Source organism: Astatotilapia calliptera, chromosome 13, assembly GCF_964374335.1.
Source record: "Astatotilapia calliptera chromosome 13, fAstCal68.1, whole genome shotgun sequence".
In the NCBI taxonomy this organism is placed as follows: domain Eukaryota; kingdom Metazoa; phylum Chordata; class Actinopteri; order Cichliformes; family Cichlidae; genus Astatotilapia; species Astatotilapia calliptera.
The window spans coordinates 22471578-22613978 of NC_137434.1; the positions used below are offsets into that span (position 1 = coordinate 22471578).

At 41.4% G+C, this 142401-nt stretch overlaps 3 protein-coding genes and 1 long non-coding RNA gene across 16 annotated transcripts; 2 read left to right on the forward strand and 2 right to left on the reverse strand.

The window, feature by feature from the left end:
- The first annotated feature begins 4075 nt into the window (after window positions 1-4075).
- On the forward strand, window positions 4076-59507 carry akt3a (v-akt murine thymoma viral oncogene homolog 3a). 5 transcript variants are annotated; one of them, XM_026190100.2, is made up of 15 exons: window positions 4092-4209; window positions 4529-4582; window positions 12776-13212; window positions 35266-35391; window positions 38674-38785; window positions 42297-42441; window positions 43137-43268; window positions 43476-43541; window positions 44366-44434; window positions 46394-46516; window positions 47140-47268; window positions 52759-52973; window positions 53586-53673; window positions 54227-54329; window positions 54933-59507. In XM_026190100.2, the coding sequence occupies exons 3-15, from the start codon at window positions 13167-13169 to the stop codon at window positions 55016-55018; spliced, it is 1440 nt and encodes a 479-aa protein (XP_026045885.2). In that variant the 5' UTR covers window positions 4092-4209; window positions 4529-4582; window positions 12776-13166; the 3' UTR covers window positions 55019-59507. The 5 variants fall into 5 exon arrangements, with proteins under 5 accessions (XP_026045886.2, XP_026045885.2, XP_080143839.1 ...); XM_026190101.2 differs by lacking the exon at window positions 4529-4582 and having other exon boundaries at window positions 4076-4209; XM_080287711.1 differs by lacking the exon at window positions 4092-4209 and having other exon boundaries at window positions 4229-4582.
- Window positions 58999-111702, reverse strand: sdccag8 (SHH signaling and ciliogenesis regulator sdccag8). Of its 2 annotated transcripts, none has more exons than XM_026190099.2 (18): window positions 111035-111702; window positions 109906-110067; window positions 108762-108847; window positions 108213-108311; window positions 107989-108114; window positions 107455-107547; window positions 107143-107207; window positions 106236-106436; window positions 105955-106093; window positions 105477-105629; window positions 104971-105105; window positions 103958-104074; window positions 103148-103290; window positions 82315-82442; window positions 77044-77152; window positions 75501-75632; window positions 60453-60579; window positions 58999-60154 (listed from the first exon to the last, which is right to left on the reverse strand). In XM_026190099.2, exons 1-18 carry the CDS (start codon window positions 111099-111101, stop codon window positions 60116-60118), a joined length of 2121 nt encoding a protein of 706 aa, XP_026045884.2. In that variant the 5' UTR covers window positions 111102-111702; the 3' UTR covers window positions 58999-60115. The 2 variants fall into 2 exon arrangements, with proteins under 2 accessions (XP_026045884.2, XP_080143836.1); XM_080287710.1 differs by having other exon boundaries at window positions 110962-111702.
- LOC113034925 (uncharacterized) lies at window positions 66818-72977 on the forward strand. Of its 6 annotated transcripts, none has more exons than XR_013900901.1 (3): window positions 66818-67381; window positions 67518-67624; window positions 70546-72977. It is a non-coding gene; the product is annotated as an uncharacterized LOC113034925 (long non-coding RNA). The 6 variants fall into 6 exon arrangements; XR_003274261.2 differs by having other exon boundaries at window positions 70549-72977; XR_013900899.1 differs by having other exon boundaries at window positions 66818-67112.
- An 8474-nt stretch (window positions 111703-120176) lies between the features above and the next one.
- On the reverse strand, window positions 120177-136840 carry tnfaip3 (tumor necrosis factor, alpha-induced protein 3). 3 transcript variants are annotated; one of them, XM_080287709.1, is made up of 10 exons: window positions 136634-136840; window positions 132141-132301; window positions 130107-130515; window positions 125929-126119; window positions 125690-125831; window positions 125104-125274; window positions 124819-124996; window positions 123637-124634; window positions 123268-123461; window positions 120177-123145 (listed from the first exon to the last, which is right to left on the reverse strand). In XM_080287709.1, the coding sequence occupies exons 3-10, from the start codon at window positions 130411-130413 to the stop codon at window positions 122870-122872; spliced, it is 2457 nt and encodes an 818-aa protein (XP_080143835.1). In that variant the 5' UTR covers window positions 130414-130515; window positions 132141-132301; window positions 136634-136840; the 3' UTR covers window positions 120177-122869. The 3 variants fall into 3 exon arrangements, with proteins under 3 accessions (XP_080143835.1, XP_026045880.2, XP_026045882.2); XM_026190095.2 differs by lacking the exon at window positions 136634-136840 and having other exon boundaries at window positions 132141-132445; XM_026190097.2 differs by lacking the exons at window positions 132141-132301; window positions 136634-136840 and adding an exon at window positions 131841-132043.
- Between the last annotated feature and the right edge of the window lie 5561 nt (window positions 136841-142401).

Here is a 142401-nt window from a genome sequence, read left to right on the forward strand (position 1 = left end):
CATGTCCTTGAAGTGTGGGAGGAGTGGGAGGAGAGAACACATGCAGGTGTAGGAAAATCTCTTCTCCAAATACAGTAAGATCATAACTGTAAATAATAAATCAGTAATGGTTTCCATATCAGTAACACTTAGCTCCACTGATTTTAGAATGGGTCACCCTGTAACAGCTGGGATAGACTCCAGTCCAAATGTGACCCTGAACTGGATAAGGTAAAGAAAATGGATGAATCATTTGTGGACATTTGGTGAAGCTAACATTTTGGCAGTATTGTTAGTAATTGGTTGCTTATTCACACAGACAGCAGTTACAGAACGGGGCATTATTATTAATATGAGTCATATTTTTGGATGTAGCTGAAATTAATTGAAAAATAAAGAACAGCCAGGAAGGTATTTTTGGTACATGGTGTTAATGATCATAAGTATAAATACAACTGACAAAAGTACATTTTCAGTCAGTGGTAATAACATCTAATGGGGGTTTTTTTTTGTAATAAGACATCAAATTGTAACATTAGGGTGACATTTGGGCTGAAGGGTTAGCTTAGGCTGCTGCCCCCGCGACCCAGCCTCGGATAAAGCGGATGAAGATGGATGGATGGTTAGTTTTGTGTGGGTTAATATGTGAGAGTCAATATGAAACTGTGATATACTTCAGCAAAAGATAAAGAAACTGGTTTGTATCAGTCTTGTGATGAATAAATATAATGTTGGGTGTTTTTTTTTTGTTTGTTTTGTTTTTTAACTTTAATTCATACCTTCTTATGCACCTAAATGGAGGTTAGATGTTGTTTTTCTGGTCTAACTGATAACATTTGTACATTAGTGAATTCCCTTTTTCTGTTGCAATACCTGTTGAAATTTGTAACTGTTATTTCAGTTGCCTTTCTGTTTGGTAATCATCTTTGGGTTTCGCCAAGGATCCATTCACAGATCAGGCCTTTTGAGCCACAAGTTTCTTGTGAGATGTGTCCAGTTTCGCAAGGGACAAGGGATACAAAACAGAGAGACCTGTTTCCACTGATTTTCATCCAATCACTGTGTAATTTGGAATACCTCAGCATTTTCTCCCTGTTCCCCTTCCTTAAGAATTAGTTCTTGGATTAGCTGGAGGGCCAGATGTATCTCTCAGGTTCTTGCTGGATTTTATTTCTCTTAAGGACATGACTTTCACATACTCTTCATCTGCTGTAGGTTGTTTTTCAGGCCCGCCACTTCTTTTTGTGTCTTCCACTTGTTTAGTTCGCTTAGTTTTTTAAGGAGACACTACACCATGTCAAAATATGCCAGGTTTTCAGCTAATAGTTCTTTCAAAATCTCTTGTTGGTGGAAAAATTTAATTTTATGCCTTTCAAACAGGCAGCAGCAGGCTGCTAGTCAAAAAGCGCTTGCAGATGTAATATAAAATAATAATACATGTGGTAATGCACTTTTATTTAAGAATAATCACTTAAAGTTATCACACGACTTCTACTCTACACACTGTATTGTTCTCTGCTGCTTCCATATATGACATACTGTCTGGAGATATGGGGTAATGCATATATAACAAGGCACTCTTCATATTTTCAAGTTACAAAAAAGAGCTATAAGAATTATAAATCAATCAAACTATATAGAAGTAACTAACATTTTGTTTATTAATCTGAATACCCTGAAATTTTTATGATTTAGTTGAATATAAAATGGCACAGATAATGTATAAAGCACAAAATAACTTGCTTTGCCCCAGTACTCAGAAGCTGTCCAAAGTCAGAGAGAGTCAATATGACTTAAGGGGAACAGGTTTCTTTAAAAAAAACAAGATAAGAAAAAATATAAAGCAGAGATGTGTTTCTATTAGAGGAGTTAACCTGTGGAATAGTTATGACAGTGATTTAAAAAGGTGTAGTTCATTTTCCTTGTTTAAAAATATGTTTAAAAATAGAGTATTAGAAAAATATATAAATTAAGAATGAAAAGAGCAAAAAAAAACAAACCCCCCCCCCCCCCCCCCCCCCAAAAAAAAACCCCCTCTTGATTCTTTTTCTTTGATGTAGTTACTTATCTAAGGTGGAAAGTTTTTTTTTTCCCTTGTTTGTTTGTTTGTTTTGTTTTTGCTTTGTTTTATTATTTGCTTCGAGCCCTGTGTACAGGAGCTGCATGCAAAAAGTTCTTTTGTTAAAAGGGTTGGCGTAATAAGCAAATACTTCAGCCAATACCTTTTGATTAGCCTTGTCTCATGCTTTCTTGCTTTGTGGTAGATCTTTGTTCACTGAGATATTTGAATGCTAATCAATAAAATCAAATCTACTTTTACTTAAAAAGTAAAAACCTCACCTTAGTTTAACAGTCTTTGCTTCAAAACTAACGTAAAAAAAAAAAGTAAATGATTTCACACTTTGCAAAGTGACCCAGTAGGCCAAATTTGATCCTTTGGTGCACCTTATGTTTGACACCCCTATGGTTATTCAAGTAAGTACAGCTCTGATGAACGGATGATGAGTGGCTGCACCTTTGCTAAGCCCAATAAAATTAATTATTGGACATGTTTTTTGAGATGTTTACTGAGATTTTGGATGACTGCAAGTGTGTGAGTCAACAGTTTTCAAAAAATTAATGATTTACCAAAATCTGTGTCTGCTCAATACTGTAAGGACATTAATGACGAACGATAACAACTTGTAATATAGCCCATAACTAAGGGCGTAATTCCCCTGTAATTAAAAGGAATTTCAATGTATTTTATTTTAAATTATAATGTAATTATATTTGCATTCAAATACTTAGAAGAATTTGGTAAGAAATCAGATTTTTACAGGAAATAAAGAATTAATACTGTGAATTTTAAGTATAGCATAAGTAAAGTTGTGTGTAATATCATGGTACATATTGAGGAAAAACAAAAAAATCTGGTTTATTATTAATATACTTAATGTATACTTAATATAAGTATGTTTGGGGGTGCAGGTCGTATTATGAAGTGACTTAATCTTTTCTCATCTTTATTTGTTTTAGATCTTTATTAAATATTTATTATGTAGATGTGCAAATTGCCTGTTCTTTCATTTCCCCTTTTAGTAGGCATGCAGTAGGGATTTAGAACATTTTATTCTTAAAGTTATAGTTGAACAGTTATTGTGAGGTGATTGTGAAGTTTGATATTTTAAATTTTAATGGTATTTGTTTTTGTATAAGTTACAAAAAGAATAGTCATGATCACATTTAAATATCACATTATCACAGATTATTATGATAAAAGCACAGTTGTATAATAGAACATCCATCATGCACATTAACATAATGAATATTAAATAAGCACGTAAGAAAGCGAGATTAAAGCACTTCATTATATGGCCTGCGCGAGAAGTACAGTACAGTATGTAAGATTTAAGATGGGGAAATGTTGTTTAAAAAAACACAATAAAATTACGCTGTACTTAAACTTACCTATGGTGTACTGAAGATGACTTATGCTGTACTGAAATTCACTTGCCCTATACTTAAAATTACTTACAATGTAATTAATTCTTTGTTTCCCATAAAAACCTGACTTGGTGCTCCCTTATTCTAGTGTACTTACCTTAAAGTATTTGCAGGTAAATATAATTACATTGTAATTTCAAATAAAAAAGTGGAAATGAAGTTTTATTACAGGGGACTTGAGCCCTTAATGATAGGCTTATTATAAGGTGTTACCTAAGAGACTAACAAAAACACTAAAAGAAATAAAAACTAAAATGAAATTTAAAAATTTCAGAGAATAAGAACTCGTGTTATTTCCAGCCGAGAAAACCAAATAATACTAACTTGAATTTTAAAAAAGGGAAAAAATTAAATAAAAATAAAAACTACTTAGACAACATCATGGTATTGCTCTATTTTAAAAATTGTGCTCCAATTTTTCTGCCCTTGTCATACTGTTCTTCTTTATTTAAGCTATTGTCATAGGCTGTGTAATGTCTTGACTACTGTGACACAACAATCACCAAACTTCTGGGATCGATAAAGTCTGTCTCACATCTTATTTCTGATGATATGTTTGGGTTTGTGATTCAGTTATCTCGCAGATAAACCACCTAAGCACTTAATTCTCGCGATACTTGGCTTATTAGCCGGCACAGACGCACGGGGTGTTGGGATGAGATGATGAGAGAGCTCCACAGGGAAGGAAAACAAGACACAGAACTGAAACCGTTAAAATCGAAAACGGGAGAACGAGACGAGACGGTAGGGAGTGCGCGCGCGCGCGTGTGTGTGAGAATGTGGGTGGGGGGATGGGGACATAACAGAAATGGGGTTGCCGTTTCCCTGAGTGACGTCACCGGTTTTCCTCACCAGAGTCAAAACAACCGTTGGCTGCGGTAAACGAAAGCTCCGCGGAAATCCGTTTGATGTGTCTGCAAACGATTATTTCTGCATCGGCTCGTAACGTGAACCGACGACGGTTTCTTAGCTTACTTAGCTTGCAGTCCCAGGATAGCTTAGCGTTCCTCACTTAAGAAGCGTGGAAAAAAATAATTAATAACCCGAGCCGTCCTGTCAACAGCAGGTGCAAGGGGGATACCACACACCACCACCTCTACCGCACCTGCGGCTACAGGTAATACTGTTAGCTAGCCACACTGTTGTGACAGTAAACACGGCACGAGCAACGCTAAAGCTAGTAATATAATGCCTCGTGATAACATTAGCGAGGTGTGTTTGACCGCTCACATGGGAAAACTGAGGCGGGGGATAAAAAGTAGTGTTTTTAAACGTTTATCGTGCGTGCAGTTTTCTGCCTGCGTGTGATATGCGTCAGTTGTTTCAAATCACCGTGACGCAGGTATTGCAGTGGTGGTACCTGTGTGTCTTAATCAATCATATTCATCCTACCTGCTGGATACATCACTGCAGTTTGAGGCAGCAGTATATCGGGATGATTTGCATGTACGCGGTATGCAGAGAAACGGCAGACTAGGCCTGGCTCGATTTGCCTACACAAGTTACGGCAAGTAATTAAGAGGGTGTGCCACACTCGTAGATAATCCAGTTGATAATAATGGGAATAGTGCTGGTTGAATTAGTAAACAATATGTGTTGCAAATTTTTACTTTTGGAGCCTGATATTTGGATTATAATCGATTTAGGAGCCCAAGCAGAATAGAAATTAGAGGAAACCTGCTTACCAATTTTTATTGATTCTTATTTTCTTTTTAAGAATTGTATCAGAACAAAATATTATCTTCATGTCAAAGAGATCATTACAAAAATCCCCAAACTGCAATAAGGCTACAGAATCTTCTCTCTCTCTCAAAAAAAAAAAAAAAAAAAAAAAAATGCTTTGCTGCTGGAAAGATGTACAGATAATAAACTGAAAATGAGTTGCTTTTACCCACCTTTAACTTACCCTATGAAAGAAAAGTAGGTGCCCCAGATTTATGTAACATGACAAAGGGTAGGCACTTGTATTATTTACCTAATGTTTGTAACTTCACCCTTTTCTCTTTTATTACTCATTTTTATAATTTTCTTCAAAAGTGCTTTGATTCTTTGCTCATACTGATTCTGCTGGCTCTGAGCTTGCAATAGGTCATATGGGAGGCTGACCATCCGATCACTGGTTTTGAGCTGAGAAGACTGGCAATTGACCGATTTGGTGCCTGGCCGGTCAGTTGGCGCATGTCTAATACAAATGCTTAATTTAAACAACTTAGGTCAATTAATTAGGCCCAAACTGATTATAATTGTTCAATTTAATGTAATCCTTTGGTTTGTTTCTTTCCATATACTTCTCCTTAATGTAAATAGGGAATATACTTTTCCTTTTCACCAAAATGTCAGTTTACAACCTTAAAGGCTCCCCTGCAATGGTTTTTTTTAAATGCAAACTCTCAAGAAACTTAGAGCAAAACAAAACGCATATCTGATCAAATGCACAGAGATACTGAGTGGCGATAAGGTAACCACCGCGGCATATTCATTACTTTGGTTTTGAACATAATAGCCTCTGTTTAGTATGTGTATTGCAACACTCAACATTAAATATTGACCCACTTTTTAACTGTAGTATATATTTTTTTAATTGTTTGATTTAATAGTTTCTTTACATAAAGTCTGAAAAATGGTTAGTACATGAATTCTAATGAAAAGGAAAAATTAATTTATAGAGCACTTTTCTGCTCTTGCTTGTAGTGTAGATAGAACAAAGTGTTTGTAGTGTAAAGCACTTCAATGACCAGTTGAAGTGCTTTACACTACAAGCACTTTGTTCTATCTACTTAAGCACTTTATCTAACTTACATCCCCACCTCCAGCCAATTTGGATCCAGCAATTAACCTAACAAACATATCTTTAGACTTTGGGAGGACGAACATGCGATCTCAGTACAGGAAGACACCATCTGACCAGAGGTTCAAACGAGGGATGTATCAATAATAGTAAAAAATAATAATAATATTTCATTAATGGAAAAATTAAGTCTATACATTTCTATAATAGGCAGAATCCAGCATATGTGAACATTGAGGTTATGCATGCATATAAATAACATACCAATACCATAATCCAGTAATGACATAAAATTTCAAGCAACAAGTCTTGCACATTGCAACGCCCACCCACCCTCAAACCTTTCCATTATAACAAAGCATAGAGCGGGGGCTGGACTGGGTGACACTGAATCCACCTTTAGTTACGATAAAATAGGCCAAGGCTGCTGGGGCCTTCCCAGGATGCACTAACATCACTCACTATGTCTTTTTATACCACTCTGCATTTAATCATTCGTTAGTATTATCTCTGCATGTCTTTTGTCCTGTCTTCCTCTCATCACCCATAACCAGTTGTAGCAGATGGCTGCCCCTCCCTGAGCCGGCTTCTGCTGGAGGTTTCTTCCTGTTAAAAGGGCATTTTTCTTTCCCAGTGTTGCCAACTGCTTGCTCACAGGGGGTCGTTTGATTGTTTTCTTTGTATTATTGTAGGGTTTTTACCGTACAATTTAAAGTGCCTCAAGGTGACTGTTTTTATTATTTGGTGCTATAAAAATAAAATTGAGTTAAATTGAACTGAACAAGTCTTATTGTTGATTCTAAAGTAGAAACCTAGTTTCAGTTTTAAGTTTTCTCACCAGTTGCTGAAGTGAGGAGTAAACGAGAGAGTCATAAGTACATATATAGAGAAAGTTTTAGTGCATCAAATGCATCTGTCCAGCACCTTTTGTTGCTAGGCTACACAAGGCTTCTCAAGTTTTTCTCCTTTGCTGTTATTTGCAGAGCTGATATTTTAAGTCCCATTCCTTCTGATTTCAGTTGGTTAGTGAAAGAAGATAGAAGTGACCTTGACAAGTTCCTAAACTGAACTGTTTTGAACAAAGAACGCAACAAAAATCAAAAAACACTTGTGTACCAAGGCCAGTTTTGGGTCTAGGACTTTTAGCACTGTGAACACTCAGCTTGATAGGATTTGTATAGAAAATAAAGCACAGATCTAGACACAAACATTTAATCTCATGTGTTCACTTTCTAGTTAAATTCACTTTCATTTAATAATAACAAATAAATAACAGTTACATTACATTCCACATCTCAGGCTTTTCATACAAAGGAAGAACTTACATTTCAGAAACTCTGATAACCATCCTCAGCATGTTTGCTTGATGCAAAAGATTAAGCACTTGTACAACAATTGACTAATCATTTTATTTTTAATTTTATTTTCCGTCTCTTCTAATGAAAGCAGCACTTCATACAGAAGCATCAGTGTAGTGTGCTTACCTGTGTATTGGCAGTGTTCGCCATCGAATGTACCCTCGCATCATTAAATGCTTATGAAGAGAAGAAAATAGACTTCAACCCTAAGTAGCATGTGAAGGCAGCTTCATTGATTAAAATAGAAGCGAATTTCTCATATCAGATCCGGATTAAACAGACCATCTAAGGGGGGGGGACAACAACACCTAAAGCACTTTCTGTGTTAACAGAGTGTAACACTTGAGGTCCTGCCAAAGGCTGGCTTTCATTTAGGAATTTAGATTGTGGATTTGCTGCTGTGGATGTCAGCCAGAGTTTTCATGAGGCCAGTGTTGTGGGTGAGGAAGGGTGATGAAAGGTGAATTGAGGTGAGGTGTACTGTCCTGACCTGAGTTTGATGGGAATGTTCTACCTTTTAGAGCTGATTACATATAGAATTAGCTAAAGAATAGTGATAGCTTGCGACGTCAGTGTATATCTCCTTTTGTAGATGACTTGTTCTGTAGAGCTACACCAGTAATGGTGCATATTTTAGTCTTATATATTTGTATATCGTGTACTGGTGCTTTGCTTAGAGTACAGTAGACTCTCTTCCACTTAGGCTTCAGTTTCTATCGTAGTAGTGCAAAAAAATCTACTTGCAGACATTCTTCCTTATTACTGTTTAAATTTATATCAATTAGTGATATAACTTTTTCTGTCTTAATACCTTAGGTATCTGTTGATATTGAGTACAGATTAACACCAGAGTTAAATTAATAAACTATATTCCTTACTGTGGGTAAGAGACTGGGAATCAGTTCAACATGCTTGACTTACACAGTCTCATTTGATATCATCTTCCAGTCAGCTGAACAGAGAGACCAGTGCTGTTTGGCTAGCTTATATGAATTTTTATGTTTTTATGTTTTTGTTATGAGTTATGGATCGGTGAACTTTCTTTCCAACTATACTGAAGTAAACCAGTCCTTATTACACACACTTGAAGAGTAGTATGTATACCTCAACTCACAATTATTTATTTTGGTCTTAGTCTTTACAGTATTTTCACAATCAGAAGAGATAAGTGGTGAAACAACAGCTCGGATGCCAGCTAGTAATTCAGCAATGAACGAATTTGCCTGTGCAGAGACTAGCTGCACAGACCCATGAATTGGGATGTGTGTTGCCAGGTTTTGCTGCCAGATGGTTGAAGTTCTATGTAGTGTGTGGTTGTGTGTATGAAGACTGTGTTTCATAGACAGTCTGGCAACTTGGGCAACATAAGAGGAACACAAAACTTGCTGATTTTTTTTTTAGTAGAAAGTTTGCGGGTCATGCCAAATACAGAAGTTTGCCAGGAGAGTCTTGAAATATTAGAGAACCTGGGGAAAAAACCTGTTTGCAGGTATGCTTGTTAGTATGTTACAAGAAAGATATTTAGCTTTCTTTCCTTGAACAGTGGTTGGAAAATGCTGGTGTCTGAAATGTGATCTGTTTTTTTGTTTTTTTTAAATAAAATACAACAAAGATTAAATTGTTTAAGGCAGACCTGTGGATTTGGATTTGGGTCTGTTTCTTACCTTTGCAATATTAAGAGACATGAGTGGGGATTTGAGCAGTGTAGATAGCTTAACTTGTGTAAGAACTGGCATTGCTTGTATTAGTCTTCGTCAAGCTGAAAGTGTTCCAGTTCAAAGTTAAAGCAGATGGAGCTTATAAAGTGTTGAAATTATTCCACTTTCATCACAATTTCAGAGTAAATTATGGGGGAATTCATCAAGTATTCTGTAGTTCTCAGTTGTAGCAAAGACTGTTAAAAGAGAAACACAGAGCTCTCAAGCAACCCTCAATGTCCCTGGAAGAAGTATAATTCTGGGGACAAAAAGCAATTTAAAGCTTTATTCTGGGGTGGAACTTACTGGTGATTATAGAGATGCAATTTATATGTCCCCGTAAATGAACTGACAATAAACTTAATTCAGATAATGCTTTATATCAATTGCCCAAATATGTGCTGAGAGGTGTTGTATAGTTACAACACCTTGTAAGTATAGTTCTTCTAGTTACATTGAGTTCAAAATCCCATACTGTGCTCTATGTACTCAATATCATGGTTCAACAAACTTAAGAGTGAATCTCAGTTGTTTTTATCCTTTTGGATGCACTTCTAAGCTTGTCTTAGTTAAGTCACTCTTTCAGAAATGCATTTCCATGGTAACACTACTTAAATTATGGATAGACAAATTAAAAATGGAAAAATTGTATATTTGCTTTAAATCCCAGTTTACTCGTCCATCAATATCACTACATTGCATTGTGGAGTATACATGCCAATGTAGTGTCTTGTGCTTGCAAACTATAATATTCCCTTCATATTGAGATTGCTCATATACTGAAAAAATATTTTAAATTTATATATTAAATTTTTTTACTAAGTAGTAAGTTTGTTTATTATTTTGAACGCACATTGTTTTCTATAGGTGTGGCAACTGATGCTCTTGGATACACTATCTCAAAATTATAGTGAGAACATCACTTCTGCAAAACAAAGTAAATAATAAAAACAGGGTTCTGCTGTTATGTAACACATATTCGTTGAATGCTGCCACTCGCTATGTGTCTGCCTCCACTGAGTCTTTTTCTCTTTTCTTAAAGTTTCTTTTCCTTATTTGTATTTTTTTGTCTTTGTTGTTGCCTCTGAAATGAAAGGGCATGAAATAAATGTTGTCTGGCAGGTGCTTCCCCTGGCATGGTTGGTTCATCATTGCAGTACATGTCACCATAGCAACAGCCACCCTAGTGACAAGGGGTTGCCACTGTCTGGACATTCCTCTCCTCTCCTCACTTCAACTCTCCTCAACTCAACTCAGTCCAGGCTATGCTTCACAGATTAAGGTTGAAGCTAACCAAAGCTTTATTGAATAACAAGCTTAATCCAAAATTGTATAGTGTCTATAAAAAGAATGTTATCCCCTTGGATGTAATTACTAGGGCTGAAAGTCATTTATTTTTCTCTTCTAAAGTAGTGCCATTATGATAGTCTTTATGCCTCAGTTTCACAAATATCAACTGGATTTCAAGAACGAGGTCTCTTTCTGTTGAACAAAAGGACACAAAAGGAACCATCTGAATAAGTAATATTGTAAATTAAATGTTTGATTTTTGTCTTCTGTAACACAAGCACCTTATCTTATGGTGTCAATTTGATTGATTTTAATTTTTAGACATTTCAGAAATAGACATTTAAGAACTAGAAAAAAGTATGATGAATAAATTCCAAACATTAAAACTACAGCAAGAGATGTTCCCATAGGGTTAATATATTTGCCAACAAAATTAATAGGTTAGATGTGCTGGGGTAAAAAATTGACTATTTAACTAGTCTAAAAATAAGAGAGCACACACACTTTATGTGCATTTAAGTTGTTTGAAAACAAAAATGTATTTCTTTATAATCAGATAATCAAATCTTATTTCTAAGTTTGCTGAAATATGTGGCAATTCGACACTAAAGTGGCCGATGTTTACTGTGTTAGCGTAAGCACCCTACTTTCTTACAGGTTAGCATCCGTGCACCTTTGCAGAACACGGTTGAGTGGTCTTTGCCATTTTGCTCTGGCACAGCCTCTTACTGATTTAGATCAAAGTAGTGCAGAACCATGATGTGATATTTACAACTTCAGGGCAGGACAGTAGCCATCGTAGGTGGCTGCCTAAAATCTTAAAACCAACAGTTGGCTGGTGATGTACCTGTATAAAATGTGAATATGCTGACTAGAAACTCCAGTTTAATTGTATAGTTGATTAGTTGATTGATTAGTTGCTCACATACCTAATTACATTGTATTTGGATGGTAAAATATTAAACATCCTCAAATCCAAGGTCATTTTCAGGTATTATCAAAGGTGCAAAAATGTACATTATTGATTGTTTTCAATAATTAAACAAAATAACGGCATAAAACAGGTGCTATAATTTCTTAAATCCAAAGTGTTGAACAAAAAGTTATCATTTTGACATTTGAGACATATGACATGTTTGAAATGTGAAAGTAGATATCCTCCTGTTGATTAAATGAATCTCTGAGCTTTGATTACCAACAAACCTAAATGTGATGAACTAGTCTGCATTTGTTCATTTGCTCGCTGACTAGTCACGACTCTGCTGCTTCAAAATGTATTAAAAAAAAGAAAGAAAAGAAAAATCCCTGTGTCACCTACTAGGGTGTGTGCGCATCTGTGGGTCTATTCCAGCATTCGCTCTGACGCTGCAGACCCCACAAGTGTCTGCAGCATTGCAGACAGTAGCTGATCTGAATACTGATTTCCAGCTAGATAGCATTGACTACTAGCCTAGCTCCCGTGGTGCTGATCTTCATTCAAGCTGAGCAGCGTAGTGTCGTTGCGGGGTTTTGTAATACAGTGTAGTAGGGTGCATCTGAGGTGAACGCAGCAGCTATGCAGAGAGACAAAGAGAGGGGAGGGAGAGCAGGAGTGAGACGACAGAGAGGTGCAGAGATTTGCAGAGAGAAAGGGAGCGTGAGAGCATCCCTAACTGCCGTTGTTGCTATTTATAACCAAGCCCTACTCCACAGTCCTGAGAAGCTCTCTCACCTCCCACATACGTTCAAATCAGCCCACACATACCCACACACACACACATTGAAAAAAATTATTTGATATACAGAAATACATTGAAGGCAGAGCGCTAGATTGGCTTATGTATGGTGCACAACCTGCTAACCAGGACAGACATATCTGTGAATGAATGAGTTCTTTAGCTCTGGGATTTTGGTTTGGCAGTCAGTGTCAGGTTTTTTTTTTTTTTTGGCTTCATTGACAGTTCTGTAATAATTCATCTTGTTTATCAGAGAGAGTGTTGCGTGGATAAAAAGAGGAACTGGGTGTATGATTGGGTGGAGAGAGAAGGAGAGGAAGCAGCCCTCCCAATAACTAGTTGTTTGTCTTGTCAGAAAAGGACTTATGACAGGAAGAGGGGACCAGCAAGAGAGGAAGAAAAATAAACCCATCTCTACCTTTTTCTGTATTATTATTTTTCTCTCCTTTCACTTCCTTACAGGCTGAGTCACTGCTGGTGAGGAGGAAGGTCTGGAGAGGGAACGAGAGAGGAGGTGGTGGAGGAGGAGGGGGAGAAGAAGAAGAAGGAGAAGAAGTAGGGAGGGAGCTGAGGAGATAAGCCACAACAGGAAGCAAGTCGACACACACGTACAATATACATACACACCGCGTGTTTGTGTGTGTGTGTCTAAGAGAGAGGCTGCGCGAACGAGAGGGTGAACGGGAAAGGAAGGGAGGGAGAGTGACGCGGAGGCTGGGAGAGCCGGCCCCCCTCCTCTCCTCTCCTCCTCCTCTCCCTCTCTTTCTCTCCTCCTCTCCTCTCCTCCCCTCCTCCCTCTCTCTCTCTCAGTGGAGCAGGCGTGCAGCGGCATCAGACTCGGCGTGAAGGAACCATGAGCGATGTCACCATCGTTAGAGAGGGATGGCTCCAGAAACGGGGTAAGTACATCCAGTACCTCTCTTCTTCTTCTACACCCCTCCCCTGTGCTTCTGCCTCCTCTCTTCTTCTTTTCCTCTGCCTCTTGTCTAGACTGAGGGCCTGGCTGTGCCTTTCCACATGTGCTGGTGGGAGGATGTGAGTGTTGCGATTGTGTGTGTGTCTGTGTATGAGTGATAACATGGATGTCTGATTATGTAGTATGAGACTGTACATGAGTGTGTGTGTCTTTGTATATTATAAGCTTGCCTGGCTGTGTTTGCTAAGCCACTATATGCCCCTCTCAAGTTGTGACTGAAAGGACTGTGCATGGGTATGTGCTTAAATTTGTATGCACAAGTGTATATATGTGTGCACTTAACAACATCTACTGGGCTAGTGTGTAGTGTTCTTTTTCTGTTTTGTTTTTTTTTTTGTTTTTTTTTATGCCAGTGTCTCTGCTTGTCTGAAATCCAGTTAGTTCTGTCTCTCTGCGGTGTTATTGAAAACAGAAGTTTTAAGTTCATAGCGTGGTGTCATTGGGAGTCATATGATGTGGGGTTGAGGGGATAGTTGGGGTGGAGTCAGGGTGTGTGTGTGTGTGTGGTGGGGGGGTTCACTGACAGCACATCCTGTTTATAGCAAAATGAATGAGAAATGGGAAAATTTTGCAATAGCTGAAGAACATGTGGCAAAAAATAGTACTTCCCTGTCCTCAAACATTCACAGCTTATGCTCACTCAGTGGTAGTCACAACACAAAAGAAGGCATTTGTAGCAAGGCCAGACTGGGCAGAATTGGCCAAGAAAGTGCTATAGAGTAGCTCTGTGATGAATGCATCACTGACTGGTAGACACTTCAGGACTTTTTTTTTTGTTTTTCTCCTAAACCACAATTTCATGGGGTCGTGTGTCTGCCTGAGGGATACGACTAAGTGTATGTGAATGTCTTTTAGAAGGAGTGCTTCAGGGGTAGAACAAGGGGATTTCCAGTCTTTTAGGCCAATGAGCAGCATCCTCTTGACTGTGATGCTGTTTTAGGAATGTGTAACAGAAACTCTTGAACAGGAAGTGACATGGGTACATAACAGACAGCAGGTTTCTGGGTATTGTAGGCTCAGCCTACAGCACAGCAGGAGTATATGCTGCTCCTACTACATGGACTGGATTATCGCTCTCTCACTGTGTCAGACACTCAAAAACAATCTGTATTACGGTAGTAAAAAAGAGGGGCAAATCGTTGTCAATATACGCCAACATGCCAGTATGATTCTCAGACAGTCGTCTGTGCATATTAAGAGGAACACATCGCCCCCAGTCACGACGCAGCAATACTAGTGCTTGCAGTGAGAGGGAGAGAGAGATAGAGGTTAGGGAGGAAAGAAGGGGTGTTTGTTTGTGTCAGGAATATGAATGTTTGTCTGCATCATATGCTAAATCTTTCTCTGTGTTTGTGTGTGGAGTGAAGCAAGGTCAGGGTGCTGACTCACTGTCCAGGTCGTGATACAGCAGACACTGCAGTCTTAGTCATTAAACAGCTTTATGCTGAAATAAAATGGCAAGATAGGCCAATGCAGAAAGTTAAACTTCCACATACACAAAACTTTGTGCTAATATGATTGCATTCAGTTGTGCTCTCACTGTCTGGAAGAGCCTGTACTTTCTAACTCTTCTAACGTCTTTTTGTTTTGAACTGAGTGACAGTGACAATAGACACAGAGACTAAAACACTGAACCTCTGGAGTTTTAGAATCTCTCTGTATAAAGGAATGAGGCTCTTAAGTGCCTTTGAAAACCTCTAGTTAAAAAAATTGTAAAAACAGTTTTCCTGTTTTTGTTCTAGTCAGTATGAGAGCAATACCTAAATAACTGCTGGGTTTGTGTATAGTTTCTGCTTAGATGAGTACTGATGTGTTTGTCTTCCTGTTACTAATTCAGTCTTGTTTGTGTATTCCATAATTCAGGTTGTATTTTTGGTAATCTTGTAATTGATCATTTTAGTTTAATTTTATTCTCTCAGTTCAGGTCTACAGCAGCTGTTAAGTATGTAGTTCCAATATGGTAAAATCTTGCTATCAAAAACAACTTGATGTTAATTAGTTGGAAAAACTCTGCTTGCGTACAGAAATTTTCTTTTAATAATAAGCAGGTTGGTTGAATATTTTGGTTGTTGTTTTATTTGGTCTGATTGCTGATAGCTCAGGCTTGGTTCAGATATAAAAGAGCTTTATAAAGACTGTTGTTTGTACGTTTGCTGATGATATAACTGTTCTAAAGTTGTAGATATGTATGTCCATTGGATAAATAAAACGGACAGTTTTGTCTTCTTTTAATTTAACCAGATTAGCTAAAAGACAACTATGATAAGAAATGTCTGATTTTTATTTATTGTTTTATGCTACTCTTTCCTCTGCTTATAAATTAGAAATGATTGATTAGGAGAAAGCATTTACCCTTCAAAATATCAGTGACGGTCATGACTTCTTGCTCATGGACTTCGAAGGGACTATGTGTACCTGTGAGTTTATTTGACAAGTTGGTGTCTGTATACACTTATTTCTGTAGCTTATATCTGTATATGTATGCCCAACTGCACCAACCTCAGTCAACCTTTTTAACCTGTACTGTAACTATATCAGAGCTTCAGGATGCATCCTTACTTTCCGTATTGCCTTTCTACTTCAAACAATGAGACCAATTTGAAATACAAAGTGTTTCATAAACACTGAGTAAAAGATCCATAAGACATGAAAGAAATGCACAAGAGATCGCATAAAATAAAGCGTAATGAAATGTAAATGTAATAAAAGCATAAAGTTACGCAAAGTTAAGATGAATTATCTTTGTAATCTTGCAACCCAGAGATAAGCATCAAGAGCTTTACCTCTACAAAAACAGAGTGCACCATGTCCTTAGATGACCGAGCCTTTGAATGCTTACTCGCTCACTACCACAATGATGATTTCCTTCCTCCTTTCATTGAATCAGAGTGGGGAGTGCATTTGGCTGCATTATGTCTTTATCAATGGAAGTAAAAAAAACAGTGGATTAATCCCGTAAGCTGCCACACAATGCGTCATAAAAGGAACAGATGGAGAAGTAAACCAAAATCATTATGGAATTAAAACATCTATAAATTTTAAAAATATTTAAATAAATTATTAATTTCTGAAAATAGGTGCAAGTGTAACCTTGGAAGGACACTGTATTGTGTTGATTATCTGTGGGTAACAATCAATATTTAAATGCCTAACAGAGCTGTTTTAGTTTAGCTTTAATATCTAAATCTTGAAGTATACCTGTCTTCTTTTCTGCCAAAGCTGGGACTTTACTTTCTGACAACCTATATGAGGCCACAGAGGTCACACAGTAGTTGTGGATAATGTTACCTCCATCAGCATCAACCCACACAGCAGTCAGCACAACAGATGGCTAGGAGGGAGGAGAAACACTGGAGGAGAGAGGACAGGGTGAAAAGCATTGTCTTTTCTTTGACACTTTGTCCCATGTGAAGTGCTCTTCCGTAAAGCTAATAATCTCAAAACTATATCAAAGTAGAGTTAGGCTTCTTGCAGACTTGTTTGATCATTATTTATCTCCCAAGAGATAGAGGAGCGATACAGGTTTTTTTTTTCAAACAACTTAGATTTATTTTTACATGAAACTTAAAGAATATAGATGCATTTAGAAAAAAATGTTTAAAGAAAATGCTATGAAAACTTACTGTTGAAGTCAGAAGGGAAACACAATATACTGCAAATATATGCTGCAATTTTTGCAAACAATATGTTTCCTTCTTTAAATTTCACTCAGCTTCATTTAAAAGTATAAATCTTGTATTTCTGCTAGGAATTAAAAATATAAAAAGGGCATCAGGCTAGTTCAGTTCAAATACCTCTTTGCATATCACTTCTATTCCCATAAGCTGTAAGAAACTAGAAATTATACTACAAATACACATCCATGTTTTCTCGAATGCAGTCATCTTAATAATATATGAATCATCACCACAGGAAGGAACACTTCTCTTTGTTCTTCCTCTCTGAGTTCAATAATTTTGTAGTGGAAATTATTGATTTCTTTGACTGCATAATGGAGGGAAAAATCAAGAGGTCAAACGAGGCTACAGGCTCGGACATATGGTCTCGATTGTGTATTGGTTATGATATTATATTATAAAAGGAATTGAATTACATTGCAGCAATTAAATTACATTGCAGCATCCTACACATTCACAAAAATGTTTGTTCTTCATAACTTCATTTGTATCTTTAGCTCTGCTCATGCTGCTCACGTTGCCTGTATCTTTCCATCGTTTGTTTGGAAATGACATAATACGGAACCCAGGAAGTAGCTGCATTAGATATTCAATGTGTCTCTTTATGAAAATCCATTTATCTGTCCCCAGTGAAGTGGCTTTCCTCAAAGCTACTGATCTCTAAACTATGTCAAAGTGGAGTGTGTCTTGTTACAGACGTGCTATGAAGTGGTCAGGATCAATAATTCTTTGTTGATAGAATCAAGGGGATGTTGTACATACTTGTCCTTGTGCAGTTTCACATTAGGCTTTTCACGCAACCTGTCTGCATCTCACCACTCTCTTATGAGACACTGAGCTGCAATAAGGAACAGCACACCTGTCCTTTCTGCACTCTTTCCTCTTGTACAGTCTCTTAAAATTAATCCCTCTGGGAACTGTACGTGCTATACTGTATACATTGGGCTGCTGTGGGGTTCATTGGGTGCAGTGCAGTGAGGCAGCCATCTTGGCTCAGTGAGTTCAGTGAGTTCAGTGATGCTGGAGGGAGGCTGGCTGGATCAGGTGGCAGTGCCAGATCTCTGATATCAATCACCAGCCGCTGCCTCTGCTACTGTCTGCTGTGTCGCCTTTCTCTCTTCTCTTCTCTTCTCTTCTCTTCTCTTCTCTTCTCTTCTCTTCTCTTCTCTTCTCTTCTCTTCTCTTCTCTTCTCTTCTCTTCTCTTCTCTTCTCTTCTCTTCTCTTCTCTTCTCTTCTCTTCTCTTCTCTCTCATTTCCATGTACCATTATTCATCCCCTCTTTTTCTCAAACTTATTCTACAGGCCAATAGTAGACACACAGACAGTGAAGGCTTTGTTATGAATGGCATCCTCTTGCACATCCGGAGGAAGTGTACGCTCCAGTGTGGCTTTACAAACTGTCTCCATTGTCCTGAGAATGACTCACTCTACACTGCAGAGAATGGCAGACAGCCAGGCAGTCAGACAGACTGACAGCACAGTGCAGACAGACTAGTCTGCAGAGCCTACAGACGAACAGCAGAGAGACAGTTTGTGACAGGTAGAGCCAATATGGAACAGAGGAAGCCAACTTGTGAACTAAAAAGACCTGCAGCTAGCACGTGTGGACACAAAATGTAGATGGATAACATACACAGATAACTTTGTGTTTAGCTGGAATATATGTTTTTTGGTTTTTGGATTATGTCTGTGTTAGCGTTACACTGCCTCAGCATAACCACGGATAAATTTTGCGAGTTGTGAGCTCAATGGCCTGAAGCAATATAACTGTCAGCTCAGTAAGATCGGCTGAAGCATCCCTATAAAAGCCATGCACAAGGACACTCCTGGAGTAATGGATGGGTGTGTGAATGAATTAATGTAGAGTTAGGCAGTCTTGGATAAATGAATGAGTGAATCAATGAATGGAGTGCTGATCACTGCAGATGAACAGCTTGGACAGAGGAAGTGAGCGGGGAGTAAAGGAGGAGAGGTTGAATAATGGGATTAGTTTGCAGCTCAGGATCATCAATATGCTGACCTCAAACATTTGATCACACTGTGGGTGGATGCACATATATTCACACATGTACACTTCACAAGGTTATTGTTAGTTATTATTTATCACTACTCTGAAAATCATTGTCAGAATCCAAATTTTGCTTAATGCACCCTGCTTACATGCTATACATTATCACTCCTTTCACTTGATTAGTAATAAGTGTGATCAGAAGCACCCTCAGCTAAACATATTGTCTGTCATCTGCTGCTAATAATTAAACAAATTATACAGTTTGTTATCAATGTTAGAATTTAATACATATATAAATTAATAATTCATTTATATAAAGGTGCTACTGTGTATATATAAGAATGTGACTCAAGCTTGTTAGACATTTTCATGGTCACGCAACACAAATCCAACAACTAACAGATGTTATATGATGGATTTCTTTAACAACATGGTTTATGCCACTTGCACCAGTAAGGCTATTGTTGAATATTGTTGCCAATGCTTGCTTCGTTTTTCAAATTTAGCCCAGACAATGTTTTTTTAAGGGAAAAAACCTTTATGTATCCTAGATTTCCTACACGCCTCAGGTTCCTCCACAAGTATTTTCCCTTGTTCCAAAGGGAGCCTGGAGATGTGTCTTTAGTTTAATAAGATCTGTTGACAGCAGCTGCACTGTCCTCACTTGACAAAGCAATTTGAGTTTAAGTGGAAACCAGAATCTATGTTTAAATGTGCTAACACAGATTAGACTAATAGGGTAGTGTGTGGTTTAACATCTTGAGGTTATTGAGAGCTGGTGGGAGCAGGCTTTGGGTTGATTAGAGAAGGCAGGTTACAGTGGGGGTTGGTTTGGCTGATTTGGGCCAACAGATTAGTTCCTAGTCGCTAGCAGCTAATGTAAGTGTTACAGTAGCTGACAGAAGTATTACCCCAGAGTGAGACTGTTTTGGCTTTTTATGTGGCCATTTTTTTTTTTCTTTTCCAGTTTTGACAAAATTTTAATCCATAGCTTGATATGATATTAAAACTTCTGAAAAATAATAGTCTACTGTATTTAATAAAACCCTGTAATGAGACCTTGTACAGCTCCATTTCAAACTAGTTTTTCTCTCCAGTATCGAGTACTACAGATAATCAGATATACTGTCTGTTTGTGCCTTTTTAAATAATAGAACAGCACAGTCTGATCGTATGTCTTAGAACTGCTTTTCACACTGACAACAGGACGACACTAGCCAGGCTGTTGCTTACCACAGCTGACAAAATGATTACTGCTCCAGTAACAGTGTGTGTATTATTTAGTATGTCCATGCTGAAAATTTCCCTAGAAACTGTTTTTGGTGCCCAGTTTTTTCTCTGTGATGATTTTATTCTTGTATGATTTTTTTTTTCACATGCTGAAGTTTCAAATAAGATAAGGATGAATTAAGAAATGCTTTATCCCCTGTTTGGGGAAAAATGGATGTTGCAGTTGATTTGGGTGCAGCAAGAATAAATCAGGTGTATAACACAACAAAGGTGTTTTCAGCAGAACCAAAATGGTCGACAGTGGTGTACATCTGTTTGCTCAAAGCAACTGGACAGCATCCTTGATGCATTTCTCTTCAATTTGTAGCACAGAGCTCTTTGTTGCCTCATTTTTAAGTCCGAGCATGAGCTCCACAGAGCATCGTCTGTTACAGAAGCCAGGAAAGAGGTTTTTGTGGTTATTGGAGCCCCTTTTTAAAATTTTTATTCAGCATTTCTGAATCTGACTGATGGCTATTGGGTTGGTGACTTAATAGTTGAGCTGCATGTTGATGTTACAGTGATCATGGTTAAAGGGTCAGTCAGTCTATTTATAACTTCCCACCTGTAATCTGTCCCTGACGGGATTAACAGAGCCACTAGCTTCAGCCTGCTGTGCCACACAGACACGCTGAAAATGTCACACATGAATAAATACATGCATTAATAAAGGTATAAAGGTGTACAGTGCATGCAGACCAGAGAAAATGCATAAAATGTGACCATGTTTTTTTTTTTTACTGCACGTGTACATGTTTGTTTGCATGCATTTTTCTTATTGGTATACACATGTTTCACAGAATCTTGGTTATTTGGCCTGACTAAAAACAGAAGAAGACGACACCAAACAGTGACAACATTTTTTCATCCTCCCTCAGACTCCTCCATCTATGGTTGCCAATCTCCAGTCATTAATTAGCTGTCCATGATAAAATTCCCCATTCCCAATCTGACACTAGTGTAGAGCAGTGGACAGCAGTGGTAATCATGTCAGCAAGGCTTGGCTCAATGTTCTGAGGGGGCTAAATGGCCCCCATATGGTCCACTGGCTGGGACCCGCTCTTCACCATGCTCTCATTAAACTACTGCTTAATATACCAAGGTAAAGAAACACACACACACACACACACAGACTAATGCATACTCTCAGCTGTAAGAAACAAATCAAGGCATTTGACAAGGGATTGGACACAAAGGGACAGGAGGACAAGGAGGTGGTGTTTGTTTCTGTGTTTGTGTGTACATGTGGTGTGTGTGTCTGTGTTTTGAGAGAGTGACGCTGTACAATTGTTGACTTGCCATCTGTCATCAAGCAAAGAATTCTGTCTGTCTGTGTGTGTGTGTGTGTGTGTGTGTGTGTGTGTGTGTGTGTGTGTGTGTGTGTGTGTGTGTTTGCATAGACAGGAAAGATGAGACAGAAAGGAAAGAAAGAAACAGTGAGTGAGGTGCAGATGTCTCACAGCATAGCGGCTGGAACATGAGGTTCAACAGCAGACTGCTGTATGAGAGGAGGTGGAGGGGGAGAACTGAGAAGAAAAGATGACGAACATCTGCCATATTCAGATATTGCTCCGTGGTTTGAGTGTTTCCACAAAATATTTTGAGCTGGAATAGGCCTGGGACATTGCCTGCTTATTAAGTAGTTTGCAGGACTAGACTGGCAAGTTCACAAATATTCTTAAGTATTTAACCAAAAATGCGATTTTATCTCCCTTCACCAACGTTTTGTTTCACTGGGCGTATGTCTTTGTTGGTGAAATACTCTGTGGAGAAACAGATGAGCCATTTGACACGGAGAGCAAACAGTTGAACAAGTTGGTGCAACTATAAACCTCAAGAAATATTTTAAAGTCAGATAAATCGTACTGCTTGTTAGCTGGTGTTCTTTGTCTGTATATTGGAGTTTTTCTATACTTAAGTCATCTATCATTTCCTCTTTACTGTTAGGAGAGTGACATATATAATGATTTGTTCCCTTCACTTTTTGATTGATCACTTGTTTGGAAGCTTTTTCTTTTGCAATTACAGTAGTTAGCTGTTACTGACTGGGAACTTTTCCCCATTGTAGTGAATGAATTTTAACATAACTGCGTGTGAAAACTTTGGTTTGATTTTAGTCTGGCATATGTATTTTTTAATCTTGTTTGTAATTTTCAGGAAGTGCAAGTAGCAGATTTAATACTTAATATGAATGTTTTGAGTTAAATGAAAATTAAAGGATTAATTTTCATTAGTAATTGGCTAAAACTGATTACAGTATAGATGACACACATATAGCCATCTTTGTTTCTTTTTAACTGTGTGAGAGGCCTAAGTGCCTGATGCTGGCCAGCTGAGGTGGACAAGTTGTCAAAAACAGCCTCTTAGACAGAAAGGCGTTACAAAATGACAAGCACCAGCTCCCAGGGACAGAGAGAAAAGTGTTTGCTGTAGTTAAAGTGATATACTGTCTGCCACCTCAAGGTGTTACAGACAGGCAAGCGGTCACTAATTGCAATCACACTGTGATTCGTTTCCCCAAAGTCTGTAATACTTCCTGAATTTACACTGCCAAATTTTAAATAAGCAATCCATCCATCCAGGCATCCATTCATTGATCAACCAGGTTGAGTCATGGGGTCAGCAGTCTAAGGAGAGATGCCCAGACCTCCCGAGGATGGGAATGCAGAGGTGAAGTAATTTCTTCAGCATCCTTGGCCTGCCTAGGGGTCTACATCTGGTTGGAGATGCCCAAACCATGTCCAACCAAAACTAGACGCCTAGTTTATTCTTGCCATTGTCATGAGCAGAACTTAGGGTGAGCCCCTACCAATGGAAGCTCATTCTGGTATCTGAGGTCTTGTGCTTTTTGTCTCTAACAGAATTATAGACAGCTTTACTTTGCTTTCACCCTTACCTGTGAAAGCACAAGTCTCTTGTTGTGGGCACAACTGGGGCGCCACTGTTTCCACAAGACCCTGAAAATATTTTTTTAAGGCTTACGCTCAAGTCTTTTATTGAACTGAGTTGTGGTGTCTTTATGAGACATCGGGAAGTTTTAGTTGCAGGTGAACCAAAACAAATATGATTTTCGTTCAGACGACGAGGAGTGAGTAATTGTGAGGGGAATTGAATAAGTGTTACATTTTAAAAGCTTTATGAACTGCAGTCTGTCACATCCCTCTATATCCATTATCCTTGAATTCAGATGTAAACAACTATATTACTTATGTACTTCATCACATAAAAAACTAAATAAAGTCTCTTTTCTCTGGTTATTTGTTGGCATCGCAATTTCTGAGTTGCAAGAACAAAGTTTAGTGAGAAAATAATAAAAAGTGTGTGAATGAGCTGTGCTAAATATGCCCACAGTGAATTCACCGTAATAGACAGATGGGCACACACTAAGGCAGGTGGAGAGACAGACAGGTAAACAGGCAGGACGGAGAGGAGAGCAGAGAGCAGCAGTTAGTGAGGTGGAGAGCACTTACTGTCGGCCCTTCAGTGCAGCACATGAATGGACCCTTTGAATGAGGCGCGGCTGGGCTGGTGTGTGTTGGGGGCAGTACTGGTGCAGGGGAGGCGGTGCTCTTGACAATACTTGGGGTATAGTACTTGATTGTTTACTCTTGCCTGTGGGGCTGAGCTATTGTGCTCTAGTGTGTATGCGTGCATGAGTGTGTATTTGTGGTTGCAGAGTAGTGTGTATGTGTGGTGGTGTGTATAAAGTTTACAGGCATTCAAGGAGACAAACGGCACAGTGCTTCTCTGTTGATCTAGAAGAGTATAGGGGCTTCACAAATGATCAGGGAGGGGGTCTTATGTTGGCCACACAAACACTCACATGCACACATAATGCCAGCTGCCGCCCTTAGCCCCAGCCTAGTATTTCTGAATTAATAATACAGGGCCAGCCACTCTGGAATAATGGTGATTTACACACACACACATCCATGCACAAAGCTTTGCACCTGTTCACCACTGCTTAACTGGACAGGGTTGGGCTTCACCACCACACGCACACACGCACACACACACGCACATCCACACCCCCCTTGAGTCTGTTGTGGGCAATAGTTAGACAGCTGTGTCTATCTCCTGACCCTCCCCTTCTATTTCTGATGGCAAGCTATTCTCACTGAATGATTGGTCCAGTTGTGTTACTTTGTTCCCCTGATTGGATAGTTTTATATCCAATGAGGCAAAGAAACAGGATAATAATTTGAATATGAATGTCAGATTTAAATGGGGACCCTCAAAGCTATGCACTTCTAAGTGTTAATGCACAGTATGAATATAGCAAATACTGAATGGGGGGAATGCAACCCGTTGTAAAATTGTGAGCCCATACTGGTATTGTTTTTTTGTTTACTATTATTGTATTTTTATTTTTAGTATTCATATTTACATTTTTTCATATTTTATGTTCAGCACTTTGGTCAGTGCTAGCTGTTTTTAAAATGCTCTGTAAGTAAAGTTGACTTGGCTTGTTCCTCCTTTTGCTCCAGACTAACAAGTAAAATCTTTGTAACTTAGCTTTTTAAAACCTTAAACCGCTTCATCATTTTCAACATTTAACCAGATAAACAGAGAAATGTCAAGAAGGGACATTAGTGTATTGCAGCAGAACCAGACTAGTCATCAGGAAACCACTGATAACTTTGGTGTTGTTATGATGATTTTCATTTGTAAACAGGGCCTCTCAGGCATGAACTAACTGAAAGTAATAGTTGAGGGAAGTAAATTGCCTTTTTTGAAACAATTTAAAAATATATTTAGACCTGCTAAAGATTTAAATTATATTTATATTAAAAGCAAATGAGAAATATCTGTACAGCATTTAATTACTGCATTAAATGTAATTGCCAGTCATACAAAAATAAAGAAATCCAGGGTGCTAACACACAATGCCTCAAGGAGAGAAAAAGAGGAGCAATATACCAACAATCAGTACAATATGATTAGCCTGCTTATTGGCTGTGTGTGTGCCTTTCCTAATCTCATTGGATCCACCTCTTTCTGAACACAGGCAGCATGTCATTCCTAATGTTATCGGGTGTTTGAATGCAAAGGATTTTTTTTCTGGTTAGCTCAGATTGTATTTTTACCTTCTTGATGTGCGAGAAGACATACAAACACATCAGTCTTCGTGTTTTCAGTGACATGCTGCCTGGGTAGTTGTGCGTGTGGGGGTGGATGGTTATATATAAAAATGTATTTTGGCGGGGCAGACCATCTGACTGAGCTGTTTTGAATATTGTTGACAGAATTTACAGATTTAAACCTGGATTGTCCGGTTAATGATTCTATCAGCATCAATATTTGCATATCTTGCATATCTAAATCTTACTTATACATTGACAAACAAACTACGAATTTTAAAAAATGTAACAATTTTAGGGAAAGTCTGCAAAAAATAGTATATTTTTCTGATAAATAAAAAATGGTCATCTTATGTATTGATTTCCTGCTTTTGGCTGATGTTGGCCTATTGCAGATATATTAGTATTAACTTGTTTGTTTTTGTTTTGTACCTTCAAACTATGACAGTTTTCTGACTTACAGCCCCTCAAAGTAAATTGGTGTATTTGGATAGAAATACACCAACACTGCGACAGACTGGCGACCTGTTCAGGGTGTACCCCGCCTCTCGCCCTATGACAGCTGGGATAGGCTCCAGCGCCCCCCGCGACCCTGAAAAGGATAAGCGGAAGCGAATGGATGGATGGATGGATAGAAATTTCAAACTTAACTTACCTTTGAGTCACGTAAAGTTTTAAGGACGGAAAAATGCATTTAAATTACTTAAAAAATTTTTTAGCATGAGTTTTTTCTGTTATCAACTTTAAATATCATTATCACAAGTTGCAGTAATTGGCATACATCAATTTAATGCCTCGAGAATATCTTGAGAGCAGGGGTTAAAGTGGGCTTGGACTGCCTGGATCAGTATTTTGGCACCTTCAGTTAATAAGCAATTAAATCTGATGGGTAGGTTAATGTAAATTGCTGTCAAATGAGTTAATTTTTTTATGTACTCCAGTCCCTAAAGGTCAGCACCAGTCAGGTTCAAGTAGAGATGTATTTTATTTGTAGCTGAAACTGTAAAAAGAAGCCTCTGTAATGTGTAAGGAGAAGAATTTGTACTGAACCAGGCTTCATTTACTGGACAGGAGGTCATTCTGGGCCCAGGTGTGTCTCATGCCCCTAATAATACCTCGTCACAGGACTGATTTCTGAAAACAGAAGAGCATAGAACATAAAGCTGGACAGATGGGGAATCGCAAAACACTTTGGATGTCACCATTAAGTCAGAAAACTCCTCACACATTCTAAAGTTCATAAGCTTCTGTGGGCATTTTTGTGTGCGTTACATATCTGTTCTCTGTCTTTTACAAAGCAAAGATTTGCTGTAGGGGTGGGTGACAGACCCTACACAATGCGGTCACATAATAAAACTAAAATTCAAAAATATTTTCTGCTTGGGATGTTTTAGCCTGGGTGCCTCTTAAAGCACTCCTTTTTTGTCATACGAGTTGGCACCATATACTTGGCCGCACAATATTTAACCACATCAGTAATTTCCATCCACTGTTTGCTGTTCCCGTTTTCCTGTTAAATGGAGTCTAACTAGCATGTGCTCTAGCCATTGAATATTTGTTTACTTTTGGGCCATACATCACCTGCTGCTTATCCCCTTGCGTGCCTTCCTAGTAGGGCTGCCACGATTAGTCGACTAGTCACGATTACGTCGACTATCAAAATCGTCGACGACTGATTTAATAGTCGACGCGTCGTTTGAAGCTTTGTAAGATCCAAAAGACGCAGAAATAAGTAGCAGGATTTAAGAGTGTAATAACGGACTGAAACAGAAGATGGCAGCACTGCATGTACAAGGATGCCAGCTGCCGTTAAACCCCGAAGAAGAAGAAGCTGTGTCCCAGAATTCATAGCGCGGCCCAGCTCAGTTTCCAACAATGGCGGCAGCTAGTTAGTTTTAATATTACTCTTATTATTCTTTCTGGGTCACAAAATAAACGTTTAACATATTTTCAGGCGAGAATGTAGCTGTGTAAACCTCAAATATCTGCTCAGTTTATTATCAAGACACCACATATTTTCAAAAGCGCTCCGACGTTTTCGGAGACGTCTGTTACCCACTAGCTCGATAGCTAGCCGGGGGCTAGGCTAACTAGAGCCGTGAGAGCACCGGACTCCCGGCAAATAGTTTTCAAACCCACCGCCGTCTTTCGCTCCTCAGGTTAAACGTGATATATAAGTCACTTAGATAACTTAAAAATGTTATTGTTTTGCCTTTTTTTTTTTTTTTTTTTTTTTTAGTATTTTATTTGTTCCTGAGTAAATCAGTTTGGCTGAGATTAAAGTTATAGTTTTTACACAGCTGAATAAACGTCAAGCAGACAGCTGATTATCAGAAGTGTGAGATGCTGTTATATTTTAGATAGCAAGGAGTTTATTAAACTTCACCGAAACAATCTGCAAATTTCATTAAAATTTAATAAACTATCATCCTGTCTTTATTTTTAGTTAGCACAGACCTTAAACACTTAAAGCTGTAAGCTAATGATAGTTATATAAGAGCAGATGCTGCTGGTGCAATAAGCTGTACGTTTTACGTCCAATGGATGATGATCTGATTAGTCGACTAATCGCCAAAATAATCGGTGACTAGTCGACTATCAAAATAATCGTTTGTGGCAGCCCTACTTCCTAGCCTGGTTGAATTGTATGATGTGTGCATTTTGTTTTGGTTGTGGTAAAACAAGTTTGTTGTTTCCACCTTTACCACTATCGTTGGAGGGCGACATGCGGCTCTGGCTGTCGGACATGTCTGGACTGGTCTCATTGTTTCGTGCATTAGGGAATGTAAATGTTGTTGCTATAGCAATGATATCATGATATGACACTTTTTTTCTTATGACGTTAAAATGTATATCATATTGAAGCTGACTGAACTGGAGAAATGGTCAAACTGACATCAATTGACATACAAACACGGAACTGCCATCTTATATATATACTGTTCTCACACACACACACACACACACACACACACACACACACACACACACACACACACACACACACACACACACACACACACACACTAGCACACACATTCACAACTGTGCTCTTAGGGGGATTAGAATGAGCGGCATCTTGGCTGAGCCATGTTTGTCAGTCACTTTCCAGCACAGCAGCAGTGGCCACCATGCTTCAGGGAGCCACCACCATCTACTGGACTGTAGTGGTACTGCAGGAGAGGATATCATAAAAAGAGAAGAATTGTATTTTTTTTAAGCAGAAGAAATAAATCGAGGAAAAAAAAAAAGGTTCAATTCTGTAGTAATGTTTCCCCAAAAGAGATGTTGTATTCCTTGTATTGCAATTGAATGTGTATGCTGCCAGTGTGTATGTGTGTGTGCATGAGTCCATGAGTGTACCTCCTTCTGTACCAGCTGAGGGAGCAGAGGGGCACCAGGGCATGCTGCATGCATGTGTGAGTGTGTGTCTAAGTGCACCCAGCACAGCTTACCAGGAGGCTCTGGCTGTGTGCAGCTGGCTGGGTAAAATCTCCTTGGCCCCCAAGGGATGGACATACTCCCATGGGTTTACACTCAATCTGGTCACCCTGTGGCTGCCCTGCCCTGTCCCAGCTTTCTGTCACTGTCATAGCTTCAACCACACACACACTGAGCCTTGTCTCACTCTCACTCAGTATCTTGCTCAGTGTTTTCCCCTCACTCTTCACCATGACATCCTCTTCATCATTACACTGTTGTGGCTCCGTGTAGTAACGCCCCACAGACAGCGCTATAAGCTTCTACAATTACTCTAGCACTAAATGCTTAAACACAGCACAAGCAGGAAAAATGCCATCTCAGTTTTACAGGGAGCACGTAGCATAAGTTTTATGCTCTCACTGTATTTAAAGCAGTCATGCACACGCTGGTAATGTGGTAATGAGACTAATGCACACTAAGTAGATTGGCTTTGAAGAGTCTGGACTCGCCTTAAGAAGTCTGAGCAGACTGGAGTTAGAATTGCTGGGGTTGAGGTCACGCATAGAGATATTTCCTAATAAATGCTCACATGGCTGATGGAGTAGACTCTCCAGATAATGCTAAAATTTTGCACTCTTTTGAACCAGTGAGACTGACAGTAAATGTCTTGTGCAGCTGCATATACTGGACAAACTCTCAGAAAGATATAGTCATATTGAAGCATCTTTCAGCACAGTTCTCCCAGTTCGCCGTATTCTCCGTGCTCTCTGTGCAGTCACTACACTGTTACCTTTCCTAACATCAGAAACCAGTTAGGTGTACCTCTTCGTCCTCCACACGATCTGTTAATGCCTTTTGTACCTGCTTTAGATTTGCAAATTAAAACTCCTTCACACAATGTCTTGTGATGTATGTTGACTTTTGTCAATAAAGAGGTCAGCTAAAAGCCCACCTACCAGTTTGACTGTGTTCTGCTTTTGTTTCACAATGGTTCGTTAAACCCCTAAAAAACAGTAATTCCTGCCCACCTACTATAGCTCAACTGCATAATATTTTGGTTTTTCAATGCTTTTTAAACATGATAATTTTTTGCTTTAATGCACGTCCTTTCACATCCATGTTTAGTAAATGAAGTCTGATTAATAAAATGACCAAAAATAGCCAAGACAGTTGGAAAGCAGTTACCATATTTGCTTTTGTTTTTTTTGTTACAACCAATGTTATTAAACACTAAATCAAAAAATTTTTTTTTAAAAATGTGGAAAAAAAAGATTTACTAAAAGAAATAATAGATAAAACTAAAATAAAATAAAAATGCAGAGAAAATTCTTTAGTTTTAATTTTTAGCCTTTGCTGTTATGGTCACATTTTGTCAGCAGATTGTCCTGGTGCAGATGTTGAGTAACTGGAATGTCACAATAATAAATAAAAAGACTAATAAAAGCTCAACTAAATCTGCTCTGGAAACTAACAAACTAACTAGGATTGAAAGCAAACATTCAAGGCATAAAATACATGAAAAAACGAATTTAAAAAAATACAAAACAGCAGTAAATCTGATTGCAAGAAAACCCTGTTATATGGAAGTGAGTGTGTGGTGTTATGTGGCCAGACGTTTTTCTTTCTGCTGGTGAGCTGCTGTGTATGTGCTGGAACGTGGCAGAAATTTCCCTCCACCCTCATCCCCGCCTCTCCCTACCTCTATACACCACCACCCACCACCTCTCCAGCTCCCAGAGTGCCAGTCACACAGCCCCGTCTCTGCACCATCTGCATATCAGCTCTAGCCTCGGCCAAAGCATTAAATTAAATCCCTGTTTGGGTTGATTAACAAATGGCTGGTGAGCTCACATAGTTATGGACTTATTTATTTAATTGTCATCAAAGCTTTTCCTGATTTTCGTCTGTCGTGTTCTCAGCTAAAATGTGGTTAAATCAGGAGAGCAGAGGTATACCGATGTCCTTAAGGAGTCAGTGCGAAACAAAGAGATGGGGAGAAACTAAAGAAGTTTGTGCAAGTTTGTGTGTCTCATTCCTGTTTTGCTGGCTGAATTTCAGCCTCGTCATTTGTACCTGTCTCCCCATTTATTCTCTCTGCATTTCCCTCACTGATTCTCTCCTCTTTTTTCCTCCGCCCCGAAATGAATAGTTAATCAGTCCACTAATTGAGTGACAGTTAGCGAGCGCATTGTTGTAATTGTCCAATCAGAAAGCTTGGAACGGACACAGTCACAGCTGATTCATCTCTGCTTCTTTCTGCTAAATCCACAAGCTGCAATTGGAGGAGGTGCCAACGAGATTTATTTCTCCTATAAGTCGGAAAAATTACTTTAAAAAAGTCTAGCTTGATTTTTATGTCATGTTGACCTTTGTGAGTCAGCGTTACACTTTTATTTAATATTTTCCTAATAGTTACAGAAAACGGAATAGAGAGGAATGTATGAATATGCAACCTCTCATTTCTAATTATATGGAAAAGAGCACTTTACATCTCCTGCTGAAGTCTATATTTTGTCGTCTTTTTGAAGCAATTTGAATACACTTCAGAATGGTGTATCCTATTCTCCTAAACATCTTCTGTTCCTTCGATCCTTCAGATCTCCCACGTTCTCCTGTTTTACTGATACCCTGTCGTTCTAACAAGAAACAAGAGACTCCTGTTGTTTTAAGCACTGTGTACTGTAGTATTTACTAATTGGCCTTAAGGGAAAAGTAAAGTTGTGCAGAAAACTAAATGAAACTGAAGTGAGGAGTCCGAGAGAGATGGTGTGGGAAGGAGACCGGCTGTTCTGTTTTCTCCAGCAGTCCAAGCTAGAGACATGTGGCTCCCCAGACAAGCTGTCCAGAGTGGGAGAGCTCGCTGGACTCATTACAGGCAGGGCCAAGACGGGATAGCTTGACAGAACAGCATTGGATCATACAGAGAATTGGATCGGTCAGAGCAGAATTGTTTTAGTCTGTGTGTGCGTGTATGTGCATGCGCGTGTGCTTGTGTTTGTTTGGAACGGCGTGTGCGGACAACTGTCCATCTCCTCTCTCTCCGTCTGTGCCACCCCTGGCTGCCCCCTCCCCCGCCCCCCAGTGGACATGTACACACAGAAAAACACACTCACAGACTCACACACTCACGTACACGCTGTCTAGGCCTGGCCAGAAGGATCGCTTAAATGTTTTCAGTTGTACTGGACAGCTGAGGGATGAAGTGGCCAACCACAGGCTTCCATTGGTTGGACACCTCATCTAGAAACTGACTCATAGAAATGACTGGACTTGGACCGGCAGGCCAGCCGTCGCTGCCAGTTTATAATAGTTTTATCAGTTTAACTTTCTCTTTATCTTCATCCTTTTTGACAGTCAATCCATCTCTTTTTCAATCCAGTTTGAAGTTAAGCAGAGTTTCTTTTTTCCAGATGATCAGTTTCCATTTTCATTCCTTTCTGAGCTCACAGCTGGAACGGATAAACCTCCAAAACTGCTAATTTCTGTCAACTTTCCACCATAGATCTTATATTCATTCATTTTTAATGTCTGATGCATATCTATAAGAGCTGAACACAGTTGCACAATAATAATTTACATGTGCACTGCCAAACTCAGTTTGTGTGATGTGTAGGAATGTCATTTTGATTCTTGATACCCATATTAAGATGTCATGGTATGAAAACCAAAAATGATTACCCTGTTTACTTAATCGTAAACCTCTCCAATAAAATGTATTTTTAGATCACTGACACAATGGTTTATCTAAAATATGAGCATTATATTTTATTGATACAGAAATCTTGGGAGGCTTGCTGAGTAGTTTAGTAACATTACTACAAGGTTGCATTAGGTTAGCTTCAGCAATAAAACAACATTACATACTAAATGTGCACAGAGGGACTAAATATTTTCAGTAGTACTGTAGAGTTTAGTTTTTATTGCAAACATTTTATGCTGTGGACCACAGATGATTTTACACTGCCTGCAGTACTATCAGGATGGCCGGGCCAATAGGACACCTGCAAAATATTGTACATACATTATATGAAAAACACAATTTTCCTGACATTTTCTCTTCTGTATAGTAATTCTGGCATTGGTGCTCCTGTGCATTTCATTGAAAAATAGATATCCTAAACCCTCCTTCAGTTTTTACACTGTGCAAAGCTATCCAATTGGATTGGACCTTTGGGTGGGCTCGTTCTGGCTTCCATAAAGATGGATCATGACATCTTCAATCTCTAAAAACACTGAACATCTGTATTTAGTTTAATTTTTACTTCATCTTCATCTTTTCAAAGTCCATCCATCTCTTTCTTAATCCACTTTTAAGTTACTTAGTTTCACTTTAAGTTTTTTTCAATCATTAATCATTAACTTCTGTCTACTGATTAATATCTAATGATTAAATCATAAAATATCATAAAGATATCTAACCTCGCAATTAAACTTTCAATAAATAGAGCATTAATACACTTTCTCTGATGCAAATCTAAAGGAGCTTATCTTAGCTACAGAAGAGAATATCTCATCATAATGTTTTCCAGACACGGTCTCCACAAGCACTGAACATTATAACCTTCAGTATTTATCACAGGGCTTTTATTGCCTTAGATAATTTTTTCTGGACTTTATAAAGCACACGTTGTTTAGAAAGTCTAGTGATTTTCCACTTACATTTATTCACAAAGTAGCAATGAAAGAAACATTCATTCCTGCTTCAGGGAACCAAAACCCACAGTATAACAAAATGCTGAATTGATTAACTGTGAACCTCATTAAATATTTATTATCTTTTTTTATGCCCGATTATCTATTATTGTTTGGTCAGAATAATGAGAGATTCTGGGTTTTTTTTTTTTGCTTGTTTATAATCTACCCCCCTCTCCCCCCATATTTTTTGGAATGCTTTCTTTAATATTTTTTCTTTCATCTTCCTTATGCCTCTCTCCACCCCTCCCATTCAGCCCCTCTTGCAGCACTCTGTTTATCAGTAGCAAGTGATCCAAAGAATATGCTTTGTTTCTGAAAGAACAGGAGAAGGAAATAGGAAAGGAGGAGAGAGTGGGTGGATTTGTGAAAAAGAGAAAAATAGAGACTAGGAGAGAAGAGGAGAGGAGAGGTGTGATTTGGTAGCCCTGATGACGCACTGGCACCCACAAACATTTTATGTGTCTGTCTGTCTGTGTGTGGTGGTTCAGATCAGTTGCAATCACTCCCCTCTGCGCCACACACACGCACACACACAAATACACACATGCACCTCTACCACCATCAGCGCCCAGAGGTACCGGCAGGGCCCGCAGTCGCATGGTTCCTTCAGTGGAGCAGGTGTTTTTCTGCGATGTGTTAACGAGCACGGCCTGCTGTCATTTCCGCTTTAAATGGATGTCGCAAATAGAACACACACACATATATAAGCTCTCCGTGTTCTCTTCTCCCAGCGAATTAGCTGAAACAAGGTGATCAAAACTGTTACTGAGCTTTGTATGTCAGCTGTGAGCATTTCTGCACATATTATGTGGAAAAGGTGTGTTAAAAGTGTGCGAAGTATGCACGTGTCAAACATTGGCTAGTTTATTTAAAGGGGCTGAGGTTTCAGCTGCTTAAAATGACAAACTGAGACGTTTACACAGCTTCCATCTCACCCTGTATGTGCACTCATTCTACTCGTCCAACTTTGTGTGAATCTGCACACGTGTGCACTTTAATCCATGTGTGTATCCATGCTGTTTTCCAGTAAGTGTTATCCGCCTCTGTGGTGTGGAAGTGCTTGACACTCATGTAATCCTGCAGCGGGTCATCTGATAAAGCTGTGGTGCCACCTTTGCGTCAGTCTGTGCCAGCCAGTTGGGTAAAACTCTGCCACCAGCTGCTCAGCAGATGTTTATATTTGTCTCTGCAGTCTAGGAAGGGTTATTCTCGATACGCAATCTTATCTGATGTAATCTTGTCTCATCTGATCTGTCTCTTCTTTCTTGTCTTCTAGTGACCAGTGGTTTTTGTAGATTTGTGTGCGTTGTGTGTCCGCGTGTGAGTATTTGGTAGAGGGGTCGTCACCTCAACACCTGCCCATGTATCAGCCAGATGATGTTTCTGGCATGGATAGTTTGAGTTCTGCGCTGGTAAACATGTTTTTGTCATTTTTTACATGATAATCCGATCTGAATCTGGCAAGCGCTGTGGGAGCCATAGAGATGCTGTGTGTAAGTGTGTGTTTGTGCAACACTGCAGAGTGTGTGTGTGTGTGTGACATCTTTTGGACAGATGAGAGTTGAGCAGACAGGCTCCTAACTGTCCAGGGAATAAAATCTGTATTTAAAATCCTTAGCATTATTATTGTTGCAGTTAATGCGACTGTCCATATATCATGATGATTATAGTAATCATCACAACCCCTGAATGAACTATTCCATCAGCATCACTCTTTCCTCTGAATCTGATCTGAATTTACCTGTGTGTGCACCAAGTATTTATTGAAGATATTTAACTCCTACATTTTCTTTCTTTTTGTGTTCATCTTTCTTTTCAGGTGAATACATAAAGAACTGGCGACCGCGGTACTTCCTGCTGAAGACAGACGGCTCTTTCATCGGCTACAAAGAGAAACCTCAGGATGCCGACCTGCCCTACCCCTTAAATAACTTCTCAGTAGCAAGTATGTTACCTACAACATATGCCATTATAGACTCTTGACACTGTGCTCTAAAATTTTGTGTACATGAATTTTTACACTGTATACAGACAGGAACATTAAAGGCAAGTGAGAAAATGATGATCCACAGATTTCTGTCAGAGGGATGCAGCTGCAGATTACATCTTTTTGTTTGACTCAACATTCAGTTGACCGATCATGTCAGCACCTTAAAGATATTGAAATGTTAAACTGTAAGCAGGGTATATGGGAAGACTAGTAGCCAGGAACCTGCATCTTTCCTCTACGTACATTACCAAAGTACCCTGCATACTTCTCTGGAGGCTCATAATTAAGTAATGATATGGTAACACCTCCTGTAATTTATCTGTGAAGGGAACATTTCAGTTCAATGAAGAATCTCTGCAGGTGGTACTGAGTCACAGTCTTGCTTTAGGACAACTCAGCACTTGATGAACTTTTAATAACCATCAGTATTGCCTCCAACTGCTTATAGGACAGAACTGAGTTTCTATTAACTAAAGAGGCACCTTTCTGTTTTTAAAAATATCAAATTTTCTCAAGTTAAGGTTACTTTATACTACACATAGATTAAAGACATTAAGTCTGGGAAATGAGAATAAAAGTGGACTTAGCTGGGCTTAGTGGAAATGCAGTAAAATACTTTTTCATGTAACATTGATTAAAGATATCAGTCAGCTCATAGTAAAGTTTGAAAGTGCCTTATAGCAGATAAAATGAAAGACTGAAATGGAAGAAAACAAAATCATTACCATCTGTCCAAGTGAACATCAGTCTACAAGTGAGGGAGGCGGGTTGAGAAGACAGTTATATCTCTGTCAGTATTAAAGAATGCGTGTAATAAAAGTCCTCAAGAAGTAAGTTGTGCAACTAGGCAGGGATCTTGAACTGCCTGAGGGCACATGTGGAGGCAGTAAACCTGATTTTTTTTTGGGGGCTACCACAAGGACTACCATTCAAGCTGAAATGAGATAAAGGAGCAGATAACCTTGTTTAATTTTGCAAAATGAACCAGATCATTTTGTTGTTTTATAAAAAATATAGTGTAACACACAGCAGCTGTCTGTTAATGAATAAATGAGTATGTATTATCTAGTTGTTTACTCTAGTTCATGTTTATACATAATCTGATTGTTACTATGATGGTGTTTGCCCTCTTGGCACAAGGCCTGATGCAGATGCCACCAAAATTATTAGCATCTATTTCCAATTAACACTGTATTGCTGCACAATATCTCAGGTTTCAAAATAACATAAATGAGGCGAATATGTTTATTCTTTTAAATCAAATGGCACCTGCAGGGCATGTGAAATATCTGCAGAGAGGCAGAGAATATGTGTGAGACGAGAGCCAAAACAGAAAATATGATGTATGATAGAATACAAGCTGATACCTCAGAGAAAATGATAAAAAATGGTACATCGAACAATGGAGGTGGAGAAAGAAAGATAGGAGTCCAGAAGGGAGGACAAGTACAGGGAATGAGCGATGGTAGCTGATCAGAGGTGGCAGAGGAGAGAGGAAGAACAGGGAAGGGCAGAGATGGAAGGATGATTAGGGTGGAGGAAGAGAAGGACGGAGGGACTGGGAGAGAGGAGGATCATCAGCACCGAACAGACAGGGAGGAGGAGACGAAGACAGGACTGGAGAAGGAGGAAAAAGGGGAGAGGAAAGAGTTTGTGAGGAGGACAAGCCAGGCCATACATCCGGCCCTGGCTGCTTGGCACAGCACTGGCATTGCCACATCTGTTGCCCAAAGCTGGGAGGCCAGGTGGTGTGTGTGTGTGTGACTGTGTGCGTGTATGTGTTTGTTTGTTTTTGCGTGGTTGTGCGTGTGTGTTTGCGTGCGTGAACAACAGAAGTGGTCAGATGGAACAGAGATGGTACAGGCCTGTTCCCTGCAGAGGGACTCATACATACAAGCCTTTCGCGCGCGCGCGCGCGCACACACACACTAACACTGCTACACAGTTTTCACAATTGCCTGCTGTGGCAAACAACCCAATTTCATTCAAACTTTACTTTTACGTGTGTGTATGTGTGTGTTTGTCTGTGTGTGGGTGTGAGTGTTTTTTGGCATCAACCATAGCATAACATTGTTTTCAGGCAACACTGCAGGCTGTATTCACAAGTCAGGTTGTAGCTTCTTTGTGTGTGTAGTTTTGTGTGTGTTTACATCGAAGCACTGTGGTCTTGTCATTAACCTTCCTGTCTATATTTAGGCAGAGCCATGACATGCTGTGCTGTGCCACAGTTAAACAGATAGCATTATAAGGAGGGGAAGGGAGAGATGAGCGAGGGAGAGAAGGTGAGCGGAGAATGACAGGAGACAAAAAGAGGACAGAGGGGAGGAGAAAACAGGAGAGAGAGAGATGGAGGGTCACATATGTAGAGCAAGTGGGGGAGACGAGAGGACAAAAGGTGACTCATTAGGCTCTTTTACATCAGTTCTCGTCTCCAAAAACCAGAGAGACTGCAAAGGGGCAATGAAGATGCATTCTTTCCCACAGCAAGCTCACAGCCCCATCTGGCTATGTGTGTATACGTTTCTGCTTTTGTGTACTGTAGTATGCTTTGCGCAGTAATGGACTGCTGTATTGCCTATTTTCATAGAAATGCGTCTGTTCTGATAGTCACCAGATGCGTATGTGGTGCACCACATAATATCCCTTGGCACAGTCATTGGTTGCTGAAGTTGCCGTTTTTTTTAAATCAACAAATTAAAATACAAAGTGCATGTTTTCTTAATGATAATGTTAAGGGTAATTTGTTACATGGCTTCTTTTTCTAGCTAAATGAATTCTAGTGTCACTGTGGCAAGGACTAGGCCTTTTTAACAGCAGAGGGCTTTAAGGGAAAAATACAGATGTTGCTAATAACAACTGCCTAGGCACAAGTGTAGAAAAAAAATACCCTGGCAAATCCAATGGCCGACATGCTATACGTGCATATTTTTAACTTGTCATAAGTCATAAGTAACTTTGACCTGAAGTCACTACATCTTAATTTATTTCTGGTAGAGTTAGAAGTGCTCTGACCTCATCTGAGTTTGTTTCTGCTTATTTGTTTTTCTGGAGTGCAAAGTGATTGCAGTCATCGTACAGTGAAGAAATCACTTTCCTCTGGGTGCCCATTTTCTTTCTTTTCTTTTCTTTCTTTCTTTCTTTCTTTCTTTCTTTCTTTCTTTCTTTCTTTCTTTCTTTCTTTCTTTCTTTCTTTCTTTCTTTCTTTCTTTCTTTCTTTCTTTCTTTCTTTATTTTTAGAATGTCAGCTGATGAAGACAGAGAGGCCGAAGTCAAACACCTTCATCATACGCTGCCTCCAGTGGACCACGGTCATCGAGAGGACGTTCCATGTGGACTCCCCAGATGAGAGGTCAGTTTTCCTTTAGGCAACAATTCCTAAAGTGTTCAACAATCAGGGTTTGATCAGTGAGTATCTATATCTCTCTGAGAAATGAGTGCAGCATGCTAAATGGACATTTTGTAATCTAGTTAAGACTTATTAGTCAGAATACCAAAAAATGTCTATTCTCTGTTAATTCCACCAGTTTTGAGAAAATCTCCAGCACTGGCGGAAAACCCCAAACCATGACAGAGCCTCCACCATGTTTTATTGATGACTCTCACTGTTGTACATCTGTCTTCTGTACATATTGACAACAACTTGAATCAAAAATGTGAATGCCACAGATTTTCAATCCAGTTCATTTCCCTTCCTTAAGAATTTCTTCTTGATAGCTACGCTTGCACTGAGACCATTTTTGATGACACTTCAGTTAACAGTAGATGGATCACATATCATGAATGTCCTGGTGCATCGCTCAGGTTCTGTGTCAGGTCTTTGCTGGAACGCATGACTTTAAGACCCTGTTCATCCACTATAGATATGTTTTTGGGCATGCTACTGCCACTTGTGTTCTCCACTCCTCCAGTTTCCTTATATTTTTAATGATACTGCGCACCATGCTGAGATATTCCAAGTTTTTGGCTAATAGCTTCTTCAATCACCTCATTAGTGCAAAAATATTATTTTTTGCTTACCAAACTGTGTTATGTTTGTCTTTTCCTTAGATTCAACTAAAGAAATGAGAATAAATTATACGCTTGTAAAAAAAGTTATTTAAAATTGCTTCCTTGATAAGCTGACTGTTATATGTAGACACGACAGTGGTTCATCTCTTGAGTTAGTTGCCTTTTTATCCTTGTAGGATGCATAGGTTAGTGTTTCAACAAACAAAAAACATTAAACTGAAAATGATCAGGTGGAGATACTGGACTAAAAATGAATGAAAACCAGCCAAAAAACCACTTTGAAAGCCCTTCAGAAACCCAGAGAACTATTGCTCAAGAGCACTTAAAAAGAAATTTAAAATTGCAAGAGAGTTTGGATCATTGCATGCAAAATATAAAGAAATGACAGGCTGATTTTTGCACAGTAATGTATTCTTTGTATTACATTCCATTTGGAATTGATTTACACTCTCTTCCCAGAAGAGACAGTTTGTTGCTTTCAGGGTCAGCTGTTGTTGCGGTGTTTTTCATGCCACAAGTCGGTGCTTGAATTTTTCTTGAGTATCGTGCCTCTTTCTCAATAACCTGTGGCTACCACCAGTCAAATTGACATCCACGACTGCTTGACGAAGCATTTTTTTTTCCATTAAGGGAAGCAAAAATAGCCAAATGAGTACAAATCATGTTGAAGTAAAATAAATGGAAAGTACATGGGTAAACGAATTATCAATGGCAGGGATACAGGATGTATGAAGAGGTCTGTACTGTATTGCTTTTGGTGGTGTGAGAGAGAAAGGAGAGGGTGAGAGAGACAGAGTGGAAAGGAGACCTTTCAAGTTGCGTTGGCATAAATTCTCCAGCTGCTCAGTTCCTTTCTGAGGAGCTGAGGTGTTTATCTCCAGAAAATGAACAGCTTTGCCCAGAAGACCACAGATGCTTCTGTGCATCCTTTGAGTTTGTGTGTGTGTGTGTGTGTGTGTGTGTGTGTGTGTGTGTGTGTGTGTGTGTGTGTGTGTGTGTGTGTGTGTGTGTGTTCTTTTTATTTATTCATTTTTTTGGGGGTCTATGTGTGTGGGCTGCAGCTGTCTGTCTAACTTGGTGTTATATGTTGCTTTTATAGTAGTTTAGTCTCTAGATAATCAAATAAGCATTTGAGAGATAACATTAAACTAATAACTTTATATTGATGGAGGAAGAGGAAGTAGATGACTGTGAGCTCCAGATGTGCCTGTGCTTTGTTGTAGAAGTGTGCGCAAGATTTTTTGCGTTATTGAAGTGGGTTGGAAAAAAGTCTGCGTGTGGGAGTCTGTGCTGTTGTGTGTTACTGTATCTGTTGTACTGTACCCGTGCTGGCAGAGCTCCAGCTACCACAGCACCAACCCAGAGAGGGTGGCACGTGTTGGCGTGGTGCCCGACTGTAGGCAGGCCCATTATCTCTCATTAGCAAAAAAAAAACCCTCATTACACAAAAAAAAATACTCAAAATGAGAGAGCATTTATCTGCTGTCTGACCTTGAGAGAGTTCCCGTTGCTTTTCACGTAGCACACACACATTCGCACAATATGGATGCCACAAATTGAGTGCTCCACTGTTGTTGATAGAGTGTAACTTGAGTTTGCCCTTGTTTTGGAGTGTGTAGGGTATGCTAAGAAGTCTTTGCAGAAGAAAGAGATTCAGATCTTAAAAACACACTGCTCTGTTTAGGTTCAGATGAATATTCCTCCAGATCCCTCAAGGAAACATATGGGCGTCTAACTCAAAACAAAACAAAGCAGACAGAGGTGAATGTTTATGAGTCAAGCAGGTTTCATTATTATGATCTCCTCACGGCTTACTCTGGGTAAGTGTGTTTTCAAAGTGCATTCTCGTAAATCCAGATTTGCTTCTCCCGAGTCCAGGGGATTTCAGAATATTTGAGTATCATTTTTACTTCACCTCAGTTCAAGCTCTCTGGTGTTTTCTGCTAACATGTAACCCCTGCATGTGGCACAGGATTAACACTGTTTGAGTGAAGATCAGTGGCATAAAAAAAACTTCAAAGTACAAGTCATTTTGAACCATTTCATTCTTGAGGAAAACTTTCAAGTTGTGTGAACTTAAACTAATTTACAATTTTTTGGATACTGCTAAAATCACAGAATCTTCTCTTCTCTTCTCTTCTCTTCTCTTCTCTTCTCTTCTCTTCTCTTCTCTTCTCTTCTCTTCTCTTCTCTTCTCTTCTCAGGGCAGAGGGAAGCTAGACCCTCTGTCCTAACCATTATATTCATCATTGTTAAATACAGTTAATGCACCTTAACATCTTGATGCATGGCCATCCATGCTGCTACAGATTATAATCACACACACACACACACACACGCACACACACACACACACACACACACCTTCTCTGAACAGATGTTGAACATCACTGCTAATGGAAAGTCAATGGGGAGGAACAATGTTAGCAAAAAACAAAGCATTGTTCCCTCTAATGCACTGGTGTGTATTTGCACACACTCATTCACCCCCTCGCCTCTCGCACATGCACACACACAGACTGGTAGGCATTAGTTCTGCTCTATGATCATTGCTCATTTGGTTGATTCTCTAGTTGACCGTGTTTCCACTCTGTTGAACAAATAGGTGTTTATGTTAATTGAAAACACTTTGATGCCTTTAAAAACCTGGTTAAATAAGTGCACTCAAATTTCTTTTTAATATTAGGACCAGTATAATGCATTACACCAATTTAATGTTTTTATACATGTGCTAGTTACAGGTGTGTGCTTAAGCATAGTAAACTGGACCTTTTTGGACAGTCAGTATATTAAGAAAGGTCTTAGTAAGGCTGCAAATGCTAACTTTACCTTTTTACATGCTTTGACTCCAGAGATGAGTGGACAGAGGCAATTCAGATGGTGGCTGACAAGCTGCAGAGACAAGAGGAGGAAAGGATCCAGTGCAGCCCCACCTCCAACATCGACAACATGGTGGAGGAGGAGATGGACATCTCCACTACACACCACAAAAGAAAGGTAAAAACTACACTTGCACGTGCATGTATTTTATACCCAAGGTACAAAAAATATTCCAGCCGTTATGCTGTTTTATGTCAGCTCATAATTTTTTTCATGTTATAATACTCCAGCGAGTAAAATCAGTCCTGCTAAATATCTTCTGTGAAGGCACAGGTGATACTTGGGCACATTTCCTACTACATACATAAAAAAATAAATTTAACAATCTACCACTAGCTGCCTCCTCTGGCTCTGCTGTTTATTACACCCCACTCTGTAAAGGTTTTATGTAATAATGTTATGGTTCAATAAAAATCTGTTTTCAGTGTCTATCTAAAGGGCTTGTTTTGACCTGACAGTCGCACTCGGCATGGTCATGAAGATGACTGGGAGTCATCTCACGGGTGCCATTAACATCACTCATGAATTTCATGGCATTTAGCCCAGTAGCAGTCAATAAATGTTGTTTTTGGCTGCCTGAATTTAGATATCATTTACATTGAGGAAGATTGCCACTTTTCTGTTACATGAAAAAAGGCTTCACAGAGAATCCTCATTGTATTGCTTAAAGGAGAAAAATATACTTATTTCAAAATATTCACAGCCCTATACTTCCAATGGGATTTTAATGTTTCTAAATGCCAGTAGATACTGCATCAATTATTCAACTGAGGAACTCATGATATTGGCCCTCTCTTTTTTTCCTCTAATAGACAATGAGCGACTTCGACTACCTGAAGCTGCTGGGAAAGGGAACCTTTGGTAAAGTGATTCTTGTCCGGGAAAAGGCCAGCGGGAAATACTACGCCATGAAAATCCTTAAAAAAGAAGTCATTATAGCCAAGGTGAGTCTGGAAAATACATCAAGTATGTATTTTCAGTTGCGTCCATTAATTTGAATATTTTATCTTTTACTGTACTTTTGATTCTGGGTAATGTCAGATGTCAGTATTGGTTGTTTTTATTGTACTGCTGCAGCACTGTTCAGCTGTCCTCTTTCTTAGTGGTTTAAGTGGACTGATAATGGTTTTCATTGCATGTTGTCTGAACAGGATGAAGTGGCTCACACACTCACAGAGAGCAGAGTACTAAAAAACACCAGGCACCCCTTTCTAACTGTAAGTACCTCGTACACACTAAACACAACTGGTTTAAATTTATAGATCTTTACATATGGACCGTGTCCTGACATCTGTACACACACAGCTTATTGATCCTCCACATACCTGAGTCTTCTGAGGCCAGTTATGATTTAGAAGCCACATTGTTGTACTTTAACAGCTGCATCTGTTAGCTTTGATGTACACATTCACACATTAGCTGCTGCACACATATATGCATGTTCACACACAGACACACACACACACACACACACACACACACACACACACACACACACACACACACACACACACACACACACACACACACACACACACTATCGAAAGAGCAATTACACTTCACATCTGAGTTTAGCCCCGTCACACCTGCAGCCACAAAGAGACTTCAACCAACTGTTCTTTTGTTTAGCAGATTTCTCCCTCAAAAGAGAAAGTGAACACACAGACACCTACTTGCTTTGAATAAACAAATAGAGGCATAAACAGTTTAAAGCTTAGGCCGATCACGTTGTGCTCCTCCTGCTGTTCTAGCTAGAACGGCAAGACTTCCTGCTGTGTATGAAATCGTTCACTCACCCACTTCACTGTTCACTGTACAGGGAGTGCATACGAAAACAGGCAGATTGTTTGTGTTTTTTAAGCCAAATGAAGAAGGAGCATTCCATATTACCTCTCCTGTACAACCAGTTAGGCCTGAAATGTTATATTACATATATATCCTGAGATTATTTTATTTTAATTAATGCAAGGCTGATGCTTTCAGTGCCTCGGTGAATGATTTCTTTTATATAAATTGTTTGTGTGTGTGGTTTTTGTTTCAGTCTCTAAAATACTCATTCCAGACTAAAGACCGCCTCTGTTTCGTCATGGAGTATGTGAATGGAGGAGAGGTAAGAGACACACACATTTGTGATGGATGTGCTGTGTGTGGTTTCTCATCTTTGTGTTACTACTTTAAAGAGCCGGTTAAACCACATTTCCACCACAATAACTGTCGGCGAGTTACTTTCTCACAGTAACTGTCTTATGGTATGTAAACAGATACATTCCTGGATCTGTTATCTTAATTTTCATTTCAGTTTTTATATATCAGGGTTGTTACAAGTGTTTTAAATCATATTTAATCACTCTCCAGATGCCAGTGTTCAGCCAAACTAAAAGAGACTGGATTTAAATTGTAAATTAGTTGTTTTTGTGATTATTATTATTTCAAAGACAATTTCCTAAACAGTTTTTTGGGTTCATAAATGTCTCACAGATGAATACAGAATATGTTGTAATTGTATGTGCAAAGCTGCAGCAGCAGTGCCGGGAATGATCGGTTGAACGTGCAAACACTGAAGAAGTGGCTAAAGTTTCGCTTTTGGATTGCTTTCTAACACGGTTAATTTTCCAACCAACTGGCCTCTCACTTGCCTTCTCGCCTCTCTTTTCTGTACTCTCCTTCTCCTGCGTGTGTCTATTTATGAACACACCTATGGGGAGGACACAGCCAGAATGACAGTCTGAGATGAAATGAGTTTGGATTCCCCCACTTTTCCATTTCTCAGATTTTTAATCGGGCCGTTTTTGCAATCTTGGTTCATTCCCTTAGTGTAACTGTCACCTGCTCCCCTCCCAGCTAGTTAAGCAGTTCAGCCAGCACCAGGCCTGAGCAGAACTCACACACACACAAACACACACACACTTACCCTGAGAACACAAGCACAGACACACACACAAAAGGCACACATACTTAGACAAACACACGCAGCAAATTTTTACCTCAACGGACAAATTGTGACCACACATGCCTCACACACACACCACACACACACACCGAACCCATTACAAACCTGCCACAGTCACAGCTGCCAGTACACTGATGAAGGCCCACCTGTCGTGTTACCCCCTCTCACCACAGCTTCAACACATACACACACACATGCACACACTTGCACACAAACAGACACCATTTGAGCAAGGTGGTCTGTGAGGATCACTCCAGTGGCCATTATGCAAACCTCCCTGAACAATTAATGGGGAGATATCTGCCCTTTGGCCTCATGGGTAATTTGTACGACTCGACTGTTGCGGCACAGCAGGCTGATGTCAGTTTGGTGCCACATGTGTAGCTGTGTGACAGTGAGAACTTGACAACTGACAGCGAAGGAGAAAGTAAGTGAGGAAGGGAATGTGAGGTGAGCCATTTAAAAGGAAGACAGGAGAGGTCAAACCACAGGAGGGGTTGTACTCTTTAAAGTATGAAAATAAGCCTTGTGCCAAAAACAGAGAACGGTGGATATGAGAATGGAGCAAATGAAGACGGAGGCTCAGGGGGCAAGGCCAGTTAGGCCACTAATGAGTACTGCACCGTAGGCAGTCGGGGGGCTGTTGGCGACAGCGGCAGTCGGCCTGTCTTTAACTAGACTGGTGTATTGATTAAACCCTTGATTTGGCCCCCATCGCCGAACTCCACGCCAGCACCGTGCCAACCTAGCCCAGAGGGTAACGTGGAAGAGGTATGCGTGTCTGTGTATGTGTAGTGAGAAGGGGGTGTGGGGGGGGCCACTAGATGAGGCGCCAGCTGCCGAGCGCCTCCACCCGCCGTCCTCTGAGACCCCCCCCACACACATGCACCCCTCACACACACACACGCGCACACACACCCCACTCACCCTCCCCTCCGCTATCTATCATCTCAATATGGTGCGGGCAGCCAGTTTGTGTTGTGCTAATTTCCTCCAATAAATCAGTAATTATTGCTGTGCCGTCCCTGCTGTCTCTCCCCCTTCTCTCTCCCCCGCCCTCTCTCTGTTCTCTCCCTCTCACCCGCTCTTCCCTTCTCGTCCTTCCTCCTTTTCCCGCAGCTGTTTTTCCATTTGTCCAGAGAACGGGTGTTCTCAGAGGAGCGCACGCGCTTCTACGGCGCAGAGATTGTTTCGGCTCTCGACTACCTGCATTCAGCCAAGATTGTGTACCGGGACCTCAAGGTAAACAGAAACAGGGAGGAAAAGCAGGCTGGGGGCATGGAAGAGAGTGATCAGATATTTTAGGGAAAACTTCTTTTGTTTTTGCCCCCCTCCCACCTCTTGTGTTTCGGTGTCCCTCCCCGTCCAGGAGAAGACAAGTGGCTCAGGATGTGTAGTAATTAAAGAGACGGACAGGGACAAACTCACACAGACATAAAGCAGCAAAGAATTGCAGGAGGCAGGGAGAGAGGGAAGGAGAGAGGTGCTGATGCCACAGAGGTAGAGAGGTAGATGGCTCCGTCTGAGTGCCTGCCTGGCAGCCTTGGCCCCAGCCCCACTCGCAGCAGCCAAGAAAACAGAAAGGAGAAAAAGCAGACAGAGAGTGAGAAAAACACTTCAGCCATTAAAATTAAAAGGTTGAGTGGCTCCACTACATGCCTGAAGTTTATTTCCCTTTTCAACTTGGTGTTTGTGTGTCTGAGTGTGTGTACTGCCACACTGTGGAGTAATACAATACAGCTTACTCGTCCCTCACTGCTTTCCTCTTCAAAGTGATAACAAGTTTGACTCCACAGTGCACAAAAAGTGTTCAGCCAGTTAATAAAGTGTCACATAATGACAAAGAGATTTTGATTTCCTTCCAGTTGGAAAACTTAATGCTGGATAAAGATGGCCATATCAAAATCACAGATTTTGGGCTCTGCAAGGAGGGCATCACTGATGCTGCTACCATGAAGACCTTCTGTGGTACACCAGAGTACCTTGCACCTGAGGTAATGTTTTTTTTTTTTTTTTAAATGTGTGTATATACATTTATGTTTTTGTCATCAGAGGGTGAATGTGAGGTGCCTGCACTGCACTGCAATGCGGTAAATAAGCACACATCCTTGGTATTTTCACCTGGATGTATGCACATCTGTAATCTTGTACAGGAAAGGAGAAGCTTTTTTTCTTTGATCTTCACTAATTGATCACTCACGTGTGTACCCCACGTGTGAAATTTGAAGTGTAACATGATGTGTGGTGTCAAAGAATTTGATGCATTTGTTGCTTAACGTTTTCATTAAAATTCTGTTTTTATTTATAGATAAGAAGAAGAAGAGATGAGAAGCAGTTAAAGAAATTGCTAATATGTCACAGGGCACATTCCTGAGAGTTGTACTGTATAGTAGTTCTGGGCACCATGTAAAAACCATACACTGTCAGGACAATGTACGTGTAAGATATTTTTAGAGGTGCAGGATATAGAGCTCAGCCTGTTTCCACATGCGACATTGATTCAGTCATGAACATGTTAGGTGTTCAAAGGCCAAAAAGCAAAGGATTCAAACCACCAGATCCACGAAGGAGCGTCCACTTTTTAAACTGATTTATATAATTGATCAACAAGAGAAATCTCAGTGACTGTATGTTATGTTCCGTAAACTGAGCAGATTGACTTAGGCCTCGTAGTACATAAAAGCATCTGTGGCATCCACAGGCGGCCTATCCATTAGGCAGCTTTTCTGCAGTGCTCAGGGTTCCACCAGGAAGGCCCCTGTGAACTGTGAGACTCATGTTGCCCACTGCACAGTTTCTGTTTATCTAACAACAGCCCTGGCTGATTAATTTAACTACCGGAATTATTACTGAGCTTTGATAAATGGGTGCCTGCAGGGTAGGTTCATGAAGAACCTGTAGGAGCCACACATACAGTATCCTTTACTGCATTACAAAAATCCATTGTTAATAGCAAAATGTATTTCTAAGTATTGAAACACACTGAAAGAGAGGTCATTCTGTTTTTCGTTATCATGAATTATCTTATTGTTTCATTTATGTGTCTGGTTGAGGCGGAGCTAATGCGCTCAGTACACTTGAATCACAAAGTGATGATCCAGAGACTCTCTCCCGACCCGTTACCCATAACACTCATGAGGGTGTTAGGAGTCTTCTTATAGTGGAATTTATGTATGTACAGTTTCATTTGCAAATTTCACAGGCAAACAATTTCCATAATATCAGGGTGAACAGTAAATATGCAGTTTTTGCGTGCGAAGCAGGGTGTTGGTTGAATTGGAAAAGGGCAAAGCACGGTTCCTCTCACACACACACACAAAAACACACACAAACACACAGCGCTACGATCTTGTAATCATTTTTTTCAACCATCCGCTGTCCAGTCATCAGCTCTGCCTCACTCGAAGGCCAGCAGATCAACTGCAGAGAGTGTTGCACGACTGTGGGTGGTGGAAGCAGAGCGATGGTGATGTGGAGATGAAGGCAGGAGGGGAGAGGCATAGTATATATCCCACTCAAAAAAGTATGGAGGACAATTTGGCGCAGCATTTTGTGCTTTTTTTTTTTTTTTTAGTCCCTTCCTTTGCGTGCCAAAAGCTGATTGGAGGCTGTTGGTTATTTTTCACAGGATGTGCGTCTGTGTGTATTTATATGTGTGTGTGCGCGCGTGTGCGCTGTGTGTGTGTGTGTGTGATTGCAGTAGAAAGTGCAGGCTAAAGCGAGGCAGATGGCGGCAGATGGGCGAGGTTGGAGGAAGGTGCTCGGAAAAAACCTGGAAATCTACACCACCGCCGCCGCCACTCGCCCGCCCGCAAGCTCTGCTCGCCCGCCCGCGTGTAAAAATAACACAGTTTGCTCGGAGCCAAGTTACAGAGATGCAAAGTAGCCGGGATAAAAAAGAAAAAGGGGGGATGGGGGTTGAAGACAGAGGAAGATGAGAAGGGAGAGAAAATATTTCAGGGTTACAGGAGTGAAATTCAGACAGTTCCTGTGTTTGCCGTCAGTGAAAAGGGCAGATGAGAAGTGAATAAAGAGGGTTTCTGTCTGCTGCGTGCCTGAAGAACACACAAACAGATACTGCAGCAACGCAACGCTGAATAATTCTTCATCCAAACTCGTAAAGAATTAGATTGAAGTGTTATCATTTGTTTCAAGGGAAGTCAACAATTATAAAAAAGATTAATGTAAGATTAATACAGAATAAGCAGTGTAAGATCCTCGCAAAGGGATGGAACGGGATCAGAGAAAACACATGGAGAGTGTTTTTTTTCCTTTTCTTTTTTGTGCGTTTGACACATTTCTTTGTGGCAAATTTGAAAGTGTTAAAGGGAATGGATTTGGGCCTTTTCCATTTATTTTTATGTGTTTGTTTTTATTTTGTTTGTATGTTGTATATGTTGGGTATTATTGCGACTCCTTTTCTATTGTAAATGTTTCACAAACATAGCGGCACAGTCAGCGTATTTCAAAATGTTAGCACAGTGACAGCACAAATTCATTTTCAAGTGATGACACTTTGGAGATGGAAGGCCTCTGTCTGATACCCACAATATGGGATAGTATGTTCACAGTATATGAACTGTGTATGTGGATGTGTGTTTGTGTTTCCTGCTGGGTATCTGGGCTGGTACAGCCTCAGGCTGTGTGTGCCCATCCCGTCCCATCTAGCCCTGTCCAGGCTGCCAAAGCCCTCATCCTGCGATCGGCAGCTAGCTGCCACATGGCTGCCACTATAGGGACCAGGACAGGACAGGACCTTCTCCATCACTGCTGCTTTAAATCACTCTCCTCTCCTCCTTCTCTTCTTCGCATCCTCTCCTCCTCTTCCTCACCTCCTTCTTTCCTCCTCTCCTCTCCTTCTTCTTTCCTCTCCTCTCCTCTCCTCTCGATTTGTCCCATTTGTTTCTTCCTGTCTTGTCCTATTTATTTGCCCTGCCTCTTTTTAAATTATACACATAACCACACATGCCATAAACACACACACACACACGCATACACACTCCAGTGCCTCCATGCCTCGGGCTGTGGGGCATCATTCTGGCTCTGTGTGGATTAATCTGCTCCCTGCCTGCAACCGAGCTGCCACCACTTTCTTTAGTCCCAGGACACACGGACACACCATTACACACACTGTTACAGACACTGACAACCACATACGTATACATGCCTAACTGGACACGCTGATTAGTTTGCATTTCTGTACCTTTTTTGTACAAAGATGCAAAATCAACCTCATAAGCTGCTCTGAATTTCATAAACGGCTCCGTGTGTGTGTGTGTGTGTGTGTGTGTGTGTGTGTGTGTGTGTGTGTGTGTGTGTGTGTGTGTGTGTGTGTGTCCTCGAGCTGCAGGAACTGAAACAACACCAAACATCTCACACTCAAAACTTTATGAATTTGATGAGGATGGATAAATATTCCATCTGCTGTGTGTGTGTGCGTGTGTGTGTCTTGCAGTCTCCCAGCAGTCTAAGCCAGTGTTATCCCTCCAGCCGTACCAGTCAGTAATATATCTGGAGCTGGCGGTGTGTTTCATTCCCCCAGCTCTTCTCTGCAGCTGCCAACTGGGTGACCAGCTTAATTCTCACCCAAACACACATTCACACATAAAATAGCACTCATAAGTCTCTTATTCACTTCCACGTACTGTACATGTTGACTTGCACACATTGAAGCAGTCCGCCTGCATCATTAGCAGTTTAGTGTCAAGTGCATGAGCTCAGTCAGTTAATGACCAGCTTTCCGTGGTATTGAACTGCTGTAGAAACTCACAGGCAGCTGTTTGGTGTGTTCTTCGTATTCTTCCTTTTTTTTTTCTTCCCTGCGTGGTGCACTGTGACATTTGAATTCAGCCGTCTTATCTAATTGTAGAGCTGGAAAGAAACTGCCAAGTAAAAATGTATTCAAAATAAGCATATTGCATATTTTCTGCCTGCCTTCACGGCATTTTAGGCTGTGGTTACTTTAAATGACAGCAACTCTGTTTAGGATTTAAAATGCAGAAATATGCTAAATAAAACTAGATTTTGCTTCCTCGAGTTTCCTCATACAGTTGATTATATCACATCCGTAACATTGAACTGATACATTTAGAGTGGTATGGTTTGATTTTAGACACTGTTTTCACCTTTTGACACTGCTAATAAGGCCTATGTGAACATCAAAGCACAATTTGCAATTAGTATGCATCAACGTTTTTTTGTTGTTGTTTTTTAAAGTTTATTAAAAGTTTTGATATGTGACCCTGTTTTCTGTTTAATATGAGCCAGTTATGTATTTATGACACCTGTCCTCCCAGCATCTGCCACACAATGTCTGGTGTTAGTTCAGAGTGGAGTATATGTTTTTAAATATTATGATATTATTAAATTCACTGTGTAATTGTTTCATGTCATTTTAAATAGTGGCAGTACAAACAGGCCTTTTGTGAACGTTTTAGTCTCTGTTAGCGTGTGCTCATGTCCACCCTGACTGGTCCATTATTAACAGTGAGTGAGATGTTGTTATTATTGGCGAGATGTACAACATATGCTGTTCTGGCTGCTCTCCAGCCCTGTCTGTTTGTCAGTCACACGCACATACACACACACACGTGCAACACATGCACACACTTGTACTCATCATGTTAATAAGCTTATTATGTTAATGAGGGCCTCAACAGCACCTGAAATACCTCTCTTCTTGTTTCTGCCTCCTTCTCTTCTCCTTCTCCCTTCCAGAGGTTTGCAGAGCGGAACATGAGGGGATGAAAGAGAGGAAAGCGAGTGAGGGAAGGCATGATTAGAGGATGGAGAAGGCAGGATAAGACAGGATGGAGAGGATAGTGCAAGGAAGGGATGAAGAGTAGGAAGGCGGCCCAAACGCGAGATTTAGATATAAAAGTGACTTACTAAACAGTACAATTTTCCTTAAAACACACACAAATAGACATGAAACACAGCAGTTTACCATGCAGTACTTGTGCCACCCAGCTTGGAGGTTGGTGTGGCCCTGACTTGGACTGGAGGCTGTTCCTGCCTTTTCCATCCAGGGACATTCTTGTCTGTCACTGCCAGGAGAGCTTAGTGTGCCAGGGAGAGCTGGCAGCAACCGGGGGGGCATCTGGTAGGCCACGCCAACACGCTGACTTTCCTACTGTAACAGGAGCCTCTGAAGACCTGCCATCCCATAATATTTGCCTCTGTACGTGGCTGTGTATTGAGAGAGGTGGGGGCTGTCGTCTACACCTTAGTCCTTGATAACTGTGCAGCAACTTCTGTTCATCTCAGACAACTTTTTGGTTTTATTCATCCCTGGAGCCTAATGGCATATTGACTGTCCTTTGGTGCCGTTCCTCGCTCATCTGTTTATTCAATGGATACCTTAAGCAGTCAATATTGTCCAATAAAATAAATGCAGACGTTCACTAGAAAAAGCAGATGCCCAATAAAACTAATGGTCCCATTTTAAAAGACAGAAATTTTGTATCTTTGTGTTTGCTCCTCAGGTCCTGGAGGACAATGACTACGGTCGAGCGGTGGACTGGTGGGGTCTGGGTGTTGTGACGTACGAGATGATGTGCGGTCGCCTGCCTTTCTACAACCAAGACCACGAGAAGCTGTTTGAGCTCATCCTCATGGAGGACATCAAGTTCCCCCGCACTCTGTCAGCTGACGCAAAGTCCCTGCTGTCTGGCCTGCTCTTCAAAGATCCGAACAAACGGTGTGTGTCGAAGCTTTTTTTTTTTTTTTTACTTTCACATGAAATCAAATTTATTCAGTAATGTGAAGCAGGACCTCTATTAGAAATACTATTTTGATGTCAAATAAATCTCTTTATTCGTATCACCATGTCAGCGAAATTTAAATTTTTACTTTGTATCGCCAATATGGCCCGGTACTGACTTAATACAAGATATTAACAGATCTGGTGAATTGACAACCACCGGCAAAAGTGGGAAAAGTTGGGAAGATGATTCATATTTGTGCCCTTTGTGTAAAGTTATTTTTCAGTTACTACCTTCAGACACACAGAGGAGACTAACTTTAGTTATTTTGCTATATAAACAAAAAACACCCACTACTTTTAGTGTACAGCCACTAATCATACAAATATAGAGATGTGCTGATTCTTACTGCTGTTTTAATGGGCAAAGCCTTTCATTCTGTAGATCACTGATTAGCCACCATTTGTCGATATAGCAGCAGTAAGACACGCCATATAGAAAATTGTAGAAATCTTTCTTACATTCTGTTCACGCTGTGCTGTTCATTTCTTACTGCGTTTGTCACTTCTGCTTCTAACAATCCTGTCTTCACCTGTCCTCTGCCCTAGGCTCGGAGGAGGGCCAGATGATGCTAAAGAAATAATGAGACACAGTTTTTTCTCTGGTATTGACTGGCAGGATGTCTACGATAAAAAGGTATAGTTTGCATGTCTAATTAAACATAATAGGACTGTAGAAAATAATGTATTCAACTTATTAAGACAGGCAGCTGTAAAGAGCACAGTGTTACAGAGATGTGTGACTTTGTATCCTGTGCATGTGTTTCTCATATAACACCATCAAGTGAGAGTCAGGTGGCATCACTTAAGCAGCTAAACAGGTGTCAAGCCTCCTCATTTGACTTTTTTAAAAAAAGTTGTTTTGTTCTGTTGCAGAGTTTAGTAGAGTCCAGTGATTCAAAAGCATAAAAGACCTCCTTGAAATTATTCAGTTGGTTTAACTACTATTTATAGGGTTTTATGGTAATGATGTAAAGACAAGACACTCTCTGGATCTGAGGCTCGGATGTTAACTATGAATAATAACTGTGGTGAAAGGAGGATTTTGGTGGATTTATTTCTTCTTCTTCCTGGCCTTTTTTTCCTGACTTTTAGTTACAGGAATTTTTATGTCTGTCAGTCTGGAACAACAACAACGCCCACTGCTGTTATTTACAATCTGATGTGATCTCTTCGCATCTCTGTCCCAGCTCATTCCTCCGTTCAAGCCTCAGGTGACGTCGGAGACAGACACCAGATACTTTGATGAGGAGTTCACAGCTCAGACCATCACAATCACCCCACCAGAGAAATGTGAGTGTCTCGTGCCTCTTTCTTTTCCACACGCGCATATGAACAAATAAGTCAAGAACATAATTTGACTAAATCACAAATTTTGTTTTTTTACAAAGCTGCAGATATTGTCCTTGGACATAATGGTGAAATAAACAAACATGCATTCTCTGTTGTCGGGTGTTTAATACGTGTCAGGATTTCTGTAAAATGTTAGTGGTGAAATGACAGCGTTTACTCAAACAGATGACTGTTTCACACTGTGGAACAAACACCTTTGTCTGTTTATTCGAGTGTCTCTGTGTTAGTCCTCCGGCCACATGCAGCTCTTCTGGGCTTCTGGGATACAGATCGTGCTTTTAAAATCATTTAACGCTGTATTATACATGAACTGATGTGAGGTTCCACTTGTTTGTAGGTCACATGTTAGTAGAATGAAACTGGCACATCAGAAACTTACTTTTTAATTGTTTAACTCGACAGTAACAGAGAAGATGATCAGATGAGAGAGAGAAGTTGTATATTTCCTGATTGATGTCATGTATTAATACAAATGAACTGTGTTATATAGTAAATGCTTTAAAAATGACCTCTGAATCTATACTTTTCATATTTTTTTCTTAGTCGATGAGGATGGGATGGACTGTCTGGACAACGAGAGACGACCACACTTCCCGCAGTTCTCGTACTCTGCCAGCGGTCGGGAATGAACTGTCCATCACAGTGACATCATCACAGCTGGTCTCTGAGGCCATCACTGTGGGCGCAAAGAGACCCACAGCTTTGGACCAACCCAGAACAACCATGACTTGAAGGATTTTTGCCCTTTTCCTCTTCCTCGTTATCTGTTCTTCACCTCTCCAGTGTGCTTCTTTTCTCTCTCTCTTTTTTTTTTTAATTCTCTCCAATCCCTCCTTAGAAAAAACCTTCAGGCGAAATTACGGTCTAATCCTGCACTGCAACCCCAGGTGATCCGAACTGTGATGTGATCAGTTGTTATGTAATGACCCTTTAATGATGGGTGCACCTCCGGTGGCCTGCTGTGCTTTGACGTGTGTCGGGCCTGCCAAACTCTAAAAATGAACATCTCTGATGCACTTAGACAACAGCTGATGCATTTCTAAGGAGACGTTTTTGTGGCTTCTTTATCCGTGGGACGGAAACACTCAAATCATTCAAAACCCAAACTGCCATTACCAGTTGTATCTCAGGCTTTTGCAGACAGGTCAGATTTGAAATCCTCAGTTACATAATTCTGGGATTTATTGAGGCTGCCTGGCATCGAGGAAGCAGTTGTCACCAGTGAGCAGAATCCTACACACCTCATGTTGTCGAGCAGGATTTGACTCAGGTTTTGCTCAGTGCAAGTCATTATCATCGTTGCTGCTATTTCAACTACTACAACAACTATTACAGGTACCGCTGTTCCTACTGCTCTTATACTATTACTGCTACTACTAAAACCCGGTGCTACAATACTGGCTAAATGCTGCTGATCATTATACAAGCGCCAGCAAAACATGAACCACACTTATGCTTATACAGCTGCAGAACAGCTGCTGCTCCTGATGCACAGCTCTTACACATCAGCTCTGTAGATCAAACGCGTGTCGTGTGTGTCTGTGTGCGTGTTTAAGGTCCAGTTATGGGTTTGTGTTTTAAGATCGCATCTCAAAGCACAGCAGTTCAGAAGGATGTGACTCTCAACCCATGAGCTTTACTACATAACCTACAGTGCAGTGCAAGATGGTCGATGCATATATTACTGCAGAGGTGAAAACAGCTGGTTTGAATGTTTCCCCCCAATTTTTTTTTCTTTTTTAGTTTTCAGTCCCGCTGAGTTTAAATCTCTGAAAGGGAACACAAAAGCAAAACGGTACTTTTGTTTCGACGATGGAAAGCTTTACTGTGACGCATCGTTATAGCGGCTGTTGGATCCATGTGGCTGTACCTCTGTGTCTATGTGCAGGAAAGGGAACCTGAAGAAAGGAGCAGATTCAGCACAGAGCAAAAAAAAAAAAAAAAAAAGTCTGAGATGGCAGGGTGAGTGCAGCGATGAGAAAAAAAATCAGGAAAGATGTGAAATATTTATAATGTGATAAGGGGCCGTGAGGTAACAGGTATAAAAAGTATATATGTTTCGTGAGGAGGTACACGTCAACTGTTATGGGTTTACAAGAATCACAGCAATGGTTATAATATATATATGTTTTATTTATTGTTCTACTCATCAGTTTTATATTTAACTTTTTCTATTGTTATTACATTATTCTAGAAAGAAATATATTGTTATTTCTTAGGGCTGAGAGGGAAAAAAAAGCACCTCAAGAAACAAAAATGGCTGAAGAATGTAGGAGGGAAAGCAGATAGCCTTCCTGCTCCATTTGTTTTTTTGTTTTAATGTTTTCGTGTTGTTTTGTGACCAAAATGTGACAGCCCAGAGGTGACAGGACATATTAAAGACAGACGACGAAAGTTTGGGAGAAACATCTAGGAATCTGCATAATTATCTCAATGAGATGTCAGATATGAAGACTAGTAGATGTTGCTCATATTTATTCTTATTACAGGTGTGTGTCGGTGATGGTTAAGGCACAGTCGGGTGAGAAAGACAAAGTGGAAGTTGAGCAGAAGGATAACAAGTGCAGCACAAAAGGCTGAATGCAAGGCTTTAGCTGTAAGTGTTTTGAGGAGAGGTGAGTTAGCACTCGGTTAAGAAATGTATGTTTGAAGGCGAGTCGTCGTGTTCCTGTCGGTTCTTTGGATGTTTAGAAGATCCAAGTTTATTTAAAGATCAGGTCCTTACCACTAAACCATCCCCGCACTCTTCTGTCTATAACGCGCGCCGTCATTTCTCCCTTGTGGACTTTTCTTTGTTTCCAGTCGTCACGTTGTCGTATGTCTTCCAGTCTGACCAACAAGATTTGAAAGTCCCCTCAAAGTCACTGTCTTCAAATGGCCAGTAAGCCTTACGGTTTAGCTCAGAACAAGTCAAAGACGTTGACACCCAGCATTTCTGAGACAAAAATATATATATCGCCAGATGTGAGGTAATATATTTTTAAAATTTTAAAATAGCGACATGTTCATCTTGTGGGGGAGATGTCACCTTCAGTGTCAGAATGACGGATTAAAAGAGTACCAGGGGATGTGCTCTTATTAGCCGTGGAAAACTGTATTCCACTTTATTTATTTGAATGTTTTTTATCTTTATTGATGGATAACTTGAATTTATTTTCTATTTAATTTATTTAATGTTGTTTTGGCGTTTAGCAGTAAGGGGATGTAGCTGTGTTTCAACACTTTGTGCTAGAAATAAATGTCTCCTTTTTTTTTTTTTTCCATTTTCAGATATACAACAAATTACCTGTTTTTCCGCTGCTCTGAAGTCCATATGCTTTACTGTTGCACATCCATTAAACCGCTACTAGGCGCTTTATGGCAGAAAGTATAAAAGGATGGCGCTGGCCTGCAAGCTGTAGTCCTCCTCTGTCTGCTTCACCAGTCCTGAGTCAAAGTGGCACTCAGAACTCTTATGAAAAATACTGCTCTGTGATCGATTGAGCCTGTCTGGCACGGCTGAAGCGAAATGAGTACAAATCCCACCCAGCTGGCACCCTCGACAGGCTCAAGCAAACGCTCCCCAAGTATTTGGAAGGATTTCAGCTTTGATTTGACCCAGGTCTGCGAGCGACTGAGGAGTTCTAGCTGCATGTGCACGCTTAACGCCAAAAATCATTAGAAACCAGAGTTCATAAAATATCGCTTTGTAGCTTCGGCCATAGCACTTTCAACACCCATCACTTTTTATATGACTCAGAGGAGTCTGGTTCAGCTTTGCTTTAAAGGAAGACTTTTAGCTTGTTTTTTATGTTTGTAAGGAAATGAGGATTTTTCAAAACACATCTCCCCCTCCATCTACAACCACTAGCTTTGATGTTGCTCTGATGTTGAGAGTTGGCGAGACTGGATGAAATGTGTCGCATGCTGAGACGAGTTAGAGCGGCCTGTGAACTGGGCTCAGTTGGAATTTTTAGTAAATTGGTCAGTGTTTGTTTAAAAAAACAAATCCACTGATCAGCCGTGGCACTGATGTCCCAGATTCCTGCTCTGATTCGCAAAGTTTTTTTCAACAGTAAGCCGCCAACTCTCCCACACTCCATCCTCGATGGATACAGGTCCATGTAGTGACAGCAATGATATCAGAGTCTGACTGTGGGGTCAGAGATCCTAAAAAAAGAAGGAAGGGTTTCCTCTGACTTTTAATAGGGGGGAAGGTAACGCTTTGTAACACACTTACTCAGTGTGGAACAGCAAATCAGTCGTGGACACGTGGCTCAGTTCTTAAACTGAATGCAGAAATTCATTGTTCCTCACAGCTTTACTGGTGGCCTCAGCAGTTTGAGATTTGATGCTGCGCTGATGGTGTTCCCTCTTAAAGCTGCTGCTGTTTGTACACCTATCACACAACACATAAGACCCCACTCGTGTTTCAGACATATGTAAAATTCTTTCAAGAACTGACCTCTTCCATTGTTAATGAACCCATCAGCTCTAAATGGCAAACCGCTCTCCGCCAGGTGATCAGTAAATGGCTCGAGTGTTTGGAAGGTGAAAGTGTTCGACCTCGTGTCTGCGGCAGATTCCCCCTCCCCTCTCCTCTCTCTGGTACTAGACCGCTATCATCACATTTAACATAAACAAGCATGAGATGCATTTATTTATAAACGGCAAACAAAAAAAAACAAAACAGCAAACATGTACAAATATTACACAGTATAACTGGGTTTTGATGCCATGTCCATCCACTGTAGCTTTACAGTTGCATGAGACATTTGCGGACAGCTTCCAGCTGTTCGGCAGAGTGGGCCGCGTTTTCCCAAGTCGCTGCGCGGCCGAGGTCGTCGCCGCTCTTGTCGAAGGCACAGAGATGGCGTAGACTCTGACACGGCATCGGGGAAACTCTGGAGAGCTTCACAGAAAAGCGGATCAAACTGCCTTTTTCTGTGCTCCGTGCAGATGCAGAGCTGCTGGCCAGTGAGCCCGCCACGATGTGAAAACAACAAATTACCATCAACATGAAGCTGGTTTTTTTACTCTGTACATCCTTAGTATTTTTACACATAAAATGTATATGATAGGGATGCACATTATTTTCCTTCTTACAGACAGCTTCAATAAAGCACTATGTCAATCTGCTGCCATCGTGTCGACTTTTTGTTCGCTTTGTGGAGTTTCAGCTCAGTCTAAACAGAGCAAAAAAACAATGTTCACTAAAAACTCACAAAATGAGTGTTGGGGGTGCGCTTTGCACACATCATAACAAGCTTTAATACAAATCAAGTCTATGTCCAGTATGGCAGAGGTTTACAGAGGCACTTTATGCTCAAAGTTTCCCAGCAAATAAAATCCTGTAATGGAAGTAAAGTTTGGATTAGGATCTTTACAGTTTTTAATCCAGGACACTTCCTATTGGACATTGAGTTGTGCATCATGTTAGCATTTCTATATAAAGAAGTTGTACTTCAGAAAGCTCATTAGTGGACTGAGCTTTTATTTATTAAAATGGATGGGAGGGAAAAAAAAAAAACATACTTTGAATACTCACTTGACCTATCAATCATAATTACACTCAGTCATGAGACAAAAAAATGCCACAAAAAACCCAGTTACATGAACACAATCCACATTAATACCGAATAGAGGACATAAATATCCTCTAAGTAAACAACAGTTTGTTTTCCTGTTGACAAACGAACAGAACATCGTGATCCACGGAGCGATGAAGGGAAACCGGCGAGACAGACTCATGTGGACAGAGTCTCAGTTCGTCTCGTGTTCGGCAGCTTGAAAGACAAACACACAACACATAGTGAGAAGTGTATGTGAACACACACAGAGGCGCGCACAAACACACCCTGTGATAATGAATCACAGCAGAATACAGACAACATGTTTTTCAGCAAATCCAGAACCAGACAGAATCATTAGTCACGAAGGGACAAATGTCTTCTTACTGGTTTTTATTCTTGGTAAACTGACAACTCTTAGCGTGCTCCCAGAGAGAAAAGACACGACTACAAATTCATTTAGTATCAGAACAGTGAGTCACACACAATCACACACTCCTCTGTGTGTTCGTACCTCGATGCGTAGGCTCTGCATCTCCTCGCTCAGTGTGTTTCTCTCCTGCATCAGCTGGTTCTGTTTGGCCAGCAGCTCACACACCTGCTGGGCGCTGCTCTGACAGTGACGGTCCAACTGCTGCAGCCTGCAACGCACACGCACACACACACACACACAATATTGACTGAAAGAGTGTGAGAAGAACGTACCCTCCTGGCTAATATAAAACCAAATGTTGTAAATATTGAAAGAGAGCTGGATCCACAAAGAGCTTTTAATATCACCGGACTTTGTTTTGATCAAGCAATCAACAGTGTTTACAGGGATACGAGTGCGGTTTAAGTTTTTCACTGTGAGTGCACATAGGGATGATGCAGTAGCTGAAATGTATCAAAGGACTGGATGCTGGCTAGATGTTTATATAATGACGGCTATTAAAAATTCCTCTTCCAGACAGTTTTTGAAAACTATAAAGTACGTTTAAAAAAAAAAAATGCTGACTTGAGGCATCGAGTCGATAAGCTTGGTGCATTAAGAGCTAATTTATATACAGAAGAAGTTTAGTCCAGTAGGCCGCATTATCAACCTATTGATAATTAATGAGGAAGAGTCAACAAAAAACAAACAAAAAACCACTCATCTTATGTGAAACTGGATGAAATCTTATTAAAACACTTATTCAGGGATACATTAGTGACACACTCGACCAAATATTTTTTATAAAATGAGTGACTAGTAACCAAAGGTACCAGTTCATGACTCAGCTGGTGTTTCTTATCAACAGAATCAGAGTGAAATAATTAATGAAGTTGCCGTGATGCCCGCAGGCCCCAAACTTTCGTTTTTATCTAACAGCAAACATCGTAACCTGACAGACAGCTCCCTAAAAGTGCAACCACACGTCAAGTCGACACAGCCCGCAACTATTCTGATTGGTCTGTTCAGTACTGCTGATTCCTCCTGTGAATTTAGTACGCAGAAGTCTACATCAGGCCTTACAGGCGTGTCACATTTTCCACCTCGTGGATATGCTGCACTGCAGATGTCTGCAACTGTAAACACTCCTTTGCAGAGACATTACAAGTCAACAGCTCTGCCTGCGGTCTTCAGAGCGATATAGCAGGAATGAGTGCTCGTTATTAACGGAGTATAATCCCTGCATGAGAGACCGAGGGACACCGTGTGCTCACAGGGCAGCAGCTTGTCACTCATACAATCCTTCATCATTTTTGCTGACTTTAATGACTTTATAAGAAAATAAGCTTCACATGGTGTTCAATAAGACTTCAAACTAGTGATGGAGTTCATATACTCCTCAGGACTGTGTTTTCTCAGGTCAAAGATCAAATGAGCCAACGGTAACTTTCCTTTACACTTCTAAACAAAGTGCGTTAGTACAAGAAGTCGCCCCCTGTGGGACACTGAGAGAAGAAGAAAAATGCTGTGACTTCATTTTTAGATTTTCAGACCTATAAGACACATGCATCGTTCCTACTGCTTGCTTTTTCAGGACTTCCAACATAGAGAGTGTTGTAGTATATCACTATATCACTATATCAAGATCATTACTATGGGCAACATACTGTCATACAGTTGTTTTTTTAAATTTAATGCTTTTTCACTCATAAATGATAATAATGAGAAAATTAACCCATAACTATAGATTGAGTTAGTGCAATAAAGTAAGATTTGATAACATGGGACAAAGTGATCAAAATACATGTTGACCATTCATTTGTTTTAGTCACTGTTTTCATCACTGCAGCGTACCATTAGCATCTCTGGATATTACATCTATCTAACGAGATCATTCAAAAGTAATTATTCTTTAAAAATTACTCGGATTTTCTTGGTTATATCATCAGTCTGTCATCCTGTAGCTGTCAAAAACAGTCAGTCTGGTGAGAAAGTTGTGTGTGTGCGTCGTTCTGAAGTTTTGATCTTTACTACGACATCCCAATTAGTGTGTCCCTCCCTCTGACACAGCCGCTCCTACAGACAATGAACTCTTTCACTGCACACTAGGATTAAACTCAGAGTGTGTGTGTGTGTGTTCCAGCTGGAGTTCAAGGATGTGTGAGAAATTGTGTGTGTCGAATGTGTGTTTGGGGTTGGTGGATGAATGTGTGTTGAGATATTTCCCACCAGCAGCCCATTATTTCACTCATTCATCCATCCATGCTCCCCTCAAATGCAGTGGTGAACTCATTCATTTACACACACACACACACACACACACACACACACACACACAGAGAGATAATGAGAGCGATGTCACAGCACTGGAATGCACATTTACATATTTAACCAGCCATCTATAAAATTATACATATTTCTGTCTTCTATATGAGGAACTTTAGGATAATTTAGAGACTTTTGCACACATAAAACAATGCTTCAAAGTATTAAGTACAATTACTCGAGTACCACAACTTCAGATTACTCATGCTTTACTTATGTATTTTCATTTTTTTTAAATTTACTTCTGCTAGATTTCAAAAGGAAATGTATCATTTAGTCTGATATGTCTATTAAATAAAAATAGCCACTAGTTAATCCTCTATAATATGATGAAATATTAAAGATTAAACCAGTTCTCAATGAATAAAACACTTTTGTGGGAGGATTTATTTATTGTTTTCGTTTCTCTCCTGTGTAGGAACCCGACCTTTAGATTACAAACCACAGACTAGCACCACCTCAAGGAGCATTAGAAGTTATATACTGCTCACATATTGATATGCAGCTAATAAGAATAATCATAAATCCAGTATCTCAAATTCTTAAAATATTTTTAAAGACCAGTATAAAAGAGATTTTAAATACAAAAATGTCCAAATTCCAAAAACTGTACACTTGTTTGGAGCTTCTTTACCACAGTTTACTGCTTCAGTGTATGTGGCATGGAGACGATCAGCTTAAAGCACTGCTGAGTGTTCCAGATTGCTCTGACAGTGTCCTCCATCCTTATTTTTGGATGAGGGATTTCTCATCTTCCTCTTGAAAACATCACATAGATTACTTAAGACTTGTGGTATTAAAACTTTATTTACTACTTACTTAGAGGGAGACAGGAGGAAAGATAAAATGGTTAATAAAGTTAAGAAAGTATCTGCTACACTTTTTGAATTTAAAAAACCAACATCGGTCTCTGCAGAGCTTCTCAGAGCTCATAAGCACCCTGTGAGGAATTTTAATTACTCTGATATGAATTATAAGCTAAAATTGTCGCTGTTTCAACAAGTTCATTAGAAAGCAATGATGTGGGGGGATACAGACAAGGAAGAGCGAAGAAGAGGAGGATGAAGAGGGCAGTGGCTCGGGGCAGAGAGAGACAGAGAGGGGGTAGCTGGGAGGGAGACAGATGCCCCTGCCCTGCTGGTCATGTTGGCAGTGGTAGTGCTGGCTGTGTGAGACAGACGGGGGAGGCGAACATCCCAACACTTCACACTGCTCTCCCCACCCACATGGTCCTCACTCTGCTCTGCAGGGTTTAATCCTTTTTTTTTGCCTGTCCTTCTTCATCATCCCTACCTTCCCTCTTTGAGCCTCCTCCTTCTCCTCCATCCTGTCTCAGGGCCCGCTGAGTGGTTTATCCCAGTCCTGGAGGCTCTGTCCAGTCCTGGAGGCTGAGGGCGATGACTCCCCTCCCTGCCTGGTGTTCCTCCAGCCGGCTGCCAAGCTGTCCTGACCAACCACCCCCTCACTCCCTCCTCCCACTCTGCTCTACCTCCTACGCCTTCACACAGCACCACAGCAGGACATCGCCACGTCACCCAACAACACAACAAACACACACACAGAAGCAGCCCCACTGCGGTGAGCGAAGACACAAGGTACAAACACAACCAGTGCGGGGATGTCGGCCACACACACACACGCACATATACACACACACAGCGGAGCACCTAAAGGTCAGAAACAGAGCCTGTTGTTCTGAAGCTGTAAATGTTTGATGAGGGAAGTGTTGGGAATGTGTCGACTGAAGGCCTTTAGCTCCACACCACTAAACTAATCTGAGTCACGCTGGGAAAATGCCAGTCCTTATCCATTCATGCCCTCTGATATCGATACATGTAGATGCACCACTCCGAAAATCAAAGAGAATTTACGGGAGATTTTGTGGCGATGACTTGGCCCGCTTTGAAATCCACTCTATAATCCAACAGGGGTTTTACACTTTGTCTGCTAGTGGAGAAAAATGTGACACTGGAGTGAAAATGTATTCATTCATTGATTAAAGCTGGGAGAATATTTCTATGAAATGATCCACAACTTGTTCACAGAGGACATCCTACAACGGTAAACAAAACAAAACCTGACATATCTTAAAAATCCCATTTTATACCAACTTTAACTTAAACTTTATTACCCAAAATAAAATATTTCTAGTCCTACAGAGAGTTCTGTTGTTTGCATTCAGAAGTTTAACTTAATCAAATTTCTTTTTTCCACGCACAAACCACTACTCTTTAAAATCTGTATCTGAAAACTATCCCTCTTCAAAATGTGGATATTCTTTCAAATGTGAGTCTGAATCATTTAAATCCTCTCTTTAAATAAACATTGTGAAATGACAACATACTAAATGTTTAAACTGAGAAAATGTCTTTCTTTTTTAAAGAATGTGTGCTCTCTTTGAGTTTGATCCCTGTGACGTGTTGGATAAAGACTGGAAACGTTATTTAATTGGGAAAAAAAGTGGGAAAAACACCTGTTGGAATATCTTTAAAGTAATTAGGTTAATTGAAAACAGGTTTAGTAGCAAGGCTGGCCTACAAAACACATGCACTTGGAGACTCTATCTTATAAAAAGAATGTAAAAAGTCCGGATGGAGAGGGGAGTCACCATGTTTAAGGTGTAAGGTTTATCTAAAACGATTAAAAAAAATTGGGGGTGTACTACTAAAAGAGTCAGAGATTCTGGAGCAGAATGGGACGAAGTAGGGAGGAGGCCAAAAATCAGGCCTCCAGATAGCACTGCATTTGACAGCCGTGCAGTGGAAATCCGTGCATCGACTCAGGGACGCTTCTAAAAACTAGTCTAAATTAGCATACACTCACCAGCCACTTTAATAGTCCTACCTGTTGACGCAAGTATCTCATCAGCCAATCACATGGCAGCAACTAATTGCATTTAGGCATGTAGATGTGGTCAAGACAACTGCTGAAGTTTAACCCGAGCATCAGAATGGCGAATAAAGTTGATTTAGGTGACTTTGACCGTGGCGTGGTTGTTGGTCTGTATTTCAGAAACAGCTAATCTGCTGGGATTTTCCTCACAAAACCATCTCGACGAGAGGGATCATCCAACATATCAGCACAGAGATCAAAAACCAGCATCGGTGATTGAATGTGAGGCATTAGAGCAGATGGCACACTCAATTAGCACATTTTTGAAGTCGCCATTAATACAGACAAAGTTCTGGAATATTGACATCTTGTTCAGGAAAACTTTCTTATTTTAGCAAGATAACCACACGTATTACAGCAGAGCGGCTTTGCAGTAAAAGAGTCCAGGTGAAAAGAAAATGACCTCCCTGTAGTCCTGAACTGACCCCGGCTGAACTTTTAACTACAGGAACTAATCGTCTCAACTCCCACACACATGCAGTGTTTCTGAAAGAAGAGGTGATGCAACACAGCGGTCAACATATATATGTTTTTATTGCGTTGCTACCCATGAATTCAAAATGAGCTTTTACGTGCTGCATTTTCATTACTTTCAGTTTAAAACAGGCTTTAAATAGTTACATTACATTTTACACTTCCACAAAAGTAACTTTGTAGCTGTTTTTTGTCAACACACTGATCACCCATTCCTAAAGCATAACTGGGTCACTCTGGAGTTAATATATCCAAAACACAATTATTCTGAACAACATGGCAACAGCTGTACAAAATGTAAAATGCCAGCAGGCTTCTACACAACCCCCTGACGTGACGGTAAGTGAGCTAAGCAGGCAGCCAGTAAATCAGTCGGCCAGGTCGTGGCTCGAGATGTTTAAACCGGCTATAGGTTGTAAGCTGAAGGTTTATGTAATGCAGTAAGTGAAGGATTTGACCCCAGCACAGACATAAACAACCACAGACGCAGTTTGTCTGCCCTCAGAGACGCCAACCTCTGACCTTACACAACACACTTTCTCTAATCCACTTCACCTCACCTTGAAACCCCGCCTCCTAGGGGGGATGTGTGTATATGCGTGTGTGTGTGATTAAGGTAGCGCTCCTTCCAGCAGCTAAAGCAGCAAATCCAATAACTGGTCTCTATCGACTGGCACACTCATTAATTAGGGCTTAAAACGGCTTAATGCTCAGGCACTGCCCTACACTGAACACCCCCCCCAAACACACACACACACACACACTGCTGGCTTGCTGGCTCAGTTCTGCACACTGCTTGGAATGGGTTTGGTTAGAAGGAAGCTTGGATTCACTGACCGACTGATGGGAGGACAGATAAACGGATGTTTGGGTGAAGGGGATCTGCAGCCGGTGAAAAACGAGGGCTGACAGTTTGTGGTGTCAGGTGAGGTGTCGGACTGAGCGGTGGTGGGGGCGAAGAGAAACCGAGGCTCCAAGCTCCAGCCGTCACCATCCCCTGCTGCCTGCTGATGGCCGGGCTGGCAGCTCAGTGACCGGGGTTAGAGAAGGAGAAGCTTCCCCGCTGACCTGGTAAAAGGACACCACCTGCTGGATCCAGCGCTTCACTGACACACACACACACAACGCACACATCTACACTGAAATAATTCCCCTAAAATACCTGAAAACAGCTTCCAGAGCAGTCCTGGTACTAAGTGTGTATTCTGCTCTCCAGCAGACATGACAGAAGCAAGTTTTGCTGGGAGGCAGTTTGCAGTAATTTCCCCTGACAGCCCAATAATCAAACTCTGCTCACAATCTGCACCTCAAACCACAGCACTCTCTATTGACTGCTGCTAGTAAGGAGATTAATTACAACACACAAACACAGACACAGCTACCTCTCTCTGGTATACATCAGTCGTAGCCCACAGCTAGTGTCTAAACTCTGTTCTGTGTGTACGTGTTTGTCTGTGTTTGCATATTTATTTACAGGTGGGAGCATATGTCCTAAAGGCATGGTCCAAAGGGAAAGTGCTAACGTCACGTTAGAAAAACAGAGACACTGTAATAGATACAGAAGATCTGGAAGCGGCGTTCAGGTCTGTCACTCAGCAGCCCCTTATGAATGTGTGTGTGTTCCTATCACTAAACAAATCAGCCAGTGGAGCGTGCCACTTTAAGAAAATATTTATCGCACAGTGCATAGATTATCAAAATTACTCGAAAACAAACCACAGAGTAAACTGACGCTATCCTGCATAAACTGGGTTGTGAGATCAGGTATTTTACTTTTTTTTTTTTTTTTTTAATAAGAGTAAAAAAAAGGAAAATCTGTCAGCGATGGCGAACGTGGGCTGTAATTAAAGAGTACATTTCAAAAATCTGCAAACCAGAGAGATAAAAAACACATGCTCAAACATCACAAAAAACTAAAGAATTGGACTCAATGTTGCAAAAAATTAAATCTAAAGACAATGAAAGATCTCTGAACCTACGTGTGTGTGTGTGTGTGTCTGTGTGCAGCAGGCAGGGAGCCTAGGGGGGTAAAGAACGCAGGCAGACGGCCTTGGTTTGCCTGGTTACAACAACACTGCCAGGGGCATGAAGGCTGCAGCTGCCACACACACACAAACACACACGCACAACACAAAACCATATTTCGCCCAACCCCAGGCTTGCCCACCATCACCACCCTCACACCCCAGCGCTCCCGCTAAATCTTGGCTGGCACAAAACCGCACTCGAGAATATGTGCGTGTGCCTGAAGGCCATGCCCCTCGTCCTCTTCCACCAACCTGTCACGCCAGTTGTTGCTCTCGCTAACATGTGCATTTGACATGGGAACGCCATCGCTGACGCTGCGGGGTTTTGATCGGGATGAGCCCGACGTGCATTCCCTCACTGTCTTTTGATTTTCTTTGCTTTTTGTTTACGGCCACCTGGCAATTTCCAGAGACTTTATTCTGTAAAGGCACAGCGGATTTCACATGTGAGCGTCACGCTTGAAAGACACGCTAAGTCAGTCTTCATTTCCAGATCCACGACACAGAAGATCACTATCCCCTGAATAAACAGATAAAGAAATTACATATACTGGATATTAAAGAAGTATATTGTTTATGGGCAATTTCTAAAGCAGGATATAGTTGATATTTTTCTGTAATTTAGAATTGAAGAAATCCTAACAATCAAATCATTTGCAAAATCCTCTAAGTTCCAGTAATCTTTAAATATGTACATTCTAACTGGAGCGGCTTTGGTGCACCGCATTTCTGTCAAATTGTGAAGACAGAAATGGCGATTAAACAAATGTCGGGTGAATTGGCATCTAATCATCAAACTAAAAAAAATATCATCTGTGAAGCAGCCTCTGTTAAAACTGCTCTTTTCCCCCATTAGTTTCCAGCTCACAGCTGTTCCCCTGCAGTGCTGAGCACAGTGTGAAGATCAGGAGGGGAAGAAAAAAAAAAGTGTCTTAGATGTTACTAGCCCGCCAGATGTTCCATGAACAGTCACATGAAAGTTGCAACTCATCTGTCGCAGTCCTGCAAAACCAATATTCAGCACTTATTAAAGGAACAACATACACGAGGCAGCGATCCTATAGCTGTTCAGTTTTAATTCCTTTTACTTTGAGCACTGCACTGTGTACACATTTATATTCATGCACGCTGAATAACAGCGTGAATATAATAACCTAAAGTCTGTCAGGCCAGCTTCTTCTGAGAGCACGGCATGAAGTGAAAAATACTTTTCAGCATGTGATCACCAACATTAAATAATACTTTTCTTAAAAATGTTTCTTTTTTGTTGATTGAAATTTTCAATTTGGCTTCTCTTGTGTTTGTTACTACAAAGTCATGTTAACTAATCATGCTTTTATTGTGAAATCTTTATTTAACAGGTGCAAGAAAATGATTTTTACTGGCATTTTTGTTTGAAAAAATGCATGCTTAAACCTTTATATGAGATTTAAAAACACTAAAACAGCATTTATATTATTACTGGTTTGTTTTTTTTTTAATTTTCAAATACAATTACTTGATATTACTGCTACATTTACATTGCATGCTGTGGTACTTTACAGTTTTTAGCTTTACATTAAAGTGAACATAAAGTTGAGAGTAAAAGAAATTAAACATCATGTCTGCTTCTTGCGCTGATTGCAACAAAAACCATAAATATCCAGCTTACATAAGTATTAAGTTATTATCAGTAAAATAAAATTTGAAAAGTGCTGTGCAAAAAATCTTAATTGCAGATTCTAAAGTGGGGCTAGTATTAGGCCGTCAGCTGTGCTGTACCCAATAAAACATCTGTAACAGACAAACTTGGCAAATCTGTCTTTTTTCGTCTTAAGACCTCCCAGTGCCATCACCTTCCGTATGATGTAATTTCATATTTTTAATATCAATTATTTTCCTTGATCATTTCAGGTGCTTTTTCTTTCATTCCCGTAAAGCGTCCCAGACAGCAGTTCACCAGCGTAAAATGAAAGGCTCCTGGCCAGTATTTATAATTAAAAATAAAATCTGGAAAGAGTTTAGGAAGGGATGTTAGAAATATATTCACGATCTGACGAAGCTGTAAACAGCTCTGAACGGGCACAGAAGTCGTCTCTGCTTTCATTTCTGCATTAACAGAGGTGTCGGTGCTGCTGCAGGCTGGGAAATCATCTATTTAACGTCAGAGTTGTTTGCTGCCGTGAGGCCTCCTGACTGTTTTAGGCCGTGTGTTTGAGCTTTTGCTTTGCTGGCATTAAAGTGTTTCTGCTGATGTTACTTTTAACATTTTTTCTAAAGAAGGGGCAGGTGCTTCTGCTCGAGTTTTCTACTTGTAGTTTTATGAAGTAGTGTTAGAGTCACTGACTGGGGCTTGAGATGTGACGCTTTGCACAGTTAACGCTCCAGCTTGCAAGCCTCTGGCTACAGCCTGACATCTGAGCTGCAAATCTGTGCGTCTGTGTGTGCGTGTGTGTGTGACAGAGCTGTAAAGCCACCGTTTGACAATGCTCTTTCAGCAGGCCGCCCTGCAGTCGCTCCCGGCTGCGGGAGCCAGCTGGGCCATGCAGAGACAGAAACGATGAGAAAAGAAGAAGAGGAAGATGAAGGAGGAGGGAGACGACTGATCAGCGCCACCCAGAGGTAAGAACGCAAGTATGAGTGAGGAACGAAATGGAGGTAGTGTCTTAAAACGGTTAATACTTCCTCGTGTTTGCTTTTGTAAATATTTAAAATTTAAATTAAATATTTGAAATGTTTGGAAAGTAGCTGCTAACAAACCACATTCTGACTACCCAACTACCTACCTGTGATCAGTGCTTTATGATAAAAACCTGAAAGGCAAGGGGCTGCTGTTATGTGAAAAATAAAAATCCATTTTTAAAAAAATCTGTGAAGAAACAGCTATGTGTGATCAGTAAAAAAAAAGAAAAAAAAGAAACGCATGTGAAATGTAAGGAGGTGATGTTAATATTAGCGCTCTGTGGAAGATGAATACGAGGCGTTAACGTCACTGAACCTCACACTGGGCCTTCTTTGTCTTTATCCTCACTTTCTCCACATCTCACTCTTTTTATCGTCCCCCTGTTTCTCTGTACCTCATAGATCACACACATAGTGGCAACTCATCACACACAGATGCACGCACACACAAATATCTGTGTGTGTGTGTGTACGCGCGAAGACACAGATGAGACAAATGAAAGCTGTCCTGTTTTCTTCTGCCCAGCCTCTGCCAACTTCATTTGCAAATGAAAAGTTTTGCGACGAGCGTCCTTTTGCTTCTGGGGCGGCATGGCAGCACACTGTGTGTTTGGGAGCGGGGGGATGAGGAGAGACGAGGGTTTGACAGAGGGTGTGTGTATGTGTGTGGCATGAGCCCAGATGAAGCAGCCCTCGCCTGAGGCTCGCTGTCCGCCCGCGGTAGCAGCAAGCCTGTTCCCTCTTCCCTGGCCCGCCGCGACCATTTGTTCCATTAACCAATCTCCTGGAGCCTCTGGTGCAAACGCACACGCTCATACACACGCATGCACTCACACACACATCCACAGGCATACATACTTCAACAACTGCTTGCACAGCTCATGCCACACATGGCCCTCCATCCTCCGCTCCATCCCTCCCTCCCTCTTCTGCTCTCCTCCAGACGCAAGCACCATCTTTCTCCGTGGAGGCCATATGGCCCAGTGAAGCCTGTGGATCTACAGACACATCTGCGTATATGTTGCTACTCTTCTTAAAGGACTGCACAGTGAGCTGCGCTCGTACACCTCTACAGCACTCGCGCACCGAGGCCTGACAAACACACTCCGCTGTCACGATGCGTGGTTAAGCAAGCGTTGGTGTTGTGCTGGTCCGTCGTACATGTGCGCGAGAGTCTATGTGCGTGACCTAAGTGTGTGCATGCGTAGTGATAATTGGTAAAACAGCCTGCCAACAGCTGTGGGGTGAGAAAAGGTTGCGTGGTGTTTAGTACGGAAAGCAGAGGGGAGGAGGAGAAGAGAGGAGAGGAGAAAAGTTGGAGCAGGAAAGGAAAGTAAAGTGAAAAGAGATAAGAAGAAGAGAAGGGGGAGGTAAGAGGAGACGGAGGGCAGAAGAGCCACAGCTGAAAAAATAATTAATATGAATAGAAAACTGGAGAAGTTACAGTTTAAAGTCACATTTCCCAACAAACATTACTCTGTTAGAAAAAGGTTATTTCATATATAGAGAGATCGACAGATATGTTTTCCTTTTTCTTGTTAAAGCTGCATTATTAAGAGAAATTTCCAACTAAAATGGACTAAAGTGGATTAAAGTTTCAGGGCCAGCTGTACATGTACTCATGCAGCGTTTTCAGATTTTAATAATATCTTTGCTTTAAAAGAAATGCTCGTTTTTATTTATGTATTGATTTTAAATATTTTGGAATAACTAAGAAATGCATGATTTGCACTGAGAGTTTAATGTTTCTATTAACTAATTCATCTGCACTGCAAAATGTTCACTTTTGTCACAGTTATAGCAAAATCTTTTTTCTTCCGTTTATGCTTGTATTAAGTTGTTTTCACATAATACAAACTCACAAACATCACCTGCCCACTGACAAATGATCGGCTGTCATGAGTTAATAAAGGCTGATTTGTTGTTTGTATTTTTCGGACACAAAAGCATCTGAAAATGATCAAATACCAAAAATGTTAAATAAAATATTCTTGAAAACTAAAAAAAACCAACTATTTAAACCTAAAATCCCAAACTACATTATACACTAAACTAAATCAAAATGTTTTTAAAAAAGGCTGGTAAAAATGATAATAATCGCAGAGGCTTTAAATTCAACATTTGCATCTATGCATCTTCTCTAACTCGCTGCTGTCCTGCTCCATCTCTCCACCCTCCGCTCCATTCCTTCATTTCCAAGCAGAAAAAAGGAAAAAGAAGAAAGAAAAAAAAAGCAACAACACAGAAATAGTAAAATAAATAATTAAATGGTGCAGCAAAACATTGTGTGCTAAAACCCCTGTGTAGTTTGGCAATCAGCTTGCCCATGTAAAAATAAATCAAGCTGATTTTCCAAATGTTTTGTGCGTGGTGCGCTGTTGCCGCTCTTCGCAGCACAGATTGCAGGCCGATGGAGAGGCTGTGGGGAGGGGCGGGGCGCTGGATATTGAACCCACTTACACCAGCTTGTTAACACGTACACCTTAACCCCCGAGCGGCACGGCGGGGCGCCCACCGAACACTCGGGGCCTGTGGGGACCAGCGAACATATACCCGACATATAGACGTGCAAGCACACCGAAGATCACGACAACAAGTACAAGAAAAGAACTGATGACGTACTGGCTTAAACGCGCACAAACAAAACTGCATGCACACACACTCGGAAGCCACATCTCAAAGTTCGCGCCTGTCGCTAAACTTCCCAAACTCCAACAAATATTATTCTCTTATACTCTTATGATATACATTCTATAATGTTTACCTCAAAAAGAAGCACATATAGAGATAAAAAAAACAAGTTGTATCAGCATTGTGTATCATAAATGTTAATCACACCTCTCTACCTCATCTCTATGTTGCACCTTTTTAAAAAAAAAAAAAAAAAAAGGCAGCTAAATGCCAAAACTACTCGTCAAACCAGTATAAACACACTCTCAAACAAACACACCTTCTACCGGCTGAAAAATAAAAACGCGGTCAGCCGGCTTAACAGTCGCTCCTGAAGTGACCTCTTGTAGGACTGAACTTGAGAGATTTTTAAATATCAGGAGGATTCATCAACAAACTAAGTGTCAAAGCAGAAAATAAAACTCAGTAAATGCCAAGAGTGATTATCGTGGTTCAGTTGGGAGAAGAGAGAAGTTAGGTGCCAACTTCCCAGCCAATCCACTTTTGGCAGCCACATTCCTGCTCTGCTAAACCTCCTGAGAACATGCAATAGCAACCAACACACACACGCACACACACATACACAAAATACCGCAGCAACATATGCACAGAAACGTACAGAATATTCATACTTCACACTCCTTGTCAACTTAAATAGCTTTTCTTTCTCTAAACCACACAAAGAGTCACACAGAACCAGGAGACAGCTGTGACTTGGTAAACTTTGTTTTTTTGGCAGCGTGTGACTATCGACAGGTTAACACCGGTGGGAGGTAGACAATATGTAGTGTCATGGATGGAGCAGGAGAAAAGGGTGAGCGTGATTGCAAGTGTGTGTGTGTTAAGAGGAAAAGTGGGGGGCACTGGGGTAGAGATCCTGCAGAGTGGGGCAACAACACCCACACACCCTCTCCCACATTGGCAGAGCCAAGCTGTATGCCAGGCGCCCCGTGGAGACGCACGCCAACTGGGCTCCGCACTTAAGGAGGAAGAGACCCCCGCATCATGCATACACATGTACAGATACTGTAGCATAAGCCAAAGATGGAGGCACTTTTAGCTGCAGCTTTCATAAGTAAAGAAACCCAACAAATCTTCATACAAATACAAATACTCAACTATTACACTATCAGATTTATTTTCTCTTAACTGACTCCTCAGTTCATCAGCTCACTCTGATCAGCTTCGTTCTTTTCTTAAAATGCACACTGCCATGTTTTTTTTTGACTTGAAGACTATTTATGGTTTCTAAATTCCTCCAAATCTCACTTTACTGTTCACTGCAGTGTAATTAAGAGTCTATTAGAGTGTGACAAGCGCACGGGAGCATCGTGTGTCAGCTCCCGCTGACAAGAGATCAACTTACCGCTGCTTATTATAGGTTTTAGTCACTGCCGAGATGCACAACTTCTCACGAATTACCCACTTGTTAACTTCATAACTCATCTGAGCCACAGAGGTGTGAAGAAGCACAGCTGTAAACGAGCAATTTGATAAACAAGTACCTAACGTCCTCGTTTTAAGACTTTTTTCCCTTTAACATGTGTCCATTATCTGTGTTGAGCTGTGAGAGACTTGCGTGTGAACGGGGCGAACAGTCGCAACCGCGTAGTTATACCGCTATAACTACTTTACTTTCCTCCTGTCTGTTATGTAAGAGAAAAGTTTCTGATCAGAAACTCTTGGTGTGTGCAGCCTCAGTACAGACAGCAGGAGAATAAAGCGCTGACACAAAAAACACTATGTCAACAAAAAATTAAAACAATTCTTATATAAAAATAAACATCAGATGTGCAGAAGATTCACTGGTGAGGGGACAGAATGTGAAGAAAACTGTGCTTCCTTTTTTAAAAGGCTCGCTTCCATCGCTGCAGAAATGTAAAGAAATGAACATTTAAACACTCGTGATTTAAACACTAGTGATTTCTATGTAATGTCACTGATGTTTACGGGACTCTTTCAATCAGATAAAATTCTTGACGGGGAGTTTACAAGACCAATGAACAAATTAAACAACCCCAAAAAGATGTCAGAAGATGTTTTGCCCTCTGCTGCACGGACAGTATGTGTAGCTGTGTAGTTATGTGTGTTATGCGCCCACCTGTCCTTCATGCGCTGGTGCATGCGACCGTGCTGGACACACTGTTCTTCCATATCCGAGCAGCGAGCTCTCAGATTCTTCACCGTTTCCTCCAAGTGTTGTTTCTCCAATGCCAGCTGTTCCAGCTCACTTCTGCATACACACACACATACACAGCTGCTATATTCACACTACCAACGTACGAAGCATTATACAACCAACAAACTGAATTCATCATCCACTTTTTTTCTCTAATATATGACTTTTTAGTAAAGTATATCTGCGTAGTCCCAGAGAATGAAACAGCAGAGATAGCAGCAGAGTCTTTGTCAGTGTGTGTGCACATCTTACGAGAACGTATGTGTCATCAAATAAATGGCAGCGAGGTAGCTCAGTGGTTAGCATTGTTGCCTCACAACAGAGCTCACGCACCTGAGTACTTTTCTCTGGTGTCCAAAAACAGGCTAGGTTCATGATGCCTATGTTGATCCAGGAAATAGAAGTCTCAAAAGGCAAAACAACAAATAAATAGTGACTTCATTTACTCTTCGGCTAATTTGGCAAACATGCCTGTTTTAAGATCACCATTTTCCACTCTGCCTACCTAACATCAACAGTAGAGGTAACAGCAGGAAATGCAGGGATAAAAATAGAGGCAACGGGCTGCATGTCCAGACGTAGTGAGTGTCACTTTCACAACATTACATTGGCCAATCTGCAGCAGCACACTCGATAAAAGGTGCAGAGTCAGCAGGACTACCAAAAACAGATGATCATTTTTCTTTTCCATCTTCCTGCAACTGTCTCACTGTAACCTCACTTCGCCCGAGTGAGGCAGTCCAGCAGGACTTTAACCGCTACGTTGGGCTTAGACTCCAGGAACTCAAACAGCCCGAGGCACCAAACACACCACCACGCTGCTGCTAAACTACATAACGCACACATCCAGAAGATGTACACAATGAGCCTTCAGGCCAGTGTGTCTGCATGACTCTGTACCTACAAAAACTCTATACGTGTACCTGGTACTCACGTCCTTCCAAACAAACAAAATACACAGTGTACTTTGGTGTGTGTGTTGTGTGCATGTGTCCTGTGGTTGGTGAGGCCAGTGCGGTCTGGCAGGGCCAGATTGGAGGCTGTCATGTGACTAATGTGCAGCACAGCTCCAACAGCTGACAGGACACTGAGCCCAGGGTCACTGTCATACACACACACCCAGAAGACAATCACACACAGACACACACGCATTCAGCCCAGATGGAGAGCTGGGCAGGCCTGCTGTGACTACTGTAGCATCAGGTTAACAAGAAAACAGGTCAGACTGGAAAGCAGTATGTAGTATGTTGACGTGCTCTGTTCAAACAGCCTGGATAGATGATGCTTTGTGAAATGATGACATGGATGTCCAGCAGATAGAGGGAATAAACAACAGAGTGGCAGAGCAAACAACTGTTTCATGTAGAGAGAAAAAAGCCACTGAGCTAGGAAGCAAACGGCAAATTTAAAAAAAATCGAGGCATAACTGAGCGAATAAATGTTCAAACACAGAGGAAACACTCACCTGCTTTTTTCAGCCAGCTCTTCCAGTTTGGTCCCCAGGTTGCAGCACTCCTCCTTCAGCCTCCCAATGAGGGAATTCTGGGAACTCAGGAGACCATCCAACTCTCCAACTGTAATCAATGATGGGAAAGCTGGCAGTCACTTTAGGTTTAACCACCACAGGTGACGTTCCTCCAGAACAGGTGAAAGTCCTCACCTACCTACCTTTCTCTTGAAAAATTAAATGTTATTTATTTTGGATGCAAACATAGTTTAATGCCATCAGTGATTCTGTAGCTGACTGGCTTTAATGATGATATCAACACGTGCCAGCTAAACACAGAGAAGAATTAGACACCTTTTTCTGAATGATAAATTACACATCGGTTATAGAGATACAGATGTGTATTCAGGTCCTTTCAAAATAAATCTCCAATCTGACCAAAACAAAACTGAGCCTAACTAGACCATTTCCAATCTAATACTTAAACACAACTGAATAAGTTGCTCTGACAGTGTAGCAGCTGTTGTTTACCTAACAGCGGTTACACTCCCTTTAATTAACTGCTGCTATATGTAAAAAGGACAATCTCAGTAACAAGGACATGATGGTTACATTTTTAAGCTGTGGAGCCAAATCAAAAAAATTGACAGCATAATAAATGTTTTATGCGTATGCAGGTTTTAAACACAAGGAACAGCGAGGGGCTTAATTTGAAGATTGTATCTGTCAGTTTCACCTCTGAGAACATAAAATACTAAAGGTCAAAAAAAAGATTTGGGCGACTAGTTTTCACAGGTGAGGACGATATCTTAATGTCGTAATCATTAAGCTATCATCCAAGTATGTTTTTACTATAATGCCACAGCTCATAAAACTGAGCATGAGGAGAACATGAGGAGAGTAAAGCATCCATCCTTCAGTGGAATAAATTCAAGTACACCTGCATGCCCGCCTCAATATTATTGATATAATTAACAGACAGAGATCTGATTCCCAATCTGGAGAAATTATTGAAAGACATTTACAGAACCCTATAAAAGGCCTCCATATTTTGGAAAACCCTGAGATGCCCCTTTTATTCTAATTAGCAGTTTTGCATGCTCATGTCATTAAAAGTACAAAGGAAAACATAAAGAAGATTAAAATTATAATTAAATAAGTAAAAAAAATGTGGGTCAGGGCCAGGGCTGTTCGATATAACGATATATATCGGATGACGATATAAAAACGTCTATCGTTTCATTTTATGCTATCGTTTGTTTCGTGGTGTCGCAAAATAAACTGTTTACAGCAATATTTTTTCATCCTTTTGATGGTCACTGTAGTGGCTATATTAATTAATGGCTATATCTTCTTTCTCTACGGACGGACAAGCGCCTGTTTTATGCGTTGTCATTAGCAACAACGACGGTAACACAATCCCGTGTCCGCTTGTTTATGTTTCACGTAAACCTTTCACAATAAAGCTCAAGATCCTGTTGAGACTTTTCAAAATAAACTGAATCACGTGAAAGAGCAGATTATTTACGGATGAGAATTAAAAAAGAGCCGCCAGGTGCTAAAAAATAAACCTTAGACTCCCTTAGACTCAAACGTTGGAACAGGCTTTTCCCCGCAGCACGCCGCGTAATAAATACTCACAAAGAAAACGGCGGCCTTTACAACTTATGTCTAAAAATGTATAGTTTCATGCATCGGTTAAAACACTCGACTTCAGGTACATGACGCGCAGCTGGAAACACTTCCCGCAAGTTGAGCTGCCCGAGATTCACAGAATTAATGTTACATTTTTGTGATTTATATCGTTATCGGACGATAGAATTCTTATATCGGGATATGAGATTTTGTTCATATCGCACAGCCCTAGTCAGGGCCAATAATATCAACAAAAAAAGATTCGAAGTGAGCTGTACTAAAGGACTCTGCACTAGAGGATGGTCACTGTGACTTGTAAACTGGAGTCATCATGTGAGATCTCATCATGTTTTAGAAAGAAAAATCAATGTTTAAATGGTGTGTCTATATGTGCTACTTGGTTCCTGTGCAGAATAAAAATTACACCGCGACTGACTAAATAAAATACAATAAACGAAACATATGTTGTTATGAAAAGTTAGTTAAAAGACAACTTCTGTGGGCACATAAAAAACCCCAAGTGGCCTCACGTCAGAGGATAACGTCTACCTTATGGACAGCACAGAACAATGAAACTAAAGTCACATATAGGTACATATGTCTCTTTGAATCTGCAAAAAATGCTTTAGTCAACAATCCTATTAAAATAAAAACTGTTCAATCGACACAAATAAATGTACAGGAAAAAAAAGCAGCCATGCACAGAAGAGAGAATTTAAATATAAAGTGAGAAGGGTAAAACAAGGTGGAGAAAAAGAGCGGATAGTTGTTTGAAAGCGCTTTCTTTCTCCTTTCCACCCTTCCTGCCACCTCCTCATCCGCTCATGGGGGCCTCTTTCTGAACAATCCAACACTGGGCTTTCATCGTTCCTTTGAAATGGTCCACGTTCAGCTCTCCAGCATATGTCTGCTCTTTTAAAATAACAATGGTTGGATTGAGGGAATGATCCACCTGCTCCGGCATTCTGTTACAGTCAACCAAAAACCAAAAAACACCAAGGACTCGCAGTCTTTGAAAAGTAACTCAGACTTTTTTCCTTTTCATACAGCAAATATTGTGGAGAAAATAAAGATCTCTGCAGACAGAAACTGGACTCTCCCCTTTAGACATCTTCGCTCTCTCCGAGCTACAGATTAGCTATTAAAACGGAAAGTTATACAAGTCTTGATTGGGAGAAATTTAAAGGGTAATGCTTAGGATGATGAACACCTCATCCATTGACCGTGACTCCAAAGGAACCTCTAACCTATTTTATTCCACTGTCCACAGCCGCCTTCTTCAAATCACTACCACAGACAATGTAAGTCGAGCAGAAATTGGATGCTACTGAGCATTAAACTATTAAACTAAACTACACAAACTCACAGCCGTGCACACACACATACACTCTACAAAGTTTGGTCAGTGCTGGAAAAGTTGTATGAAGAATGCTAATTAGCTGAACAGGCTTTGAATGCGTCTGGCCATGCGTAGGCCAAAAAGAACCCTGGGACACAGAAACACAGCAGAACTGGCACTGGAAACAAACAGAGGAAAAATGAGGGAGGGAGGGATGGAGGGAAGAAGCGTGGCAGGGAGGGAGGGACAGAGAGAAACAAATATCTGATATCATCTAGAGGCTGCTCTGTACACATTTACTCAAAAAAGAAACATGAAAAAAAAATTCAGAAAAAAGAAAAAAAGGTGGGAGGGAGCGGAGAAGAAGTGAGAGAGGGGGGGAACGGATGGATGGAAGGACAAACGGATGGACAGAGAGGCGGGATTTGGAGAGCAAGAAAGCTAATTATCCAGCTCGTCTGTTGAGTTGCACGGGGAGAGGAAGTGATGCGAGCTACTAAAGGACGTCCACCCCTCTATCCCCTCCCCATCCACAGTTTCCTGCTGTGCTCTGATGTCAGCTCTCTTTAGACAACATGTGTGCTGTCGACACGCGCCAGCAAAAAAACTCTTTGTTTACCCCCCCACCTACACCGCCGCCACCCCTCCCTCTCTCTATACCCTCCATCTTTGTTCTGCGTACCAGCAGGCTCCCGGGTTGTTGAAGGGAACCACAGGTAAATAAAAAGATAGGGGAAGGGAGGGAGGGGAGGGAGAGTGGCTGAGGGCGGGTGGTGGGTTATGGGGGGGGGGGAATATCCAGATGGTGCAACAGATGTGCTAGCAGCAGCAGCTCTGCTCTGCAGACAGACAGGGAGCTCTGAGCTGGGTCTCCCTGCTCTGCTCCCATCACCTTCCCTCTGCTCTGCCCCTCTTCTCTCTATTCTCCTCTTAAGGCTTCTGTTTGGCTCTTTCTGCTCTCTTCTGCACTTCTGAGGTCACTTCAGCCATGTTTTGTACAGTTCAGATGAATTGCTCTCCTCTCTGTGCCGTCATGGCGGGGACGAGGGGGCACAGAAAGAAGAAAGACACCCTTCAACTGGATGATGCAAGTTCAAGACCTTGTTTGAACAAAGATCCGCCATGCTGAATCGCCCTTGAGGAGGAGAGTGAAAATCATCCAGCTCAATGGATGTGAATGTGTAGCTGACCCTGGTCATCTCTGCCGTTTTGCCTCTTGTTGTTCTGGATATTTGACTCTAATTGCTCTGTCCCATTCAGTCCTGCTGCGTTCTGTAGTCTTGTTTGTCTCGACCGTACACCGACCTCTCCTCTGTGTTAGAACTGACGTGCCTGTGTACTGCGGGGTACTGCAGTAAACCTAGCTGCGACGCAAATCGGAGAACAGACGGCTGCGTAGCCATGTACAGTTTTAACAAGTGTGTGCAGGCCTTCGCTGAAAACTTTTTAAACGATGAACCTGCTCTATCAGCATCCACAAACTCGGATTTCTTTATTCACATGTTGTACATATAACATTTAAAGATTCATTAGATCCTGACACTGTCTTTTCTTTTCGGTCTCCCTACTCTGAAGCATAAAACAGAATAAGAAACATTACAAGATTCCTTCTGCTAATATTTTTTTTAAATGTTTTAAAAATTATAAATACAAATTGCATTAAAAAAAACTGTTGTAAAACAGTTTGTTGTAAGCTTTATAATGTTCAATGGTTTTTACGTTACAATATAAATTGCTTTAAGAAGCTTTATCATGCTTTGCTCGTCCAAGTTTTCCAGAAAGCATTTAATAATAATAATAATAATGATAATAATGGATACTTTATTGATCCCCATGGGGAAATTACTTGTTTTTCTCTGCATTTGACCCATTCACTCAGTGAAGCAGTGGGCAGCCCACTAAGCAGGCGCCCGGGGAGCAGTGTGTAGGGACGGTACCTTGCTCAGGGGTACCTCAGGGTAGCCGTTAAGTGGATTCGAACCGCCGACCTTCCGATCATGGGGCGACCACTTTACCTACTGAGCTATCCCTGCCCCATACTGAGCTATCCCTGCCCCATTTAAACTGCGGCATCGAGCTGTGGTGCAGTCTGTAAGTATTACGACAGCATGACTCTGAACGACAGGTTCTGTGGTGACTAAAATGCCGATGGGGAAGAAAGGAGGGGCTTTTTCTTTTGAAGAACTGACCTGTCCTGATGTGAGCCAAAATGGCTGACTAAGTCAGAGAGGTGAAAAGAGGACATTGTGACCTACGCCACAAGTCAAAAGCACGAAGACAAACCCGTTGTCACTGCTGTGGATTGAAGCACTGACCTCTCTGCAGGTGTTCGGCTTCTGCTTGCTGCAGCATCACAGTTAGCTCTCGCTCCCTTTCCCGAGCTGAAAGAGTCACCGAGGCCATTTCCTCTTCGTGAGCCCGATCTGCACCCTCTCTGTCCTGTCTGAGGAGAAAAAACAAGAAGTTAAAGAAAAAGAAGAAGAATCAGTGAAAGAAAATGTGTTTTCACTATTTCTACACACTTTCTAGTTTCTGGCACATCATATAAAAGTGCACTGCAAAAAATACACGCACAGCGGCCCATTGGTAGAACCCTAAAGACTAGATGACAGTGTTCTGATTCCTCCATAGCTGCTGTGTACACATGCACAGCATCGCATGTGAAAAGGAAAATAATGTGAAAAGTCTCCACAGCCACTCGCTGACATTCTGTGGCATCTTACTCATCACACTCTGCGGGTGATGGTGCATGAAAAAGGTTTCACTCTGAAGCATTTCAAGCACAATCTTTGTTTTTAGGTAGGAATTTGTGTTTTGTGGCTAAAAACTGCAGAAATAATGGGTCTAATGTTTTACTCCTGCAACATAATGCAGACGACAATTTGTACACTTAGATCAAGTTCAAGTCTGTGCATTAACAGACGTGTCAATCAGTGCATTTAAGTGGCTTCTGGTTACTAAGGAGATTAGTTTGTTGACACACCGAGAAACAAATTTCTTGCGTGCAATCTGCTCTGGAAGGAGTACGTTAAATAACTGCACTCAAACTGAGACGTGGAAACTAGGCGTTAAGTTAAATGTCAGATCATCTTCATTACTGTTGATGTTTCAGACTTCCCACGCGTCCAGTAACAAATGCACAAAGGCTTACGATGTAATCGGCGTCATTTATCAAGTGAATCCCAGCAACCTGACAAGAATCCACCAGGTCGTATCTGCAGCCGTTTCTATAAAAAGAAAACGTTATGCGTCTGTGTGTGTGTGTGAATGATGTCAGACAGGCTTTTTGCTAAAACCAAGGTGAGAGAGGGAGCAGGAGGAGAGCACATACTGTACAACATGAGAAAGAAAGGAAGGGCAGAAAGGACGATGACAGAAAAGACTTGGAGGGGGTCGAAGGGTAAATGTGTCAGGCCACTGTCAGCTTAGAGACCCCTGAGTGATACAGCAGCTGTCTCATTCACACAACACTCGAATAAACTGCCATCCCGCGCATTTTGATACAAGGTAAATCACTGTGATATATGCTACACTAATGCTGAGGACACACAACAGTGAGTCAGCTGATCTGTCATCTCTGTAAGTACGTGAAGGAGTCAAATAACTTTAAACTGCATTCAGATTTGTGTCAGTATCAGAATAGAATAGAACAGGTACGATTCAAGCTGAGGTGCTTCTGGCTTTGAACAGCGGCACATTTTGTTCCTGTCTGAACCAAACTTTCTATCTCAACTAAGTCCAAACGTACCCAAACAACAGAGAGACAGACAAAGAAGGAAAGAAAAGAAAAACTACAAAGAGCGGAAAAAAACGAACAAATAAACAGAACTCTTCCTGAAGTCCAAAGGCGCTAATGAAGAGAGAATTCTCCAGTTTAAGTGAAAACTTTTCTCCCCTACAGCGCTTGGCCTGCATCTCTAAAGTGACCGCGTCTGTCTGTTCCTTCGTGTGTGTGTGTGTTCTCCTGCTGTCCTGCTGTCTGGGGTGTGAAAGCGGGTGGCGGGTGTGCAGGGGACACAAGGAGACTGTGTGTGTCTGTACGCGTATGAGTGTGTGTGTGAGTGAATGAACCCCCGCTGGGCTTGAACAGCAGCCTGAGCCACCAAAGCGCACACCAGGGCTCAGCGGGAGATGGCGGGCAGGCGTTGCCAGCCATTTGGTCCTGCAAGAGGTTCCAGGGGGCCGTGTGTATTTGTGTATTTCTATGAGTGTGCGTTTGTGTGCGATTGGGATGGGGGGTGGTGGTGGAGGGGGCTCACACCAGACCTGTTTACCCACCAATTAGCATCAGACAGATCGCCAGAAAGTTCCAGCAGTCAGCAATAGAGTGGTGGTGAGGAAGAGGAGGGTGATAAAAACTGAGGAGAGGAAATCAAAAGACAGAGAGCTTCACATTTGGCATCTGCTTGGTCGTGCTGATTTACAGAACCAAACCTCAGAAGTACGACCTAGTTAAGGACAGAGAATTGAACAAACGGACTGGAAACTTTCGTTCCTGGGTGAAGAAACCCCAAAGAAGTGCGCTGAGTTTAGGTTTCGGTTCGATAAGTTGGGTGCGAGCACTTGTATCTCTGTGACAAGAGCCTGAATGCCTCACCAAAGATCAAACTGGAGCTGCCAGATCAAACTTTTGCGGTTGTTTCTCCCCTGCGCCATTTTGTACCTCTAATCCAGTGCAACATGTTTACTTGCAAAATGCTGTCACAAAATGGCTGCTGTTGAGCACTATCAAATTAAAGCATAAAAAAGAGAAAGCGAAGGCGAGGTATCAGCGAAAAGCCAAGCCCTGGAGCAAGCATAAGGAGTGACGGGTAGAGCAGAGGCTGAATATGTGGGGCTGGAGCTGTAGAATTCTCCTTGGGCATTAATCTGCCTTCCAGTTAATTGGTGAATGGGCTCTGGGATGCTGCCTGTGGCAGGAACTCTTGTTTGGGCCTAGGAGGCAATAGACTGACTGTTCAGTTAGCAGATAGCTGGGCCTGTTTGTATATGCCTGGCCTGATGCACAGTAGGACAGCTTGATAAGTATGGCGAGAGCTGCATGGGCCAGGGGCCTAAGGTAGGCTGGAATGGCTCTGGGGCTGCGTCCAGGTACAGTGGCTGCTGGGTAAGTGGGAGGTGGCAGAGGCGGTGGCTGGCTGACTAGCTGGCTGGAGTGGTGAGGAAGAAGAGGGAGCCCAGTCCACACTGCCTGCTTAAGTGGGCACTATTCAAGCTGTTGCCCATTAGATGTGGGGTGCCAGGGCCTGACCAAGCGCGGAGTTTGCAGCACCCCATGGTGCAGCCGGCATCCCACGCCAGAACCACCAAATGCCGTGGTTTATCACAGAACGAGCACAAATTGGAGTCAGACGGTGGACTTGGAGGAATTGGAGACATTCGCCAACGCCAGACACAACTGACCGCTGTTCTGACTAAAGTAAAAACAGAATCAACTCTCCACTATATAACTCACATACATATACATGCATATTTAAAGCATAAAAATACGAACACACACACACACACACACACACACACACACACGGAGATAATGGGGAAAACAATCATTTAGTTTATATTTTGCTGTAATTTCAAATCCTTAAAAAGCAGTCACAAGATTGATGAAGGAAAAACTGGAGCAACTTATTCAACGCACTGCGACGTAAAGAAAGTGTAAAATATTGACGTGTATCGTATATTAATTATCTACATAAAAACAAGCGATAAGCTAAAAAGAACAATTCCTCAAATGAATGAATATTCAGATTTATGCTCTGCAATAGTTATGTGGTGCAAAATAACAGGTGTGAAATTAACATACAGGTGAACAGACTGCGAACTGAGCCTATAGCAAAAAACATGTGAAGACGCAGGCTTTGTTTGCAACAAAAAGGACTGAATGTTGCAGGTACTGATGATCTCTGCAAAGAGTTGAAGAATCAAGACAAAGACAAATAATAGCATTTCTACTGCGCAGGTAAAATACCTACGAGAGCCCAGAACCAGAAGATGCTATCAATTATGGAATTAGCGGTTCAATGTAACATTTTAATTGAAGAATTACAGATTTACGTAATTCACATGTAACTAGGATGTCATTATAGAATAAACAATAAAACACACTGATTTCTGAATTGGATTTTTAAGCACCTATAACATTAATTAAAGGAAAATGTTGGCACACCCTGCCACTGATTCATCGAGTCTCTTTAACTCTTCTGGGTCCCTCCAATTATCATCTCTTTATGATGCAATCTCTCACAGGTCCTCAAAAGGCTTAACTGAGGTGGTCCTAACACCTTTTTTTCTAATTTACAGCCTGTACAGTGACCCTTGGATAGGGAGCACTGCCATCTTTGAAGAGACCTCCCTCACCAGAATAGAAATGTTACATTTAGGAGATAGTTTCTTTCATTTTAAGGCCACAAATGAAGTCAAATCACCCTAGCAAAACACAGCATACCAGATCTAGGTCAGGTTTTTCCCTTTATTTTGCCTCTTATATGAACATAGCTATAAAAAACCCACAGTTAATTTCCACCCCATTTATCGAGTCAGTAAGATTTTACTGAAATAAACTCATAGTATACTATAAAATGACAACTGTTAATTATTTGCTCTCCAACTGCTCAAAACGGTGACACTCGTGATGATTCACTCTGGTGGAGGAATTCCAGTAGATACACGGTTATTTATGATAGACTGCATCAATCAGACTATATTAATATTCAACAGTTTGATACGCAAGACTACAAAGATGATTTCTGCTTATGTGCGAGTGCGATGTTTATGTGTGCGACAGAGAGACGGTGAGCGAGCGGCCTCGTGTAGGCCCGTCTAACTGGTAACTGCCAACAATTGATGAGCGCGATACAGAGAAAATAATGTGACATATTGAACATTTGCAGCGCTGCGTATCGGTGATGTCGCACACAATAAACATCTGAATTGTTCCGTGTGGCAGACCACGCAGAGTGTCACACGATTTCCTGTCACACGCACCTCAATGTGTTTTAGCACATTTTTATTAAACCTCTGGGTGATGCAAGTCAATCACTCTGCTCCCACATTTTTCCTTGCGGCACCCCTCCCTTCATCTTGCTGTCCGACTCCGTGAAGCAAGCACATCCAACACAGAGGCGGCCTGATGCAGCCTCACTGCTTCTTTACTCTGCACCCAGCCTTATTTATTTATATATATATATATACACATACATGTACATACACATACACGTACATACACATACATGTACATACACATACATGTACATACACATACATGTACATACACATACATGTACATACACGTACATACACATACATGTACATACACATACATACACATACATGTACATACACATACATATATATAGATATCCGTCCATCTATCTGTCCAGAGCATTCTCATCTCTGCTCCGATCCTTTTTTTTCTCCCGTTCCCATCTCTCCCTCCTCCTTCCTCTTTTCCCTCCCACCCTTTTTTTCCTGTAACTAAACTGGCTGTGTCTCTCTCCATCTGCTGGTTCTTCCTTCAGCGGCCCTGCACCTGTTCACACCTCCTCTCCTGTTGGCCACCTCTTCTCTCTTCTCCCCTCTCTCTCTCTCCCCCCCCCCTTTATCTCTCTCTTTTTCTCTTTCTCTCTCCCTCACTCCCTCTCTCTCCGCTCGGTGCGATGCTGCCAGGCCCATTCCTGGCTCAGTTAGCCTCTCTGTCATTCAATCCATCTGTCGGCAAGTCAACTTTGTTTACAGCGGGCGGCCCAAGCCTCTTTTCTTCTTCAAGGAACACTAAAGCCCCCCCGCCGACACCAAGGTCAGTGGTTAGCAAATCGTGCCCGAAAAGCAGAAAGCTGCAACTGTTAAAAGTAGCGCAAAAAAAAATAAATAAAAAATTTATATACCCCCTCGCCTCCCAAACCGTAACACACATATGCAAAAGTATGCACAAAAAAAAGTGTGCAATTTCGCTCATCTGAAAAGCTGTTTAATCTCCCATGCATATGAATAAATGTATGCATATACACACAGACGGCTACAAATAGACACGACCCTGCAGAAACAAACATTTGCTGTTACAGCACACATTCCCTCAGAGAAAAAACCCAGCTCTAGATTGAAGCAATTAGTGGCTGATTGGCCTCTGTCATCATCTATCTGCTCACAAAACAGAGCGAGAGAAGTTTAAAAATCTTAATTGGCACAGATGACTGATGGTCTTAACACAAGAAAAGCGGCCTGGCAGCGCAGGCATCTGTGATTTTTAAAAATAAACACACAGCATACGTACAATATGCTCTCATATTGACCCAATCCAGAAACCAAAGACCTAACGTCAGTGTCAAATCTGTGCCCCGCAGAAATAGTTGTGGGTAGCATATGTGGCAGTGCTCGAGGTCAAATCTATTTTAGCAGAAAAGGTAAACGACTGCTTAAAATTAATTATTTCAACCAGGCTACCTCTCATTAGGCATCTTTTAAAGTGTATGTCTAATACCTGTTGTGTGAATTTTATGGGACAAATATAATAAGAAAAGGTTCTGGTTAATTACCCAAATAAACAGAAAGAAATCTGTGATTACAACTGTCTTACTGTTAAATGCTTAACTTACATGCAATGCAACAAAAAAAAGAGAGAGAGAAAAGAGAGAGGAAAGAGTGAGACAGGTACTTATACTATAAGTCCAAATCTTGTGTACTACAGCAAATTTATCTCTGCTGGCGTGAGCACCGTCTACCTGTGACGGAATTCACTTCTTACTGGAGACATGCATGATGTTATTTAAAACACCCACCAGCCTTCACAGTGGGTCGTGTGCTTGGAGGTAACAGGCTCAAAGGACTATGCACCACCTTTCTCTCCTTATGCACCCAAATCATCGTCAGTGAATTCAATCATCTCCTTACTTTCATACCTCGTGTCTCTGACAACGTCTCTCCTCTCCCCTGGGCTTTATAATCAGATGTGTCTTTACCAAGTAGCAACCACTAGAGTTGCCAGAAACTGCAGTTCCCCTGGTGGCCACTTGAGGCTGCCTAAGAAAGTCGAACAAATTCCCAGAGCCCCCTCTTCTTAAAATACTTTACAGTTATTTTTTTTTTCCTTTTTGAATTATTCAGAACGACTTTACAAGTTTAAATTTTCATACATTTTGCATCTGGAGTGGTTGCATTGATTAACTGTCCCGGCACAGGGAGCTGTAGCCGGGCAGGATTTGCTAGGCTTCACCTCTGCTAACTGGTATCACTGATTGCTGCTGATGCAATCCTTAATGCAATTATCTGACAAATAATACAGCTTGCTGTGTACAGACTATCCAAGAAGTTGTGCTTTGGTGAGTGAAAATTATTAGTACCTTATCATTAGTCATTACGTACTTAGTACTAATTAGCAGATGTTTGTCGGTACATTGCACCTGTTCAGTTTATTAATACAGCTTGCAAAACAAGCTTCCAATTTGTCCAGATATGGTTTTATGGTAAAAAAAAAAAAATAAATAAAATAAAATAAAACTAATTAAATAAATAATGTGCTGCCAAAGACAGCAAATCTTGAGGCTTCAGAATACAGAAATCAGAAAACTATGCGTGATGTCACAGTCTATGGTCTCAATTAGATCACTTTGTTTGTCAGGATCAGGTCAAGGCGTCTTTAACCTGGCTCGCACGACATTTTGTTTGGAACGAGCAGCACATCAACATACACTGCAGGGAAATTATATTAATTCACTTGAAATGTAGCTGCAAGTGCCAATGAAGAGGCCTAGCAGTTACAGAGTTGTCACCATGGAGAGTTGATTGGATCATGTTAAAAGTATGGCTGTAAGTACCAATAGCAAAAAGCTTTTTCACTCATTAAAATGGCCAAAGTGGTCAAATAATGCAATTTTTTATATTACCTCAGGAAGGGGAGAAATCGTCCTTCTTCATGTTTTTTCTGCTAGTTCTGCTGCTGGTGTCATGTATAGACACCAAAGTGGACAGCACTCCTTCATGGGCTTCTCCTATTAGTGCTTATAGCCACACTGATCACATTTCTTATTTTGTTTTGGGGTTTTATCAGCTTTGCCTGATTTGATCTCTCAGATCTAGCTTGCAGGAGTAGATCCTTCTGTCTTCTCCCAGTATATAATTATTATTACTTTCCTATGCCGTCTGAACTCTTTGACACTCTCCCCTTTCAGTATTTGTCCTGCTGTATCTTCCATCTCCACTTAGCTGCTACCTTGCTCCAATCTTATCTTTCATCCTTCTGTTCCTTACTGCTCTTTGTGATCAACTCCCAGTACAATCTGCTGAGGGCAGCACTGGCCCACTACCTATGTGGCACCGGTTGGCACTGCTGTGTCCACCCAGGGTAACAGAGAGAAGCTGATGGAACGAAGGCAAAAGAAGGGGAAAAAAACTGAACAAAAAGCAGCTATGCAGGAAAAAAAGAGGATGAAACGACAAAAGGATAGATCAATCAGGTAAAAGAGAATGAGAGAGGTAAAAGAGAAATGGGGGGGGGGGGGGGGGCAGAGAGAGGTTCTGTCATGTTGGATGAAAGCTGGGCCTACTGGGTAGTGGGCACTGGGTAGCGCCACTGATCCTGCCACCCTCACAGCAGGGGTGTGCAAAGGCACAAAAGTTGAACAGATGACACGGTCACACGAAAACAACACACACTTTTAAACACAGATTTCAAAATCGACCTGCACTGGATCTTCAGCACAATCCTCTAAAACGTATAGAGCTACTGGTAAACCCTTCTCACCATACCTATTTAGAAAGATATGCAAAAGATGAGTACAGAATGAGGTGAAGGGTGGATGGTGGATGGATGGCAGGGGGCTGGTACTCCCTTTCGTTTTGTCCTCTAGCAGTAGTGTGTGTATGTAGGCCAGTGTCCCAGGGCACACTTGGCTGGGGTGGCAACAGTTGTAGCCGACAGATTTGCCTCCATCTTGCCTGAGGTCTCACAGTCAGCGATCTGTCTTTTCTATCCATTCTCAGCCTCGCCGGATGGATAGATTACAGTCCTGCTTAACAATCTTCATACTTACAGTAATGAGTGTGAATATTCTCTGGTAAATTTATAGCATCTACATTTTAACTGCGAAAGACATAAATAAGCTCCTGAGTTAAGAGTGAGAAGGACAGTATACCATGGCTGCACATTATCAGTTATCAGCCATAACATATAACATGTTTATATATAATACTTAGGTTGTGAATACTAGTGAGAAATGTGTGCACTGGCTGAGAACCTAACAAGAATGAGTTCTCTCTGTATTGCAATTCTGTAATGCTCAAACTACTGTGTTTCCCCACATAAACTATCCACACTTGCACCTAACTGGAAAACTGTTTTAAACCTACATGCATGATGAAAATAATAGTATTTAATCGTATAAAATCACTGCAGAATACAATCGCAGCACATGAAACACATGTTTAAGAGATCAGGGAGTACCTGGTAAGGCCAAAGCCATAAAGTCATATGTACTAATGCAGTAGTAATGCTGTTCTAATAACCATCTTAGATCTATTACCTGATAGTCAGATGCCTCAAGTCTGGTAAATTTCCTTTAATGTTATCCACACTCAGGTAGAATAAAGGGAAAAGACTCATAAGCAGAGCATAAGAACCACCAATATAGAAGGAAGATACATTTATTAAGATCACGGGTGAAAACGAAATATGTTAGTGACTTTATGCATGATTTCAAAAGGCATTCAGACACTGACCTACTTCACGAAGTCAATAAACATCAACATAACAGACATGTTCCTGCTCAAGGGGTCACATTTTTATACGTATAGTGCCAATTCCATTAAAACTGTACAAAAATGGTTTCAGTATAAATTTGCTAGTATTTTAATAACTGTTTCATGGCAAATTAACATAACCTTTGAACAGTTAACCAAAGAAATACAGCAGTGACAGGAAGATCAAAGGAGACAGTTAAAAAAGCTAAAACGAAGACACAAACAAGTAGGTCTCAACAGATTGAGCGAGAGAGGCAGGAAGAGTGCAAGAGAGAGAGGCGAGGAGGCACGATGGCAGAGAGGGCACTCCGACAGCGAGGAGAGAAGAACACGGCAAGGTCTCGTCACCGGGCCAACGGGCCCACCACTGTCAACATCATGGCACTCTGTGGTACACACACAAACACACACACGCACACACGGCTGGCCGACGGCCCTCCCAGCTGCCCTATCCGTAACTGTCTGATTAGTTGTGCTAAGCAGCCCCTCCCCTGCCAACCATGGTGCCATCTGCTACCCAACAACATGGCCGCCGACCAGACAAGCACACACACACACACACAAACACACACACACAGAAACACACAGCGAGTCTCATACCTGGCACTGCACTGCTGCTGTCACACAGAGACACACACATCAAACTTCACAGACACAGGTGTAGCCCAAAGGTATCAACACATAACATTCACACACAGAGGTGCACGCACGCTCGTCTAATTGCACGCTCGCAAACAAGTCAATACAGTTCACGAAACAAGAATACTCCAAGCATGTGCGCACACACAAGAATACATGCAAACAGTTGCCTTAGAGGCAGAGTGCATTCATGTTCGTGGTGACAGTGGTTAGACACTCTTAATGCCAGGTAGAAAGAGTGATGCTGTGCTCAAGTGGTGTGTGTGTGTGTGTGTGTGTGTGTGTGCTCGCTGGCAGCGCTTGAAGGTTCATTATGGCCCCCGCCTCTCCTGAGCGACTGCAGCCCGCGTGGCGCCCCGGCCCTTTTATTCCGGGCCGTGATTGGACAAGGGCCTCCCGCCGAGTTGGTTTGCAGCAGTTTTGTCGCGCCCAGATTTCACTCGCTGCTCAAAGCGAGCCTCTGGCGGGACGCGGCATCTGCTGCCTCACCTTCCTCATTTACACTTCTCCGCCCTCGCACACACACACACACAGTTCTGTTCACCGCCTTTCCAGACCTTGCTATCACGATGTACAACAGAGGGGAGAAAAAAATAGAACGACGTAGAGGTACAGAGGGAACGCAGCAGCGTGACGTGTTTAATAGAGTTTGGGGAACTTCATGTATAAGAGTCACAGCGGTTGGTCCAGAGTTTTGTCTGCCTAACCCTCTCGCTCTGTGTCTCTTTGCACCCATCTTCTGATTTCAGGGTCACAGAAAGGAGACTGTGGCCTTAAAATACACAATGTATGCTTCTCTCCTTGCCTGGCCTATATGGTTGCTTTTGTATTTCCCACACTACCAATTTGGTGCATTCCATCATTTCACAAGTGCCTTAAATGTCTCACATTTTTGCATCTCTAATACATCATCTCTTATGCCCTAACCAGACCTGGTCTAGTACCAAATATATATAAGTTTTCTGCAGAAAGCAATGCAGTGATGGCATGCATAACATAGCTACAAGAAACACAAGAAAGACTTCAATAAACAACTACACAATCAGAAAATATTAATCAGCCCTTTCACTTTTCTTTCTATTTGTGAAAATATAAAGTGATGCCAAAAGGCAGGAAAGATGTTAGTTCATGCAGTACAAAGTCTACCAAATCTTTTCTATTTACTGCAACTATTTGTTGGTTAAAGCAAGAATACATGGCAGATCAACAATGGTGTCTTCACCTCGCTGTTGGATATGCTCTGAATACATCAGTGAATATGCACCTCTGTATAGCCCCCACTAATGGAAGTGTTTTTCCAAGGCCTCTTAATAAGATTATTTCCAAACCTAAGGCTTTGTGTAAAGTGCCAACAGAAGCTTCAGCCTCATGGCTTACATAGTTAGGTTCATAAATATCTGGACTAGAGATGGCACGATACCACTTTTTTTATGTCCGATACCGATACCGATATCATAAATTTGGATATCGGCCGATACCGATATGAATCTGATATAGTGTGTTTTTTGATCAATAAAACTGTTTTTGTAATATCTTGCTGCATTTTGTATAAGTTCATACTCAAGTTTAAAAACAAACTAACACTAAAGCTATTCTGTTATACTTGTATGCAAAAAAATACAGTGCACCCAAAATATTTCATAGTTCAGCAATACTGATCAATCTAATAAACGTAAACCTACTCCATCCTCCCTATTCTGGTATTTTAAAGAGTAAGCAACCTAACTAATAAGGTTGCAAACTCACAGAAAAACTAGCTTACTAGGGTGTATTAGACTTAATAGTTACTATATACAGTAATGAACTTCTATGCATTTTACATCAGATTAAAACTTTGGGTGTAAGATGCAGATAATTGTTTATTAAAAGCTAGATATTTTAAATGAGAATAAGAAAGAAAAGTATGTCTTTGTGCCCCCTTTTCCCTGTTCATGCCCTATGGCCCCCCTGGCTAAACTTTGCTAGATCCGCCCCTGCACAGTTACCAGCCGTCAGCTGCGTAGAAAAGGATTCTGGTGTAGAAAGTAATATTAAATAAATTCTAACAACAGATTATCAAGCTGTTGTTCAGCCGCTGGTTTCCTCTTTCTGGCGCGAAGTGGGCGATAAACAAACAAGAGAGATGGACTCGCGACAGAAAAGCCGATCAGCTGATCATTAATCAGTTTCATGATTTAAGTAGCAGCAGGAGAGGGAGGGGGAGAGAAGAGGCAGTCGCTCCATATATCGGGTGTTAAGCATAAAGCTGGAATGCTTTACAAACATTCAGAGATGAACTTACACACTTGCTTTACTTCTCTCTGGGATAACTTCCTCGGAGATAAAATGCCGGTTTGGTAGCAAGGCTCCAAATGCTCAACCAGACAGCTGACAGGTCTTGCAATGTTATAGGAATTTGTTTTATTTATGTATTAATCACATTATTTTATTGTACAATGCCTTGGTGCCACTGGATTTAAACATGTTCCACACTCATTCATTAAGACAAATGGTGGAGGGGTAGTAAGGAAGTTGGGGGAAGCAGACCACTCCACAAGAAGAGTCTTTTGTCTCTTCCAGAACTCTGGGAGGTAGCAAGGGAGTGTGAACCTTAATGTGTGAAACAGCTGTGCACTGCCTTTTGATATTTAACTGAGAGCCATGCTAGGCTCAGGGAGACTCTGCTGACTGTCTCCCCGTGGTCATGCAGGCTCTCCACCAACTTGGTTTTCTGTTCTTTGTGTGTTTGGATTAAAGAATGTTAGCTACCGCTCACCGCTCGTCTGCAGGCTTTATTTAATGGAAAACTTCCACAACACACGCCACAGCCGCTCTATCGTGTGACGCATACTGCTCCGACGTGCTACAGTTAAGAGCCGAGTTATGCCATGTCGCAAGTTTTGTGAGCTGCTTTTGTGATATTTAATGGATCGGATTAAATTTTTTATTTCTCTCCGATATCCAATCCAGTAATTTAGGTCAGTATCGGACCGATACCGATACGTAATATCGGATCGGTCCATCTCTAATCAGAACAGAGACAACCTTTTTCCTAATTTTGGTTCTGTACATTACCACAAATTTTTTTAAATGAAACAACTCAGATGCAGTTGACTTTCAGCTTTGATTCAGTGGGTTGAACACAAAGACCTTTACTGCAGCAGCTTTCAGTTGCTGTTTGTTTGTGGGCCTAAGTTTAGTCTTCAGCAAATGAAATGCATGCTCAGTTGGGTTAAGACCAGGGCCCTGTGCTTCGTACGTCGCTTACTACATCCAAGATCAAATGAAACATCCAAGACCAAATCATCGCGCTAACTCTGAGCTCGCTATTCCGGTTCCCCGAACACACCTGTTGTTGACGATTACTATAGCTGGATGAAGTAATGTGAGATCACTGGGTGGCCCAACAGGGGCTACGCATCGATAGTAGAAACATTGATCGGCAACCCTTTGATTGGTCGGCGAAAATGTCGAAGGAGCGCGCTCGGTATTTTTCGGCAGCAGAGCAAGAACTCTTGAGTGAGGGATTTCAGGAGTTTCAGAGTTTAATTAAAACGCAAGGGAACACTGCAAAGGCTGCAAAAGCAAGGAGAGAGGGCTGGCAGAAAGTTGCTGACAAATCAAACTCGTAAGTAATTCAATAATAACAATAATAATGGAGTGGATTTATATAGCGCTTTTCAAGGCACCCAAAGCGCTTTACAATGCCACTATTCATTCACTCTCACATTCACACACTGGTGGAGGCAGCTACGGTTGTAGCCACAGCTGCCCTGGGGCAGACTGACAGAAGCCAGGCTGCCATATTGCGCCATCGGCCCCTCTGGCCAACACCAGTAGGCGGTAGGGTAGATTTATCATATCACACCATATTATCCAATATTATATTACATTATATTATATTATAATATGTTATATTATATCCCCTTTCACATTAGAGCCACAACAGGACCCACTAGAACATGGGAACAAGTAAAAGTGAAATATAAGAATATTCTACAGAATGGTAATATTTATCACTTATATTGCTTGTCGTCTCTTGGAAAGAGACCCTGGAATAATCTGTTTGTTTGTTCATAACAGCAACCAAGAAAAGGGCAGAGCAAAAAAAAAGACAGGTGGTGGTCCTGCACCCCCTCGTCAACAAGTTGGTTAAGTGAATAATACCCTCACGGGAAAATCGATATCTCTCTATGAGCACACTGTCGCGCTGAGCTAAAGGATCCTGTCTGTCCCGCAATATACGCTGAATTCTGAGGACTCTCCTTATCAATCTTGCACCTTCCGCAATGGGTTGCTCGCGTAAACGGACAGGATATGACTGCGACAGACTTCCCAAATCCACCTTCGCTTTTATAGCCGTGGTCTCTCATCTTGATTACACGAAGTAATTTACAATTACTACTCTGAAATATGAATTACATCTGTAATAATCACATACATGTAATAGAATGTTAATAGTACATTTCCCTTTTTTAGGGAATGACCTGTATGTATCTGTGTGACATCAATAAAAGGATCAAGTGCTGCATTATCTTTAGTTACATTGATGTTATTTATTTATGGTGAAACAGTGGTGGAATATCGCTGTTGCTTTCGTATGAATGACGCGAACATACCTGCGTGGCCGCGATCTAATCCTGTTTACATAAAGTAAACCTGCTCCCCAGCAGGTTTACGCTTACGGCTCTGTTGCTATGACAGCAAGTCCCGGATGGGCTTCGGGGAACCGAACGATCCAGGATCACGCGAAATCGTCAACAATCTAATCCAGCTAACTCACTTAGCGCGGTACGAAGAACAGGCCCCAGGTGACTGACTTGGCCATTCAAGAATAATCCACTTACTTGCCTTAATAAACTCCTGGATTGCTTTGGCTGTATGTTTTGGGTCATCATCCATCTGTATTATGAAACGTCATCCAACCAATTTGACTGCATTTACCTGGATTTGAGCAGACAGTATGTCTCTGAACACCTCCGAATTCACTCAGCTGCTTCTGTGCTGTGTCACAGCATCAATAAACACTAGTGTCCCAGTGCCACTGGCAGCCATGCACACCAAACCCATTGCACTGCCTCCGCCGTGTGTTACAGATGATGTGGTATGCTTTCGATCATGAGCTGTTCCACACCTTCTCCATAGTTTTTTCTTGTCATTATTCTGGTAGAGGTTGATCTGAAAACTGTGTTCAGTTATATTAGATGTTTTTCCAATCTAGCTTTTTTATTACGAAGACTTATGAGTGGCTTGCACCTTGCAGTGAATCCTCTGTATTTACTTTCATGCAGTCTTCTCTTTATGGTAGACTTTAATACGCCTACTTCCTGGAGAGTGTTGTTCACTTGGCTGGTTGTTCTTGGTTGTTCTCTTCACCATAGAAATGATTCTGCGATCATCCACCACTGTTGTCATCCATGGACGCCCAGGTCTTTTTGTTTTCACCAGTGCTTTCTTTCTTTCTCAGGATGTACTAAACCAGCGGTCCCCAACCTTTTTTGCGCCACGGGACAGGGACACCGAGTTAATGATAAAAACGATAACAAAATAACACTGAAAACCGATAAAAACCCTGAAAACCATACATTTCACATCTTCGCCTCAACTCTCGCGGCCCGGTACCAAACGACTCACGGACTGGTACCGGTCCAAGGCCCGTGGGTTGGGGACCGCTGTACCAAACTGTAGATTCTGCCACTCCTAATATTGTAGGAATTTCTCTGATGTGTTTTTTTTCCTGTTTTCCCAGTTTAAGAATGGCTTGTTCACCTGCATGGGAAGCTTCTTTGACCGCACGTTGTCTGTTCACAGCAAACTCTTCCACATGCAAGCACCACACTTGAAATCAACTCCAGGCTTTTTATCTGCTCAATTTAAAATGACATAATCAACGAATTGCCCACACGTGCCCATGAAACAACAGAGTCAATTGTCCTATTACTTTTGTTCTCTTTAAAACGAAGGTGGCACAGGTTAAGAGGCTGAAACTCCTAAACCCTCCATCCAATTTGAATGTGGACACCCTCAAATGAAAGCTTAGAGTCTACACATTATATCCATGTACATTATATAACTATAATTGTAATATGTTTTATCAAACAAATAAAACCAAACTAAACTGTGTCCCAATATATATGGACCTAACTGTACAAAACTTAGCTCTCAATTCCACCTGCATGCTTATCCCTTGACTTGTGGGATAAGCGTCATTTTATCATCATTTTGAAGAGGGATGTTTTAACCCAAACCAATATTTCTAGCTAATCCTAATCTAATACTTTTTAAGGGCCTAAACCTCACAAGCAAATGAAGGAGCAAGTTTAAGAGAATGGTAAAAATGGTAAATGGCCTGTATTTATATAGCGCTTTACTAGTCCCTAAAGACCCCAAAGCGCTTTACATATCCAGTCATCCACCCATTCACACAGACATTCACACACTGAAGAGAAGACAAGACATAGCGCCAAGCACAAAGGTCCTAATGGAAGGCAAACTGTGGCCTCCTGGGTCATAAACATTTGACTCTTTCAAATAGGACTGTTAGCATGCAATACTGCTGCAGTGGGTGCACTTAGCACAACTGCCAAAGAACAGATCAGGACACGCTGATCCAAACCCAAAAGACCTTCCCCATCTCACAGCCCGCTCTGCATTATCCAGTATCAACCTTTGGAAACTGTGACCCCAAATGCATAAAGATGAACATTTGCTGATAGGATTTTTAACCAGATATTCACAGATAATCATCACTGCAGATTTTCTCATAAGAGGTTTATTCAGCCTCCTCGGCAAATTTGCTGCCAGGACAATTTCAACTGAAGACTCGTTCTTCAGGTGTTTGTCACATACAGGCACAGATTATATGGACCAGCATGTTCAGATATTTCCTGGCTGAAGACTCCACACAGAAGTTTTAGGTGGAAAAACTGAGCGCAAGTAAACTTATTCACAGAAGCAGTTTGAAGCTCCAGGTCCATCTACATCTCTAAGCAAGCACCCTAATGAACATGGATGCTTGATTTCATGGGGATAACAAAACCGGTGGAAGATCTGGAGCCTCAGACATTCATCTCGGCTCAAACACAATGCAGGCCCACAGGTCTCAACTAACCATGGATACACTAACGCATGCAAACACACATCTCAGTCCTATCTGGCATGTGTTGAAAGAGAAGTTATGCTGGGCAGTTTTCACTATGGCCTTTGGGATGTGTGATCACAACACGGGGAGAGATGAGGCCGGATGGAGACATGGAAAGAAGAAAAGAAAGAAAGTGAAGAAAGGCGGGAGCAAACAAACAAAACAAACTTAGTAAAGCCCTCTGCTGGGTTGGGGCCGGGACTGGAGAGTGTGTGTGCGCATGTGAGGCGATGTGAACAGAGTGGCGGGGATTAGGACAGATCCTGGGCTGTCCAACTCACAGCTGGCTGATGATCCAATCCTGGAGCACAGCGCAGCGCACCAGCCGCCATGGGACCCCCGGATGCGTGCTTGCATCTGTGTGTGAGCGCGTGTGTTTGCGTCTTTGTGTACAGGCATGTGGGTTAGACTGATGTGAATATCGGCGTGCACGTTTGCAAAGATGCCGTTGTACAAACAAATATGTGTGTGAGTGTGTGTGTCCATATTATATGTATGTGTTTATCAGGAAGGAAGGTAGGGCTATCAGAAATCAAACAGAAGCTGTCTGCGCTTCATGTCCCCCCTGTTTGAAGGCGAGCTGTGATCATTTGCGCCACGAGAGGTGGACCGAATGAAAGAGAGGAGCGAGCAAGTTGCAAAGAGAAAAATCAAAGAGCTGCCTTCGAAGGCTGGCCATATAAATGCCTTCCAGCCTTGCTACCGTGAATCTCACCCTCTCCTCTTACTCTCCAACAACACACACACACACCAACAAAAATACAGCCCAGTAAAGCTACAAAGACTCTTGGATGGCTCTGTAGCGAACAACAGCAGAGGGCATGACTATGAATGAAATACATGTAGCTCTGCATAACCCCTGAAGGCCCACAGATGGACAGAAAGAGAATGACACAGAGCTAGTGAAAGAGCAGAGAGACACAATCGCTTGAGGTTTATTTGTTTCATTTCGAAATGGCAAAAGAAAAAAGCGATGAGGACATGACAAGTAAAAAGGGGGGGGGGGGGGGGGAGAAAAAAACAAACATAATGCAGTGCTGAGGAGGGACAAAGGCTTTGACCAAACTTCAACAGGTGTGTACGATGCATGTATGCTACCATCTTTGCATGGATACATTTTTGTGCAGAGCCATTGCACCGCTAAGACTTGGTTTTTACCATCACAAATTTGATGAATCTTTAAGATGTGAGTGAAATATACCATTCTCTAAAGCAGTTAAATCAACAGAGATCCCATATCCATGTATGGATGTTAAGACTTTGCACACTTCTAAGAAAACTGCTTTTTGGAAACAGGCCTGCTGGACAGCTTTCTGTGTCCTCGGCAGACTTTTTCCTTCAGAGCTCAGAGTAATGATTAACCAAATATCAAAAGTAATGAGTTGAAACTGCTTTAAAGTGCATCTCAGACGGACAAACCTTTAGTCTGTACAGTCAAACGGTGTTCAACATTTACTGTAACAGCACAACAACTCGTGGTGGATTGATACCTCTGTGTTAGGAAACTGTAACTGCAGAAACATCTGAAAAACTACCATTTAAACTACGCCTTAACCTGACATGCACCTCCGTGGAACTATAACTAGACGTCACATCGACCCAGCCTGCAGCTATTGTGATTGGCCTATTAGGTGTGTTCCTCCTGTGTGTGTTTCTAGCTATTTTTCACTGCAGTTTCTGAATGAATCAGAGAAAGAATAAGAATTATCATCTAAACATGAGAAATTACAATCATAGCCTTAATATTAGTACTTACAGATGTGGTCAAATTCTTGAGGGGAGACTGCCAAACTATTGGGAGTGGGAATGTACAAAAAAGGGGGAAAATCTCCCAGGATTTTTGGGTAGCACTGCATTTAAAACACTGAGCCACAACCACAAGATAATAAACACATTGCAGAAGGCCACTTGCATTGGTTACATTGTAGAATCAACAAAGATTTACAGCAGAAGTGGAAATCAACTGTCAGCCAGCTGCTATAAAAAGCAACTTTCAGCTGCTGCCTTATTCACGGGAGAGTCGTCATAGCAGGTAGCTCCACAGGTTTCATTGTGTCTCCTTTCAGCGTCAAACCAGGAATCTTTCAGCTGTCAGAAAAATGTGCAAACCACCGCACTATTATGGAACCATCCAAGCTTAAAACCAGGGGCGGTTATGGGTATTAATCATTTTTATACTCTTATACTCTTTTGCCTTTAAATGTGACTAAAGGTGTTACTGTGTGCAAAGACTTAAGACTTCTTCTCATCTAAAAAAAAGAAGCAGCCATATTAAATCTCTATCAGAAGTGGTTTTCACTGCTAATGACCAAAATTGAATCTGAATGGCTACATGCTTAGCCAAGTCAACAGCTGTCAAACATCTAGTATGCAACTGAGGACAGATAAAACTATAAACTCTCTCATGCACATACAGGCGCACACATGGCAGTAAAATGGTTTCGTCCAGTAGCTCCTCTAGTACAGGTCAAAGTCATCATGTAGCCACATTAATATGCATGTCATTCTCCACAGCTGGCTGCAAAATGCACACACGTGTGCACGCACGCACACACGCTCATTACATCATCTTTTTAAAAAAAACAAAAAACACACAGCAGCCAGTCATGAAACCAGTGTGTAAATGCTGGCCAGCTGACAGACAAACACACTTAAACACAGATCAGAGCCAGAAGCAGCAGTGGACACACACACTTAAACCAGACACACATATACACACTTAGATTGCACAAACTTGCATCCCGCAGCCTCCAGCACCACGGGACACCGCCACCACATCTGTGCCCATCTCAAACACCTCGGCTTTGGGCAGCGGGGGTGAGAGAGTGCCCTGAGCGGCTGGCATTGGCTGGCGTGGCCTTGGCGGTGAATGGTGTGGAAGGAAAAAGCAGCCAGAGGAGGGACAGAGGGAAGAAAAAGACAAGACCGTAGTAAGAAAGGAAAGAAAGAATAACGTCAAAGGGAGGACGGCGATAGGATAACGTTACAGGGGAGATTAGTTTCAATTAAAGAGGAGACAGAAAGGCCAGATAAGGACAAAAGAGCAGGTGGAAGTAAATATGAATCTATGCCCAAATAGGTGGGATGAAATCATAAAGAATATCAGAGGTCTTGATATAGAGATGCTGGAAAAAGCAGGACAGAATGGTGCAAAAATAGATAGAAAGATAATGGAGGGGTGCCGGTAGTGCCCGTTGTGAGGACGGGTGCAGGGCACTGGCAGGTGGCACTGAGGCCAGGCTGTCCAGTGACCATCAGCCGCACTGTTGTGTGTGTGTGTGTGTGTGCGCCAGGGACAGAAGAAAGGCTCAGGCGCCATTTTGGCTCTGTTGGAGCTGTTGCTGGGTTGGGCACTGGCCTGGTGGCACAGAGTGGGCAGTGTGTGTGTGTGTGTTGTGTTGCATTATGTTGTGGCATGCTTAACAGGATTAGAGGTGACCTAGTGAGGTCCAGTTGGTATCGGGACCATGGCACAGCGGCGCGCATGTGTGTTTATGTGTGTGTGGTTTGTATAATAGGATTAGCTGTTACCTGGTGCGGTACAGTTGGTGTGCTGATCTGAACTGGACTGGACTGGGCTGAGCTGGGCAGGAGCTGGACAGAGGGGAGCACTGTGTGTGTGTGAGTGTGGTGGCATGTATAATAGGATTAGGTACTACCTGGTGAGGTGCAGTTGGCGCTGGGCATTTGCCAGCTGTTCTGCTAGGCTCAGGGCTTCGGCCTGCCATTGGCTCCCATCCTTTTGGACCGCCTCCAGATGCTGCCGACAGCCAACCAGCTCTGAGCTCAGCCTTTCCACTTCCTGTCCCGCAGAGATGGAAGAAGAGAGGAGGTGAGGAAATCTTTCACAACAACCCACCCTGTGCCCTCAGATGAACAAAACATTAAAGCCTGGTTACAATAACATGTAAAAACTGAGCAGGACAAAAAAAGGACGTCAGGTTTGATCTTCTGAACCTCAAAATGGAAACACAGAATATCCTGCATTCATTATTTAAATTTAAAGGGACAGTTCACCCCAAAATCAATCAGAACCTTTAATGCCATTTAGTCATATAGATTGTTTTGGTGCGTCTTGTCCAGTTTTTGAGGTGTGTAGCAATGTCTGACTTCTTTATGGCATTTGCCTTGTGGTGCTCAAAGCACACGAAATACACTTAAAAGACATAAAAAAACAATCTCTATCACTTAATATCACTAAAGGCTGAAGGAAAAGTATGCAAATTTGATTTTGGTGTGAACTGTTCCTTTAACAGTTTGGATAATTGATGCTTGTGCAAATAACTTGAGAATAATTTGGAAAATTTGAGTTTTAATACTCATTTTGCTTGCTATGCTTCATTGCAGACCCTCAAAAAAAGAAAAATAAAGACTATTTATGAAACAATCAACTCTACAAAATACTGGGTCTGTAGCCGACTTAAACAAATATCAAATAAATCCTAACTAATCAATACATCGGCACATACCTGTGCTGCCTTTTCCATCCGTCTGCTGGTCTTGGCGTTGAGCTCTCTGAGCTCTCGTTCAGCCTCCTGTTTCTTCAGCGCGGCCTGGCTGAGCTGATATCTCAGATCCACACATACCTATAGATGAATAGTCCTCATTAAACAAAGGCGGTCTTTTAATTAACAAGTATGTCACATTCAATGCTTCATCATTTATTGATTTTCTTTTTATTATCCTATCATGTCCTTACTTTGAAAATCACCCATCTAAATCATCAGACTGTCTCGTTCCCAGGCTCAATGTTTTTACACTCGTGTATTTGACTAGTTTCACATTTCATCATCCCTAAAAGCACCTACTAATTCAGTCTTTCACCAAAAATATAAAAGCACTGTGATGTTTAATCTCGAATCCTCCCCTAGAAGGATTAAGAAACAAACACAAATAAGACGCATTTGAAAAGTTTTGAGAATCTCTTTGAATTATTAGAAAGATTTGAATCTGGCTGTTTGTTGTAAACTAAGTTTTATTTTTTCAAGATTTGTAAAATGATATGAGGGTTGAATTTTGTGTGAACCCACACACTTTGTTTGTCTTTTTCTGAAGTCTTTTTCAGCCTGTGGGTTGCCATGTGTCGATTGAGAGGAGCAGATTGCTGTTCGCTTTTTCTTTCGATTCACTTGGTTTATTTTTGTTTTTGTTTGTGTTCTTGAATTGTTCAAAATAAATACAAATATTAATGAAAGAAAAATATGCTCTTGCATTTACGTGTTCAAAAACTGAATATAAAGTTGGAATAGATTATCTTTTGCTGCCATCCAGTGGATTTAGAAATTAAATGCAAGCATGTGGGTCCTTAAAATTAATAGTTCTACTTTTTTAAACAACAACAAAAGAGCTTTTTGCTTTTTCAATCCCACACTTCTAAAGACAAACGCTGGCTCATGCTTATTTGAAATGCTCATCATGCCATCAATAAGAAATAAGAAGACATACTGACACAAAGTTTTCTTGCGCAAACAGCATCCGATACCTTTGTGTTTTCTTGTTCCTGGCTGGTAAGTGTGCGGAGAGTGTCCTCCAGCTGACTGGTCAGTGAACTCTTGTCTCTGAGAGCTCTGTCTAGCTGTCCTTCCAACTCAGCGACACGCTGGGAAAGGCCAGACACCTGACAGACAAACACAGTACACCATTTCAGTGGCCATTTCACTGCAGCGTCACTCAGAATTCAAGTAAAATGTCCTGCAAATACAAACATTTTTTTTAGGGTATCATTACCGTACAAAACATACCAGACATAAACTCTAAGTACAAGAAATATACAATAGCTACTGCAAAAGCAAACAGCAATGATTCAATTTCCTACTTTTTACTACTTAATGTTTCATTAAAAGAGTATTTTTTTAAATTTGTCTGTTAATATAGTTATTTACAGTATTTTACAGGCAAATGAACAGACTCATTCTTCTGTAATCCACTTCTTCTGTGAATTTCCCAATTCTGCGACTAATAATCATGTACATGAAAAGTAAGACTAACTATATTCGTCAGCTCCTCTTTTTGTTTGCGGGCCTCTGCTCGGCCCTCCTCTCTGGCCTCAGCCAGTCTCTGCTGCAAACCGTGTGCGTCTCGGTCGAGCTGTTCTCTCTGTCGAGCCAGCTCCCTGGACAACTGCTCGCACTGCACCTCCACCTGCATGTGTACAAAAACAGAAGGGTTAACAGAGTAATAACCAGCTGTAAAGAAAACAAAAAATGATGTTGTGAGTCAACACCGAGGTTGAAGAACATATGAAAGCTGAATATGTCCTTAATTTCAAGGCAATGTTTGAGCACCCTCTAGTGGACGTATATGATAGTGGTATTCCCATAAGCTTGTACTGTATATGTATACAGTGTGTGTAGCTTATAAATAGGTAAATCTGAGCATTAACAAATGCAATGCATTCTAAATATTAACTGTATTAAGCAAAGATGGCGGTCAGCTGGAAAGTTGTGTGTGAGGATGTTTCTCTGACCCTAGCTTTCTGCAGGTTTGCTTCCTCCGCCATCTCCACAGCCTGTTTGACCTGGAGACAGGCTGACCACTCCCTCTGTTGTGTCTCTTGCTGACTGGCCCTCACAGCACGCAGAGCCACCAGTAACTCATCACGCTCTCTGAGAAAAATCAGACAAAAAGGAATTAAAAGCAGAATCTGGATGGTACACTTTAAGTCTAAACTAATGCTATGGTTTACGCAGTCAGTATGCTGCTGCTAACGTCTGATTGATTCTGCAGGAAGCATTTGTTACCACTGACTTTGTGAGCCTGTCAATAGCCTGGACATGCAGGTTTGTGTGAGTCCCAGCCAACACAGCTTCGTGCTGTGCACACTTCAGGCACAATCCTGCCACACGAGGAGCTCCATCAGCCTTCAGTGCATCTGCGGCCTGCTTCTCCCTGTGTCTCAGGCGAAGCTTCACCTCCTCGCACTCCTTCTGACTGACTGACAGATCCTTTCTGAAAATATCAGAGAAGGAAAAGTGTTCTAAAAAGAATTAAAGATAACTGATTTTTACAGACATAAGGTACATTTGCTAGGGTTAAAAATGACTAAGGTTTTGAAACGGAGGGGATCAGAGATGGGCTTGGTATAAAAATGTAGGTAAGCTATGACTTATTTTGACCAGCCTACAAGAAATGGACTTTTTACATTTTTCTCCAGTGAATTACCAGAAGACAGATAAAAAAAAATTCAGGTCAGAATGTTTCTGTGACACCGCGTCATTGACAGCAAATAATAGTTTGGTTATTGAAACTATATGTTGATGCTCAAAGTTGGTTATTGAAAAACTCATGCTGAACAAAAACGTTTTGTGTTTTGCACTGTGACACTGAGTGGGTGTCCACTTGATCTGGTTGCAGTTTTAAATAGAGCATAAATGTCTTTCTCAGCCCTGAACATTTTATGTTGAGCTCAAAAAAAACCAAGAAGACAATAACTTGAAAAAATGAGCATTTTGTTTTTAACCAACTCCTCTGCACTTTTAACTTGGAAAATATTTAGTACAAAATAAACATTTTTTCCAGGGTATCATTAAAATACTAAAGTGACTAAACAAAAAACAATCTGCAGACTCTGAGGGCGTCAGTGGGAGGAACTGACCTTTTCTTCAAGGAATGACCCAGATGAGTTTCTGCTCGTTTGATGCCGCAAAGAACTAACCTGAGAGAGATGACCTGGGCCTCCAAGCTTTCCATCTGGGCCTGGTAGATCACCTTCAGTTTTTCCTGATGAGCACAAACATCTGAATCTAACTGGATGAAATTAGATTTATTGCAACAGCTTCCTATATAAATGTACTAAAAAACAGAATTCATGTTTCTACTGTTAAAGTTTTATTGGAGGAAATTAGCAAAAAGACCAATCTTAAAATACAATCTGGGACCATTGTGCATTATTGTGACGCATAAAATCTGATGAACACTGAGGTAAAAGAGAACCGAACGGCAACCAGTAGAGACTCATCTTTCCTACCAGCTCATTTTTCCATGTGTTGTGTTCTTCTTTCTGTAGCACACTGTGGTCTCGAATGGAGGCTACGTGGCTGTTGTCGATGACTTCATTCATCTGAGGAAAAAAATTGGAACGGGTGACCAAATCTTTAATTTGAAAGATGCTTTTATGATGCTTAAATTCAGCCTGTTGAACTATAAAAACTTTGCTACGTTAACTTTATATTCTAGTGTCTCTCTACTGAAAGTGTCCAGAGAAAAATGACTAATGCAACAGTCACAATATAATAAGAAAACAGCGTTTGGAGACCATAGCATGACTACGATTAATGCAAGCCTCAAGCCTCAGTCGCTGTTGTCAAAGCTGGAGTGTCAAAGCTGCAAAGAAATGACCGTCCTATTTTTATTTAAGTGTGACTGAGCCATAAGGTAACCTCAGTCTTTTTTATTCCTCTCATTATTATGTTTGTACTATAGGTGCCTTCATTGTTACATGCATTACCATTTTCACACACACAAAAATCAAACCAATGATTTTCACACACGCACAAATTACCGTGGAGTTTCGGATCGTGTAATCTTTTAGGGATTCATCCACAGCTTCGGCTTTCAGTTCTGAACGTAACTTCTCATTTTCCACCACCACTACTCTGATCCGCTGTTTCATTCCCTGCAGCTCCTCCTGAAGTCACACAAACAGAGAAGCCGATTAACATCCGTTCACATTAGCACACTGGGAATGAAGGACGCGCCCACACACGTACATTTGTGCACACAGACCTTACAGAATTTAACCTCAGCTTCCAGATGTTGGATGTATTCTGACTTGTGAAATACAGGAACCAAATCCTGAAAGGCAGGTAAACTGGACATCCCCTCCTGCCATGCAAAAGGGAAAGAAGAGTAAAAAATAAAAGCCAAAGCACAGAAGAGCCGCAAGTGAAGTCAGTTTTAATTCCATTTTATTTCAGTTTAGCTTTCATTTGTTTTCAAAGCGGCTTTGCACATTTCACTTTTAGCATTTTTTTTAATTTTACTTTTTTATTATTAGAAAGTGAGTCTGTGACAAATTTTAACAAATTTACAAGGCTTCCTGATGCTTGCTAGAATGACAAAAACTAAAACTGAGGGCCTTTCCTGTTTATTTTTAGTTTATTTCACTTAGTTTTCACACCTACTTTTAGTTTTTTCTTTCATTTTAGTGAACTATAAAACCATGGTACATTCAAGTATGGAGAATTGCTCCTAATCTGAGTATCAGTTCTGTAACAGGCCTTCGTCAGATCTAACGCATTTAAATGTTAAACCATGCACAACTGCTCATTCTACCTTGGATGGAGACTGTTTCTTGGAAGGGGAGACAGGTGTGGGAATTTCTCTGCCCTGCTTCAGCAGAAGGCTCTTCAGCTGATTAACTACAAAAGACATAAGAAATAAGTATGTACACAAACACATAAACACTTTATTTAAACTTTGTGTAAAAAGACTGAGAGGGGAAATCTCACGATACCCCACTATAAGGGCTGAGTTTTATCACATAACCGACTTACAACTAATCAGAAACATTTCATCACTCATCCAAGTAACTTCTTCGGTCTCAGCTGACTGCATGTTTCCCAGCCTTATAAGCAGTACAAGTGCATAATTTAGCACCATTGTGGTTCTTTTTAGAGCAAACACCATCCCCACATACACAGCAGCTAGGGAAGCAAAAGAACGTCATATCAAAGAGCTCCTTATTAAAATGTGGTTATCACAGGTTGGTTAGTCAAAGATGGGAAGAATGCTATGAGCGATCCAGGAGAGAAGAAGGACAACTGCTGCCTAAGGAAACAATCTGATCTCTTATGTTTCGGGAGTATCAGAACAGCTGAGATGCATTTTTCTTTTTTCAAAACACCATGTTTCTGTGGTTTGAAACACCAAAAGATGATCCATCAAAAAGTGGTCCACCTCAATGATCGGGTGCCCCAGAACAGACACAGTAATACAGTACATGCAGCTGCCAAGACGACTGCAGTAAATTATACATTATCAGAGAACCCAAACAACCACTGGCAGACGGGACAACACAGAATATTCAGTTTGTCAAGCCAAGACTGCATGTAATTATACCTACAGGGTACTGCCCAATCTTTCAATGTTGAGGAAGTTTGCATCCCAGGCTGGTAGGAAGTAAAAAGAGAGGTGACCATTTTTTTAACACTGGAGGAGGCCTAAGAGTACATCTTTCACAATCTTGCAATGCTTTAGCCACTCCTCACTGATCAGTGGTCATGACAGTTGGCATATTAACAATCACGGGACTGAGCTCATTGCACATTGTTAGTCAGTTGCGCCAATTTCTGTCATTATGCAACTATACTGTTTATAAGGTTGAGAAAGCCTGCAGTCAGCAGAAAAAGTTACTTGGTTGGTGTAAGGTCAGTTTACAAGTGAACAGAATCAACTTTCTATGTATTCAATCAGTCACCTGCTTCACTCTGTGACTTTTGGTTCCATGCACCCTTGTCCTCTTCGGCCATGGTTGTATAATGGTCTTCATCACCACCTCTGACCTCCTCCACCTCATCTCCATCAGGGTCCAGCTGCAGCGGAGCACTGCTCAGATGCTGGATGCTTTGGTTGGCCCGCTCTGAATTCAGCATACACATAGATGCCAGTGTAACATAGTATATCATTTATTTGATGAAATGCACAGACAACCAAAGAAGTCATGTCTATACAGCAAACAAATACACCACCAGTGTTGTGTTCACGAAGGTAAGCAGGTGGCACTTGCACAAAAACTAAGCTGTACAATCTCAATTTCACCTATTTATTTTAGCCAATCAGAAGCCAAATAATGCAAAGCTTTTATTTTGCTTAGGGCAGGCAATGCATCCTAAAATGAAAGCTTTAGAGCAGTGGTGCCAATCATAAGGCCCGGGGTCCAGAATCGGCCCAGCAAAGGCTTCAAACTGGCCCACTAAATGGCTTTGGAAAGGAGAAGGAGAACAGAAATCTTGGACTTTTAATTGTATTTTCACAAGTTTTCATACTGATAAAGACCTCCTCCATGGTCATTCATACTACACCAAAGTAATTAAAATTTAGATTTCTGCAATTTTACACATTTAGTTCTTTGACTTTCAGCCCAAAGAGTCATGCTAACAAATCTCGGGGATTAAATATGTAGTTAAACTTCTGTACACTGGCAGAAAGGGCAGTTTCCCTGGTCCGCTTCACATGAGATCATGTCTCCTTTTTAGCTGCACTTTGAGCGCCTGGATTCAGAATCTGAAGCTTCATTTTATTGTCAGCTTGTGTTTTCTTTTGGTTTAAGATTGCATTGACACTTATGTTCTGTGAAGTGTCCTCATCTGCTGCCCCAGCAGCAACAGGTGGCAGTCATGTGCCTGTCACCTGTACTTTTCCACCAATAATAGTTCTTTTCGGTAACATACCTATAGAGATAATGCTCTATTGGGCTCTGGCGGCATAAATTTAATACACCAAGTCGGTTTCATCTTACTATGTGCTAACTAACCATCCAACGACGCTCTCTTGAGCTGCCCATTCAAACAGGTTAGCAAACGTAGCACGACAAAACATTAACATACGCCTCAGCTCCTTCTGCATGGAGCTTGGGTGCTCTGCTTCATCTTCATCCGAGTCTGTCGGTTTCATGGATGTTTAATCGTCGTTAAATCGCACTGTTAACTAAGGAAACATGCTAGGCTACGTACAACAATCAAAGCAACAACCATCACATCGAGCACGACGTAACGGTCGTCAAATCCCAATGGAGCTGTGCTTAGTTCATTAACCAGTATCGCCCGAGAACAGTTCCCTTTAAGTAGTGAATTTTAGATTTTACGTCACCGCCCCTGCGAGAAATCACATCAGCTTGTACCCTAAAAACAAAACGAGGCAACCATTAGCTTACGGGTCAGGCTTCCGTAAACACACGTAGCTGATGGGAATTGTAGTTGTTTTTTGTAGTCATGATACAAATGCGAGCGCTTAAAGACGAAACGTTTTTTGTTTTTTGTTTTTTTAATTCCCTAAACCCAGTTGTGAGATTACAGAAATGTTTTAATCGACGCCAGTAGGCAACACTTAATGTTAAACTACCTTCCTTGGTATTTATAAACACCAAATACTCCATATTTTAAAGTAGTATACCTTTATTTCTTATTGTCCATTCATGTATTTTCTCAGTAATTATAGGGAGTTTTGTTTTAAATGGTTTGGTATCTTTATAGCACTTTCTTACTAGAAGCCTCATTCACACACATATTCATATAAGTTCCTTTTTTTCTACACCTAAGGACTTTTAACACAACATTGGCACACTCGCAATTTAGTGGATGCACTAGGGGTAACTTAGGGTTCACTATCTTGCCCAGGATACTGAATATGTAGACTGGAGGCTGAGACTCAAACCAGTTTACACATATGATATTCCAGTTGACAGACGACCGACTCTGTCTCCTGAACGACAACTGCCTCAGTTATGCAAACATTTTAGAGCTGTCTATCAGTGCAAAAATCCCTTATTGCTCTTTTAGAAAGAAATATAAACGTGACTAAGTATATGTTGTGATGTTAAGACAACTCCCTTGTTAGATGTCATAAAATAAAACGTTTAATCATCTCTGTGGGGGAAATTACTGCTGCAGTGGAGACTATGATGTAGATGAAAATATAAACAACCAAAATAGTTAAATGCAGTTTATTTTGTTCAGCTAAAATCACCTTAGGGAAAGTTAAGAGACCTGAAACGGCAAGGTTAATGACCTGCTGCATGGTGTTTTGCTGTGATCTGTAGCCCATCGGTTTCACTTCTTTTATCATTGGCATCTAGACAGTCCAGTGACGCACTGTTGAGCACTCCTACAAGCATACACATACTTACACACAATGATAGGATTAGAGATCCTAGATTAGAAAGATTAATAACTGTGAGACCGCCTGTTGGATTACTCAGAATTACTTTTATAACACAGGACTTTGGGTTATGAAACTGTGGAAATTTCACAGATGTACATCTGTAACACTTTTACTTCCTATATGAAAATAAGTAGCTTATGAAGGACTCTAATATAGCTGTAAACCAAAATGAGATCATTTTTAGATATCCTTTACTGCATTTGTCATGTATGAGGTAATTGGGGGTGAAATGTAACACAGCTATATCACATTAAGCATTTTAATAACAGGAAATGTAAATACAGCACATGTATGTGTTTGTTTTATATTTTTACTGGTAATCAAAACTTACTTGAATATTTACAGTAACATGTTTAAGTCTGTTCACGAATGACAGTCATGAGATGTGGCTGAAAGCACAGAGGAAATCTGAATGAGCAAATCTAGCTTTCAGTTAGAAACATTTATTTTAAGCTACCATTAATCAGGCTGGTTAGGACAAAGCACATTTATATGAAGGACAATTCTGATACTGACACCTCTCTGTATATACTGTGAATTTTACACCTGTGATATTTTATTGGTAACTTATTAATTTACTTTTAACCCTGGAGAACCCATGGGGTCAGATCCGACCCCATTGGTTTACTAGGGAAACCATGGGGTCAAATTTGACCCCATGGGTTCTCCAGGGTTAAATACCATACATAGTTAACAAATGAATGAGCAAACACTTTAAGTGTTCCCTTATCTGTGGCTTTTTTTTTCAGCTTATGAATGCCAAATAAACAGGGTTAGATCATACTTCATGTGGCATGTACAAATTGTACTTTATATACTACTTAAATAATAATTTTAATGGTTTATGTGAAGAGCCTGAGAATGGCATTGATAATCAGTCAAACAAACTGTGTTCTGAGTATTTCACCTCACTCTATAACCCGAATCTGAATCCCGCCTCAGTTTCCAGGAATGTTACAGTACTTGAGAGTTTTAAATGGGCCAAAAAAAAAAAAAACCTCAGTTGGTGGGTGTTTATGTGATACTGTTAGGGTGAATGGGCGTGTTTTGTTTGCTGCTGTTACAAAAGGGTCAGACAAAGGTAACCATGGATACACCCTCTTCCTATTGCACAACAGCAGATAACTTCCTGTCGAATGAGCTTCAGCTGTACTTTTGAGTTTTGCGACATGTCACTTTTCAAAAGAAGAGGCAGTGAGTCAGATTCATTCATGAACAGACATTGTGCAGCGATCTTGGTTTGACATTTTCATTCTTATTTTATTGATGACAGCTTAAACACAGAGTTTGGGCAGCTGTTTTTTTCCTGTGTAAATCAGGGCGTTTTGCAGTCTTGCGAAATACCACAAACGTCAAGATGAAAACTTTTCTTGTATAATCCTTGTAGTTACATATTTGAGAGTTTGTAACGGCTTGATAAAGAGGCTACAACTAGAAGGTCACCAAACTTCCAAGTGCACCAAAGCTCCTCTTTCACTGCCTTTTTAAGGAAGTTCTGGTAATGACTCACCTTTTTCACTACTGCACAGAGTGCTACTGTAACCATTTCGTTCCACTATCTATATTGGATAGTTGTAGTTACAAGTTACTTGGCTGATTAGGATCATTTCGTTCTACAGGTATGATTACCTTATAAAAAAGTGGTGCTTTCTTATAGATTAATCTATCCACTGGTGGATAGATTAAAAAAGTACAAATTTGAATGCTTGTCTATTTTAGCACTGCGGGTTTTAGACACATAACCAGTGACCAGTTATTCGGAATGACATAAATTCACACCTCTTTAAGATAAGATAAGATAAGATAAGATAAGATAACCTTTATTAGTCCCACACGTGGGAAATTTGTTTTGTCACAGCTGGAAGTGGACAGTGCAAAAGTTATGACGCAAAAATTAGAATACAATAAGAATAAATACAGTACACAGCTGTACAGAATAGAATAAAATAATATACTATATACAGTAGAATAAAATAGAATAAAAATATACAATAAGATAAAAATAGAATACGAATGCTATATACAACTGAGTAAAAATACAACGATGCCAGAAAAGATTATTGCACTTAGTGTTATTGCACATGTGTGGATGTGTGTGTTTGTTCAGTTAAAGTCTTTGTTGTGGAGTCTGACAGCAGTGGGGAGGAAAGACCTGCGAAATCTCTCCGTCCCACACCGTGGGTGCCGCAGTCTCCCACTGAAGGAGCTGCTCAGTGCTGTCACAGTCTGCTGCATGGGGTGGGAGATGTTGTCCAACAGGGATGACAGCTTAGCCGCCGTTCTCCTGTCACTCACCACCTCCACTGGGTCCAGAGGGCATCCTAGAACAGAGCTGGCCCTTCGGATCACCCTGTTCAGTCTCTTCCTGTCCCCAGCAGAGATGCTGCCGCCCCAGCAGACCACACCATAAAAGATAGCAGAAGCCACCACAGAGTCATAGAAGGTCTTCAGGAGTGGGCCCTCCACCCCAAACGACCTGAGTCTCCGCAGCAGGTACAGCCTGCTCTGCCCTTTCCTGTAGAGGGCGTCTGAGTTATGACTCCAGTCCAGTCTGTTGTTCAGATGAACACCAAGGTACCTGTAGCTGTCCACAGCCTCAATGTCCATACCCTGGATGTTCAGTGATTGCAGTGGAGAATGCTTGTGCCTGCGGAAGTCTACCACCAGCTCCTTGGTTTTACTGGCGTTGATCTGGAGGTAGTTCAGCTGGCACCAGTCCACAAAGTCTTGAGTCAGTCCTCTGTACTCCTTGTCATCCCCATCAGTGATGAGGCCGACTATTGCAGAGTCATCAGAGAACTTCTGCAGGAAGCACTGGGTGGAATTGTGGGAGAAGTCTGCAGTGTAGATGGTGAAGAGGAACGGAGCCAGAACCGTTCCCTGTGGGGCCCCCGTACTGCAGACGACCCTGTCCGACACACAGCCCTGAGTCCTCACATACTGTGGTCGGTCGGTGAGGTAGTCCAAAATCCAGGTAGTGAGGTGATGGTCCACTCCAGAGTTCTCCAGCTTGTCCTTCAGAACCGAGGGAAGAATAGTGTTGAAGGCACTGGAGAAATCAAAGAACATAATTCTCACAGTGCTTCCAGCGGTCTCCAGGTGAGCGAGGGAACGATGTAGGAGGTGAATGACGGCATCATCCGCGCCAATGCCAGGCTGGTAGGCAAACTGAAGTGGGTCCAGTGATGAGCTTGTTAGGCGCCGAAGCTGAGCCAGGACCAACCGCTCCAGGGTCTTCATCAGGTGGGATGTCAGAGCCACCGGCCTGTAGCTGTTGAGGTCCTTGGGGCGTGAAGTCTTTGGCACTGGTACAACACAGGAGGTTTTCCAGAGCTGTGGGACTCTTCCCAACCTCAGGCTCAGGTTGAAGAGGTGCTCCATCACCCCACACAGTTGGTCCGCGCAGGACCTGACGACCCTCGAGCTGATGCCATCTGGGCCCGCTGCCTTCTTGCCATTAATCCTCCTCAGTTCCCTCCTAACCTGGGTGGTTGAGAGAGACAGGCTGGAGCCTTGTGTTGAGTGTGTATTGGATGCTGTTGTTGGGGGTGGGGGGGGAGTGAGCAGGGTGAATAGAGGAGGTGTGAAGTATCTGAGGTGTCAGAGGTGGAACAGCAGCAGTGGGGGTGGGTGAGTCTGCAGCCGATGTTGTAGACTGTCTCATGGTTGAATCAAATCTGTTGAAGAAATGATTCAGTTCATTTGCCCACCTCACATCCCTCCCAGGCAGAGAGTTCTGCTGTTTGTGGCCTGAGATGGTTCTGAGGCCTCTCCAGACTTCACCAACGTTGTTTTGCTGAAGCTGGTTCTCCATCTTCTGCCTGTAGCTGTCCTTCCCATTCCTTATCAGTCCCCTCAACTCTCTCTGCACCCTTTTCAACTCCTCTTTGTCTTTGGATTTGAAGGCCCTCCTCTTCTGCTTGAGGACAGCTTTAATTTCTGGGGTAATCCAAGGTTTGTTGTTGGAGAAACACCGTACAGTCCTGGTAGGTACGGTGTTATCCACACAGAAATTAATATAGTCAGTAATGCATGTAGTAAGGCTGTCGATGTCCTCTCCATGGTCGTCACAGATCACCTCCCACACAGTCGACTCAAAACAGTCCTTAAGAGCCTCCTCGCTCTCCTCTGACCATCTCTGCACTGTGCGGGTGGCTGGTGGCACCCTGCGCACTAAGGGCTCATACACAGGGACAAGGTGCACCAGGTTGTGGTCAGATTTGCCCAGTGGAGGGAGAGGTGATGAACTGTATGCCTCTTCAGCATTGGCATACAGTAAGTCCAGTGTTTTATTGTCTCTGGTTGAGCAGGTCACATACTGGGTGAAGGTGGGCAGTGTGGAGTCCAAAGAGGCATGATTGAAGTCCCCTGATATTATGAGAAGGGCTCTCGGAGATTGTGTTTGCAGTCTGCTGACCACTGAGTGGAGATGCCTCTGGTTCTGAAGAGCCATATCCCTGGTCTGCTCGTCTTACTGGTCCCAGCTACCTTAGGGCGAGAGGCAGGGTCCACCCTGGACAAGTCGCCAGACTGACACAGCAGGGCCTCGGCCAAATGGTGGAGTCAAACTCAGGACGTTCTTGCTATGAAGCAACACTGCTAACCACCATGCAGCCCTAAATTAATAAATGTAATGCCTTAAATAAAACTGAATTTAATTAAACTGAAGACGATGTTGTTGCTGCAGCATTAAAAGGTACACAACAGCACATTTTTGCCCCAGGCCTGTTAGGATGCCTGGGTCGTTGACCCAGGGTGTTTGAGTTTATGTTATTATTTATACTTTCTAGTTTTTGGTTTCTTTGAGTTCCGTCTTATGGCTTATGTCTCCCCTATCACCTGCATCCCCTTGTCTAGTTCGCGTCTGTGTATCCTAAGTTCCTATATCCCCGTGTTCAGTCAGTGTTTGTGTCTGCCTTGTTCCCACGTCTCTGTTCCCTTTGTAGTGCCTGCATATGAGTCTGTGTCTTTGTTCAGTCTGTGTTATGTGTTTCCTGTTTTACTTTGAAAGTCCATGTCTGATGTTAATGTGTCTGGTTTTGCTTCCTCTTGTCTCGTTAGGCCTGATTTGCCCCAGCTGTGTTTCCCTTCTGTTACCCATTCCCTGATTGCTCCCTCTGTGTATTTAAGCCCAGTGTTTCTTTGTGTCCGTGTCGTGATCTACCGTTTATTTTGCTGTGTGTTTTGCCTGTCCACCGGTGTAAGTTTATTTTGAGTCTTTCTAGTTATGTCATGTTGCGTTCAGCATTAAAGCCTTTTTGAGTTCACGTCTGTCTCCGGAGTCTGCACCTTGGGTCCTATTCCTGACTGCACACAGCCTCACCTAACAAGGCCAACTTGACAGGTTAATCAAGCCTAGCAGACTGGAGCTGTATAGCATTTAGTCATGTGTTAGTCCTTATCTAAATAAGAATTTTAAGAATTTACTGGGTCTGGTATGTAACATTTGATTAATTTATGTATTTGTGTATGCACTTGCATACATTTTCCTAATTGCAAACTTGTTAATATACTTTTTGCCTAAGTCATCTCTCTGTCAGGATAAGCTATTCAATGAAGTCTGGCAATAAAAATAGGCTATTTGTAATCTGCAACTAAATTTGCTTCACTATATTTATTCATACTGCGTATGAATAGAAAGGTCTGCTGCACCACACTCATGAGAAACCTCAAGTGAAACACTTCTTGCCTGCTTGTCAGAACGGTTTTACAAGAGCGTTTGCATGTTGGGGTATTTCCAGGAAACCGCATCAGCCTACCAATCTCCCCACGCACAAACCTTGCAGTCCCACGTTTGTTAAATGTCACCTCAGCCCTACCATATATAAGTATTGCCAATTCCCCACCTGTAACTGCCATATCTCCCCTTACTCCAAATTCCCCCCTCCCACCGTGTGACCCACTCCTCCTGAGTAAACTGCGTTTTCTTTTGTGAGGGTGGGGGTTCCCTTTTTTCTTTTCTTTTCTTTTTTAGCACAAAAGCCTTACAATAACCTGGAAACAAGAATATAGTGACCAAAAAAGAAAAGAAAAAAAAAGCACAGAAGGAAAAAACCTTATTGTTTGTGCTTCTTTTATGGAAATCTGCATAACTGACAAAAGAAAGGAGAACATCAAAGGCGGAAAGAAGAAGAAAAAAATCTAACCCAGTTAAGCATATGGGAAAATGGTGCAGTCTGCCACATCTAAACCAGGCCTCAGTAGTCATTTATCTGATGTTTTTGCAGCACCCACTATACTTCCTACACTGGAGATGGATTTGTTGCCAACAGAGTGCAAGTGCTTGTCTGCAGAAACAGCGTTAAGCAATATCCAGCTTAGTAAAGAGAAGCAATAAGAAGAAGGTTGAGCATCTGAGAACACAAGCAGACTCCATATGCAAGTGCATGCAGGCTAGAACACATTATAGTGTTTCATATACTGTATTCTCCTGCCCCCTCCTAACCAGCCACAAGAAAATAATAGAAAAAAATGCCGAACAAACCCATTTGTAATGTTACTAATAATAATTCGAGAATTATGTCTCTCTTTTCTTTTTTCTTTGCCTATTTTGACAACTGTTTATCCAACCCAGTTCAAGCTTGGTGAGTGTGTTGCTGGGGACTTGACTAAGTATGATGCCAAGTCTGACATCATTTGGATGAACACTTCCCATATTTTGGCTAAAAGTACTCTCTTACCACTGTTTCCCCTGTGTGGCTGCCGCCTGCTCCACTCTCTGTGTGTTGAGGCATATACATACACACAAGGCCATATTTAGCTATCTTTATAAGGACCTTCACTGATCATAACATCATAACTAAGGGCCCCAGGCTTTACCCTGACTCAATTATAATTTTAACACCGAAACAGTATTTAATGAAGTATAGGGAGTAAAAAGCAATAACTTTTGCATTGTTCTAGCTTCTTTCAGCTGCTCCATTATTCACAATAGGTCACCACAGTAGACGGACCTGCGCACTTTTACACCAGATGCCCTTCCTAACACAACCTTCACAGGAACTTGTGCTTCCTACTGGTCTGGAACTTTCACACATTAGGAAAAGCTGTTAACCACTATACAACATTACTCATTCGGGACAAAACTCTCCTCACAATGACAGCCTGACGTGCTTTTTTTTGCCTTTGATGTCGAGTTACTGATGACCTCAGTCACTCATGCATTGGTTGAATGAGCTGTTCTCGAAAAACCCACAATGTTCCCTTTCTGCAAAACCTCATTTTAAACTGGAACCATCATACACTTAAACATAAATGCAACAAGCTCATCTTTACAACTTTCTTTTCCAAACAGCAACTTAACCCAATGAAGTTTAAGTAATCATAATCCCATCCATAACCCTAGCACTCCCCTATAATTGTATATTTTGGAGACTTTTTGGGGGGAAAACATAGATATTTTTGATGTATGTCACTTTGAATAAACGCTTTCTTTGTTTCCCAATTGAAAATATTTTGGAGAACAACTTAATAAATCAATAAACATATTCTAATTGCCTAGTTCTAGAGTTAGGGTCATCACCAATGATGTTTGTGGTGTTGTTTGCAAGCAGGTGATGCATTTGAGACTCATCAGTAAGTTGTAGCTTCAAAAGCTTATAATAAACTCTCCCCTGACAGCGATTGCACTTGTTGACATGGGGCTGCACGTTAATATGATTTTTATCAATATAATAAATGTTTGACGCCAATCCTCACGCAAATCGAATTCTACGGTTCCACCTGATGTCAAAATACATCCACACAAGTATATGCACACACACACGCACACACACAGTAAGTACAGACCCAAGAAACACATCAGTCAGATTTCAGATTTCTTAATAAAAATAATTCATTTCAGGACGACATATAAATAATTATTGAATCACACAATACAGATATTTTGATATGAATAAATACTTAACAAATAAAACCAGGCTTTTTTCATACAATACCCTATTGTCAAAAAGTCACACAAAGAAACTTCCACACCATTTGCATGTTTTGTTACACCTTCTGCTCTTAAGTCGATGCTCTTCCTACTGTTGGAATGTCCCTACACAGGTCGGAGTACCATTCCTAAATGCCTCAGCAGCTTAGACAAGTCATGTGCAACTTATGTGATCTCCTCCCAGTCAAACTCAGTCAGAGCCCCTTGTTAAGAGGTTATGATGAGCTGAGCACTAATTGGCCTTGAAGTGATTAAGGTTTGTCTAGAGGTGATTAAAGCACACAGAGATCTACGTCCAGGCCGTCAACACGTGGGCTGGCCTGACAGCTTTAGATACAGTTGAATGAAAAGGCAGACCAAGAGCCTGGTTGTCTATGCTTTTCTAACTAGAGCCACAGATGGATATCTGCCCACAGCTAAAGTAAGAGGGGAAAGAGGTTCCAGTTATTACCAAATTTGAGTCTGATAAATGTTTCATGTTTGAGCTTATCTTTACAGACAGACATTTCTTCGTATCTGAATAAAAGATAAGTTCACGGAAAGATGGTGTCCATTAGGGGGTTTTCAGCATGAGAGATCTGGATTAGCTGAAGTCTGTGGTTGCGCAGAACAGGAGATGTCAATCTGTGGCACTCTGGTTAGTTTAGAATGGTCCAGGCTGGCCGTTTTTAAGGAGGTAACAACAACTGTTTGGCAATTGATGGCACGTTTTTTTGTTTTTTTTTCCTCTTTTGGCAGAAAAAAAACAAATATATCAAAATACATTTGAAATTCAAAAAAAAAGAAAAGAAAAAAAGAGGAGGAATGTCAGTTTTTTGTGTACTCCAGACGCACACACGCGTACGTTTTATCTGTATGTGTGTATGTGTGTGTGTGTGTATTGAAGATGAGGCATCGGGTTGGAAGGTCCTACGGTATGGACTAAGATCCATGTTCACAAAAGCATTTTTTATAAGTGGGAGCACTGATCCATAATCACTGATCAGGCCCCTCTGGTCCATAAAATTTCAATCACTATGTAAAGGCAAAACTTATCGAGGATCAGCCCCAATACTGTGCTGCTGTACAAGCAGCACAAACACATTCAGATAGACAAGATTAGCCAAAGCAGGCAACAGGATTGCTCTCTGAAGTTTTGAAAGTGATGCCTTGGCACATCCAGGAGGGTGAAGCAGAGAGGAATGCATCTTTACAGGTTCATTTACCTACACATTACCTCAGGCTGGGGTGGGGACATACAATCTCACAAAGCTGTGTTTGCATGTGTGCGTGTGTATACAGTAGTAGGGTGGATAATTATCCAGACTTCGCCTGTCCTTGTAGTCTCAGTTCTCCTCACAGTTGCCAATCCCCTTTTAACAGGACTGACGATATTATGTTGGTGTATACATTGTGTAGATATGTGTGCGCATGTGTCTATGCGTTTCTAGGTGCTTAAGTGGTAAGTAAACAGGAAAACAACGTCCAAGGCAACAGATTTGTTTTGGAGAAAAAGGGAAATAAGAGGAAGGAAAGGAGGTTTTGAAAGAGAGTGAGTCCTGTCTCTACTGTGATCTCTGCCTTCTGTCCGCTGAAACCACCAGCATGTTGGCTACAATGGAGAGGCTTGTATTTCTGTACATGTAGCACCAAAACTAACAGGGGCCTGCCCTGTCTGTCCTGCACAGTTTATAATTTGTTTTTTTACTTTCCATATCAAGCAATTTACATCAGATATGTAACAGTAATAAGGTTAATTAGCCTCAAAATATAAACTAACCCTGCTATTGTCTGGCTAATGGAAGAAAATCAATATTTGACCATTTTTACAATATTGACTGCAAGAGAATCTTTTTGAAAAAAAAAAAATCTTTGTCTGGGTTGTGAGGACATAGATGAGTGATTTAGGAGATTTAAGCAAAACAGTGGTGAATGCCATTTAACTTAATTTCAAGCACTTTGCTTGCTTTCCTTTGGCCCAGTTTTGCACACTTCTGCTGACTATTTTCACAGAGATTTGCTGTTGGGCATGCCCAACTACTGCATCTCTCTTTCTTCAGAGCAAATGCTAGACAGACAGGCAGACAGATACACAGATGGGTTAAGACAGACAGACAGACGGGGGGTATAAATCCTTGGCTGTGGTCTAGAAAGCAATGTCAGATGCTTCTTGTTATGTCGACATACAATCATTTTGTCCGGCACGATTCACTACGTACCTCTAAATACATATTGTACACAAGAGTTAATTCAGTTGCTCTGACATGTAGCCAAACCTCTCACCGTGTAAGTGCGCAGGGCATGTCAGATGATAATAATTGCACAAAGAGGTATTCTGGAGGCCATGTCTACTGCGAAAACACACACACTCACCACCACCCCCACATACACACACTCTCTCTTCACATTCTACATGGGGGGTTTGATTTTCAGGCCATAAGGTAACTAGTTAGTCACTAGCAAGTTAGTTAGTTGGTTAGTTAGTATCAGAGGTGCATTGACTGGCATGGAGAGCCCACAGCAGGGCGGCGGCTCTAGCGTGCTAGCGATGTGTCATCATCGCTGTCGTGTGCATGGGCGCTAAATGTGGTCAGCCGCGGTAAATCTGTTTGAAGTGGTCACACTCGTTGCAGTAGCCCTGTTTCTCTTGGTTGGCGTAGTGGTCACAGCCTTGTGTCCGGCACCGCTGCTTCGACTTTTCTTTGGGCGCCTGCGCCCGTCTTCCTGGCTCTCTGCCTTGACCACGCGTGTGGCACTCTGGGCAGAGGTCTGTGCAACCCGGGGACACATTACTGCAGCCACTCCGCCGGCACTGAGTCTGGGTCTGGGATTGCTGCGAAGATCTGGGTTTTGCTGCTCGTTCACGCTTTTGTACAGAGAAAGAGCAAGAATGGAAAGAACTGTCAACAGGCGAAGAAGAAGAACACACGAAAAAAACAAGACATGTGAAGAACAGTGAGGAGTTATGAAGGTATGGCAGGTACCTACCAGAGGAGGGGACGTGCGATTTGCGACTTGGTTAAGTCTTGCACTTTGCTCTTTTACGTAGCACTTATCACAGTAGCCCTCCAGCATCACCTTGCCAACTGCACCACACCCAGGCCCACGACATCGTGAGGCATTCTGGAAGCCTGTCTCCAAACCATGCCGACTCTGGGCCGGGGCAGGAGGAGGAGTCAGGTCTGGAAGAAACAGTGGCCAACATAAGCAATGTGCCATATGACATTTGAATAACAACAAACAGAACAGTTAAATGAGATGTTTATTAAGACAGCTATACGGCTTTTATAATAAATTTTATATATACGAAAAGCGTGCAATGCAAGAAGTGTTTTCTAGTTTTGTTTTAGGACTTACGGTGATTTGTCTGATAGTCTACGTAGCAAATAGTGCAGAAACCCAGTTTCTCAGGTGTCCCAAAGAACTGGCAGCCAGATCTTTTACAAGGTCGGGCCACAGGGCCCTGCCAAGCTGAGGTGTGCCCTGGAGTTAGAGTGAGGCATGGCCGCTCAGTGTCCCTGGCCTGGGTCCAAGCTGAAGATGAGGCTTCAGTCCTGGGATTGATCTGTTGTGGCTCTCCCCTTTCTGGAGCCTGCTGTCTCTGCATGCAGGGTGGACACAAGCCATTGAATATCCTAAACGCCTCCTTTCTGCACATGTTACATCGCTCTGTCTCGGTCTCACAGCCTCCCCACTGGTTCCAGCCGGAGCCCTGGGCTGGGTGGGGAACGACAGGCCCCCCATTGGTCCCTGGCAGTCCTGTAGCGGCCGTTCCAACTCCAGGGGGTCCATGGTTTTGCCTGGAGTTGAAGCAGCGCTCACAAAGTCCATCATGCTCCACACTTAGGGTGAAGAGGCAGCCGGGTGTCTTGCACTTCATTGCATGTGTTTCACTGTATAGGCTGAGGCTGGGGGCGGTGGGCGGGGCTGAGCGGGGACTGGATAACACTACTCCTCTCCCAGATGAAGAGCATGGGGGGCTGCTACTTCTGGCCCCTCTGGAGCTCACCTCAGTCTCTGATCCCCCTATGACTCCTACCCCACCTTGTAAACCTCCTTCCTTAGTCTGAATTACCCCTTCTATCCTCGCTCCTCCACCAGTAGTGGCCTGCCGCTTTTCAAAGCATTCATGGCAATGAGGCTGCGTGTCCACAGAGACATAGAAGGTGCATCGTGGTGTGGCACAGCGGATCTCAATAAGCGAGAGCTGGGAGACGGAGAAGGGTGGCGGACGCTGTGGCTGGGCGGCCCATGCCTGCTCCTTGTCCTCCTGCCAGCGCTGGTACTCATGGTTCACAAGCTGTAGGTAGTCCTCCATCAGGTTCATGTCTTCAGGAAGGTTTCCCTCATCCAGCCTTAGGACAGAGACATACAATGTGGTTCTTAACTGCATTTTATTACTTTTTTCCCTTTCAAATTCATAGTTAATAAAAGTAGTTTGGCTAAATTATCTTTGATAATCAGTCAAAAACAATTCTTATGCCATGAGCTGTTCAAGGCTGCATTTAACAATGGATGGAACTTATAATGCCCAAGTACCTTGCAGCTTTCATAATCTGTGTAATGTCATGGCCCAATCTGATAGGGATCTCTATCAGGTGCAGGTACTCTTTGAGGAGCCTCTCTTTCTGCTGCTGCTCCTTCTCCATCAGAAAATGAACTTTCAGTTCCTCAAAGCCATTCCGCCTCGGATTGATCAGCGGTACTGCTCGGATCTCTGGGAAATTCAGTTAAAGATACACAGAGCCAAATCCATGAACAGGGGTCCTGCTTTGTCCCTTTATCGTGCCAAATATATAACACCTATTTCTTTGTGATTTGTACCTGGACCACTGTCTTTGATGGTGATGAGGGGTGCAAAGTGCTGGGAGTCGTAGCCGAGCACTATTGGGTATTTGTAGCACTCTGTGGGTTGCCAGTGTAGAGGCAGATAAATCCCACCCACATTCAGAGGAGAGATGGAGGTGCCGGATTTCATACTCCTGACCACCTGGTCTGTTGAAAGAACAAAGATTTAAGAGTTTATAACTCTCTAACAAATGACAATGAACAACTTTTATAGAGCTGCACCCAATTCAAGTGGAATAAATGGAGCAATGTGCAGTCATTTTAGGATTTTAGATCCTGAAAAAGCAAGCTTTGCTCAAATATGACTGCAAACATGTTTCTGCATATTTATTTTTTTATATTTTGAAGTTGAGAAATCATCAGTAGTCATTTGAGATTCTTTATTAAGATAGACAGTAAGTGACACAGTGCATTAAGAAGACTTCAAAACAACCGAGAGCAAATGTTGAGGAATGGTGGTGATATATTATACATTACAAGATGTGCTCTTACAAAACCAGTGAGTCTTTGAGGGCTAACAAGGATAAATAAGCATAATTTGAGATGATAAAAAAGGGAGTACCTGCAATGACGATGATGGGTCTGCGGAGAATGTTGGAGAGGATGAAGATGTGGATGTCCTCCAAAGAATCAAACTGGAGGCCATTGCTACTGGAGACTGGCGATGCCATCTTCACAATCTTTTCCCACTCATCCTCCCAGTTCTGGAACAAATGCACACAATTAGGAAATAAACTTCTGCATGAGCACAGTTTTCTCAAAGCAAAGTAATGGAAAATGGATCTAGTTGAAAATTCATACCATGGTGGTGTATCGGAGTCCAGTTTGGGTGAACTCCTGAGATTGGAGCAGCTCTGCCTGGAAGCGAGCTTTGAAGACGCCCGTGTCAGTTTCTTTCAAAACACCATGGAGAGCTTTCCGAAGAACCAGGTCTGTGTCCTGAACACCCAGCATGTACTGAGAGGCTGCATGAAGCAAACAGTTCCCATCTCCTACAGACACACAAAGAGGAGGCAAGAAAACACATGTGTTTTTAGTACTATGGTTGGTTGATTTTGTACACAGGACACAAAGTTCTCCTTCTGTGAATAGGCACATGCACACGCACACATACAAAGGCTATGCACATACAGCATAAAAAACAGGCAACTGCAATGTGTACACACACACACACACACACACACACACACACACACACACACACACACACAAGTGTAACTAAAGTCTGGGGATTTCCAGGCCGCTGGGCTGGTCGTTAGTATCTGGTGTTTCGACTATTATATGACCCTTATACATCTAACAGTACACACGCCACAGACAAGGCTGATAAAAATGACCCGTAATTTCCCCGGAACATGTTTTTGAAAAACTGAATCTTTTTACAATCTAAATCTGTATAGAAAACCAGAATTCTCACATACATATATTTGTTTTTGCCAAACGTATGTGCCTTTATCACTGCAGCCAGTCAGTAGAATATAGGTAAAGACTTGGTTGCTGAAAAGACGAGTGTGTGAGAGCGTGAGCGGCTAAAAATCCTGGAATTTTATTTATTCTCCTTTGGCAGTACTGGGTCTTTTTCTCATTGTGAAACAGCAGAGCCCATATTTGTTAATGTGTGCAGCTCTGAAAAACCCTGTTGCCACACTAAACACAGGAATTTCCCTGTACTAACTTCTGTCTTTCATGCGAGTGCATGTGTGCATGCTCCCCTCCTATGATCCCAACTCATCAATGCTACTCAGCTGGTCCTGTACTTTCCACAAAGGCGTGACTTGGACCGGATGGAATGTTATCTTTTTAAATACTACAATCAACACCCGATGAATGCTGTGATTAATGAGCAGAGATAACATGGGTCCTCACATGCACAAGCATATACACATGAACTGTAATGTGTACTTCTTTTTTTTCCCTCCACAAACATTTACCTGGCAGTAACTTCATACACATAAAGCATCTGCACCCTTCTTTGTATAATACTGCTGTATTAAACAGGCATTTTCAAGATCTCTCCTCTATACAGGAAAAGTTTAAGTTTAAGTAGGTTTAAGAAACAGCTAGGAAAAAATTTCTAAAAAAAAAGGATCATAAAATGTTGTTTTGTTTTGATGCAAGTGTTAAATAGGCCAAAATCTGATCTCAGTGTAGCATTAATTGTTGTGTGGCTCAATTAATGCAATCTAAGCTACAGTTGTTTTCTTTCAACTGAAGGAACATCTCGCTGTATTTAAAGAGAGAAAAAAAAACACTTCTCCATTTCAGACCAGCTAGATGTTGTTCCATTTCAGTGCTCTTGCATCACTCAGCAAAAACATAAAATGCAAGGCTTTTTTAATAAAAAACACCAGACATATGTAGGCCCAAAGGTACACACAAATCCAAACAAATGTCCACACACGTAATCACTTCCTCTTGCATGAAAAAAAGTCATGATCACAAAGTGAGGTGCCTGAAAACTAAAGATGAAAGTGGTTCAGCAGCTCCCATCAGGTTATATATAGATACTTCCTCTGTGGCAAGCTGGGGAACTTCCTGAAAACATACCAGTGCAGAGCCAGACTTAAGTTGATTTGGTCACTGTCCAGGTGACAGCACAAGTTTGCAACAGTGTGCTTCCAGCAGGGCTGCACTTTCCCACACCTTGTCTGCAGGTTGTTGTGTGAGAATGGCCCAAGATTTGTGACTGTAAACAACTGCAGTAAATTATTACCAAACTAGAAAAACGCTCATAGATTATCCACTAAGGCCAATGTCCCATTTTACAGAAAGTGATATGGAAAATTTCACTGGCTCATCCTTTGCTCATGCGTCGCCTCCTCATCAAGTTTTTCCTTGTGTAGTCTTGCTTATAAAAACAAAGTGCACATACCATATACCCCAATCTAGGAGGAATAATGTGGATGCCCCAAAAGAAACCTAAAAGCTTTACTTGTAAGGCAGAACACTGCAGCAGTGTATGTGTCCTCCCAGTAACTTAACCATGAAGTTAGTGTATTGTAGCTGAACAAATCCTTCCTGATGGGGACACATGACAGACATGGGATACTGTTTGGGAAAACCCCACGGATGTGTCCGAGACATTCAAGACAGAAGAGAGACTGAATTCTAATAAAGCCTTGTTTTACTTGGAGGAAAAGTTGGATGTATCAGGAAAACGGATGTGGCCCTGTTATTTTAATTGAAGCGGAGTGGAAGTTTTATGAGTCTGGGTTTTTTTTGATGGTCAGTTATATTCTGTGGTCTTGCTTCGTAATTAAGCCGGGCTCGGGGAACTTGGTTATGGGGTTTGGATCTTTAGTGCATTTGCATAGACCAAATGAGATAAGGATTTTGGGTTCACTGGTAAATTCAGTTCTGAGATGATGTGGAGACAGATATCCGACAACGGCGCTGGACATCAGTGAACAGACTTCTTCTCTCTCACGTTTTCTTTCTGTATTTGTGTGTGTCTGCTGAGCTCCAGTGACTCAGCAGCAGTCAGTCAGCCTTGTGTGTGTGTGAGTGTGTGCGTGCGTGCGTGTTGTCCGTCCTCTGCTCAAAGTCACGTCTGGGTCCTTCAGAGTTAGACGCTCCGGCACTAAATTCTGTCTCCTCTTTATGACATCATCTTCGCAAACCAGGAAATTCCAGCCAGGTTACTGGCAGCAGAAGTCATCCGTTTTGGTCATCAATTAAGGGGTCTTTGCAAGGGGGAATTATGTGCTGATGACAGTTACAGTAAGTCCTTCAGTGATTACTAACTTCAGAATTGGCAGGGACCCTTTCAAAGAGTTTCACTATTTAAAAAAAGTACTGTAGGACATAACACATCCAGCAAGTTCCTCAACCATCCAGTAATTATTCAAAGTAACTTCTGATATGTGACCAATGTAGGAATTTCTCACATGAGAAAGAAAGAAACTATTTCCTCTGGAAACTCACATGTTTAGCACAAAGCTGCAATTATGACTGATTTCCTCTTCCTCCTTCTGTTGTGAAGCTATAGCTGATGATTCCTCTCAAAAACCTTGCTCTCCATTAACTTTAAAATAGATCTGATGTACACAGCAGCTGTGTTTAAGCTACTGCAGTATAGATGGAAAAGGCCACCAGAGACACACACGTTTGCTTTAACAAGGTCTGATGAGCTCTAACAGATCATCACAAACACAAATCCATAAAGTCACATAAAGTCAGGCAGGTGGGGAATTTAAGGTAAAACGGTGTGTTTTTTTGACATCCACTGACATTCACTAACACACACCTACACAGAAAAAGAGGGGGCATACCCCAAATGCAGCAAATGAAAAACTGTGGAAATAGTTGGGTCTGAAACATCACAGACAGTAAATAACAGTCCTGCATGTGACGCCAGAGAATTTCCCAGTACACAACTATGATCAGAAGTAATCAGGCCCGAGTCTACATGTTTGCCTGCCCTGGGATGTTCCCGTCTTACAACATTCACGTAACAGAAAACATGACTTAGCAGTGGGGTGCCTAAAGTCAAACACTAAGGTCGGCACAGTAAAACCAAGGGGGCTGCTAAATGAGTCTATGTGAAAGCGGAACTCACGTCCCTCGATTGTTGTCATTTACAGTAACCCTGCCTGTGAGTAATGACATCTCAGAATTTGCATATCAAATAGTCCTGACTCATAAGAGCTCACCATCTCTCTCATAGAAAATGAAACAAAAGCAAAACACATCCTGTGTTGAGCGCAATATGTTTTGCTTCTAAAATCAAGGAGAAATGGTTCAACATTAGCTCTGTGACCAATCTGCTGAATTGTTCTATTCGTGTTGAATATCACCTACTGCTCCAACAGCAGTTATTTACGGTGCCCTCTGCTATACAACCAATAATATAAAACATCTTTGAACATCAACAAAGCTTCGTGGAGCTTCATCCACTTACAAGACCACCACAGAAATCTGGTTTACTGTAGCCTCCATATTCCAGAACAGCTCCTCAACATCAGCATAATCGTTCTTACCATTGGTGCGTAAGGGCACCATCTTCTTCAACTCCCCACACCAGTTGAGCTTTTTCTCCTTCTCTAATGAGGCCTGCATGGCTCGGTCCAGGATGGCGGCCTGAACCACCTCCCTGAAGGCCTGGGGGAAGTGGTTCATGGCGATCATCTCCAGCGTGTACCGGTGCATACCCCGCAGGTGGTGCATGAGGCCACCGCTGGCAGCAGGCTTCACCACATCGTTAGGCACTCGCTGTCGGATCTTCACTGCCTTGAGCAGGTTGGAGACAAACAGGAATTTGGGGAGGAAGTTCTGACCCTGCGACATGGCGGATGGCTGGCCAGGTGAATGGAAGGAGGGGAGGAAGAGGAGCAAGGAGGAGAGGAGGAGGAGGAGGCACCAACCACCGATGCCGGATCAACGTGGAAACTGGATGGAGAGAAGCGGAGAGGACATGTTATTTCACAGCAGGGATTTGTGGGAAATTTTCAGTGGAGAGTCCCCTTCCTAACAAATTAAGACTTAAGGCACAACTTAATTTACAGTTTGTTTGGGAAACTACCCATCACAAAGGATGATTCCAGTATGGAGGCTGTATGGTGCTTTTTCCTGGAGATTCTGCTGGGCCCAACTGAATAAAGTACACAAAGACCCCTTTGTATTCTTGTTTGTTCTTTTAATTCTCCTTTTTGTCTTGATGGTTTTTGAGAGTTTCCCTCAACAGGGCTTCCTAGTGTCCCACTGAGCTCAAAGACTTCCAACAATAAACGGGTGCTTTCCAGACCTTAACCGAAGGCCACCCAGGGCTTCCCAGGCTGATGGGAAGGTCACAAGGCCTCCTCCCTCAACAGCCTGCATAAAGTCTCCATTTAAAAGGCTGGGAATCATTAGAAAAATTATAGGCTTTCAGTACAGACACAAACACTGCTCTCAGTACAGGAGGAAGATAATCTAACCTGGGTTTACGTCACTCCCTGAAGTCATTTAAAAGACAAGCAGCTGCAGAATTATTTCCCCTAAATAAAGTAGTAGTAGTAGTAGTAGTAGTAGTATTTATTTATTGTCATTGTCAAGAACAATGAAATTGAAATAAAATACAACTTTAATTCAGCCACGTTTCCCAATTTGTTACAGTAATTTGAAAGCTAGGAAAATTAGGGAAACTTTTGGCAGTTTTTATACTTTAAGTATAAAGGTACTGAGGTTCAATGCACAACCTCTATACCCAATTTGAGTCAAGTTTGCTAAAGGGAAGGTTTTAAAGGACTATTTCCCCTCACATTTCAACGCAGTGAAGACGCATTAGCAGTTTAGAGGAAGTAGAAAGTAATGGTCAGCAAGTGGGCCTGGAGTTTTGCTGACTTTTAAACTTCCCACAACATCCTTCTATCAACCTCTCGCAAGCTGGCAGTCAGGTCGAAAGATACTGTTCGAGTCCACAAACACCTGAACAGCGAGCTTCTATTGGCCTCTGTGCCTTTACTACCCAAACAGCAGCAGGTGCAACAACAGACTAGGCCGTGCTAAAGGGCTAGTCAGTCACATGAGGGACCAGACAACAGACACCTGGATGTCAGGGAGCATGTTGACACGAATCATTAGCGTGGCGTGCTGTCACAGCGGGGCACACTTTAAGGCAGACAGACAGCAGCACCCGGGTGGACGCTGCGGTTTAGGATGGCTGGCTACACAAAAACACAATAACAGGAGACTTTGCTGACGTTAAAGGCTTACGTAATTCCAATGACAACTACCTTTGGAACAATGTAGCGTTCAATCGCGTCTAACAGCGCGGGTATCGATACACTGTAGCTTCGCCGATGCCACATTTGGCTGTTTAAATGTCCTGCTATCCGCTCGAGGGTGACGTCTTTGTAAACAATGGCTGTCAAAGCCACTGTCGTGAGCAGGCTTCAAGCTTCCTCCGTGTCCCCAGAAACACGACCATACATTACTCAAGGCCCAAACGTGGTCTTACCCACCAAGTCTCACCCAATTGCTAAGAAATGTGTGTCCACATGGGGAGGCACAAGGAGGGAAGGCTGGCGTCTTACCTGTGTAATATGTCGGGGTAATAACAAAAGCCTCCCGGATGCTCAGGCTAGTCCTCTCTCAGCCACTTCACTCAGCCTCACCGCAGCGGTCCTCGGCGCCATTCAACCTTCTCTTTCTTTCAGTATCAGATCTATTTTGGAGCCCTCGCAGCCTGCGAAGCCTTTCAAAAGAATACACACGTACGATAATGATAGTTTTTTTAAAACAAGGAAAAAGTCCAAGTCAAAGGGGATTTCCACACGGGGACTTTCCGTCCACCCATTTTCCTCTCTCTCTCTCTCTCTCTCTTACTCACTCACACACACACTCACACACACAACCGCTGTAGTTGCAGCTCATTGCCACCAGGGGGTCTTTACTATCTGTCTGACTCGATACTGAAAAGCATATCCCACCTACTGAGCACAAAGGAGCGTCACTGAGGGAGGGAGGCAGTTCGCGTCATACTCTATTTCATGAGACAGCCTTAAAAAATACATCATTAACCTTCAGAATCAGCAAATGAGTAAGGAAAACGAAGCTCATTACCTGATTGTGAAATGGATTTGAGTTGTTGACTGCATGCACTGATATGTGCATTCATGGTCTGATGACTGTAGCTATTGAAACAATGATGCGATGGTGCTTTAATTGTTAGCAAATCATGTAAATATAATTACAGACTTTCAGGTTCTTGGGGATTCCTGTCTTGCTCAAAGATATTTAAGAAGCAGATGTGAGCTCTTTGCTAACCCGCTGGTTCATTCACTACATTAGTAAGTTAGCTCAATGTTCATGTAAAGTGAAGTTTTCTTTTATTTTGGCAAAAGTTTCTAGCTCTTCCCACCCAAATCACAAAACAAAAATTGGTTTCCTCTTAAAGAAAGCCTCTTAACCTCCATATGTCTCCACCTAATGGAAACGTAAACTGACACTTGGTTAAATTGTGCCTCTCATTTTCATGTGAGTTCAATACTAAACATCAACAGATGATCTTTGCTCTAGTCTACCAAGAAAAGTGTGCATCTTCCATCATCCAGCAACCCACCTGACTTTGGCTGTCAAGGCGGCTAAAGCATTACAACAGTCAAGTCACAAGTCTGTTGTGCACCTGTGGTTTGTTGTGGTTGACAAGTTTTATTATCTTGACTGAGCTTCTAGTATGTGGCAGAGCATGCTTAACTGTTTTACTGCGGTCTACCATTCAGAAGCTGCAACGGAAAAGTAGTCAGAGCTTTATGTTTTATTTCCAAGTGTAGCGTTTGCTTAAGTTATGCATGATGCTAACACATGCAACTTGCTGGAGTTGCATGTGTTAGCATTATGCACGCGAAAAAGAGGTGTGACACATTTAGATGACATAAAGAGACAAATATTTTTAGGCTTTGTGTGATGGGTGTGTTCCAACACAAATAAAGTTTCAGTTTAGCATTTAGGAGGAGGTGAAAATACAAAAGTTGGAAAAGCCCACATGCTGCAAGTTACAAAAGCAAAATTTTTAGATGGTTTGATTTCCTTAAGTCAATCAAAAACAAAACATAAATTCAATTTGCAGTACTACTGGGACCAAAAAGTTAAAGAGCTACATATAACTTAGCATCGACTTACTATACAACACACTGGGGCCAGTATTTTTTATTTTTTATTAAAACATGCATACACCCCCTGATTTCTTTTTTGATTAACTTGTCAGTTTAACTTACCAAAGTCTTCTTGACTTCTTGAATTAAAGGAAAACTGAAGTTGACTAAGTCATTAGACAGGAAGGAGCAGTAAGTTTATACTTCTCTCTAGTCCTTTTGAAGCATAAAATCAGAATTGCTTATATATATATATATATATATATATATATATATATATATATATATATATATATATATATATATATATATATATATATATATATATATATATATATATATATATATACACATATACACCAAGTACCTGCAGAGGGTCAGGCAAGTCCTGAGGAGTCAGCTGAATGGTAAGAACAAGATCCGGGCCATCAACACGTACGCCCTGCCCGTGATCAGGTACCCTGCTGGGGTAATAGGCTGGCCAAAGGAGGAGATAGAAGCCACTGACATAAAGACAAGAAAGCTCCTTACCATGCATGGAGGGTTTCACCCCAAATCCAGCACCCTGAGGCTGTACGCTAAGCGGAAGGAAGGGGGCCGGGGACTGGTGAGTGTCAGCACCACAGTCCAGGATGAGACAACGAACATCCAAGAATACATTAGGAAGATGGCCCCAACTGACCGAGTGCTCAGTGAATACCTCAGGCAGCAGAAACCCAAGAAAGAGGAGGGAGACGAGGAACCATCATGGAAGGACAGGCCCCTGCACGGTATGTACCACCGGCAGATAGAGGAGGTGACTGATATCCAGAAATCCTACCAGTGGCTGGACAAAGCTGGACTGAAAGACAGCACAGAGGCACTAATCATGGCAGCACAAGAACAAGCTCTGAGCACAAGATCCATAGAGGCTGGGGTCTATCACACCAGGCAAGACCCCAGGTGCAGGCTGTGTAAAGATGCCCCAGAGACAATCCAGCACATAACAGCAGGGTGCAAGATGCTAGCAGGCAAGGCATACATGGAACGCCATAACCAAGTGGCCGGCATAGTGTACAGGAACATCTGTGCGGAGTATAACCTGGAAGTCCCGAGGTCAAAATGGGAGATGCCCCCAAGGGTGGTGGAGAATGACCGAGCTAAGATCCTGTGGGACTTCCAGATACAGACGGACAAAATGGTGGTGGCTAACCAACCGGACATAGTGGTGGTAGACAAACAGAAGAAGACGGCCGTAGTGATCGATGTAGCCGTTCCGAATGACAGCAATATCAGGAAGAAGGAACACGAGAAGCTGGAGAAATACCAAGGGCTCAGAGAAGAGCTCGAGAGGATGTGGAGGGTGAAGGTAACGGTGGTCCCCGTGGTAATCGGAGCACTAGGTGCGGTGACTCCCAAGCTAGGCGAGTGGCTCCAGCAGATCCCGGGAACAACATCGGAGATCTCTGTCCAGAAGAGCGCAGTCCTGGGAACAGCTAAGATACTGCGCAGGACCCTCAAGCTCCCAGGCCTCTTGCTGTGTTGCCGCACAGCAAGAAGGTCCTGAGTTCAATTCCACCATCAGGCCGGGGTCTTTCTGTGTGGAGTTTGCATGTTCTCCCCGTGTTTGCGTGGGTTCTCTCCGGGTACTCCGGCTTCCTCCCACCGTCCAAAGACATGCAGCTTGTGGGGATAGGTTAATTGATTAATCCAAATTGTCACTAGGTGTGAATGTGAGTGCGAATGGTTGTCTGTCCCTGTGTGTTGGCCCTGTGACAGACTGGCGACCTGTCCAGGGTGTACCCCGCATTTCGCCCTATGACAGCTGGGATAGGCTCCAGCGCCCCCCGCGACCCTGAAAAGGATAAGCGGAAGCGAGTGGATGGATGGATGGATATATATATATATATATATATATATATATATATATATATATATATATATATATATATATATATATATATATATATATATATATATATAAAATTAATATATTTGGGATTTTGTTTTGTTGTGTTTAAAAATATGGATTGTACATTCCTTCAATTGTTTGAAATAGGCATATCTATCTAAATTTGCAATGAAAAAACAGAAACTCACTAAGTGAGCGGGGTAAAGCAAATCAAAGAGTTTAATAAAGGAGCTGGCACTTTATTTGCAACTTTAATTCACACACACGCAGACGCAAATATGCACATGCACATTTAAACTGTGTCGTGTATTGCGCTGTCCTGGGCCACTTAAGATTAGATTAACATGCCATGACCCATTCTGTGATTCCCACCCCTAATTTCTAGTGTCATAAAATAGATAAATCAGAAAAAATAACCAAGTACAAATAGTATATTTTGCACGGCGTGCAAATACGAGTATTCGGTCCAAATCCCAGCTGTCATGGGCCGAGAAACAGAGCACAGTTACCACAGAACTGTCGCAAATTAATGTCGGTCTGTAAATTTGTTCTCAGTTAAGTGATAGATAATTTATAATGTCATCTTTTCAGTGTTGAATCAACCATTAGAAAGACCACAGAAACTTGGTTGTCATTAGGTTTCAAAAGAAGATTAATCCAGCCAGAGTCACAGTAACTGAAAGTAGCTTTAACAAGAATTTGGCATCCTAACAAACATGTTTATTATGTAAGGGCAGGATTCACGTAAATCTAGAGTAGGCCTGAAGCTGAGGTAAAACTTTATTCTATATTTTTCCCACTGTGGACAAATATCCACTTCACCGCTGTGAAAGAAGATAGTTCGTCTTAATCTTGCGGTTGTTATCCTGTGCTGATCCTCACTTTTTATTTCCTTTCTCCTACCTGTGGAAAGACTCCTACTGCTGTGTTGAGCTGCCCCAACAGTTGAAACTACATTTCAGTTTTCTACCTACTTGGGGAAAGAAACTTAAAAAACACCTGACAGCATTCACGAGGAATGAGCTCTGTGAATCAGTCTTACCTTTCGAAGTTTCAAGCTGTTGCCCTTGAGGTAATGCTTTGCACGCACCGGCTGTTAAAATGAACATCTATAAAGTCACTTTGACTGACCTCAAAAAGGCCTTTGATTGAGTAAGTGGGCACTTAAGAAAAACCCATCTAACTCTGGTCTGTTTTGACTGAATGCTGCTGAGGGGGCTATTGTAGATAAAGCTAAAAATTTCAGTTTCCAAACTTTTTAAAAGTTCCTTACTGAGTCACATGCTGGCTGAGTCATTGGCCGGAAGTCAATAATCAATACTAGCCGGCTGTGGAAGTGGTGAAAGCTAAGTAGCATAGTCATCAGCACATGGAAACCCCCAGAAGGGACAACTGGCCCACTCCGCTGTTTCAAATCACCAGTATGAGCAATCCTCCTTTAGTCACTGCCCCCACCACCGCCACCACTATTGTCTCATATCAATGCTGAACTTTTCCCTCATTAAATGACCTATATTAGACCAGCAGATGATACTGTAATAAAACCACCTGACCATTGTACTGCAGTCCACATTTCCTTATAACGTCTGGAAGGATTTATGTCTGTCAAGAAAAGGTCAAAGGATTCCACAGTAGTGCATACTTTTATAACTTTCTTCTCAAAACTGAATAGTTTTTCAGTTAAGTTACATTTTTGAGGATATGCTGCACACCATGCAGAGATGGGGCAAGTTTTTGGCTAATAGTTCTTTGGGAATCCCATTGTTGGTGCAAAAATAGAATTTTATGTCTGTCAAGCTGTGTTATTGTTAGCATTTTTTTAAAATATATAGAATAGGAACAAATGTGTTTTTGTGACAGGCTGCTAGTAGCAAAGTCCCAGGAGATGCATTTTATAATGGGGTCTTTGTTAAGTTGTCTGTTATGTGTAGACAGAACACTGCTTCATCCCTCTATAGTTGAATAATTCATAGGTCAGTGCTTAAAAAACAACAAAAACCCCAAATATTCTTTTCTTAAAATAGTCAGGTACAAGGACTGGACTGAAAATGAGTGAAAAAAGTGAAAAAGCAAAAAAACAAAACAAACAAAACAACAACAACAAATTAGAAACCCTTGGAAAGATCTGCAGAAAGTCTGGAGAGTTATTGCTTAAGACCACTTTTAAAACATTACACACAAGTTTAGCCTTTCCCTGGAAGCAAAATATAAAAATTCAGGGTGACTCAAGATTATTGCACAGTTTGTTTCCATTTCATTTATTTTGGACTTTTTTCTTCACCTCATTTATTTGTCAATATTTGCTTTAAATAATTAACACACAAGAGGCCTTTTAAAACAATTAAAGTAATAAATATAATAATAATTTAGATATGTACAATGCTTTTCAAAAAATCCAAGGACACAAATATGTTGCATTGATAAAATAAATTGAGATGAAAGTACTGGCAGTATGCAGTGCAGTAAGCTCTAACTGGATTGGCTGCAACAGTAAACTATTTCTTACAAATAAATGCATCAGCAACAATAACTTACTAAAAAAGTAGATGTCAGCTTGACACTTTTAGCCTCTACAGACATGATGGCTACTTACTTTTAATTGAGCAACTTCATCAATGCAGGACTTTTTTGCAGAGGTAAAGGTCTTGAATACATCCTACAATGTTGCCATCTTGAAACACCAAAGTTGAACAGCTTTTGAAAACCCATGAACATGCAGACAGAGGGGTCTGCAAAGATTTCACCCTTTCTTCAAATTAAAAAAACATAAAAATGATCAAATTCAAATAAATATTGCTAGTGTGCATTATATTCCTTGGCAGTCTATTGAAACCTTGCATATTAGGGGATTTTGTTGATGCTCTAAAGGAAGCAACAGTTGCTAACATGAAGTAGAAATCTGACTCACTGAGACTTTGATAGTAACCTTTACTTTAAAATGTGGCATCCACTTTTTGATCTTAGCTGGCAGCAAATCCGTGCTGCTGCTTACTTGCAATGCTTTTGTTGCATGCTGTATGTGCTTTGTTTTAAAGCTTGAGACATTTGCCAAAACAACAAAAACATGAGCTTTGCAAAATCTTAGTCAAGCCTAATAATGTTGGCATATACACCCTGCCCAGTCTCCTCATCTGTGTTAAAAGGCGGAGCACAAGTGGAATTGGGGATTTATGACAGGTATGTCGGATATGTACATCCTGCTGGTAAACCATTTACTTTACATTAATCTATCAGCCTCATTCTTACCCATATACATCCTCCAGAGTCAAACGTCTCTTGTGTTCTGACAGTGCGGCCAGTCCCTCAGAGTGACTTCTGAACCCGGATTGTTCCATCAGAGCCCCAAAAGCTTCGGAGCCCCATCCTGGTATGAGGTGGCAGAAGAGCGGGGAGAACCCTGGAGAGAACTGTGAAGAGGAACATCTCAATGTTCTTCTGACTCTTCTTCTCAGTGGAAAGCACCTCGGAGGCGGATCGAAACCAACCCCCACTAAAAAATTAGTATACACAGCTTTGTGTAGGGGTGAAGACTGACATTCACATTGTTTAATTGTGATATGTCCCCCTTTTTATGGGCCACTACTCCTAAGAAAGTAGTAAAAGTTGATGCTGACTGGTTCAGAGAAAGCAGTTGTGGATTGAACAGCTGGTTGATGACGCAGCCACAGAAGCTCTTGTGCTGATCAAGCCTGACCTCCAGTGGCAATTGTGTGGAAACACAAACTAAAGGGAACCAGTGAGCTACTAAAGCTGTACTGGTAACCTGTGGCAAAGAGTAATTGAGCATATTGGTTCAAGAATTGTACCACAATAAATCTTTGAAGTATTTACTGTTTTCTTTCTTTAATTTCTGCTTTTGCTCCACTACAATACAGAAGGAAATACAGCACATTTCACACCACAATTACTTACTAACGTCAGGGACTTTCCAGAGTCGTTGTAGAACATAAAATTAATATAAAAACTTGGATTTACATCATAAAGTTAGTAAATAGTATTTGAAAATCTAAATATTTTGTGACCCTGAAGAAGCTATAAAAATGGTTCTTCTGATGAGAGTGCATGGGAAACTGAGGGCTGAATTTTCTTTTCACCAAATGCACTTGACATTAGACAAACAACGTCTTCAAATGCTCAACATGAATTCATCCATATATTCCGGGTTGTGTGGATATTTGGACGTCAGTTCACACATCAAGCATTCATTTGTGTTATGTTCGATGCCTGCAATGTTTGTAAAGTAACTTAACATTTACATAGTCCATTATACAACATATGTTGTGATTTGTCAACTTCTGGGCACTTCAGCATGCTCACATTGATGGTGAACTGTTAGTAAGTTGGAGATAATAGTAGAAACATTACCTGATCTGAAGAGTCTCAATTTCTGCAGCTGTATTTGGATGGCAGGGTCAGAATTGGGCAGAAACAACATGAAAGCATGGATCCATCCTGCCTTATTTAAACAATCAGCTCACATTTTTTGTGGTTTTGAAATGGTGTGGGCCTCTTAGTACCAATTAAGCATCATTTAAACATCACAGACTAAGTGAGTAATGTTGCTAACCATATCCAACCCTTTATGACTGCAGTGTATTCATCTCCAAAGAATAAAATAATCTCTGAAGGAAAACAGGGATCGACGTGAAGCGCACCTATTAAAGTGACCAGTGAGTGTATAACAGCATTAGAAGTAATGTACCGTTTAATGTACTGATATTGCTTTCATTTAATTTCTATAACAATATTTTTGCTACTTTCCTTGTGGAATCACTCGTTCTTAAACTTCAGGGCTTACAAAAACATGTTGACTTTTAATTTTAACTGATATGCTGAATTAAAAAAAAACAACTTTTACAGAGATAAAACCAGCAGCTGAGAAGTTTTTCACTGTTAGAATTTCCTGTTTATATGAACCACATTTCTATTCATTTCTATTCTCTGTTAATATCTCTATCTCATCACCAGCATGTTTATTCTGTAACTTCTCAGACCTGAGGGGGTCAGCATTGTGCAGATAAAGACAGCAGAAAATCGAGCACATAAATTACAAAGATGCGTTTAATGTGTTAAAGATATCATCTTACAGTGCTGCTTTTTCTTAGAGCTGCACTTTCGGGAGATTTTTACAGCAAAGAAAAGAAACAAAAGTCTCTTCGTCTCAAGTGAAAGTTGTTGATACTTTCTTGTTATGCACAACTGTTGAATAAATATTACTTCTTTTTGTCTTCATGCTCAATTATTCACGGAGACTGAAGAAGTCACTCCCACTGAAAAGGCTATGTCCACACAAACAGATTCAACTTTTTGGGATATCTTCGTTTTGTGTTGTTGGTCAAACATGTCAAAAACATTTAAACATGATCCACCAACGAAAAAGGAATAACTGTGGAAGTACTCAGTAGTTTTATTAAGCACCTATTTTATATGTGTTTATATTGTAGATGTACTGTGTAGCAAAATACACTGCAAATACCCAAGTTTGACTATCATGAACTGTGGTGCTACATGAACAGAAAACAATGGTGCAGCAGATTTTCGCTCTGTGACGTGAAAAACAGAAACAACACAGAGGGAAAATAATTATAGTCCATGGTGTGGATTAAAAAGTTCCAGTGTGATACCATTTGTTTCACTTTCTTTCTCTTCCTGCTTCAGTGCTGTGTTACTTTCCCTTACGATCTCTACCTTTGTGTTGTCTTTCCCTTCCCTTACCTGTCTCTGTTCTTGCCACTCCCATTTTACAGAGAAACCAAACTTGCCACAACATGCTGAGCAAAGTCTAATTCCCAGTCAGGGAGGTGCTGGGTGTGTACACCAGAAATGTATGACTCACATCGTTGGATCTCTGAGCTGTTTATCACCAATGTGTGTCTCCACTTGTATGTGGTAACAAATGCTCTGTGTGTGACGATAAACTACGAGTGGCAAATTAATGTTATGCTGCCAATACCACTGAACAAAAACTCAGGTTGACATGCACATTTAACTTTAATTTGTAACTTTGAAGTTACCGATGAGAAACCCACCAGTCACTTTATTAGGTACACCTTGTAAGTACTTGGTTGAACACTCTTTTGGAGTTACAGAACTGCCTTCATTCTTTGTGGCACAGATTCAACAAGCTGCAGATTTGCTGGTGGCAAAGTGTTTGATTGTGTTGACTGTGATTAGTGACTGTGAGTACTGTGAACTCACGGTCATGCTGAAGAAACCAGTTTGAGATTACATAATCCTCCTGCGAGCAGCCATCATAAGATGGGTACACTGTAGTTAGAAAAGGATAGACATGGTCAGCAGCAATACTCGGGTAGGCTGTAGCATAAGGCTGTCCAAAGCGTGCCACTAACAGCCTGAGCCGTTGATATAAAGCAAGATAGAGTCATGCTGTCATGTTGTTTGAGTCTCACCCTACTAACCAAATGCTACAGCAGAAATTAAGACTCATTTGTTTTTTCAGTCTTCTTTTGTCCAATTTTGCTGAGCATATGCAAATTATAAGCTCAGTTTCATGTTTTTAGGAGAAGTGGCACCCTGTGTGGTCTTCTGCTGCTCTAGCCCATCTGCTTCAAGGTTCAACTAAGAAATGTAGTAAATATGTTTTAAGGATGTTTTATTTTAATCAGTGTCACGCAGATGACTTTCAATTGTTTATTTCTTTTAAGTCCAAAGAGGTTTATAAGTACAGACCTTGCACAAGTGCTTTCACTATATTAAAAGTTAGGTTGACAATTTCATCTTAACTTAATAAAGGGAATAAAGAGAAATCCTTGTTTGTGCCCCTAACAGAATTCTGCCAAGTTGCGCTTC

What these genes read in the sequence shown, in the direction of transcription:
- akt3a (XM_026190101.2), top strand. Translation starts at nt 13,167, where the DNA reads ATGAGCGATGTCACCATCGTTAGAGAGGGATGGCTCCAGAAACGGG. An exon ending in AAATAACTTCTCAGTAGCAA is followed by an intron (nt 35,392 to 38,673) that starts GTATGTTACCTA and finishes CTTTATTTTTAG; the next exon opens with AATGTCAGCTGATGAAGACA. An exon ending in CAGAGTACCTTGCACCTGAG is followed by an intron (nt 47,269 to 52,758) that starts GTAATGTTTTTT and finishes TTTGCTCCTCAG; the next exon opens with GTCCTGGAGGACAATGACTA.
- sdccag8 (XM_026190099.2), bottom strand. Translation starts at nt 111,101, where the DNA reads ATGAAACCGACAGACTCGGATGAAGATGAAGCAGAGCACCCAAGCTCC. An exon ending in AAGAGGAGCTGACGAATATA is followed by an intron (nt 105,106 to 105,476) that starts GTTAGTCTTACT and finishes TTTGTCTGTCAG; the next exon opens with GTGTCTGGCCTTTCCCAGCG. An exon ending in AGGAACAAGAAAACACAAAG is followed by an intron (nt 104,075 to 104,970) that starts GTATCGGATGCT and finishes ATTCATCTATAG; the next exon opens with GTATGTGTGGATCTGAGATA.
- tnfaip3 (XM_080287709.1), bottom strand. Translation starts at nt 130,413, where the DNA reads ATGTCGCAGGGTCAGAACTTCCTCCCCAAATTCCTGTTTGTCTCCAAC. An exon ending in GGTGCCCTTACGCACCAATG is followed by an intron (nt 126,120 to 130,106) that starts GTAAGAACGATT and finishes GTGTGTCTGTAG; the next exon opens with GAGATGGGAACTGTTTGCTT. An exon ending in ACCCATCATCGTCATTGCAG is followed by an intron (nt 125,275 to 125,689) that starts GTACTCCCTTTT and finishes TTCTTTCAACAG; the next exon opens with ACCAGGTGGTCAGGAGTATG.